Source organism: Paramormyrops kingsleyae, chromosome 15, assembly GCF_048594095.1.
Source record: "Paramormyrops kingsleyae isolate MSU_618 chromosome 15, PKINGS_0.4, whole genome shotgun sequence".
Classification (NCBI taxonomy): Eukaryota; Metazoa; Chordata; class Actinopteri; order Osteoglossiformes; family Mormyridae; genus Paramormyrops; species Paramormyrops kingsleyae.
Window position 1 is genome coordinate 15,747,594 of NC_132811.1, and position 102,051 is coordinate 15,849,644.

General features: G+C 39.6%; 1 protein-coding gene and 1 long non-coding RNA gene across 2 annotated transcripts; one reads left to right on the forward strand and one right to left on the reverse strand.

Moving 5' to 3' along the window:
* The first annotated feature begins 21,805 nt into the window (after positions 1-21,805).
* On the forward strand, positions 21,806-50,827 carry LOC111834948 (BMP/retinoic acid-inducible neural-specific protein 3-like). The gene is made up of 8 exons (XM_023794809.2): positions 21,806-22,475; positions 29,927-30,218; positions 36,588-36,778; positions 37,462-37,652; positions 42,234-42,339; positions 44,730-44,966; positions 45,627-45,849; positions 46,616-50,827. The coding sequence occupies exons 2-8, from the start codon at positions 30,025-30,027 to the stop codon at positions 47,730-47,732; spliced, it is 2,259 nt and encodes a 752-aa protein (XP_023650577.1). The 5' UTR covers positions 21,806-22,475; positions 29,927-30,024; the 3' UTR covers positions 47,733-50,827.
* Positions 50,828-51,013: 186 nt separating this feature from the next.
* Positions 51,014-97,330, reverse strand: LOC111834950 (uncharacterized). Its single transcript, XR_002836115.2, has 5 exons — positions 97,207-97,330; positions 96,295-96,376; positions 52,044-52,171; positions 51,742-51,833; positions 51,014-51,656 (listed from the first exon to the last, which is right to left on the reverse strand). It is a non-coding gene; the product is annotated as an uncharacterized lncRNA (long non-coding RNA).
* Between the last annotated feature and the right edge of the window lie 4,721 nt (positions 97,331-102,051).

Sequence of the window (102,051 nt, forward strand, 5' to 3'; positions counted from 1 at the left end):
CACTTTTAACGCTCGGGTAACATCCTGGTCATATTAGTGTGACATCAAAGTCTGAATAACAGCCATTCGATAAAAGGTTCAATTAAAGTAGCAAATTGCAAATTGCTTGTTGGTAACTTTAATTGACAGTCTACACGCATTAATAAACACAGTATGTATTTTATAATAGGCTTAGATTTAGACATGCACACATTTACTTCTACAGAAACAAAATATGAATTAACGGCAGTGAGACTGCAAGGCAAAGCAACACAATATGCCCTCTGCTTCAGTGCACTGGTCCTTGATCAATAATTGCCATACAAGTTAATTTTAAAAAGGGAAGAAAGGCTTTAATTGGCAGGAGCAGGACCACAAATCTTCCCAATTACTTTAAATTACCACTATTTTTTTTTCTCGAATGACATGTCAAAGGTTGCATTTCAGAACCTGTTAACCTCGTTATCAATTTATGAATACATACGATTAGAAATTACGAATCATCTTCAAACAGGGAAATCAGCAGAATTACAGAGGTAATCAGCGCTGCAAATTCCTCTCCACCATATGGTTCCCAAAACCACAAGGCGAGCGGCTTTTTAAACAATAGGCTGGTATCAGAACCTAATGGGGAAGAAACTGATTTGCACAGACACCTGTGATTAATCAACCAATCTGAGTATGTATTTCGGAACGGGATGCATCGGCCGGTTGTATTAGAATTAGGGATGTAACGATACACTCAACTCACGATACGATTCACGATTCTGAGTTCATGATACCATTTTCTCACAATGACAAATTTATTAGAAAATATTCCTTTATTCATCTTTCTAAACTGCGCAAAACGTGTCCTCTTCTTAACAGTGCAATTGAAATTGAATAAAATTCTATTTAAGAAAAAAATCCCAAAACAAAGTACATTTTAAAAAATCTTCAAATAAATAAACGGTAACGCTTTACATTAACTGCACCTTCATAATGCTTTTATATTGTATTCATAGAACATTCAGTACACCTTCATAATGTATTCATTAAGTATTCAGAAATCATTCATAAACATCATGCAAGTACACTATAATATCCTAACATCCCTTAACAGCTGTAATATACATTAATAACAAATATTATATAATAATAACAAACATTATAATTGTATAATCATTAGGGTGGGGTGAAAAAAATCAAAATTTCCAATAGCAATTTCCAAAAGTGTGGAAAAGTTGTCACTGTACCTCGTTATTAAACGTGCAAAATATCTTTAAAATAGGTTAATATTTTCAGGTTTAGCGACGCGATCGAAATTGGAACAATTTTACATTGCGTTATGTTATGGATGATATGTAGAGTGGATCTGCACATTGATGTGACAGGTGATTAATCGTAATGCAAGTAGAGCCGCAGAACGATGTAATGTATGTGTATGGCTGATACCCAGTAAAAATCTGCGTTACCTGAACGTTGGTATTTTGTAGTGATTATCATGTTGTGAAAGTGCACAAACACAACAGCGATGAGTATATAGATAATGGATAGTGTATATTGTCCATTGATGTGACAGGTGAAAACTTCGATTGCGTTGCGGAACCTGAAAATATTAACCTGCTTCAAAGATATTTTGCACAGTCTAAAGAAAAATATGACGTGAATGTGACAGTGGAACTACTGTGTCCAGATAAACTGTAATAGTTCTGTTTAAAGGTGCATTTCATACTGTAGGTTACACCTGCAAAGAAATGCTTTGTTTTGCATTTTGTCTTCCTCTTATGGTTAATGATAGGCCTAAAATGCTCCCAATTAGGGGAACTGCCATTAAACAAAACTGTTTATTTAAGGAAAGTCGCACTGGGACTGTAACAGCACTGGGTTCTCAGCAGTCCTGCAAATCCAACTCAATGAGCCATAACCAAAAAAAAAAAATGACTACGAGTAAAGAGGCTGGGACGTCTTTCAAGCATGGAAGCCAAGCTTAGTTTTTCCACATTGCGTATGGAAAGACAAATTCAATTTTTACACTCCTACGGATGCTGCTTTCATTATTGTCCATCCATCCATCCATCCATCCATTTTCTCTACCCGGTTGTCCTATTCAGGTGGAGGGTTTTTGGAAGCTATGGGCACAAGGCAGGAAACAAACCAGGATGAGATTAGATGACAAAATATGTATTGAATTTCAAAAAGCAACTGGAAGTGAAGAAATAGCCATTCAGCTGTATTAATAGGTTTTAAGTATTGAGCCACACATACATTCACTTCAGTAGATTATGGGCTTCTGAATAGAAGAGGGGTTGAAAGGATTTGATAGAAAAAACAGGGAAATTTTTAAGGCATGTTACTCACTCTCTCTCTCTCTCTCTCTCTCTCTCACGCTCTCTCTCTCACACACACACACACTCAATAGCACTATGCCTAAAAGTCATATTATACAAATCATACAAATACACTATTTTTTTGAATCACAACTACATGAGACGGAATCCAAAATAGTGAAATGGATGTAAAATACTTTATTATAAAATTAGCATATAATCATAGTTCAGATAATCTGATTAATTTTGAAGAGATTTGTCAACAAGGAAGTGTAAAAGGATTGTGACATATATTTTTAAACGGTCGGTACTCATACGAAAGCGTCCATTATGATTTATTGAGTACGCTACATAATTTCGATGTATCACATTAGTTTTGCATGCATTTTCAAATATGGGTTGTGCATGTATTTTAAACATTCATGACCTCCCCCTGAGTTTGTTTAGTGTGCCGTTTTAGAAACACAAATGTTTATGATGTGATGGCGAATGTTGAAGATTTTTATGTATTTCCTTTGAATCATTAAACTTCTTTAGGAAAGGCGATTTCCGCAAGGTTGTATAACGTACCTTATGCAGTCTGGCCAGACTGCTACGTTCAAGCTGTCAGAGGTTCTACTGTACAAGAATAAGTACCAGACCACAGATGGGCTGCACCAGTGATACATGACTGTAAATACTGTGCTTTCCCGCTGTGCTTAAAATGTTCTGCTGCATGTATGGACAGATTATCAACACAAGAAACCAAACCTGAAACACCAGATTGCAAAACAGCTCATTGCCCCAAATTGAGAAGTATCTACAACATAGCTAGCAAACTGTGCTTTAAACTTTTTTTAACTGCTCTTCAGTGTATTGTTCCTGCTCAGTTTTTATACACTTCGAAAACATAAAGGAGTGATTCTCTGTCTTTCCCCTCAGTTTTACTGTTTGATTTTCCAAAGGATGTGCGAGACTATCAGGTGGTAGCTATTCCCAGATGGTGAAGGCGGATTGTCAAAATGATGAATTAAAGCTTTGGCCTTGTGAATGTTCTGGGATCCAAGCACTACGAGAGAAAGAGAGCATTTATTGCTAGTAAGTGCTAGGAATTTCGAAGCTACAGTAGTTGCTTTGAGTTGTTTGTGTTATGGGGGATGCGGCAAATGCACCACAACAATAGAGACATATGTAGTCACACACACACACACACACACACTTCTTTAACTGTTGGTCATTGTAGAGGAAATCTCATAATTCAAAGTGCTGGGCAGTTTTGCTGGCAGTTGCTAAGCCGGTGCCCCCCACAGAAGATGGTGCCCTAGGCAGCTGCCTGTGTTACCTGATGGGTTGACTGACACTGACTAGATCCGACAATGTGTAATGAAAAGGTCCTGTGCAGCACAGAACAGTGTCATCTTTGTTAGCTGATAAATAGATAAACCAGAGACATGGAAACTCTGGCAGATTCAGGTGGCCCAACACTTTAACAGGGCTGTGTATATGTAAAATGACACATAAAATTGGGTGGGGAGGGGGCCCAAGGTGACTTTTTATCAGTGAGCCCAAATTTCTAGCTATGCCCCCGGTACCCAGTAACCAGGTGTGTCGACAAGGTCAATCAAGAAGCAGCATGACAAGTTGAAGCGGAACATCTTTGTCTGCCACATAATGCCTGGTATTCCTGTGCTCAAACACTGGCATGTGATGCAGCTTGTATTGTGGGGCCTGTCCTGACTTCTTTTTCACCTTCTCAGGCAATTCACTGTATTTTATTTATTTGTAAACCAATCGCTGTCTTTTCTTTACCTTAATGAATCATGGAAAATGACAGAGATAAGGTTACGTGGCTGTAACAGGCAGTAACATCTTCTGTCTTGGGAAAATGTGAGGTTATTAAATGATTGATGATGTAGCCTCTAACTTATCTCCTGTTTTCCATTGTAATTTGCAATATATGTCAAGCAAGCGTAAGAAATCGTAAAAGCGCTTTTTTGAAAGAGACAGGGCTCAACGTCTCTGTTTATTAAATCGCAATAAAATACACACGACTGACATTTAACAAGGCCTTAAGTCTTTTAAAGTTAAGTGGGCGTTATTGTCATACCATCCATATAGAAGCATACAGTAGCACAAGGTTCCCCCAGGACCACAGTGAACCATACAAACAAGCAGCAACAAGGGGAGGTTTTCACAAAACCTTATGTGCAATAAAAAAGGAAAGTGTGACATGACTTCCCTTCCTAACACTTCATACCAAATTCCAGTGCCATCTAGGCTACAATTAGTACAAAAAAAACCATCAACAGAAGATGCTGTTACACAGAGAGATTTATGTGCCATATATAGCATTTGAACTGAAGCCAATCAGGATTCTGAATGATATACAACTGCATAAACCCATTGTGGATCTTGAATGGCAATGATTTGCGTTCAAATCCAGGACTTTAAACACAGTTTCATTGTACTGATTCTTTTCCATTCACAATACAAGCATTTAATTATGCTGGAGATGTATATGAAAATAGTCTTGACTTCTTCTGCTTCCTTTACCTCCTCATGGTTATATTTAAATATTCCCTTGCAATACCGCATTATATGCAGTTTGGTATTATGTAACTCGTTTTTATCTACACAGAATAGGGAAAAAATTCTCCTGTATGTTGGGTGTTTCAGCAGGCAGATCTTGCTGAGCACTTAAAAGAACGACCAGTCTATGGAAATCCAGGAAAATCCATCTCATGCAGTTTGCCTAGTTAAAACTCTCACCAGGCAAAAAAATGCATCATTGCAGGACAGGCTGATCACGCATGGTCGCATTCCGAGAGGCACCTGTCATGAGCTGCCAGATGTGCTTCATAATAAATTACCCAGTGACATGGATCCCAACATTTATTAAACATATCAGAGGGCAAATATAAGGGGCAGACTGGTAATCATGGAAGTGTGCTGTTAGTGCTTACTGGCAGTGATGGTTACTCGGATTTTATCTGAGGGTACACCCCAGACACACACACTCACACACACACACAAGTTGGTCTACCTATCCAAATGGGGACCGTGCATTCATTTCTATGGGAAAAACCCTAATCCCAATCAGAACACCCTTAACCCGTACCCATCCCTAACCTTAACCACAAGTAACCAACCCAAATACAAGACTTTTGGCATTTTTACTTTTTTGATTGCATTCTCAGATTTTTATAAAATTGAGGTCATTCAAATGGGAACCTGAAGAAGTGTCTCCAAAACGTAAGGAAGCTTCAGGTTTTACCGCACTTTGGGGACATTTTGGTGACCAAATGTGATCTATGCAAACCGCCCCCCCCCCCCCACACACACACACACACGCACACACAGAGACTAGAATAGGTACTTTATTGTACCCATAGAGAAACAATTTTTCAGTGAATAAAACATGTCAGACGTCGTTGGCATAACAATACAAACAGGCTAAATACGTAAGACATTTCGACCTTAAGCATGTTATACCAGCCATAACATGAAAACAAAGGACTGCGTCACGGCACATAACAGGAAGGGGGTTGAAAAACAAGTGTTACCATAAAGAGCAGAAAAGGTTTAAGATTGTGTTCAGCATTTCTTGCAACCACATAAATTATTTCAGTTTTTACGTCTTCAGCTCTGGTGCTGCTAGCATTGTGATTCATATTTTACCCAGAATCGTGCAGCCCTACTCCTTTTACGTTTCTATTGCAGACATAACAAGGCAAATAATACATGTATCGTTAGCCAAATAATAACACGTCTAAATGTCAAGGGTATGCACAGTGCGTTCACTGCGTACAGCTGCAGGGGCCCATGGTGGCAGGAAGGTGTGGTGTTGCATTTGTAAAATTGGAGTAAAACGGCATTAAAGTTCTTTTATGACTGAAGATATAGGGCACCTAAAAGTTGCTAGCCAAATTACTGCATTGCTTGAATTCATATCTTTGGAATACATTCATTAAAATGTGGTCATATTATTAAATCTCAAAACTGATAACACTGCCTCATTCTGTGGGTTGTTCCACACCTTCACCCAAGATTCGACTTTCGCTGGCATCCCACACATACGTATTTTAATTAACAGAATATTAAAAGGTTAGACCAAAGGTCTACAGTCACTGATATTCACTTGCCGGGATTAATTTACTGGCATGTTTCCAAAATTCCACTTTTCCTTGTGGACATTGCATTTTGGAATGTTTGTCCCTTGTGTACTTTGTCCGTCACAGCAGAAGTAATTAAACTAGGGGAAAGGCAGAGAGGAGAGGTCTGGGCACCATTCCTCTGTTCAGTCCTTCTCCTTACTGAATTTAAAACAATACTTTGGATTAGGAAATAAAAAATGGAGGAGGACTTAGGATTAATTTTTGATATTAAATGCTGGAGACTAATAAAGGGTGAAGGATAAAGTATGCATTTGAGTAAAGAATAAAAGGAATATGGAATCAAAGGACAATACTGTAAAATTACTGAGAATTCTGGGAATAAAAGAGTAAAATGTAAGATAAGAAAATAATGGTAAAACATGGAATTTGCTGGTACAATTTTACAGTGATCATATAAGAGCAGAAAATGAAGCATTTATTAATCCTTAAAAGTTAAATCTCTCATAATGGAAGATACGGGCCTTGAAGAGTCAAGAAAAAGTGAGCAGGCTGTGGGTTTCTCTGATTTAACTGGGTGTGGCCTTTTGGGGCAGTAATGGCAGAGCCAATAAGGTTTAAAAAGAGGTGGTAAAACTGAGAACTACAGTAATTAAAACAAACAGGCAACAACAGGAGTTATTTGCAAAAGGGACAATGTCTCCTCTCGCCTCTTGCACTGAGCTGGACTCCTTTACCCCTTAAGTTCCAAGCAGACCCATCAAGGCCACCTGGCCTTCATTAATCAAGGCACATGTGGACAGGCCTGATGATTAATTGCCACGGCAATGAAAACTCACTGAATTTCAGCCTCATGCCATTGATCCACTTCCACTTGGCCAGCACAGGTTTAAGGTATTGAACGTGCTTCCCTAGCAACCAGCGAGGCCAAACTTTGAACTTGGGCACAGGTTTGGCACAACCCAGAGAGCATAGCAGTGTGATTGTACTGCCGTTGGTGATGTCAGTTTTTGTTAGAGAATACTCTGTGAAGCATGAGGATAACTTGTAGCACTGTCACGAGGTCCCCAGTCATACTTCGACCCGGCTATAAGTATTTCTGAAAATAAGCACATTCAGTTAATTCATCTTTATTTGTATAACACATTTAAAAGACAAGTGTCAACCAATGTGCTGCAAAACAATAAAACCTAATTTAAGACAAACAAACAATTAAAACAGAGAAAAAGGTAACGCACGCTATTTAAAACTTAGAACAATGTAAAATATATATTTTTATATACTGACAAAGTTCCCCTTGGGATTTTATTCAGAAAACACTTCAGCTGCCAAGACACTCTTCATGTAAGTTCTAGAATAAACAAATATACAAGACAAATACTAGAGTATCATGCTGCCCTAGTGCACTATTCACTAGGAAGATAATGGGTCACCAGCAACATATTAGAGTGAATACTCATTATATAACTGTTATATAACAATTAACTATTCAATCTATATACTCAATACCTATAATGAATGTTGTGTCAGAATTATTGTTTTATATGCATACTAGTGGAAAGAGGTGTGATTAAACGGCATTTACCTGTCATTCAAATATGCTTTCTTCTAGAAAAGTTCTTTCTTTGAACTTCCTTTATAACGTCACGGGATTCGTGAGAAGCATACATAGAGACTGCAGCAATTTTTAACTATATACGGATAATAAGTCAATTAGTAATAAAATGAAAAAGCCACTCATTGCTGCAGGCAGAAGAAGGATGACCAGGACCTGAATGTTAACAAGAGCTCAATTTAAACTGATTATGGAGCAGGATGCACTTGGAGGAAATTGTGTGAATGCCGGCGTGTTGTTTCACATTGCTGTGCCTCTCCTGGATCACTTTGAAGATTAGGTACACTCCCTTAGCAGATAACGCAGTAAACTAGCACAGGGGAAGCCTGCCGTCTGTGCTCATGATGAAACGCTAAGGTAAGAAGAATGCCTCGTATCAAGAGTTTAAGCAGCATTGCTTGGCTGCACCACAGTCATATGACAAGATGTGAAAAGACTCAAATGACCGCTTTGTAAAACTGCTTTTCTATAATGTAATGTCACAGACAGTCACATTATTATAGATACTGTTTATGCGAATTCCTTTATTTAGTATTTACATCTTTGTAATATCTACATAGAAGCAGGATATTAGCATGTAGAATGTGAAAACTAATATATTAACACTGAAAGGTTTCAAGCACTATGGCATTTAATTAAATGACTGAAACAAGATACAAAATCTATATCATGACTGAGCAATTTAGTTCTAAATGTATGATACTCTAAAAAATAAATAAATAACAATATTATTATTATTATTATTATTATTATTATTAATAATAATAATAATAATAACAACCCATGCTATGTTTTTTCTGATTTTCAGGTTTATTTCAAATACATGCCAATCCACCTTCACAATTAAACCTTGACACCTGTGAGTTTAATTCTAATTCAGCGATACTTTGCTCAACTCAAGCAAAATCTCATTACTTTTGACAAACAATAGGCAGCATGAATCATTAAATTTAGCAAGGCTCTACATAACAATTTTTTCTTCTTTCACTGAATTTCTTCCTGAAAAAATATAGAAAAATCCTGTTCATGGTTAATATGTTAATTATAATATGCAACACTGGCTTCATATTAATGAGTTCATGAGACTAACAACTATGAGGAAATGTCCTCCTACAGACTCTGTTAGAAGAAAAATGCTTCTAGAAGCGATTAATGGTTTAAATAGTCTTAGATCAAGTAGCTGAGAAAAAAAAAAAATCAAAAAACCTTCTAATCAAGGTCAGCCACATTATGAAGTACCAACAGTTGGAAACAGGGTTATTTACTGTCAACCAGCAGAATAGCAAAGTTCAACCACCATATTACAGAGCAGCTGTAAAACTCGCAAGAAACCAAATCAATCAAAACACAAAACATATAATAAAGAGCAGCAGCTGGCAAATCTATGCAACATTATTTAGATAGTAAAAATATTAAAAATTCATTCAAAATGATGATGAAAAGTAGAGAAATATCTGCAGTACAGTGTTTAATCTGAGACATCAATCAAAGGCACATTTTAAAGTGACAAATGCTGTGGTGCATCTAAGACCGAAAGCTGGTTGTGTGCAGAACAATAGCTAAATGCCAGTTTGCCGTGTTGGGATTAAAATAGCCACAGTCTCCACAAAACACTTGGTGAACGTGATGCATAAATACAAGGGAAATGTCCCATATCTAGAGGTCCCATTGATTACATTCTACCTCCTTCTCCAGTGTCATGATTACGGAAAAAAAGATCGCAAATGCCGGAATGAAATGTAGCTAATGGGGACACACTTTCCCGGCTGCCCAGTTTCCCTGCTCTATGTTGGCAGCAGATTTGCAGTGGGTATGGCAGCTGATAAGGGTTACTTGTTGTCCAGCTGTTCTTGTCATATGGAGAGATGTTGGGGGCTTTAACTAAGTGAATTGACTGCTTTGTATATACATCCCAGAGGCAAAGAACAACTCCCCTCCTTGCTCTCTAGGATTACAGCCATCGATTTTTGTTTCCAGGATTGCTGGTGCCATTGCTGAGGCTGTATCAGGCCTAGGCAGGGATTGACCCCACACACTGTGATCTCTCCACATGTGCAGACCGCAACCCAGACCAGACAGCCGTGTGATAAAGACAGTGATGACAGGCCATTCGTGTATACTGGGGGCGGGTCCAAAAGGGGTGGGGCACTGGCTAGCTGAAAGCTGATTGGCTCTCAAACTGGCCCCACCCCTGCCACTCAACATTCGATATTGGCTAATGATAAGGTTGGCCCCTCTGTATGTGGGAATTATGTCTCCTGCTAACCATGCACACACATAGTTTTAAAAAAAATCATAGAATCCCCTCCCTGCCAGGCAGATTTAATTTTAGTGCTTGAGCCTGATGATTTTTTCTGTGAGGTAGCGCGCCTTCTTTTGGGTCAGGGTAAGTGGCTATGCTGTTATGGTTCTGCTTTTATTTTCCTGTCTTCGTTGCGAGTTGCTGCTGTAGGCGATGATATGGCCACCCAGTGGGATCCCTTAATGCCTCGGCATCCAGTCCTCTGGAGTCCCTTTGCTGTCATCTTGATGATTTACACCAAGGAAGAAGTCCACAGGTAGCTGAGGCTTACAGGCAAACATCAAATATTAGGGGCTCATCCCAGTGGTCTGAGGGTAGCAGCATTAAAGGTGTAAGCTCTTTAAAGGCTGCTTGTGAAAGTTAACATGGCTGGTATCTATTCCAGTCTGGTGGTAAGTTGTGAAGTCTGGCTTGTAATGTACGATAGAATTGGTCGTAGTGGCCATTATCTTGAGGATAGTTGGGGGGGGGGGGGTGGTCTATTTTCTTACGTGCCACAAAGTCTGAACAGCATCTGTGAAAACAACAACGACAACACGAAGAAGAGGAACAAAAACAACAACAACAATAATAATAATAATAATTCAGAACATATTAACTGGTTTGCACTGTACTGGAATCCCAGAAGACCATTATGCACTTTACATTTACTCTGGGATAACACAGACGCGAGGAGTAACCAGTAACGGCATCCTGTTTCAAATATTTATCCCTGCAGAAGAATGGCGGTGCCTATAATTACCGATCTGCAGGGATCTCCAGCTCTAGTCCTGCAGAACCCCAGCATTGCACGGCTTAGCTCTCTCCCTGTTCCACCAAACCTGATTTGACTGAAGAAGTGAGTGGTAATTAGCAGAGACGTTGAATCAGGTGTGTTTAATAAGGGGAAACACAAAAACGCAGCACTGGAGTTAAGAAACCCCTGCTGTACTGTTTAGAAAATTTAGGTCTAAGGATTAATCTTATATTCTACACTACTGTGACAGGAAAATAGCCATGACCACTGTGACTGAGTGGCAGTTTTTAAATGAAAAATATTTAAAGACTTTGAAAGCATCGTTCATAGACGCATTAAGTGGCTGCCTCTTTTTCTGTCATCACACTTGACATTTTGAAAACACATTGTTGCTTATTTTTGGTACAAGCGCAACACTCAGAAATATAAGCACAAAAATATATGTGACTGCTTTGCCAACATGAAAAAACTGTATTTTTTGATTAAGACCCATAAATCCTAATGATATTACATTTTCACTTTGCAAATGCACTTTCAGCTATGAAAACAACGGTAATTAGCACCTCTAGTTAACTATAAAATCATGTTCAGTAAATTATGCATTCTACAAATGAAACATAACCAAAACATCAATGGATCATTATGGATGTTAAGCAAAAAACAGGGAAACTGATGTTTCATGAATATTTATTAAATTACCTTTGTCTGCCCATTACATGAATGTTACCAACAATTAAAAAAGGTATCGAATATATACTCAAGAACAAAAAAAGTAACGCACCCAGAAGTAATGGTCCGATTTGGATGTAGTTTGGCACATGTGCAGAACAGCAATGGGTATGTAAATGGTTCGATTTGCAAGGAGCTGGCAGGTCTAGTCACCAGACACAGAGGATGCATCGTAGACGCATTAAACAGCATCACCAGCACTTAATGGAGTTTGATAGGCTCACATTGTTGGTTTGCATAAGGCTGGCTGGTCGTGTCATGCAATTGCCCGGCATGTGGGGCAGATATCACAGTCACCCGATGTTGTAACCAATGGGCACATGAGGGTACCCACACACGTCGTGAAGGTTTCGGTCGTCCAAGACAGACCACACCAAGGGAGGGTCGTCGTATTGTGCGGCAAGCATTACAGAACCCCATGGCATCGGCGCCTGCCATCCGGACACAGGCATTGGACTCTCTATGATACCCCATGTCATCCCGCACCGTGTCTCGATGACTGGCATCAGCCGGACTACGGGTTTACAGTCCCATGTGTAGGCTGCCGTTAACACCAGCGCAGAGACGGTTGCGTTTGGAGTTGTGCCATAACCAGGAAGCATTGGACTGGTGACGAGTGGCGTCATACCATGTTCAGTGATGAATCTCAGCTCTGCATTACCATGGATGACCGTCGTGTGCGTGTATGGGGGTGCCGAGGGGAGAGGACCAATCCTGCCGATGTTGTGGAGAGACACACCAGCGTTACTCCTGGCATCATGGTGTGGGGATCCATAGGGTATGACTTCATGGTGTGGGGAGCCATAGGGTATGACATCATGGTGTGGGGAGCCATAGGGTATGACTTCATGGTGTGGGGAGCCATAGGGTATGACATCATGGTGTGGGGAGCCATAGGGTATGACTTCATGGTGTGGGGATCCATAGGGTATGACTTCATGGTGTGGGGAGCCATAGGGTATGACATCATGGTGTGGGGAGCCATAGGGTATGACTTCATGGTGTGGGGAGCCATAGGGTATGACATCATGGTGTGGGGAGCCATAGGGTATGACTTCATGGTGTGGGGAGCCATAGGGTATGACTTCATGGTGTGGGGAGCCATAGGGTATGACATCATGGTGTGGGGAACCATAGGGTATGACATCATGGTGTGGGGAACCATAGGGTATGACATCATGGTGTGGGGAGCCATAGGGTATGACTTCATGGTGTGGGGAGCCATAGGGTATGACTTCATGGTGTGGGGAAACATAGGGTATGACATCATGGTGTGGGGAGCCATATTGTATGACATCATGGTGTGGGGAGTCATAGGGTATGACTTCAGGTCATCTCTGGTCGTGATTCGGGGGACCCTGATGGCACATCGCTACATCAGTGACATCCGCATGTCTTACCCCTCCTGAGACGGCACCCTGGTACAGTCTTTCAGCAAGACAACACCCGTCCATACATGGCACCTGTGTCTATGGACTGCCTGTGTTATGTTGAGGTCCCCCTGTGACCAGCCCGGTCCCCCGATCATTCCCCAATGGAATATGTGGGATCAGCTTGAATGTCAACTCAGACCCAGTGCCAGTTTGCAGGATCTCGAGGGCCAGTTAAAACAGCTGTGGGCTGACTTGCCGCAGGAGAGGATACAACAGCTGTCTGCACCGTATCACCGCATGTATCCAGGCCCGGGGGGGTGCACACCCTACTGACATGGGACCAGCAGTGTGCCCATACTGCCAACTCTGTTGTCCATCTGATCTGATATTATAATCATTGCGATACAGTCACATGACCTTTCACCATGTGCAGATTCATTTCAATTCCACCACTCCGTCTGGGAGCTTAACTTTTTTTGTTACTGAGTGTATATGAAGGACAAACCAAAGTGCTCTTTAAGATGATTACAGCAGAACCTTCCATGCATACATTTTCTGGCATGGATGAGAAATAATGCAAAATGTTAGCCATGGATTTCAGTACAAACATTATACCCGCAGATGTTCTGCATGTCCTTATGGCACTCGGGGCGACAGACAGTGGATTTTTACATGTGTTTGATTGGTTTTCACCCGGCCCCTTCCTCTGCTTCGTGGCACTCGGGGCGACAGACAGTGCATTTTTACATGTGTTTGATTGGTTTTCACCCGGCCCCTTCCTCTGCTTCGTGGCACTCGGGGCTACAGACAGTGGATTTTTACATGTGTTTGATTGGTTTTCACCCGGCCCCTTCCTCTGCTTCGTGGCACTCGGGGCGACAGACAGTGGATTTTTACATGTGTTTGATTGGTTTTCACCCGGCCCCTTCCTCTGCTTCGTGGCACTCGGGGCGACAGACAGTGCATCTTTACATGTGTTTGATTGGTTTTCACCCGGCCCCTTCCTCTGCTTCGTGGCACTCGGGGCGACAGACAGTGCATCTTTACATGTGTTTGATTGGTTTTCACCCGGCCCCTTCCTCTGCTTCGTGGCACTCGGGGCTACAGACAGTGCATTTTTACATGTGTTTGGTTTTCAATCGGCCCCTTCCTCTGCTTTGTAGGTGCTTGTTGTATAATGACTGTCAGTTTTCTGTATGTGTACGTGGATATAGGGCATCCTGCCCTCCACAGTGCACCTGACAAACCTGCAGTCATTCTGTACCACAAATGCTATATCATCAGCCTCATCTCAGTCACTATGACACAAATTCATTGTAGCTTTTCCCATCACAATGCATTTTTTTTTTAATGAATATGCAGGTTCTGACATTACTATTATGATGATTTTGGTCATTTATAGGCTGAAGTAAGCTGAGGTAAAACTGAAATGGAAATCTGCCTATACATATTTATCTTTGGGGCAATTAATCTCTATAATGTACAAATATATATGCAAACGCGTTTTTTTTTTCTCACGTTACTCTTTATATGGTGCATTATGTAAATTTCAGTTGCTTTCAATTACTTCAGGATCCCAAAACATTTGAATCTGTTGTGTTTTTTTTCTTTTTTGTCTCTGTAAGGAAGATACAGAAGAAATATATATTTAAGAATATTACCCATAAAGGGGTAATTATTTCACGTGTTATTAATGGAATAAATAAGTGAAATAGGATTATAAAACTGCAAGGAGTCTATCCAAAAATGACAAGCCTTGCTGTTTCCATGCATTTATTCATTCATCTATAACCACAGAGTGAGTCGATCCCTGGAAGGAGGATGTGCTTTGGATTGGATGCCAGTACATTGCAGGGCACCTACAGGCCAATATAGACACACCAACCAGCCCGTCTTTGGAAACCCACACGGAGGCAAGATGAATATGCAAACCCCATGCGCAGGAAGTGTGTGGGAATGGCACTATTCACCAAGTGACCCTGCATACTGTGCGGAATATATCTATGAATGCATTTATTTCTGCATATTCCTTATTCTAATAAAGGGTTTGTGACATGCATGCGTATAGGGTTCAGTAGTGAACAGTGAGGGACTACAAGGAGGTGATGAAAATCAATTGACAGACTCTCCTTGTGTCACTGCAAGTACGAAGAAATGAAAGGATTATATAAAAAGGGAAGAAATTCGTGCCACTCTGCCTCGCAGCTTCCTGGCGTCAGCTACATAAACTAAAACAAGAAAGGTGAGATAGTAAATTTACCGGAGTTAAACCCGCTGGGTAGCCCATTTTCCTTTCAGGATACACTGCTCAGGTTCTGGCTGAAGCAGCTCCCTCTCCTCTTTCCCTGCTCCTTCCAGAACCAGCAGCAGGATACAAAACCAATTTTACGAGACGTGAGCCAGAGTGGGGTTTCGCTGCCTCATCCTGGCACTCGTGGCTGTTTCCGCAAGGTCCTGTGGGCGTGTCCTTGAAGGCAACGAGAGGTCCAGGAGAATGTACTGTTTACTTAATGTTTGCTAGGCTTCTGCAGGGAGAGTTTGTGTAGCATACCTGCTACAAGGTTTAAGACTGCACGTTCTTTATTTACTTCCTTTTTTTTTTAACAGTAAGCGACGTGTGGTTCAATGGATTTGGCCTCTTTGTATGTAAACAGAAGGCTATTGGTTCACATCTCACAGCTGCCATAATGATTTTACCATTTCCCCCCCTGAGCAAGTCCCCTGACCCCCTGCTACTACAGGGACTGTCTAACCCTGTTTTTATAAAAATGTACATCTCTTTGGATAAAAGCATTTGCTAAATAAATTAAAAAGGCAAAAATGAATGAACTGAATTTTATATTACATGTTTCTATCCTGCAGGACATTTTATACTATCAGAGTGATAAAAATGAAGCCCACAGACATTCCACCAGGGGGCTTAAACGGCTCATCGAAGATCCAATGGTGATTTGACATACAAACCTACACATCCAACTGCCCACTGTTCCTCCCCACCCATCTGAACCTTCCACCAATCATATCCTGAGCAGGGTCACCGAGGTGTATTTCATTGGTTAATCATTTTCACATAAATTATATCTGGCTGAATTGTACTGATCAGTCTCTCTGTCTTTTCATCTATTAACTTGGTGCTCTCACAAAGTTAAGCATACATTAAGAAGAATAAGTGAATGTTACCAGAAAATCAATGATCACCTCTTGCACTTATCCTTGCACTATTTTTCCATTATTAATTCCCAGGAAACACCTATTTGAAAAAGCATGAGGCATGAAAAAGGTGCAAATTGCTATTTTCACACTTTAAAAAGTGTCACATATTTATTTATAGAACCTTTTAAATTCTGTTAACTTAACATTGAAAATCATATCCATCCATCCAACCATCCATCCATTGTCCAACCCGCTTATCCTACTGGGTCGCGGGGGGTCCGGAGCCTATCCCGGAAGCAACGGGCACGAGGCAGGGAACAACCCTGGATGGGGGGCCAGCCCATCGCAGGGCACACTCACACACACACCAGTCACTCACACATGCACACCTATGGGCAATTTAGCAACGTCAGCATGTCTTTGGACTGTGGGGGGAAACCGGGGTACCCGGAGGAAACCCCACGACGACACGGGGAGAACATGCAAACTCCACACACAAGTGATCCAGGCGGACACTTGAACCCAGGGAAAATCATATATATTTTACAATTTGTTGCCATACACACAAGATTTTAAGGTACACATTTAATGCATAATTAGAAAATACCTGCTAACACACATTGTCTGTCATTCATAAGATTGAACATGTAGGGCTATAATCATCACACAGCAATATTAAGTAAACTACTTACCATTAAAATTATGAACTATCTTCTATCTGAAATGACCGGCCCTACATAAGTCACTCAGTTACGAAGCAGAAATACTATTTTAAAATGAATTTAGAACCCATAAACTGCCAATCCATTCCTTACAGCAAAAAGATAACACTCCTAAATCGAATAAACTATTCAAACAGTTTAAAATGAAATGGACTCAATATTTTAGTTAATAATAAGTCGTTCAGTTTGGAGACTGTATCTATCCATTCCCCCTCCAAGTACTTATCCTGAGAGTCAATCCCAGTTTATCCTGGACCAGAATCACACGGTCCACACACACAATTTAGAGAAACCAATTCACTTGAGTGCATGTTTTTTGGACTACGAGAGGAAATATGAGCAAACAAGGCGGGAACATGCAAATTACACAAGCACACGGCAAGATGGATTCGCATCAGTGCGGTCCACTGCACTGCTCCACCTTGGAGACAAGGCCATGATATTATCTTATCTTAAGCATTTCAAGCAGATAAATCCCAACAGCCCTGTAATATGTTTCACTGATACAAGCCAGCAAATTGGCATATCGCAATGTGATAAGTTTGTTACCATGAAAAATCAATTCTCATAACATAATGTTTTCAATTTATGCTCATTTGACGCTGACTCCTGTGATTTAGGGTCTTACGTGAGTGTAACTCAGTCTTACTCGTAATCACACTTCATCTATCTTTTATAAACCAGCCTTGTTGATGATTCAAGACTCTGAACTGAACTCACTTACTGCATATACGTGGGAATCTGCTTCGCTAATTCCGAGAAACCTCAGCACGGTTTACCCAATAATGACTCTCCGTTACTCAACCCAGCTTGCTGACACGTACATTCTCTCTCAACTCGTCTGGCGGTAACCTCTGCCGTCCTTCCCCTCTACCTTCTCGTCATCCACCCCCTTCCCCGTGAACAGCCTGACACCACACGTTTGACTGTTTGCCCCCACCCCGCACGTACGCATAATCTGTTTCCCCTCTTCTACTCGGGCCGCTAAGCCTGCTCATTCTGTATGAATCTGTACAAATCTGTCACTTTCGTTAGATTTACATGCAGGGAGAGTGTGTCTTCTCACCGCAGAGGGGATCTGCTCCGAGATCCTGATGACCTTGAAGCATATCTGCCCCCTGCTTGCTCCCTCTGTCTCCATTTCCTCTACGTTCAAGTTGAATTTCCACCGTTCTTTTCTTGAAGGCTTTTCTCCATCTCAGTTGCCCTTTCCTTCTCTTTTACTTTTCTTCCTCCTCATATGTTTCTTTCCCTGCCTTTTTATACATTAAGCTGAGACTTCCTACGTATCAATTAACCTCCAGCCAGATATAACACTTGATTTGGCCTCTCAGTCATTGTTGCTACTTCGCTTGTTTCCTCCACACACTTTCAGAGCATCTTATTTTTGCTTGCTGCATGATCATCTCCTATGGACCCGAAGGTTCAGCGGGCAGAAGGATGAATATGATGAGCAAAGATTTTGAGGCTGGGATGGGCTGTGAACAGTAGGCCTACTGCAGTCCTGTGCATAATTTACAATAATTAAAATTTGTTTAAAAAGAAAAATCGGTAATCCACAATCAATCTGCTGCCAAAACAGCATTTATCTAAATACATCAATCATTCTAAACCCAACTATAAATCCATTAATATGCAGTATTTTTGCAAATATTATGCTGCCAAGTCATACAGACAAGCCATAACTGGTTTAATAAGGAGTAAACTACATCTAAAAAATGGTTACTATATGTGTGATATAGTCCACTAGAAGCTAGCTAGTAATGCAAATTTCTGTCTGGATGCACAACAATAGAAAGTGTGCTTGCTGATAATATAAAAAATACAACCAGATTTGAGAGTGACAGAGCAGCACAAAATTAACAAAAATCACATTCATAGTATTCTGGATTTGTTCTCCCTTCCTGTAATAATAGGGTTATAAGAACAGCATCATCAGCAACTGAAAAGAGTCTTATGGTTACATACAGTGTGTTGTCAGTTGCGATTCAATAAATAGCAAAAGGCTATTTTGCTAAAATTTTTTACATTTTATCCTGCGCATATATACAGTGTATTAATCAAATGATATATCATGATTCTTTGAGGTTATTTTAACAGATAAATATTCAAATTTAGATTTAGTAATTTGAAATGCGTTGATTGCTGATGATTTTTCCTTTAAGAAAATGATGCAATGCCTTACGGAATTGTGTTCCCTTTGCTGTGGGACTTGTATGCGTAAATATGTATAAATATTTTTATATTTATTAATATAAAATTATAAATATTAAATATTTATACAAATTTTTAAAACATAAATATTTTTAAACTGGGGGTAGTATGGTGGCTCTTGGGTATCACTGTCTCTGTCACTGTCTCTGTCTCTTTCACTGTCTCTGTCACTGTTTCCTGCCTCCAGAGCTGTGAAGTTTGCCTCCCATCTACACTCTGCGTCCTCCCTGTTGCATTGGTTGCTCCAGGTACTCCAGTTTCCTCTTGCAGTGCATAGTCATATAGTTAGGCTAATTTGCATTACCTCAAATTGGTGTCTCTGAGTTACCTGGCACCCTGAGGTGTACCCTAGCCTTGTGTCATGCCCCCCCCCCATAAATACAGAAAGAACAATTTGGGTTTGGGGGGGGAGCATTATTCAATAAATAAAAATGAACCCTAGTCCTTTTTGTATCCTGCAACCAAACAAACAGACCCCGAAATTCATAAGTGCAGTACTGAAATGACTATTATGACGATTATTTGTGGCCTAACACAGGATGCAGGTAGCATTGTGTGTCTGGAAATGGGGATTTTTCTTATTTAAAAATGAAAAAGTGTTTATATAGTGTTTTGTGAAGTGTATTGTTTAGGAAAGGTAAATTCCATACTCTGATACTAACTTACAACAGTATAATAATGAAAAACAATAAAAAGTTTGATCCATTTAATGAAACTTTGCAATTTTTATTTGTAATCGAGTTAATGCTTACCTTCTGTTTTCAAAATACCAACGTTTTCTTAATTATTTTGTAGCCAATTTTATTTTGATGTTGGTGCAGTGGTTTCCATGATTGCATTGATGTGGTATGATCTGGTGTGGTTACTTCCAAGTGAACTGGATGCTTCACACAGTGCAAGTAACACGCAGCAGCACTGTTATAGAGAAATGTGGCATGTGTTTGAAGATTCTCTCAGTGTAGGCAACAGCAACCCCCAACATACAAACTCTCACACTCACAAAATGTCCCTTATGTATAATAATGTCTGGTACAGTCTAATCAATCCTGGACCATTAGACTTAGACTGGTACAGGTTTAAACCATTTTTAATGTTTAATATACACTACTGGATACATTGTAAAGTGTAATAAAGATTATTTTGTTCAGTGTTATATTATAAGCATATACAAGATATACTGTACTGTACTTTTGGTTTCAAAGGAAAGCAACAAAACATTTCCATTACTACTGCATTGCAACTATAACCACATTTCATGATTTAAAACTGATGCCATCTAAGCGCTAAGCAGAGTGCCGGCATGCTTGTCTCGTTTGATTTACATTGCCAAATACTTTGTAGCTCAAAAAGTATTTTAACTCTGCCAGTGCTCATAAACCCCATCATTGGCTAATCCAGATAAACCACGCTCATCAAAACACCCTCATTGGCTAATCCAGCTAAACCATGCTCATCAAAAACACCCTCATTGGCTAATCCAGCTAAAACATGCTCATCAAAAACACCCCCATTGGCTAGATCATTAATAAATGAATTTAGTAATATCCTTACCCACTTCAATGCTAAAATTACTCCAGGCTTGTCTTGAATCGTATTATGCATACTGATTTCCCATTTCCAGGAAATCAGTTATTAATATGGCAGATTACTTGACTTTCAACTGCGTCAGAAGGTAATGGAAACACTGTTCCTGGTGCAGCAGGGAATGGCTAGAGTTTAAACACAAAGTTTTTTTCTGTACCAAATTGTTAAATGACAATTTAAACATGATACGGAGAAATACGTTCCTTCAGCATGCCCAGAAATTGGTGTTATGTTTTAACTTTAGAACGTTTCATATTCCTATTAATAAAGATAACAGATATAAAATCTTCAATACAGACATGCTAAATATACATATATGTAAATGTAAAAATGATTACTAACTCATAAAAACGATTAACAATAGTTCTGAACTACTTTGTAATTGTTCTTAAATCTATCATCGTGGTAATTATTGGATTCAGATATGCAAGCAGGACAATTTTCATTATTAATTATATAACCATAAATTTTAGTAGGCTGTTTAGGTATTTGACACACGCACACATACACACACACACACACACACACACACACAGGTTTGTAATTATATCTTTGTGGGGACTCTCCATTCATTTCTATGGGGAAAACTCCAGCATAACGACCTTAACCCCTACCCAGCCCTAACCATAACCATAATTAACTAAACAAAATACAAGATTTTTGGCATTTTTGATTGCATCCACAGATCTTTGTGGGGACTTGAAAAAGGTTTTTATTACATCATGGGGGATGTTTTGTCCCCACAATGTAATCTCAACACATAATCCACAAACACATATGTGTGCCAATGCACACACACATATATATATATATATATATATATATATATATATATATATATATATATATATATATATATATAGTGCAAAGACGTTCTTAAAAAATAACTCACTTGTAACATGCACTACAGTGCATGCCTGCGTCGTCTGAATGGCATCATTCTGAACGCAATTATAAAGGACTATTTGTGCTTTGGCCATGTGACCGTGTAAAGGGGAGGCAGCACAGCAAAGCGCCTCTGTACGTCTGCCATCCCATCTTCGCGGAAAGCTGGCAGCGCGACCAGCTCAGATGGTGATGCGGAGTAGGAGGGTCATGCCAAGCAAGGTGGTCGTGACTTTATAAAGGGAATATATGAGGAAGCTGCTCTGGGACTCGAACACTGCCTCACGGAGTCGCATTCCGTTGCTGTTAAGTTACCTCCCTTTGCCGTCTTTTTTATTTTTTGCAGCTGGGGATACATCATTGCACAATTCCTTGGTCTTTGTGTCTTCCTCTCTCCTTACTCTCTGAGTGGCGGATCGTTTAAATTAAGTCTTTATTCTGAGAAGGTCATCGCTTTTTCTTTCGGGAACGCTAATTTATGCCGGGATTTCCTCGGTATTTTGGTGCATAGTGGAAACATCTTCTCCCGAACTTCCTTAGTGGACCAGAGCAATAGAAAGGATTTGGTTTTGGCGTATTTTAATTAGACTGGCCGGTTTTAAATGGAGTTTAGTGCTTACTGCGGCTGTTCTTTTAACCCCGTGTCTACAGACGGAAGTTTTCGCTTTTTTGCACCAACTGAACAGAAGATCAATTGACCGTGCAGTATAAATGGGATCCTCTCAAACGAATTACACCACGTTTTCTCTTCAGTGCACATCTATCTGAAGAAAATTATCCGTGGTAGGTTGGCATGCGCTCTCATATATTCACGAAATGAATATGTGCTTAATTAGAAAGTATTCTGGTATCGGTATATATGTAAACTTGCGGGTCGCCCTGCGCTTTATTGCAGCCCGGAGTCGTTAATTCGCTCCTCGGTCTGTCACCGTCATACGGCCGCAGCCACCCGAGGGACGATGCCGCTTCTCATGTGTCTGTCAATTAATCCAACTAGCCAATGTGGTTTTTAACTGATTTGTGGGATATTTCTACTAGGGAACACTAGATTTATTATGAAGTTGTTCCGTACGACACGTAAAACGTATTCGGACAACCAGGCACACGCACATAATACTGGATACTTTCTGCAGGAATGCATGCATTTCTATATAGATCGTGGATCTTAATGTTACTACACACTTTGTATGATGTATAGCCGTTACTTATGAATAGAAAGGTCAGTTTGGGGGGTAAAACAATCTTGAATTTTCCCGTGACTTAGTAATTACTACCATTACACATAGATCATAAAAAACATTACGATGTGCACTTGTTGAACAAAAGAACCTGTAGATTTAATAATCTGAGTTGATGACACATGATTATATAGTAGTGAGGGTAAATTGGCGCTATCCTGGTCAGGTTTCTTTCCAATCAGGTTTAACGGGTGCGTTATCGGTGCTGCCAAGTTGCGTACAGGAAGCTGCAGAAGTGATGAACTGGGTGCCAGTTAGGCGGCTGTGGGGTTTGTTGCAGTGATAGACGGGATGCAGGACCACGATGTGCTGCGAGTCTAAGCAGCCCACTAAGCCAGCGCAGCCAAAAAGCTGCCAGGATTTTACTGTAGAGTGATAATGTCCCTGTTTATTGCCCACAACAGGGTCACTGTTGCACTTGCCGTATCCATTATGAAGGGATATAAAACAGGAGGGTCATTACTCTTCTCCATGTGCGGGATTAAAGAGGCAAAGCTTCCCAGACATCGCATTATTCCAGTGCTGCTTATATTGCCTTGCATTTTTCTACATGCATTGATTCTAAGTCTGAAATCTAATCCATACCAAATAGTTCAGATAATTGAATAGTACAGATTACATGTTCAGGCGTTTATGGGATTAATGTGCAAAGGCTTGTGGCTGCAAATCGCTATTGAAATTCAGATTAAAGCCTGAAGTTATTGAATACTTACTCTGACAATATAAAAATCACATTAACTGACAAAAAATAGGAATAAACATAAATGGTATAGAGACTGTCTTTGGATTTTGCCCCTGCTGGGTGTTACAGTGCTGTAATTTTTTTTGTTTAAGCAGCTACATTGTGCTCTGTGGATCGCACTGTATCCCTCTGACATACAGTACTGTAGGTAGGCAGACAAGCTATCAGATTGGAGTTCCAGTGGGTGCTGAACACTGAGTTTCTGAATGTGGCAACCACCCACCGACATTGCACTGCGTTTGTGTTGCCCAGATGCCCGTTATCATGGTTAATCACTATCAGGCACACAAAAGAGAGAAAAGGGCTGCATGCTTTGCCGGTCCTGCTACCTGTAATAAATGGTATAGGCTAGACCAGCAAATGCAAAAAAAAAAAGAATCATTGTGTCTTGTGATTTTTAAGCATATGCTGTTAGTTGTATCATTTACTCTTTATAACGTTTCTCATTTTATAACGTGTCTTTCTGCAGTCAGTAGTGCAGCCCCCTCACTTGGATTTAGCTGCAGATCAAGTCTAATCAGTGCCTGAGAAATGTCCCTTCACTTCAAACGACTGCCAGATACACTTTGGATCGGATCTCTTCTTAAAATAACCTCCTGGTAAATTGGCATTTAATAAATCCTGGTTAACAAGTCAAGCATGAACCTTTTTTTTTTTAAGATCAAAAATGAATAAAAATAGTTCGGGATGCAGTGGCTCGTGGTGTAAGAAGCTCTCACACGGAATGTCCAGCTGCAATTACATTATGAAGATAAGGTCACTGCCAGATCGCTTTACATATAACACATTTTATATTTGGGGGGGGGGTCACAGAGTGCAGAGGGATCTATTGCTTCAAATCTTGAAAAAACAAAGATGTCAGCCATAAAACGAAATGTAAAGGTGATGGGAAACAAGTTCTTTGCATCATACAGTCAAGCAAATAGCACAGCTGAGATGAGCCAGCTGGTCTTTTGTCAATAGAGCCATTTAGAAGGTAACAGAGAATTTTATCACCTGCATAGGAAAATAATCGGTTAGTGATAGGATTGGTCAATCTGTGTTTATAATAATAGTTTTTTTTTTAATCCAATGCATACTCTTGTTAAAATAGGCAAGTTTAATATACATACACTGTATAACGTATATATTTCAATGTACATGCTCCCTCTTAAAAATTGAACCCCTTGGTCTGTTTTATGGCCATTTAACTCATGGTTTCCCTCATATGGGCTTATTCACACTTTAAGCTAAAAACTGATTGTATTTTCAAGAATAGCTACTTTTCGCTGGTCTTGTCTTTTCATGCTTTAGCGGGGGGGTGCACTTGATATTCAAATAAATGATCACACAGATCAATTAGTGATGCCAGATTCCATTGCAAGTAATATTAAAAACAAGTATTTTTTTCTTCTTGTTTGGGTTTTTTTTCTATGTGTTATAGAGAAGGCCTGACATTAAATGCCTAATCAAAATGTCAGATATGCAGAATAGACATGCCTCATATAGTCCCCAATTCTCATACCTGAAGCTGTATAATATTGCTTAGACTTTCATGTTCACAAGCGCAATTACTCCATTAGCTGAGAAGTGACAGTGCTTCAGAACAGGACAAATTACCTCCACTGATTTAAGGTATGAGGTCCTTCTTCAAACTGATTGTAATGAAATATGAAATTACTTGTATTTATCATTTAACATATTACGTATTTTACCCAAAAATCTTATCTTTCTGAATGCGGCTTCGAACAGGAGCATGCAAATTTAATTTTAAGCAAGAAAACAGAGATGACATTTTCTCCTACAATGTTTTGCCCAACAGATTCTTTAACCAAATGGTATCCTAACTGCCAGCACAGACTTGCCAAATTGCATCGTTTTTTCGTGTCCAGCCGGTTACTTTTATGCTGTGTGTTCCTGAAACAACAGCTCTCCAAATGATAGACAAATTAAAATAGATACGGTCAAGCAAAGCTGAAGGCTGTTCTTTTTTTTCTGGTAAAAATTATGACCCACGGACATTCACATTCTAACACTGGAGAAAGGTAACGCTGAGTATTCGACGACAGATGCAGACTGGGTTAATTAGGGCCAAAAATCCCATCACTCAGCACTAAAGGAAGGATGTGATGTTTATCAGTTCTTTATATTTGAAGTCGGTTTTTGGGATGGCTTTGAGTAAAGGTTGTCTTGCATCCTTTGAGAAGGAACCAGGATGGTACCTTCTCAAAGGATAGATGTCTTTCAGGCCAAGATAAATTTCAAAACTGCTGATCTAACATGCAGCATTAAGTATAGCATGACTTCTTTAATACAGATCACTGTGCAAAAATCTTAGGCATTCAGAGAAAATTTTAAAGCTATTCATCTGGGTAGTAAGAGAATATTTGTAGAAAATATGCAAATGAATAGCAACAATAAAAAATAAGAAGAATTTCATCAATGGATAGAAGCAGGGGAGCAGGAATGGGGGGGGGGGGGGGGCATGTATCCCCCAATATTTAATTTGCCTTCTCTTGTAACCTTCAAAAAACAGACTGTTACATTTAAATTATTAAGTTGTGCCCCCACAATATCAAACTCTCTCCTATGCCATTGGCGACATGAACACCAGGTTCCCAAATCTCCTCTCTGGGGCACCTCAGCCATTCCACGTGTTCTTTAACTTAATTACTGAAATAATTTTATGAGGTACTGATTAGCCAAACATAGTATGGAGGTGGTTGAGTCCACAAATACATCGGCGTATTGAATAGTTACCTCTTTTAGAGAGGTTTTGAAATGGGGAAGCCAACACACCTTGACAGATATGATGTCATGTCAAAAGCAACATAAAGTTCACTTAAAAATGGTTTTCTTTCATCACCTAAGAGTTTTGCATAGTAGATTATATATTACAGAACATAATATAATAATAAGGGTGATTGTCACAAAATCATTCATCGCATAACTTTATTAGAACGCATGCACTGTGATGATTGGCCAACATGTGATACTCATTTTTACCTTAACTTGCTTCACACTGTGCTAGAATGTGCTTAACTGTAAATTTCTTTTATTTTCTAATAGACCAGTTAAATAAATATCTCAGAAGGAATCCCCTTGTCTATTCAGTCCCGATGTTTATGATGGGGTTAATATGACACAATTACTTTGTTTCTGCAGCTAATCACAGTAATTATAAGCATGCATTTATACTGACATTGCACCCACGGTGTCCCCAAGCTTTTGCCCTATATTGCTTGGGATAGGCTCTCCCCGCAGCCCTGACTCGCAAAAGAGGTTTGAAGATGCGTGGATATGCACATATTTAGTTAATTTTGCATGTCAATTATAGAGTAACATCTAGCTGAACACGTTTTATTGATTAATTAATATTTTATTGTGCTACGCATCAAAGTCAGATTTTGAAGTTGATTGAATTATGTAAATATTTTACTTATTACATTTTGTTATATATTTGTATATCTTACAAAGTACTGTAGTATAGACTACTTCCCACTATCAGCCCAGATCTGTGACGCTCAGTCAGACAGGGAATAGAAACAATACGTATCACTTCATTTATTTCTACTGCATTTCCTCAGGCTTCAGAGTCTTTTAGGGTTATGCTAATCCACTAGATAAAAGGCCGGAGTTAGCTACCTATACCAAGCTCCTCACCACACTACAATACCGTGTCTGTGTTCCACCTCAAGGGGATTGTTCATGTCTCAGTACTAGGTCTGTCTTCACTATGATTCAGTTGCGACAGATATATAACCCCAAATGTTTCTATTTGGCGAAACGATTTTAAAAACGATTCTTCTAGATGCTTTATTTGGTTCAAAACTCTGGGTTGCATAATAAAGGTCCTCTAAGATAATATTGTTAAAATAATGTTTTTGAAACCTCAACTGCAATGCTATTCTTATGAGTGCTGATATGCTTTATGATGTATGATACGCTTTATATTAGAGTTGTGCAATGGTAAAAAATGACAATTCATTTAAAACTATAGTAACTCACGTAACTCTGTGTAGCTAGTCTCCATGTCCTCGTACCTGTTTCTATTAAGATATTTCATTCTTGTTTCTACATTGAGAATCTTACCAGATGCGTATAGTGTGCTAAAGTGAGATATGATGATACAAAACTTCTGAAGCATTTTAATCCCCATTTATAAAAAGCTACAGTTTTGAAAAAGTACATGTGCGATGTATGCCTGTCTTATTTCACTGTCATATATGGTTAATGTAATAACTGCATGCATGCAGAAATGCTGACTAATGCAGACACCAAGTCTAAGATAAAATAAACCCTTTCCTTATAATATAACTCTGGCTATCAAGCTAAGCACACACAAAAGTCATCTTCCTAGTATAATTTGGGATATTTACATATCAAGAGCTATGAACTCTACCAAAAGGGCTGTGAATTACAAATGCATCTTTGCATGTCAAAATGCAGAAGCTGTCACTGATAGCAATTAATATTTGATTAGTACTGTACATACTTTGCCTTCCACAAAAAACAATGTTTACGATAGCATTTTTTCTGCCTTTATGGTTATTTTTGTACTTTATAATTAACATAGTACTGACTATGTACATTGAAGTAGAGTACTATATATGCCTTTATGTACAGCTAGCAATTTTCAAAAGCTGCTTTCACAGTTAAAGTCATAGAGTGGAAGCCAGTGGAAACCATTCCGGGATGAGGCACGCAGGTCAACTCATACAAAACCCTCAGCTCACGTAATAATTGAAGGTTAAAGCATGTAATAAATTGAATTGGCTTTTTTCTACATTGTCTGCGTGTTACATTTGCTGTATAGCATATTAGGGGCCATATGTCATTCTGTGGGTTAGGACTGTCTACCTTTGATCAGAAGGTCAGCGGTTCAGATCCCATGGTGGGCTGAGTGATCTCATTGCTGGGTGCTTGTGCAAAGCCCTTAACCCCAGTTGTTGACCCTGGTTGACCCTGCTCTCTCAATTGTATGTTGCTTTGGATTAAAGCATTCTGCTAAATATAAAAATGTAGTAATATACTGTTGCAGTACCTGTAACACATCTGACTATAGCTCCTTCCACATAGGGTGAAGATGTGGGTTTGGAACTGCATCTCTGTGGCTATGTCCATGCCATCTGAGTCCGTTACTGCACAAATGTTTCACCTTGTGGTATTTTTTTTACGCTTTTCTCCTCTCTGAAAGGCAAAGCATCCATGGATGCAGTTTATGCCAGTATGACCTTTCATGCACTGCAATTTTAAACAAAAAAAAATTACTCCTCACGACTCTAAGGATGAGAAAAAAAATTATGAATCATGCCATGACCTCAAAGCTCGATGGGTGACATTCAGTTAAATCCTGAAATCACTAGCTAGTTGCTCGTTTTGGCAAAAAAAAAAGGATGAAACTGACATTGAGTGCCATCATAGTAACATCGTAAAGAGAGTTTTAGTTGTAAGCTGCCTGATATTTGCTTTCAAAAATGGAAGAAGGTAGAAGTGATACTAATGAAACAGCAGCTTGGCATCAGGGATCATGGCATCATGGCATCAGGGATTGATTGGTGTAACCGAAAGGTAATCTGAAGGACGTGATTACTCTATCCTAAAATAGCGAAAATCTCGAAATTACACATTACACAGTTCATGGTAATGGCGACTTTCTTGATCTAGTTTTTCACATGCGATATTTCCGCTTGACAGTTTGAGCACTCTTTAGAGTGCAACAATGAGATCTTGTTTGTAGATTGAAAAACCACTCCTATCATGGGATTTCCATGCGGAAAACATTCTGTTGCTATGTTTATTTATTTACCAGACCCTTTTATCCAAAGCACAGAAAGCAGGACCAGAAGGTCCCTGGAGTAACTGGGGTAAGAACCTTCCTCAAGGGCCCAACAGGGAAATCACAGGATTTCAACCATCAACCTTCCCATCAAGGCCCACAGTCCTAGTGAAGGGATCCACCCCCCATTCCAGTTAACAGCAGCTATTTTATGCTGCCAGTTAAACTGGCGATGCTGGTAAAAGCTTAGGCCTTATAATGCCCAGCTCAAAACGACACAGCAGCATTCAGTATTGTGCTGCATATGTATGAGCATTAAAAATAAAGAACTATATGCTCTTTGTAGCGATGTGTGAGCGCAGCCATTGCTCTGCTACAGAGGCGCGATGCGTGCATGATGCTATTAAGTGAAAACAGGAATCCGACGGATCACTGATCTCCGTGTCCTGTGTTTGTGTGTGCGCGCGTGTGTCTGTGTGTGTTGTCGCCCCACCAGGTTCGGAGGGGGAGAGGAAGGAATGAAGATCCTGGGTCCTTAGTGGAGGTGTGATTCAGCGGCACGGGGCTGGCGCCAGGCAGCTCTCTCGCTCTCTGATGGCTTTATGGGGGCTCCTGTCACTGAGCCTCCACTGCTGCGTCGCAGCTGCCGCCAGCGCCCCCGAGCAGCAGGCCCGGGGGCCCCTCGACTGGCTCCTCTCAGACAAGGGCCCCTTCCACCACTCCCAGGAGTACACCGACTTCGTGGACAGGAGCCGCCAGGGGTTCTCCACCAGATACAAGATCTATAGGTAAGGGGGGGGGATTGGGGGGTTCGGCAGGATCCCAGGGGTGTGGGAGCATTCAAAGAGGAAGGATGTCAAAGAGAATGGTCCTCCTTGCGTATGCTTGTTTCTTTTCTATAATTTAGGGCACAGATTTACGAAACCTACTTTTTGCAAAATATTGTATCAATATTCCGTTCAATCATTGCATCAATGTTTCATTGAATCATCTTTTGACAAGGTGGGCTTGCTGGGCTTTGGGCTTTACTATGCCTTTATGTTTACCATACTACTTGACAGGCAGAGTGCGTTCTTGATTGCTATTTTCTTTGAAGTCCTCCATTTATACGAATCCCTGGGCGATCGTTCGTTCATTGAAAATGCAAAAGCGCTAAGGTTGGTCTGCAGGGTGACTGGATTAGAAGTAAGACTGCAAACAAGGGTTTTCTTGTACAAAGAATATCTTCCCTTTTAGGTAAGTACTGTTTTATATAACCATAATGTCCACGTAATTGATTTTTCTGGAGTTGTATTGTTGAGGGTTATTTACTATTCATGTCTGATATTGACCTGTATTTTATCCAGCTGGTTAGTGACTGTTGAATTTTTTATATCCATTTCTTCTCATTATTGTTATGTCCCTTAATATAGTAATGTCACTTGGCGGTGGTTAGGCATCGAAGGTAGCTGAATCCCTTGACGAATATTATTGACTTCAATTGTTCAATTTTTAGGAAATATGTCATTGTAACTGTGGAAACTCCCTTTGTTGCCTTCGGCATGCTTCTCATGTATAAAGATAACTTGCTAAACGTGAAAAAAAATGTATGGTTGATGTAATAATCAAGATGTTATCCCAGAGTGCTATATGTGACCCATACTTGACAAGTTGGGGTCACTCTTCATACTTTTCATACTTGCAATTCCCCCGGTGATGATAAACAAATTTCAAACAAACAGACTCGGAGAGATTAAAAGTGACAACGTTATTTCCATAACCAGCGCGCCATCAGCGGTAAAGCTCCCATATGTGTAATGATCCCTGATGACACAAGGAAGATGAATTACTAGACGTCTTCCCTCCCGTTACTTCGTTATGCAGCTGCGTTGTCTCCTTAATGACAGTACGCTGAATTGCTCCTCTTACAATTTTCCACTTTTCCCCTTGATTGAATTTCAAAGAATTTTAATGAGCTCTCCATAGGAAATAGGGATTTGTTTTTTTTTTTTGACGGTTGAGTGTCATTGGTGAGAGGTGCTGTTTTCGGCCTGTTGGGTAAAATTGTCCTGCTAAAATTTAGACACTGTGGAGTGTGGACATCGGAGATGTCAGCTGCCTGTGCTCGTGAATGTAGTCTGCGTACGTGTCTGTGCCCGCTGATTCACTGCAAGCAGTGACCACCGCTTGTACGTCTCACAAAAGCTAATTGTGTAAAAATCATATGATAGCGGTAATCCAGGGTTCACAGGAAATGGGACACCATGTGGAAGTATGATTATAGATTACCAGATTATTGATAATCTGCTGTACTGCATTTATACGATATGTAAGTAATGAACTTACAGTATCAGCTAAGCAGCATGTATTGCGGTTTTTGAACATTATGCGACAATTTTTTATGGACTGTTTTCATGAATTTGAATGTCTGGACGTCATTGTTTCTGGGATCCATATGACTGTCCTGGATTAGCAGTTGGAAGGCGAATGGATGGATGGATGGATGGAGAGATGGATGGACTTATGGAGGGATGCATGGATTTAAGCTTTTCAGACAAAGCTTTAAGCTGTGTGGTTTTATATGTAGACAATCAGCCTGGAGTAAAGGGACTGTACTGAAAATAAAGATAACAGCAGAGACAGTGACGGAAATTTAAGTGAATATGCACTTAGTTTACCCTGCTGGAGTGTGGAGTGCCTTCATGTTTTTGTATTATTTTTCCTCCTTTTTAAACTGTTTTTGTGGAGGTGTGTGCTTGTTTTTTTGTGTGTGTTTGTGTGTGTATTTCTCTGTGTAGATGTGCATCCTTCAGCTGTGTGCGTGTTTCTCTGTGTAGATGTGCATCCTTCAGATGTGTATGTGTTTCTCTGTGTAGATGTGCATCCTTCAGCTGTGTGCGTGTTTCTCTGTGTAGATGTGCATCCTTCAGCTGTGTATGTGTTTCTGTGTAGATGTGCATCCTTCAGCTGTGTGTGTGTGTTTCTCTTTGTAGATGTGCATCCTTCAGCTGTGTGTGTGTTTCTGTGTAGATGTGCATCCTTCAGATGTGTATGTTTCTTTGTGTCGATGTGCATTCTTCATCTGTGTGTGTGTGTTTCTCTGTGTAGATGTGCATCCTTCAGCTGTGTGTGTGCTTTTGCTTCTAGGATATACATTGCAACGCATTGATGCTGTGCATGACTGTGCATCTTCAGACATTCTCAATTCTTATCTCTTTGGGAATGTTTCTGAAATGGAGGCTAAACAGCACTGGCATTTTCTTGAAATTGTTGCCTGAAAACAGAAAGATTATAACAGCAGTATTCTGTAAATATCTAGTGTTTCAAAATGAAATTAAGGTCATTGGGAAGCATGGCATTTTCGCCTGGCTATGACAGGCTTTGGAGCGGGACAATTAAGCAAATTCATTGCACTGCACAAACTAAAGTGCAGAGCGGTTTTGTAGAAACAGTTCTGTATAGTGAAATGTAAACATACACCAGCACCCAGAAAAATATCCATATGCGTATTCAGAGGAAAAATGCCTTTTGGCATGCTGAAAGATTTCCTATGCAGAAAGGCTGACTCATAGAAAAATTTAGATTTTCATTGTAGCTTTTATAGATTTATAATGTTATTACGCATAAGTTGCTGGGGAAATGTACCACAACATAATTATTAATGACTTTACACGATGTAGCAACATTACTTATGTTACCGTGATACTTCTGGTGAGAATTGAATCACAAAGCTTTTGCCTGTCTGGCTGTCAGTTTATCTCCCAGAGAATACCAGATAGTAGCACAATTAGGGACAACTAGATTATTAATAATTCACTACTGCATTTATACAGTGTATGAATTTAATTTATATATTGCTGGTCTAAAGAAATTAACTTCTGGCTGCCAGAAATATGTAAAATATAAAAATATGTAAAATATGAAATAGTAAATATAACTAGTTTTAGCATATGCATATGTTTTCAAAAATTATATACATCCCTACCATGCAGGAAATTAACAATTGTCTTATGAAATGTCAAATAATGGAAAACATAATAGGGACATTTAAAATAGGGAAATGAGTATAAAAAGTATTAAAAAAAGAAATCCTTTGCAAAAGAAAAGGGCCTAGATAAGGAACAGCATTGTGGGAGACACATAATGATAATATAAGGCTTTTGCATAATGCTTTTCCCTTCCTAATCCTATAGAAATGTGAGGAATGCTTTACGAATAAGAGCCAGGAGTCAGTATTCACTGGGGCATAAATTACCTTCAGCGCTCTGTCCAGTCTGTGTTCAGATAAAACAAACCCAGATCTCAGAAGCTTATTAACCAGCAGATAGCAGCAAACTGGTCCTGTGGTGTCGGTCCTTTGGGTCCCACATCCTGTAGTTCTCTCCTGTCTGCCCTCTGGTTGTATTTCATAAGTCCTCAGCTTGTCACTTGTCAGCCGCATGGTTTTAGCTGATCCGCCCCCGTGACCAAAGCCAGCTGGCTGTGCGGTTGTAGCCAGTCCGGCCGGTTGTAGCCAGTCCGGCCGGTTGTAGCCAGTCCGGCCGGTTGTAGCCAGTCCGGCCGGTTGTAGCTAATCAGCCCTGTGCTTGTAGCCAGCTGGCTCCTTCTCTGTATATTGTAAGTCCTTTGGTCCCAGTGAGGCACATCCCAGCTGGCCTCTCTAGTTGTAGCCTGTTACCTTTGCTGTTCTGCTTAATCAGTAGCCTGTATGTATATTTTGAGAATGCAGGGTCAGCCAGTCGCTGGCGCAATTGGCCTGTAAAGGGTCTTGCTGAAGGGCCCAGCGGTGAAATCAGGGCCGGCTTGCCCTGTAGGCAACATAGGCAATCGCCTAGGGCAGCGTACTATTACGAGGTGCAAAAGAGTGAGTGGGAAAAAAAAAAATAATCAGAAGAAGTGCCAGAACACCCTCAGCGAAAACACCCGACTGACCAGGGGATTTGAACTGACAACCACCTGCTCACCAACATGGAATCCAAACCCCCACTCTCTGGCCCCTGCACCCAGCTCGCTTTATGACTGTAGCAGATTACACTGTAGGCTACAGTAAGCAGATGTTGGACTACTGGGGAGGAGCAAAGTTAATTAATTACAGTATTTGTGTAAGATGTAGACTTCGGGAAAAAAAAGCCATGATGATGTTGTAATAATCAGATGGGGAATTTTGGAGCCGGAGATTGTCATTCCCATATTTTATTTTCCTGCTGTTCTATTTATATAAAGATACTCATAGGACAGCTTTGGTTATAACAAGAAAAAATGTACATGCGGATAATACAGTAGATTTAAATTTCTTTTGCACGTTGTAAATGACCCTGAATTATAGATACGTCACCGAGTGACTGAATCAGACACCTGTATTCAGAGGTATTCCTCATAATTCCTGATTTAATGTGATATATATCCTTTCAAAAGGGCATTCGGGGATCATCCGTCATGTACATACAAGGTGCCCCAACCTATTTGATCATTCTTGACAAGTTTTTATTGCACACCACAGTACATAATTTGCGTTGGTGTTTCTGTAAAAGGGAAATCGACTGCATTTCCATATGTATTTACCTTTCATTTACAGTGTAAGGCTAAATACAAAAACAGCTACCGGGTGAATTGTATGAGATACATTTTATCCACACATATGCATAATCGGTGGAAGTTGTCTATAATTACTGAATACTAGTATTATACAAATCATTTATGACATATTTAGACCCATACGTTGTAAACTTCACTGTCCTACAGACATTCTGGTTTAAAGTAAGGTACGAAAACGGAACCGGCTAGATTCAGAGTTCAAACGAAAGTATATGCCATCGCAATTTTAGGGGTTCCTTCGTAATGTTGTGTATCCTTCATCCTTTATAATGTCACATGTTATTTACATCATTGCATTGCATTTCAACACTTCTGAACATTTCAGCATTCTTCTACAGTATGTGTGTGTGTGTAAATATATATATATATATATAGCCATCCATCCATTTTCCACCACCGCTACATGTGTATGCTAACCTGTCAGTGTAATTTAAAGATTACGGGACAATGTTTGCACTTTAGAAAGATAGCTTTTAAAATCAACAATATTCTGATTAGTCACTAAGATTATTGACTCAGATTAGTAAATTAATCCTGTTGGGAAGGTGCTTCATGTCAAACGAAATGACATAATTTTTTGACAGGTGAATCATCACGATTCGTGCTCCAGTCTCCATATGCTAAAATTAGAATCAGCTGCAGAGACCGTGTGTACTGAAAGGCTACTAATTATACAGTCTAAAGTTTTCTATTGTTGATTTCCCCAACAACTCAGTAAGTCAGGTGTCAAACCTGGATAGCTCCAGTACAATGGCTTAAAGGGCTTCTGAAAGCACACACATGTTATCTCTAGACAAAAATGGCTCCCGTGAAATGCCAGGCTGCTTCCTGTTCACATATAAGTGTCTGCCCGAACAAGAAAAAGTTGAAGGCCTGAGACCTCTGAATGGCCAAAAAAAAATCACTAGCAATGTTACATGTGTTACATGAAAATATGGAGATTTATTATTATTATTATTATTATTATTATTATTATTTCCTATTGATTTGTTTGTTTGTTTATTGGCTAATTTTTGTTTGTTTATTTGTTTATTTGCTTTACATAGGGTGTAGGGCTCCAACCATAATGCACTGCTACTCATCTCACTTGAAAGTTGTTTTTCTTTCATTTTGCTTTTGCGTTTGAATAGCTGTACGGGAAATTTTAGTATTAGCTGTTCCCATCTGGATACATTTCATGTATACCTTAAGACTGACTTATGAATGAACATTGTCATAATGGTCAATAGTGACTTGGAATCCGGTTCTAAGGACTGTATTGGCATCAGTAATGAGGTTTAAGAGTATAACATTGAGTCAATATTGATAAATATGATAAATGTTAGAAAATTTAAAAAGATCCTTTAAAAAATCTGTATCTGACTTTTATAAATGCGTTTCTTTCAGAACTGCATTTGTCTTGCAAAAATCATGTCGTTTTAAAGCATCTTCTGTGATCTTAAAGTTAACGATGCAGTCAAGCGGCGCCACGGTAACGCCGCAGCTTCACCCTCCTGTCGTACCTAATTCATGGAATAGCAAATTATTTGTGACAGTGCTGTTTACTTACAGGACCATCCCTGCTCTCTCCCGCTGCTTTGCAGGGAATTCGGCCGGTGGAAAGTGAGTAACTTGGCGGTGGAGCGCAGGGATTTCCTGGACACCCCTTTACCACTCACTCCAGAATTTGTCCGCAATATACGGCTACTGGGACGGAGACCAACTATTCAACTGATTATCGACAATCTGATCAAGAAATATGGGACCCATTTCCTGCTGTCGGCAACACTGGGAGGTATGGTCCATCGAGTGCTCTAAATGGTGCAAGATTTATATTAATGCCTGCCTAAGATCTGTCCTACTTTCATAACACAAGCCCTTGTTATGGAAATGTAATCCTTAAGTAAAACATACGATAAAAATGGTACAAAACTCAAGGAAATGTACACATTTCATGATAGCGTAGTGATAGTTACAGAATACTACTGCTCACATAAAATGAAATATTTATCAGCAGTGATTAATAGTCCATGGAGAATGGGTGTCTGTAAGAGAAAGTGCATTACTGTTGATCCCTGTAACTAGCTCAAAGCAGAGGAAAGGCCACAATTATAAGAGTCTCTATCTAATAAAAACCCTTTCTAACTCCAAATGATGAAACCTCCATTCCCTGGCAAACGACCAATATGTTTGCTGTAAGGAGCCTAAAATGAACAGGCAGGATGTGGGTTTCTGCCAGAAGTGTGTTTGGATTATAAATCGATTACCCTTTTGCTGTCCAGATTATACTGAGTTTATAAAAGGGATAAAGACATGGTTCAAAGACAGAGGGGAAAGAGTTTGGCTGGACCGAAGGTGCATTGCAATTCTCAAAATATCATTGACAGAAGAGACTCTCTCTCTCTCTCTCTCTCTCGCTTTCCATCACACAGACATACACACACACAGTTTACCTTGATTTCTTTTTCTTGTCTTCAGGAGAAGAAGCCTTAACTATTTTTGTGGATAAAGGGAAATTAAGCAGGAAACCGGATGTGAGTGACTACTCCTCTAACACGTCTTCGGTAACACTGGAGACGCTACATCAGCTAGCGGCCTCCTACTTCATCGACAGGGAGAGCACGTTGCATAAGCTGCATCATCTGCAGATAGCTTCCACTGCTATCAAGGTACGGCGCTTTAGATTTCATCTATTACGAAATGCATCGTTGTTTACGTGGGTATCACTTCTGTATTTGCTTAAAAAAATACTATAAAAGGAACAGAGTCTGTGAATTCCTAATAATCTAAAGTTGGCATGCAGGCCAAATGATGTGGGTCACAGTTCAACATTTGTCATTTGTTCAACAAGCCGGTTTTGCAGTATTTTAAACCTGACATTTAAATGTAGGTTTTAATTTAAGTTTTTTTTTAGTGGCTCTAGAAAGAGTAAGAATATAAGCTTAACTTTTCACCTAACAGGCCCAAATATAGAAAATGTGAGCAAGCGTTACAGTTTTGACACATTTTAAAGGTAATTTGTCAATAAAGAATTAGTCACGCACAAGCAATTATCACTTGCCTACACATTACTAGTTGACAGATTCAGTGCTTTGGAAAAACACATTTGACAAAAAATTTAAACCACCCCATTTACCCACAAATACATACTCAGAAAATATCCCACGGTATCTCATGAGTGTCGAAATTCTGAGCTGGGTAGGGTAATAACTGCAAACATAACGAATGTTGTTTATTAAAGCTATAAATGAGGAAACATATAAGAATAGCTATTTGGAAGCATCACTTCATTTTTTTTAAATGTTATTATTTCTGTGTAACAAACAGCAGTACTCTTAGTCATTGAAATGAACATGGTTCTCCCTTAAGCACCCAAGGCAATAAATCTAGACTTTAAGAATGCAAGTATGCTCCAGTAGTGCAAGCTACAGTTTTAGTCTGATATATGCTGTGCATTCTCTATTGATTATTTTACAGTGAAATAATAGGCTTGTCCACATCCTGTCATGCAGACTGGATGGGCCTAAAACTGAGTGAGAGAATATAAATTTTTAAGTTCTCTAATTAAACACATAGCGCAGGTAGTGTACCAACTGTTCTGCAATTTATTTGAAGTGCTGGCAACCGATCATGAGCCTTGTAAATAAAATATTAGCTTTTAAAGTCTATTTTACAGTTAATATATAGCGGAAAACATACAGAAAATCAAGTTACTTATGTGTTAGTCCAGTTTATAATGTGTTGTTCCTCCAGAAATGTTGATTAAAAATAGATCTTGAATGAACTATTCCCACATATTACATATTAGATTTTAGAAATATCCAAATTGTTTAGTTTTAGGTTTCAGATTGCCCACAGTTACGACCTCAACTAAATGTCTGCTCTGAAAATACATTTATTGTCCTACAGTACGTATATTTATCATCTAGCAAATTTATTTTTTTTAATTCTTTTGTCTGTTGTTTAAATTTAATAGAGAGAGGTACTTTTCCAAAGACAGCAGTAAGGCAAGGTACTACAAAGGCAAGCCTCGTTGTTCAGTTCCGAACTTTTGCTCTTGAGTGTTTACATTCATAATTACAAGTGAACTGTATCCTTCTGTTATATGAATGCATCCATCCTATTACAGTGGCAGATGTGTGCATGGATGTGTTCTGTTGCAGCTGTAGCTGCTCCCCATGGGCATTTTGCCACACTGCCTTTGCTGGCTGGTGATGACAGCGCTCAGCTCATGCGTAAGGTCAAAAAAAAAAACACATGAATTCTTATCTGACCATACTTATTCATGTTGCCTGGCCACAAATATGTAATTGATCTAGGACCACATATGAAAGTGGATCAAATCTGATTTGAAAATCCGATTTTGTCCACACACCCCAGAAAAGATCTGTGTCACATTAAGACAAAAAAAAGCTGATTTGAGTCACTTCAGCCTGTTAATATGAAGCCAAAAGGAAGTGTTATGCCCTCAAAAGCAAACATGAAGTTTAACTGCAAATGCATTAATTAAACACTACTATAAAATGTTTCCTAAGACTTACTGGTAACATTTTGTAAGGTACTTCACATGTACTTCTGTCCTTGTTTGATTAGCTGCAGGGGTGTCGTAAAGGGAGGGGCGTTAGGGCGATTAAATGGGCTCTCAACAGCATAATTGGATTGGTGTGGTTGGTGGCCCAAAGAGATTCGGCATCATGGCGTGAAAAACACCCAAGATTAGCTGTGCTACTGTGTGTCCTGAAAATCTATGTATGCCCCTCCCCCAAATAAATAAATAAAAAAATAAAAATAATTGTAATCTTGACATGTCTCCAGACCTTTGACCCTTGACCTTTGACTTGGCTGAGAAATTAACTCATCCAAACATTAGACATACATGTAACGATAAGTACTCCTTTGGGAGAAACGGGACATCTTTAGCATCTGCAAATAAAACATTAGTGTTTCCTTACTCCTTACTAATATTTTATCACCACTGTATCAGTATGCAGGAAAAAGGTGAACCATTTTTAATTATTTTGCTGTGGATGCTAATTTGCTAGCTGCAGCATTTTAAAAATGTATTATTCTATCCATCCATCCATAACTGTGTATAATCTGCAAGGTCACAGAGAGCCTGGAGCCCATCACAGGCAACAAAGGTCACAGCGTGGGGAACACCCCACACAGGATGCTACGTGGCACACACACGCACAGTTTACAGCGGCCATCTTACCAAACTGCAAGGTTTTCCAATGAAGAGGCAAAGCGGAGGGACCAGAAACTCTGGAGCTGCATTCAAAACTCAGAATTAGGGACAGAAAATTAACCCCAAACACAGAACCCGTGAGGCCACAGTGATCATCGGTGACCCACCAATGCGGCTTTTAAACCTATTATTACTTACCCTACTGTAACTAACTTTTGAAAATGTATGTTTATTTTCAGCAAGATTTTATGGAATATATATAGAACACCTTATCAGTTTACTGATAGAATAAACGTGCACGTTTCTCTCCAAAATAGCTTTTTCATGCAAATAAAAGTTTCAACAAGTATTGAAATGCGGACCGCTTTAATTTTAAAGATTGCCGAGCCACTGCATGTCAAACATGCAGAAATGAAAGCGCTCACATTTATATGGTGTAAAACACCTATTTAGGCCTGCCTAAACTAATTACTGATTAGTTAGTGGTCCGGAAGGCTAAAACCATGATGCTACCTTTAATTCACATCAAAATACTGGAATTCAGGTCAGTATTAGTTCAGCCCGAAGTTGAATTTCAAAATTAAAGAAATTTATCAATCTGGCTGCTACTTTAGCCTTATACTGTTTAACAGTAGAGTAGATTTTTTTTTTTGTTGGACAACACTTGCTGAACTTATGCCTGGTGATTGGCACACAATTAAGTTAAGATAGGTGATGATCCAATTCTTGTCACTCTCAGAAATGGTACATATGTGAGACAATTTCATAGCTCCCTGCTGGCAATAAAAAGGATGAGCTGAGATCCTGTATTGTGGATTAGAGGAAACTATCAGCACACATTTTCAGTAAAGATCAGGTGAGATCTGCCAGTCAGTGTAATGACAAAAAAATGCATGTGATGTGGAGGGTGACAAATTGTGAAGGTCCGAAGCACTGGGGAAGAAATGTCTGAGAACCGGGAAAAATAAACTGTTCCACATTTAGCAGAAAAAAGGAATATAATCAATGAAATGCTGATGGCCTGAAAAGGGAAGACAGGGTGTGGGGATTCGATACCAACCCAGAGAGGAAATCATTATCATTAAGAGGATTGCCATGAAATAAAGCACTCTGGGAAGGTACAGCAGCGGAGGATAGACGAGAAATCCCTCGGAGAACAGGAAGCACAGGTGTGGACAGAGCATCTCGGTGATGCCCCCAAGCTGCAAATTATGGGAGGGGTGATTCAAAGAACATGGGCCAGGTGAAGACGGTGCAGGGCGGGGGCTCAAGGATCCGAGCCGCTTAAGACACAGACATGTGAGCCAATAGTCACCCGTCACACTGCTGGATGCACTTTGAGCAACGTATTACATTTTGCATGTATATTATTTAACAGACACTTTTGTCCAAAGTGATGCAAATAGCACATTGCAAACATACGGCTGTTGATGGATCAACTAGCCATAAGTGCAGCTAGGCTGAGCTTCTAATGAATGTCCAGGTACAAGTGTAAGTAGCACTGGAGCAGGAGCTACACAGCATTATTCAGTCAGCAGATAGTGTACCATTGAGAGCATTCAGTGAGTATGGAGCGCTGTAGGCTAGTGGAGGTACTCGTGGAACAGAGGGGTCTTGAGGTGTTTGAATCTGATGGCTGGGTGTGTTTCAGCAGCTCACTAACATATTTCACTTGAACAGTTCCAGTAATACATCTAGCTGCTTATATACAAGTTGGTTTGCATCAAAGCATGAACTGAACTACGGAAGAAGTGGAAACATAACGACAATGATAATCAGAACAATAATCATGAGTTTTTGGACAGCATTTCCTAATGAGGCTTGATAATCCTATTGTACCATTACATTTGTGCACTTCATATGCTAATGATATTTTTTATTTTACGATCATATTCCTGCTTAAATGTTTTGTATTTGGGAGGAATCCACAGCTGAATCTTTGATTTCAATGAGCCGAACAGAGAACCTGGCTTTACCATCCATGCTTATTCTCCCAATTAGTTCATGAATAAGTGCATAAACAGTATTTTTTCCCCCATTCTTTTTATTTATTGTTACCCAGGTAACAGAAACTAGAACTGGTCCCCTTGGATGCAGTAACTATGACAACCTTGATTCGGTTAGTTCTGTCCTGGTTCAGAGTCCCGAGAACAAAGTTCACTTACAAGGTATGTTTTTTTTTTTAATTATTATTATTTCCAATGTTGACATATCCTTGATATATCCATTACATCACAATAGATATGTTGTCATTAACTGAAAGTGACATAGATGAGTCATAAATTAAGAAGAATTTAATTTTATGCATGCAGCATAAACCTGGCATGTTTCAGTCAAGACTTGTAAAAACAGGGCTTAGATAAAATAATTCTCAGGTGCATTGTCAATATCTTTGCTGCAGTGTTACTGTGAGATTACTGGTCAGGAAAATAAACAGAAGCACATGAGACAGGGACTTGGCAGTGTGGATCTGGTCTCTTGACAATATTTTCCCTTTTCTGGGTTATATGGAGAATGGATGCTTTTGCAGGGTAGCACGACACAAACAGAAAACAGCAAGGTGGGTTGGTTAAAAAAAGGAAGTTCATTTAATTGACTAGAATTACTGGGAATATATGAGATAAAATAAAACACAGAGATACATGCATATTGTTGAGAATGACATGCAAGTGGAATAACACAATATAACAACAGAAAGACCTGGTCACCTGAACCTCCTGAGATGGAAGGTGGCCACAACATCCATCTCACTCAGCTCCATTAATGCTCATGAAGTGGAACTTGAAATGTGAATAACAACTTTTTAATTTTGTTTAGGCTGTTACTGTATATGTTATCGTGTGAGAAAATCGCTCTCCTAATTTAAAAATGGAAATGAAATTCTGTATTTTCTGAGCATTAACAAGAAGAACATCACCACCACCACCACCACCAACAACAACAACAAAACAACAACAATAATAATAATAATAATAATAATTATGATGATAACAGCTGTGGCCTGTACTACGAAGCGGGGTTACTGGCTTATCGGGGTAACTTGTCGGATTTAAGGTACCTCAGTTTAAATGGACTTCATATTCGTTCGCTTACATTTTGCCCAGACTACCTTAAATCCGATAAGTTACCCCGATAAGCCAGTAACCCCGCTTCGTAGTACAGGCCCCTGGTCAAAAGCTCCTCTGTCCTAAAGTCAAACAATTAAATTTAAAATGCAGCTGTGCATTTCTGAAACCACAAACATTGTGTGCTACTCAAATTATTAAGATTTTTAAGTAAAAATTTGTTAGTAAAAACTGTTTTGACACCAATGCCCTGAAATAAAACTTGCCTGACTTATTCTGCCCTTTATATCATGCATAAATGTAGCCGGGGACCAAGGCTGACTCTGCATCTACTTAAACGAGGCATTACCCTGATTGGGCAGACAGTTCGCGGACACTCATAGAAGCGAAGACGGCCAAGTCTGCATGCACTTAGTGGAAACTGACATCATGCTTATGTGACTTAAGTGCACTTTAGATGTGGATCTGGATTCCATCCTAGCAGTTCACTTTCATACTATTATACCTAAAAAAAGACAAGGTCAGAGGCTCTCATGATAAGGGTTGAACGCCACGCCCCCCATATAAATCAAATGCAGAAACAAATTACATTTCGTGTTTGTCCCGTTACAGAAAACTGACACTGTAGCCACCATCAAATTCCTGGTGCAGAAATAGTTTTACATATATTGCAAGTCTGGACAGGAATGAACAAGTAATTATTTTTTATTTAAAAACACTAGTGTTTTATATATTTATAGATATATAGTTTAGTAATATTTTAATGTATAACTTAAACTTTCATTAAGACATTGTCAGTGTTGATATATTTTTTTAATTATAATTATGTAATTACGAACCACGACTAAGGAATAAAAATGCTAATTTGAGGAGCTTGATACACGCTTTCCATGTATGAAATGTCAGAAAAGAGCAGGTCTCTGTCAGTATGATTCATGTCAGCTGAGATTTTATGGCCTACCGTGGAATAAAAGTGAGGTTTTTGGGTACCTTTTATTAATTATTATAATTAGTGTATCCAATTCCCTTATAATTACACTTTGAATAATTTAAATTAATCCTTAGTTATAAAACTCATTATTGCCTGACAGTGTATGTAATGTGGGCTGGAACTAAAGCATCTATAGTTATTGTAAGACACCAGTCACTTTAGTCTTTATTTGCCAGACAATTCAGTAACAAAGATGCAGAAATCTACAAGCATTTTTTTGCAACAAACAGCCCCTAGTTACAGCAATCCTTGGTTCCAGCTGTAAAAAGGGGCTTTTGCTGTTCTCGTAATTATGAGTAGCGTATTTTCCTGGAAGGCATAAGAAAATGAGTTTACTTCACTAAAATTGTGCAACGTTTTTTTTCTCTCTTTGCCGAAAGCAAGGCCTCTAGACTTCCAGTGCTCCAGTGCACGGGACATGCTACCTTTAACATCTAACATTGCCCTTTCCGTATATGAATGCTTCGGTTTAACAATCTTTTACGTAACCCCTTTATTCAAGGCTTGCAGGTCATTCTGCCAGAGTACCTGAGAGATCGATTTGTGCAGGCTGCCCTCAGTTACATTGCGTGCAACAGCGAGGGCGATTTCGTCTGCAAAGATAATGACTGCTGGTGTCTGTGCGACCGCAATTTTCCGGAGTGTAACTGCCCTTACGTGGATATCCAGGCGATGGAGGAGCGCTTACTGCGAATCACAGAGACGTGGAGCAGTCTTTACAAAGAATTTGAGGATTCAGGTAAAGAAGAAAATGGATTTTGCCCTTTATGTCATAATTACACAACAAATATGTATTGCTTATTTGCTTGTGTTTATGTGAATCGATGATGATCAACTGTCATTGTGTAGAGATGCTTACCAACTGCTAAATTATTACCCTTGGCCAAAAAGCAGAGAACAGTGTTTTTTTTTTTTTGTAATAGTTATCCATGTACGTTATGTGTGTCTGCGTTGATGTGTAGCCTATACGACGTTCTTCTTGATGGTCTGGCATTTTCATACTCTCAGTAAGGGTAGGACACTGTAAAGCTATTATTGACACTACGGTTACTCTGCGCTTCCACAGCAGACGTAAAACTTTGTACAAAAAGTAAGAAAGTTAATCTTTTGCTTCAACAATGTTTTCAGTTTAAAAGAGAGATGAAAGTGGCAAACATGCTTTGATATTTAGAGAAAAAAACCTACAGGCATTAACTATGCTGTTCAGTCAGAAAATGATGATGGGAACATCATCATTATTATTATTATTATTATTATTATTATTATTATTATTATTATTTTAATTGTTGGCAAAATGCATCATTAAAATTTTCTTCAGACTAGTTTGTTGTGTTGATTTCATCTCCAGAGTACAAATTTATTGATGTCCATGTTTATTTATTTATTTGCATTTCAACAGATGAATTCAAAATGTTTCTGACAAGGCTTCCACAAAATTATTTCCTGAACATTTCAACTATACAGCACCTGTGGTCGATGGACAGCGCTTTCCAGCGGCGCTATGAGCAGCTGGAGGGTAGCATGAAAGGGCTCTTACGGAGGGCTCAGAGAGTGGTTTACAAGCTCTTCAGGTTGAGTAAGAGGTGCCAGAAACAGCCCCACATTAGTTTACCCAGGGAAAGGTAAGTACCATTACAGAGCTCTGGGGGAGCCTAATTGAGTATTTAACAAAAAAATAAAGTGTTTTCTCGGACTACAATCAGCATACATCAGACAGTTTCTTCAAATTATTGTATAAAAGTACTACGACATACATAAGTAAGAGAATATGTTATGATTTATCGTTGATTAATATTCGGCATAAATTGACGATTCAACGTTTAGTCAGTTGATATTTTGCCAGCTATTTTCTACAAACCAGGTCTCTTGCTTGAATTGATAGAATTAAGTATTCTAGCATATAAAATCCATTTCTTTACTTTTTCTACTTTCAAAGAACAGTCAGTGTCCAGCAAATTATGACACACATTTGTATTTTTATTCATTGCTCATTGTTAATAAAGCTTGTTAGTTTATTAGTCATTATTTTAATGAAGGGTCACAAATCTTCTCAAACGGACACAATGGGGTTATCGCTAGATTTATAGATGAATTACAAGCAACGTTTTCCTAATTCATCTTACATGCCACAAACTGATTAAGCAGAACCAGTCAGGACTGATTTATTGCCAATACATACCAGCACTGCCATAGTGAATTGCAGAAATTGCCTAAAACAACCATGAAAATGATACACAAAGTCTCACAAACACGCAGAAGAATCACCTCATTAGGTGTCAATTTTTTTTTTGCCAATTTGTAGCAAATCAGACCATGATCCACTGTGCGCTCGAAATATCGTCATGATATAAAATATGCATCGTTGCTGTTGTTTTGTATCTATTTCAGACCACAGACATACTGGTTAAACTACTTACAGTCCCTGCTCTACTGCTCAGAGAACAACCAGCTGGGCTCGTTCTCCGAGGAGATGCACGCCTGCATTTGCGTGTTTGACCAGGCCACCTGTCAGCAGATCACACCGTGCTCCATAGGGGATGGCGGGGCCTGTGCATCCTGCGCCACAGACAACCGCTCCCGTTGTGGTAGCTGCAACTCTGGCTATGTACTGAGCCAGGGCATCTGCAAGCCCATGGTGGCAGACTCCACCGAAAACTACCTGGGCTTTGAGACGGATCTGCAGGACCTTGAACTGAGGTACCTCCTGCAGCGAGCTGACAGGAGACTTGAGGTGCACGCCATCTTCATCAGCAACGACCTGCGCCTCAACAGCTGGTTCGACCCTTCATGGAGGAAACGAATGCTCCTCACCCTGAAGAGCAACAAGTACAAGTCCAACCTTGTGCACATGTTGCTTGGGATTTCCATACAGATCTGCCTGACTAAGAATAGCACATTGGAACCTGTATTGACCCTCTACATTAACCCTTTTGGTGGCAGTCACTCTGAGAGCTGGTATATGCCAGCAAACGAGAACAGCTTTCCTAACTGGAAACAAGTCAAGCTTGATCTTCCACTGGAGTGCTTTAACTGGACCTTGACCCTTGGAAACAAGTGGAAGACATTTTTCGAGACGATTCACATCTACTTAAGGAGCCGCATTAAGACTCAAGGGGCCAACGGGAACGAAAGCATTTATTACGAACCTCTGGAGCTGGTGGACCCTTCCAGGAACTTGGGCTACATGAAAATTAACAGCATCCAGGTGTTTGGCTACAGCATGCACTTTGACCCGGAAGCCATTCGAGATCTCATTCTCCAGCTGGATTATCCCTACACACAGGGGTCCCAGGACACCGCCCTCCTCCAGCTGCTGGAGATTCGTGATCGAGTGAATCAGCTCTCTCCACCAGGTAAACAACGCCTGGACCTCTTTGCATGCCTGCTTCGGCACAGGCTGAAACTGACGGCCAGCGAGGTGTCCAGGATCCACACTTCTCTGCAAGCGTTCAGTGCTCGATTACCTAACTCCTTGGATTACGAGACCACCAAACTGTGCAGTTAGCAGTTAGCGGTCTGAAATGCAGCGGAAGAAGATAACAGTCAACAGTAGATTATGAATATATCATTTTAAATGCATAATGGACTCTAATTGTGACCATCACAAACATCATATTAACATAAGGGCCCCAAGGTTTAACAAGACATTAGGCATGCATTACATCTACATACAGGTAAAATAAAGTAATTCAGCCCAAAACACCTTTCCTTTTACTTTCCAAACATTTACTATTTTAAGAGTAAACATAATAGTTATTGAAAATACTATTAATATACACAGAATTACTTTCATCTGAAATCATTTATTACATGCATATGATGTAAATGAATTGTATGTATTACCTCTGGGTGCCCTTGTAAAATATGTAACTATACACTAATTATACATACTATTCTGTGTAAAAACTACAAATTTTTATGTACTGAGTGCGATCTGGGGGTGATTTTCAGATACAGTCTATTTGTTTGTAATTTTTATATGTTCTGTTGCTGTGATAGTGCATTTTGCCTACGGGACAGAATATAGTGATGTCAGTAAGTTTTGTAGATGAATTGTTATTAAAATATTCTATAATATGTACTGTGGAATTATTTGTCTAATTCATCATTTGATAAATTTCTGCTGACGTACAGACAGCAGTATGGAAATTTCATACAATTGAAAGCAACATGATGAAAACATTTCAGTGTAGAAATTGTGATATGCTAAATTATTTTTAATAATATGAATGAGGTTCTGAATTACCTGACATTTATTATAAATCCAATGCATAGCGACAAGTTTTTGCTTGAAATGTAATTCCAGCTAACATTCTATTCTGATCTGAGCTCTGGTCCCTGTTCTCCTGTGTCCCATCTCTATTTGCACAGCATTCTGGAAATATGCTGTTGATTTTAATGGCTTTTGAGTGTGAAATATATATCTTTATGTTGGTTTCTGCAGCACATTCCCGAAAGCCTAAAACGATACAGAATAACAAGATGTCGCAGAGTCCAAATAAAACTGAAATGTGGAATAAATTAAACGCAGGACATTTATTACATACGTTTCAAATAACAGGTGATATTTAATCTCTGACTACAGTAAAGAACGATATATTGCGCAAACAGACGTCTATCAAGCTAGGTCTGCTTTGTATGGCTCAGCTCTGAGTATGTAATTAACATCGGCTGATGCCAAAGTCAATTAAAATATCTAATTAAATACTATTCAGACAGCTACAAATTAAGTGAAACAGTCAGGTGATTAATGTCATTGGTTGTTTTATTAAGCCCCCTATTACACCCAGGAGTGCCTTATTAATTTAAGCTGACATTTAAGTTGAATGAAACCTTATATGCGACATATTACATATTGTAGGACAAATAATTGCATTGACAACATACTCATACTGATGAAGATGCCAGCAAATCAGCTGAGGGCATTTGAACAGATGGAATACGCAGTGGAAGCTGTTTGCGTTAATAGCGCTCTGAATGTTTGTCCATAGGTAGCGGGGCAGTAGGGGCATGGATACCCTCGAAGATTCAGGGCCCCCAGCACCTTACTGGGGCCCTTGAATATGTGAAATTGGCTGGGGGGCCTAAGCTAACATTCTGTTAGGCGACCCAGAATTTCTAGCTACGCCCCGTCGGCAAATACAAAATATATAGCTACGTAGTTCCATATTCATTTATGATATTGATTTGCTTTGGAAACAATGAGTATGTTCCTTTAAGAATTCCAGGAAATTGGAAACACACGGTAACGACCAGGATTTGAAAACTGTAGTATGAAAGTATGAAAAAAATACTGCTCTGTTCAAGTCTGGCTCTAACATGTCTCTTGATAATAAGGTAATTTTAAGGCAATTTCTGGCTAAACTGAAATATCAGTTAATATGCGTGGCATGTTAGTTCATTTCATTTAGCAAAATTAAATGTAGTCAAGTTCACTCAGGAAACATAGATGGTGACTCTCACAGTTGAAAAATAACAAAGGGATTCACTAAACAGGGCTACATTATTCTGAATCACTTAATTCTCAATGATGGTGATATTATTATTATTATTATTTATATAATATAATTTTTCTTATTATTGCCATCATCAACAAATGTGGTACTACCACTTGTTTATTGCTTAAATATTACTCAAGGGCAACAGAGTTAGAGTTTGTGAACCATAAAGTATGGTTAGGGATAGGGTATTTATTGATGTCCCCATAGAAATGTTTCAGAGAAATTGAAATGTGGTAGAAAAATGTTAAAAGAATTTTGCTTGATGTCACTCTTGCTGTAGAACCAGGAAGAGGCCAAAATGATTTTTTTAAATCTGCTAATTATCAGTCTGTTTGAATTAAAATATAGAGCAGACATTAACATAATTTTCTTACAAGTTAAAAGTTCCTTTTTTTAAAGGCAAAGAACAATTTCAATGAGCAGTGATAATTTTTAAACATGGCCAAGACAACCCACTATTGAGTTTAGCTCAGCTGCTCATAAACATTTGTTTAAGCATTTTGGATTTAAAAATAAGTTAAAATGAACAAAAAAAATGACATTCCATATTTCCGTATAAGGGTAATCCAGAAAGGCTGGTGCTGAATAAAAATAAACATGACATAGCTTACTAATGAAAGTATTAGTGGCTGTCAGATATCTTAAACAACACAAACAATACATTAACTTTATTTTAATATATGCATTGCTAGATAGAGGTTCTGTTCTTATTGTCACGGTTTCTTGTTTTAACACATTCTTACCCATCACATAATCAAGTCTTTGTTAATATGTAACTCTTACAATTTGGCATGACAACGTATGCATTTTTGAGGAATCTAACATCAACACAATAACATCAGGTGACAGGTGCAGGAATTTCATAAATCTTCATTATATGAATCCTTTCTCATTCCAGTACCTAAAACATTCTGGTCATTTGATGAGGTGGATGTAAATCTGTGCTACCAATATTCAAAATTATTTAAGGCTTGTTTATTATAAAAATGATGACTTACGCTAATATGGAACTATGTATGCCTGAATGTGTACTTGCACTTTCTTTAACAAATTTTTATTTGCTGGTGAAATAAAGGTGGCTACAATAGCCTTGGAGAAAGCTGGTATTCCTGAAATGATTCATGGAAGGATTTTGTTTTCTACTAATACTACTGCAACTCTTACTATTAAATGTGAATGTGATTTTGTAAAATGTATAGACTTGTAAAAATTCCTGCACATGCACAAAAGCAAAACAAGTACTATGTTGACAGCAATGTGATTTATGCATGAAGAAAATGAGCGATTTGTCAGAAATTAGAACATTTATTTGTAACAATAAAAAAAGCAATTAGGAATTGCAATATACAAACTGATAAAATGACATTAGTTTGACATCTAATTGTTTTCATTTCTAGCTGACATTCAGGAAAATGAAAATATTGTCATGATTAATTTGGTATGTATATTATTTTGTTAAAATAAGTATTCAATAATCTCATGGGTATAATTTTCGTACAGAAAGTAAAGGCTTTACTTTTATTTTCTGGTTATTCTTTTTTTCAATACCACACATTTATTGTTACATTGTTGACAAACAGTATATTATTAAGAAATTACAATGCAACTATAGTAAAATCAAACAAATCTGTGCTTGTGGATATATGAAGGTACATCTAAGAATTTCCATAGATTTATTTAGTAGGACAAATACCATGGAAATATGAATAACAGGGGTGTCTGTTGCATGCATGAATTCATAGGTCATACCTGGAGACACCCACATATCTCTCACTGACAGTAGGCAGAACTGCTTGGCTGAAAACTGGATGCTCTTCCAATTGGGTGAGTTAAAGGGGTATAGGGGACTGGACAACGAGGCTGATCCCACCGACCTGTAGCTGGTCAATCGAAAGACAGCCAGTGGGAGGATGAATGCTGGACAAATGCTGGTAGAAGTGGTGGGATATTGGAGATAAGACAACAGAGGGGGAGACAATTCGCAGGACGGCAAGCCAATTGTGAAGAACTCACCTAAGCACCTCAGTAAGTATCAGTTCTTGCACGCTTGTCTCTTTGCATTTCACCATGACGTGGAGGTCAGTTGGCGGCTTTCAAAGGAAGACCTATGCACCGTAACGACACAGCAATTAGTGAGCTCTCTTACATCTAGTGCTGACAACATCTGTGCCAAAGACAAGCAGAATCTAGTGGCAAGATTTACTAGTTATTGGGAAGAGGAACAAGAGGCTAAGTAATGAACAGAAACATGGAAATGTAGCTCCGGCAGAAAGAAGACTGGTCGGTATTAATGCTCTACATGCATTTTCACATACCTGTCATGGGAAGGAGGTATAACTGTAATAGGTAAAGGATAGCAGAGTTGTTTCAGGATGAAACTTTGTGTGGCTTTACATATAACCACTGTGTTTCATTTAGCGTTCACGCAGGGGATTACCGATGCCTGGAAGAGAGTTTTTTTTAACATATAAACTTATTCAATAAAAGTTCAGGCAGCTTTGAGTTAATCAAAGATAACATGCACCTTAAAGAGAGTCCTAATCCAATTTTATATATTTACATCCATCCACGTTCTGTAACCATGTGTCCTATTCAAGATGACAGGGGGTCTGGAACCTATGGGTGCAAGGCAGGGAACAACCCAGGATGGGGCACCAACCCATCACAGGGTGCATTCACACACCATTCATATCTGTGGGCAATTTGGTAACACCAAATCACATGTCTTTGGACTGTGGGGGGTGGATGGGGGGGAAGGGGTTACTAGAGTGCCCAAGGGAAACCCAACAATCACACAGCAAGAACATGCAAACTCCACACAAATGGAACCCTGGCAGAGACTTTACCTCTGGTCCCCGAGGAGTGAGGCGACAGTGCTGCCCATTGCATATATGCATATGTTCAGCTGTATTTACTTTTTTTAGCAGTTGCTTTTGCCAGATCACTCATCACAATATACAGCTGTCAAGTAATTAACTAGATAAAAGTGGGCCTCCAATGTAAACCCGGGCGTGGGAGGAGTTCGGTGAGGCCATGGAAAGTGACTTTCGGTCGGCCTCAAAAAGGTTCTGGCAAACCATCCGGAGTATCAGGAGGGGGAAGCAGCTCCTGGTTCCTACTATTTATAGTGGGGGGGGGGGTGCTGTTGACCTCACCTGGGGACATCACCCGGAGGTGGAAGGAATACTTTGAGGACCTCCTCAACCCTGCCTCAGATACATCTACGCACACTGCCTTTGAGACGTCTGAGGGCACAGAGCCCGAGGGTGCTGGGGGGGGGGCTTGCACATCACTGGGGCTGAGGTAGCCAGGGTGGATAAAGAGCTCCGTGGTGGCCGGGCCCCGGGGGTGGACGAGATCTGCCCGGAGTACCTGAAGGCTCTGGATGTTGTGGGGCTGTCATAGCTGACACACCTTCTCAACAGTGCGTGGAGGTCAGGGACAGTGCCGCTGGATTGGCAGACCGGGGTGGTGGTCCCCTTATTTAAGAAGGGGGACCGGAGGGTGTGTTCCAACTACAGGGGGATCACACTTCTCAGCCTCCCTGGGAAAGTCTATTCCGGGGTACTAGAGAGGAGCGTGAGATCGATAGTCGAATCTCGGATTCAGGAGGAACAATGCGGTTTTCGTCCTGCCCGTGGAACACTGGACCAGCTTTATACCCTTGCAAGGGTACTGGAGGGGGCCTGGGAGTTGGCCTATCCAGTCTACATGTGTTTTGTGGATTTGGGAAAGGCTTACGGCTGGGTTCCCCGAGGTGCTCTGTGGGGGGTGCTTCGGGAGTATGGGGTCCAGGGTCCGCTGTTGTGGGCGATTCGGTCCCTGTATGAACGGAGCAGAAGCTTGGTCCGCATTGCCGGTAATAAGTCGGACGTGTTCCCAGTGCGGGTTGGGCTCCGTCAGGGCTGCCCTTTGTCATCGGTCCTGTTTATAATGGACAGGATTTCTAGGCGCAGCCAGGGTGTTGAGGGTGTCCAGTTTGGTGACCTCAGGATTGCCTCGCTGCTTTTTGCAGACGATGTCGTCCTGTTGGCTTCATCTGCTGGGGATCTCCAGCATGCACTGGGGCGGTTTGCAGCCGAGTGCGAAGCGGCAGGGATGAGGATTAGCACCTCCAAGTCCGAGACCATGGTTCTCAGCCGGAAACGGGTGGTGTGCCCTCTTCGGGTCGGGGAAGACGTACTGCTTCAAGTGGAGGAGTTTAAGTATCTCGGGGTCTTGTTCACGAGTGAGGGTAGGAGAGATCGGGAGCTGGATAGACGAATCGGAGCAGCGTCTAGAGGCAAAAAGCAAAGCTCTCGATCTATTGGTCCATCTTCGTCCCTACCCTCACCTATGGTCATGAGCTATGGGTAATGACCGAAAGAATGAGATCGCGAATACAGGCGGCCGAAATGAGGTTTCTCCGCAGGGTGTCTGGGCTCTCCCTTAGGGATAGGGTGAGAAGTTCGGATATCCGGGAGGGCCTCAAAGTAGAACCGCTGCTTCTCCACGTCAAAAGGAGCCAGTTGAGGTGGTTTGGACATCTGGTGCGGATGTCTCCTGGGCGGCTACCTGGAGAGGTTTTCCGTGCATGTCCTACAGGGAGGAGGCCCCGGGGCAGACCCAGGACTCGCTGGAGGGATCATATCTCTCAGCTAGCCTGGGAACACCTTGGTGTCCTCCCCGAGGAGCTGGTAGAGGTAGCTGGGGAGAGGGAGGTCTGGGTATCTCTCCTGAAGCTGCTACCCCCGCGACCCGAACCCCGGATAAGCGGCAGATAATGGATGGATGGATGGGATATGTAAGGGTAGCTGAGGGATCACAGATGATGATAGATTAGGTCAGTGGTTGAAGGACTTGATGAGCTGTTCCCAGAAGCGATGAGTCTTGAGGCATTTCTTTGTGGTGTAGAGGGATTCCGATGACCGGATGTGAATGGGAAGCTCATTTTACCATTGAGAAACTACACAAAAGATACAGCTAGAGTGTGACTTCTCACATGGTGGATTGATCTCCCGCCAGGGCTGGCTTTTCAACTGAAGAGGGCAGGATTGAATGTGCGTCTTGACTTAACATCTTTGAAAGCCAGCACCAAGGACTTGAATTTGATGTGAGCATCTACAGGGAGAAAGACAAGGAAGGGTGTAACATGGGAGTATTTTGCCCAATTGAATATGAGATGTACTGCTGCATTTTTATGTAATGGTTTGACAGCGCAAGCTGGTAGTTCTGTCAGGAAAAAGTTGCAGTAGCCTAACCATGAGATGACAAGTCCTTGGACTAGAAGCTGAGCTGCATAGTCTGACAGATAAGGCATGATATTCCTAATGTTGTACAGAGAAAATCTGCAAAATCAGGAGATAGATACTATGTGATCGGCAAAGGATAGCTGGTCATCTTTCATCACCCCTAGGTTCCTGGCAGACTTTGTTTGGGACAACATTGATCATGTAAGCTGTACATCAATATCACAGTGAATGGTAGAGCTGGCAGGAAAGATAAGAATCTCATTCTTAAGGGAGGTTCAGCTGAAGGTACTGTAATAATCCTTCTTCCAGTCTATGTTGGCAAGGCATGTGGAGTTCCAAGCAGAGACTGAGGTGTCCAAGGGATGGAAGGTGAGATACTGCCGTATGTTATCACTGTAGAATTGGTAGAAGAAACCGCGAGATTGGATAATTAGGTGGTGTACAGAGAGAAGAGGAGGGGACCGTGGACAGAGCCTTGGGGGATATCAGTTGTTACCTGATGAGCTCCTCACCCTCACACACTTGGTATGGTCTACTTAATACATGAGAGTCAGACATTCTCAGACCAGTACTCTATAGATACCGAATTCATCGAGGCTGGATAGGAGGATCCGGTGATTTACGATTTTAAAATGTTTTAAGTTACAAAACAAATAACAATCAATAATGTCAGACTAGCCAATATAATTCTGTAATACAGGCAGTGCACGACAAAGCAGTAATGTTGTTGAGTCCATGCTATGTCAAGACTGAGTGGAGACGGCAGATCTAGCAATATCTATATATAAGTAGGCAACAATGGCCGTATGTAGTACTCAGTTCTGCAATAGCTGAAGGGCTGGCAAAGAAAATATTCTAAAGAAGTGAACAGTTAAATATCCATATTCATGACACCCTTGACCAAATGCTGTACCATCCCAGGGCGCACATTCACATACGAGGGTCTATCTAGAGACACCAGCTAACCTTATCACTAGTTTGTGGATGACGGGCGAAAACTGGAGTACATGAAGGAAACCCACAAGAACATGAAGAACATGCTGCACACAAATGAGGAAAGGATCAAATCCAGCACAGTAGAGGTATAATGGCATGGAGCTGCCCACTGTGCCACCCACCCACGATAAGTTAGGGTTAAATAGATGTTAAAGGAAACAAATGTTAAATTCAGGTGTTAGATGTTATGCTACTTAAAAGAGTATCTAGAGGGTGTCTTTTGACTGTTGTTGTCTTGTCCCTTTTATCAAGAGTGTGACTGTTAATGATTGTATATTTGTGTACAGTGACTTCTATGAATGAACATCACATCTTTCATAATATAAAAATGCATAAAAGACATGAAAGGATGCAGTGATGAAAAACGATAGTCAAAGGTAACATTTATCCAGGGACTTTATGTTGCATTACTTAAAATTTTGACTGCAAATTTAACCAGTGAGCTGGCATCATAATTTAACGTTTATTCATGCTAGGAAATGTTGGACCTGTTGCACATGGAATGGAACAAAGATGTCATTTTGCCTTGCTAATTAGCAGAATTTTATTTTTCACCTGAAATAAATTTTTGCTGTGAGCATCATTTAACTGACTTAAAGAGGAAGTATAATAAATTTATAAACGTACTATTTATTATTCCTTTGTTAGTAAGGGACTCTGCATTTTTTATTGTTTTATTGATACATGTTGACGTTATATAATGTAAAATAACAATTAATATATTTTAAACACAATAAACTTTTTTAAGAAAGCCGTATGCACCAGAACCCAGCCTTGAAAGCAAACCATAGTATGACCTCATTAAAGCAACTATGTTCAGGTGTGAACAATTAAAGAAACATTCGTGGGCGAATGCTGAGGGGGGGGTTATAAGAAGCACAGAGGTACTGTAGCAGCTCTGCTTTCTGGGACTTGGAGAAATTTGTGGAAGTTTCCACTCACAGCCCAAAGGGGTTTCTGGGGTTTTTTTTGGGGGGGTTCTCTCTTACTTATTGATTTTATTTTAAGTGGTGTGAGATTTTAAAGATTGACTGCTTCAGGATTTCTAGTGATGTTCCCTGCTATTTTATTGTTATTTACTACGAATGAGGCATAAGGAATATGAAAAAATATGAATCTGAAAAAAGCATGTAATTATTTGGCCTAAATATTGCGCTACTTTCACAAGTTTCTGGGAGAAACTGTATTGCCCAGCGGATACAAACGGATTTACTTGTTATCACATACCAGTGAGAAACCTCTTATCACCCTTTACCAGTTATAAAAGATTTGCTTGGCAATCTTCTTGTTGGGAATTCAGATCTGTGGGATGATCGGGAGTCTTAATTTTTATTATTCTGCGGCACTGTGGCCTCTACCTAGCTGGCTCCCGCTTTGATTCTTGCCGCTGGCTCAGTGTATCTTTGTAGTCTGCATATTTGCCCTGTGTTGCTAAGGATTTCCTGTGGGTTTCTTCTCGGCCCAGAAGCGTATCGTTAGGGCGTCCCCCGCCTTCTGCTGTATGCTTTCTGAGATATGCTCCAGGTTGGCTGCCATCGTGTACTACAGGAGAATAATTAAATTGTTGTTTTTCAGGCAAGCTAGGAATGTACGGTATATTTCCCAGACATTATAGGTGTTCTACAACAAAAACACAACAGCTTCATCAGTGAGCAAAAATTTCTCTGGTGGCTACAGTTTTAAGTGAAACTGACTCGTCCATATTCTGGTTCTGGAGGAAGCTGCTCCCGCTTGAAATAAGCCGATATCTGCATATTCGAACCTGGTGTCTAGTACAGGGTTTCAATTAGTGAATCTATGCTCACCTATAAAACAAAGGTTATTCTTTACATATAACCTCAGTTGGGGGTTAGGGTTGTGCAGTGGCTATCACTGTTGCCTCACTCCTCTGGAGATCAGGATTTCCCCTAAAACACACTAAGGTGAATTGGGTTTGCCAGGTTGTGTGATTAAGTGCCTGAATGGCATGCGTGCCCTGCGACGGGCGGCTCTTTGTGCCCACAGCCACTGGGATAAATCCTGCAGCTCTGCCCTGGGTAGCTACTGAAAATTGATAACCTAATTGTTTGAATCTATTTATGACTAAAAATAAATCAAATTTATTAAGATTGTTGTAAATCATGTATTTGTGTAGGAACTTTGCTATAATCAAAATCTAAATCTTTCTTTTATCAGTTCTCCTACGTTTCTTAGGCTCAAATAAAGAACACGGCAAGGTGCAGGATTAAACTACTGTTTCTATTAAGATTAAGTTTCTAATAAAGTAATTTACCAAACTTATCTGTGAAGGTGAAAGATCTGCATCTATCACCAGTGCCCAGATCCTTGTCTGCTACACCTCCATTCTTTTAATTTATTTGAAGTTGTTGAAGTATCAGCAGGAAGTTAATTCATTTTGCAGGGGGTTCTTTTCTCCCTCTAATTCCCCACTTGTGCTTTCCATTTACTTTTACAAAATGACTTTGCTTTGACCTTTTGAATATAAATTTCAAGTCCACTAGTCAAGTAGAATGTAAGAAAATGAGCTCTAAGATTACGATGAGAATTCAGAAAGAACTTGAAAAGGGTATGCAGCATTCTATTTGTTTATAAATATATAATATGTAATTAAAATGTGCAAATGTATATGCAGTGCTAAAAAATAAAATCAAAGTTTTATATGAATTCTGTAATTCTCATTAAAATGCTACAGAAATGCATATGAAACCTACAACCCTGTTCCAAGGTCATAACATTGTGCTAATGCACCTTTCTGGAAGGATCTATTTTCAGACTCTCAAAGGAAGAGGATACAGTACTAACAAACAGGGTGTCTCTCCTGTTACTTGTTAGCATCTGTTATATAGTTTATTTATTTACTTTTAAAGCCTGTTCCACTATTTGATAGCTGCTATATTTTATTGATCAGACAAGTGGACTGCGTCCATCGCATTATTACTGCATGCATTGCTACTTTCACCTCAAACAATACAGCTTTTTATAAAAGGGATGGCTGTGGTCCTCACTGATTGGCTAATAGTGTCCCATTTTTCTCGTATAATAGCTAAACTGTGGTACTTTTCTGTCCTGAGAACTTGAGGAGTAACTGGTGACACCATCGATGCAACTATGCAGGGTTATAGATAAAAGTAATTTATATTTGTAAGTGAGGATAAATTGAGTTCTCCATAAAATTTGGAAGAAAGAAAATGATAGAAGGAGAGTCTTGCTAACAGAACAAATTCTCCAGCAGCTGACCAATGAAGGTATCCAAATATCATGACTGGGCTTTTTCTGGCTACCCCCAACGGGGGACCTCCCCCCCATCACCTGGCTTTATTGCCCCACTTCAAACAGAATGTCCTCTTGAAGATGGATGGTATAAATTAAACCAACTCTCATTATAGTTATTTCAATATTATTCCTTAAAATATCACATAAATAATGCTAATGATATGCCGAGGTCATTTTATAAAAGCAATAAAGAACTTGAACCCGCGAATGTAAAAGCTGAAGGTTGCCATCATTCAGTGTATATGCATTATATTAAATGGTTTCTTTTATATGGCTTAATTGTGTTTGTCTTCGTGTAGCAATTAAAAGAAACAGTGAATGAACCTGTAGCCTAACACCCCAATGCCCAGTATAATTTCTGACCTAATCAAATATTAGTCAATACTATAAATATTATAGTAAATATTAAAACAATCATTATACTGTGGTCCGAAACATTCCCTATTGGTTGATATCTTCAATAAAACGTAGCCCTAAAATGTGTGACTATTTGGTGCGCTGATGCATAGAATTATGTTAACAGTTTTCAACAGCTGTACCCATTTCTGAAACGCAGTAATTATAGAAATGCAGGTAACGTCAATAGAGTGACTTGATTCAAATATGAGTAGGAAAACAGCCACACCAACAAAAGCCAGATCATTGTCGTCGCAGGCACACAATTGTATGAAGGAGAGGGTCGGGACACAAACTCACCGGGCTGGGTATCAGGAGAATCACACACTTCACACTAGAGCTGCCACTGTCAATTAATTGAGTAACATACTGTATGATTCATCGAGTAATCATTTATAATGTAATAGGGTAGCATCTTGCAAGCCAAGATTTTGGGACAGCGAAAAACAAGGAGGCTTACTTACAAGGAAGAACAATGCCCTTTTATTAAAGGACGAATGCAACCACCAAACAAGCAAGCAGCAGAAGCACAGATATCGGTGAAACACAAGGAGGTCCGACTCTGGACTGTAAGGTACACATGGTGGGTAATTCATACAATGGCTAAAGTCACACAAGGATCGGACAGGGTTCACATATGACACGTGCAAAGACACACGCCACAATAGATATACGACAAGCATTTCCAATTACACACAGGCTAATTACAACATTCCTAGAATCATTATTCCTATCGACATTGCATTTCATGCACACGAAATTGTTGCATCTCAAGGATTGCAATAGTGTGCTATGCTCAAACTAACAATAAGTTGTGCTAAAACAGTTTTACTCAGTCATAGGAAACCAAACATAGCAAGCTTTGCAATTCCATAGTTGGCTCATTTGCAATATTATTTGGTATATGCAGAAAAGATGGACTAGGTCATCTTGTGGACTGTTTGTGAGAAATTAAAAATAAGTGAAGAGGGGAAAAGCAAACAAGACAAAAAGACATTCATCTACCTCTGTATGGAAGCATTGCGGACTCCATAGGAATGATTTTGGGCAGAAGCAAGTGTTTTGTCGGCTCAGCTTTGTGTCTGCTGCAGGGTTGCCAACTTTGCTCAGCAGGCTGAAGTGAGATTTGCAATTTGAGTCAAGTCTGTCCACACATGCACACGTAATATATATTTATGTTACATATATTTAACAGTTTTATTACCTTGTAAATAGTCTGTACGGTTTGCAAACTACCCCAACGCATTTGGTGTAGCTAACTTTAGGTTTTTAAAGGAATAATATGGATTTTCCATACGATTTCCTGCGTGATTGTGAGTCTGAAACTAAGTGCGAATGTCACGCCAGATGCCTAAGAGCTGACAACCCTACTGCTGGCATAACTCACTAACTCATTTGCCAGATTCTGTTGTAAATTTGATCATATTACATTTATGGTATTAATTGCCGGTATGTACCGTATTATGTAAAAAGATGCAGCTAAGTGATGTGGCTAACCTTCGATTTAGCAGCGATTATTTTGACATACAGGGATTATTAACCAAAATTATTTGAGTCAAAGTGAAGACAAAGACAGGTTGGGCTAATTGGTACATACTGTATCTGTGACTAACCTAAGTCCGTCAGACCCGAATGTCTTCTTTTAATATGTATTAGTAGTCATGCTGTGCTGATATTTAAGTTCTGCTTTGCAATACTGACAGGCTGCATTTTCATTCACTTTTAATCCAAAAATAGCAACGCAGTGCCAATGCGCCTGGCCATACCTCATCTAAAAAGCATCACTCCTATGAGTGGAAGGCAGGCGCAAAATCATTTGTTATTGTGTTGACGTGCGCACATGGCGTGAAAATGAGCAGTGCACTGGTACGAAACTAGCAAAAGCACTTTGCGTCGCACTTTGCGCCGGTGGAAAACAGGGCGTGGCCGGTGTGCGGGACGCACTTCATTCTTGCAATGGAATAAGCTACAATAAACAAGAAAAGTATTTAAATATGTAAGTAGGCCTATTTTAAACTCTGTAACTTTGAATATACCAATTCCTTGTCCAAAACCCAACAAAGGAATATTGGCGAAGACCTTCGTGTTGAGAAACATCAAAGGTGTGCATCTTTAGAAAGACTAGGTGAAGCATGCCTTACTGATTGGGTTTAAAATGTGTCATATTACAGAACTTCCTAAATGTCTAAAGGTGGTGCTGTTTTGTACAGTACATTGTAAGAAATTTTTTGGAAGAGGTGCACTTTTTTAGTTTGACGTGGAAAAGGTTGTTGTAATTACAGTATACAGTACATTGGCATAAAGGGTTCTGTCCTAATTGCGCATCCATTTACCCAACTTGACAGACAGCTAACAATGTTAATGAACGTCAGATGCAGAAGTTGTTTTCATCCTTACTAAGTTTTATTTGCACGAATGAACATTAACTTTCTTCTTTCTCTTCCATTTTTTGGATCGTTCATTTATTCCCCGTAAAAAAGCACGAATGTTTAAGGAGGGTTCTGGTTGTGCTGTCCGCATGCCTACGGCACGAACATTCACACACCTCCTGCTCCCGTTTTTTTTTTTTTTACCTTTGAACTCTAACATGTAAATACGTAACGATTTTCAACCAAACCTGACAGACGGCGCCAAATATAAAAATACAAAATATACATCCATGCCTTCGACAGGGACAATTTATGTGATATGAACAGTACTTATTTTTCTTTTCTTTTTTTGTGAAATACTGCTTCACCTGATGTCTTCAAGAAGCCACAGTGGTAAAGACAGAGGAGGCTCATTTTGGATAATATCAAACTCACCAGTGCAAATATTTTGGAAACACACAAGTGATCTTATACTGATGTATAATTCTTTGTCATGACTTTTATGATATACGTTCATTTAGATAATAAAGGGGCTTCTAAATAGTTGCCATTTTATTGCTTTTAGTAACTAATGCTTGTACAAGTTCCCCGCCTCTCTTTGATGCATTACATATTGTCTGGACTAGAGCAGGTCCTGCTGTATTTCTCATGTATTTACATAGGGTACTTATGATCATATTTTTCACATGACTGGTATGTTTTGCCTCAGATGTTATTTTGGTGTTGATTTGTATTAGACACATTATTTGATTCCCTGTGTTTTTGACAGGGTTAAATACATTGCATTGTGAAGTCACTGTTGCATAGAAATAATCTTTGGTCAATGAGGGATGGCACAGATCACAGCAAAGTAATTTCAGTTCTCTAAATAGCACTACTGCTGTTGAGCATCACAGACATAGATATTTTATTTGTGAGCAGATTTAGAATATTTCCAAAGGGATCACTTTCCATAGCTGTCACAGAATGTGTAAAGAGCAAGGGTTTAGGTTACTCATCAAGCATAGAGCATTACAACAGAAATATGCACAACAACAGGCTGTGCTGCAATTAATGAGCAACCTCATTATTTTTGCTTAATGAGAAATTACACATTTACTATTGGGGAAAAAAGACTCACTATTGGCCCATTACTTAAGTGTGAATCCTTCATTGATTTGGAAAAGATTACAAATTAATGACCCATGTGTTAACTCATTGTAAAAATCACTTTGAATGAACATCTATGATGCTCTGCAACAATTTTCGGAATGACTGCCATTCATCATCCATCCGCATTAGGTCCAAGTGTTGGTGGAGTATTCGGTATATATGCACTGTTGAAAAGGTTTGACGGGCCTAGAGTCCACAGAGATCTACAAACAGCTTTCACAGTAAATATATCCCCCCCCCCCCCCCTTCATGTGCTGTTGTATGATTAATGATACCCCCATGTAGCTAATTCATTAAGAATCATCTTTGGCCCCTGAGTATTATTACATTACTTTAAAGAAGAAGGTGGAAGGTGTCACACTGCTGCAGTCCTCAGTTTAATGGCAAAACCCAGAATGTTTTAACCCATTCGGGTGGTGGGGGGATTCAAGGTAGTAGGCAAGCAGGATAGTTATATGCCCATATATCTCCTGCACAAGCAAAAATGGGGAAACGTTCACTGTTTAACATGTTTGAAATCTTTTTATTATTATTATTATTATTGTTATTTTACTTTAATGAATGGAAAGTAAACTTTTTGTATACTCTTTAGCAATAGAAAAGTCCAAAAATTTAGAGAGATATAGATTTGAAAGGAGATCTTTGGAATTCATTCAAATCTATTAGAGGAACAATAACTGCTGAAAATATTTTACTGTTCTGAGATGTATGGCAAATTTTGCAACTGCAAATTTAACTTGCAGCTTAAAAAAGAATCCTGGGGTGTAAATCTAATTTGACGTAAGAAAAGATGAGATTCCTCATCAGATCAGAGGGATGTGAATATTGTCCTCGTTTGCGTTTGATAGCACGCGTGCTATGCAATAAGGGGTCTCAATGACACCAAAAACTGAATTAATGGAAATTACAAGCTGGGGGAGCAGGAATAATCCTTTGATGTCCTCTTGCTGTTGATTGATGTCTGCTTACTTCAGGCTATTGCTGAATCCTCTTCCTCAGAGACTTTAGATGCTGCTTATGGTGTGCTGGCTTCTGGCTCAAGTTCTATGGAACTTTCTCAGCAGAACTTCCAGTTACAGAAATCGTACTGGAAGATCGTTTCACTTTAGAGTAATAATAAAAGAGGAAGACTCTCTCACTATGTATATGTTTTTGTCTTTGATTCGATATAAGAACATGGAAGTCCAGATCCTCACAGAATATATTCAGGCTCCAGTCTGCTAGCAGTGAAATGCAATTATACCTTCAATATCATCATCGACGTCATCATCATCGTCCGCATCTTATAGCCCCCCTCCAAATTAGAACACGTCTGGTGATCGCTGAGCATTATCTTTTACAAGGAAGCAATTCTGTCAGTGACATGAATTACACATCCATTAAAAAAGCAAAACTCATCAGAGGTGTGGCCATTATCTGAAACCATCAATTATATGTTTTTTTTTTTGTAATATCTGGTAAGCAGCCGTGGTTACTTGCGAATTTCACTCTTCTGTGAGTTGGCATCTGCTTATGGCAGATTGAGATGTTTTTATAGACATAATGTGATTTTATATATTGTCCATTGGGGGATTTCACAGAGTGCTTTGCATATTAATGGGGAATATAATAAGGCATTCTTTCAAATGAGTTATGGCAGCCAGGAAAGACAGTACTGCTTAGCAATACAAACAGTTTACTTTCCAGAAGATAGAATACCATAAAATGCATGAATATATTTTTAATTATATTTGTTTCTTATATTTATTATTTATTCTATTGGTCTGCTATCCGTTACCTAGATGCCAAAAGCCACATTTTAGATGCGTGATAATATATCACTTTACCTTTCTGTGTCTGGTTCATTAATATAATGTTAATCATGTTAAACATCATATTAAGTTAAATATTGAATTGAACAAATGTTGAAATATATATTGTTCCACATAGATGCACACTGATCAAAAAGATCCAACCATCAGTCCATCAATAGCAAGGTGTTCCCAGGTCAGCCAAGACAGGGAATCTCTCCAGCGTGTCCTGGGTCTGCCCCGGGGCCTCCTCTCGGTTGGACGTCCGAAACACCTCCCCAGGGAGCCGTCTTAGATAGATGCTCGGATCACCTCAACTGGCTCCATTTGATGGAGAGGAGCAGAAGGTCTGCTATGAGCTCCTCCTGAACGTTTTCAAGCTCCTCAGCGTGTCTCTAAGGCTGAGCCCAGACGACCAGTGGAGGAAACTCATTTCTGCTGTTTGTATCTGTGATCTCATTCTTTTGGTCACTACCCAAATCACATGGCCATAGTTGAGGGCAGGAACTTTGATCGATTGGTAAATGTAAAGCTTTGCCTTCCGGTTCAGTTCCCTTTTTACCACACCAGAACGGTAAAGCGTCCGTATTACTGCCGACTCCTGCACTGATCTGTCTGTCGATCTCTACCACATCATCTGCGACAAGGAAAGACACCATCCATCCCCAGTTGGACTCCTCCACCCCTTGGCTACACCTAGAAATTCTATCTATAAAAATTCTGAACAGAGTCAATGACAAAGGGCACAGTGCGTTTTAACCTGTGTACCACAAATGAAGTAGAGTTAGCATATAAAGATTAAAATGCATTATATTTTGTTCTCTTATCAGCGCAAATGCACACAAAATAAGTCGATTGTCGCACGTATCATTTTTAAAGGCGAATGCTTACTTGCGTACCAGCTACGTCCATCGCTTTGCCCCGATGCCAATCTTCCTTCAAAAAAAAAAAGTCAAGCCCCAGGTAAACTTGACTTAGCCCCTGATCTTTTCAATAGCTTGAAACGCCCCTGTCCATAGATAGGATAGCTGTGAAGAGAGCTAGCTGTAGACATGATAGCCTTAAAGAGAGCTATCTTTAATATCATAGCCTTGAAGAGAGTCATCCATAGATAGTATAGTGGTGAAGAGCTGTTAGTAGATGACACAGCAGCGAAAAGAGCTATCCATAGGCAGCATAGCAGTCAAGGGCTGTTTGTAGATGGAATAGCTGTGAAGAGACCAACAGGACCAAGAAATATAGTTCTCAGAGTGAAAGAAAGTTTACTTTTTTTTTAAGATGGGGGGGCACTACTGAGAGAACTGCATAGATGGGCAGCGTTGTGCAATTTGTGGGTTGTCTATTTTATCCGACAGAAGTGCCAATCCGACACGGGCAGGGTGCTCTGCCCAGTTCCAGTGGAGTTCCAGTACCTCCAGGGGTACAGCCTACAGTTACAGTGTAATGGGTGCTATGCTCAGTTCCAGTGGTGTTCCAATACCTCCAGGGGTACAGCCTACAGTTACAGTGTAATGTGAGCACAGCAGGCCTTGACAAAGGACAGGTAGTTACTTAACAGGCATGGACACTGAAAGCACAGCTGCTTGTATTGGTGTTAGCGAGTCGCATTATTAATGTGTTATGTTGCCTAGGGTTTGCAGTAGCGTGCTTCCCTCGCTTTAATAAACTGACATTTATAACAGTCCCTTTTTTCATTTATTTACTGAAAATGGTGTGATATTTTAGCAGAGCACCTAAAGCAATATTATGGTAAACCCATGCCAGCTCAGTTATTTAGCCGCTCCCCGTGTTCTCATTTATGTTACGGCTGTTAGTTATTACAAGCAGGCTTAGTGAACGCATATTTATCTTAATGGTAGGAAGAAGAAATGCAGACAGGATATATAGTAGCTCTTGGGTAATTTTCTGGTATATAGAAATGCATATTATTATTATTATTATTATTATTATTACAGTCAGCCCTCGTGCATTCGCGCATCATGATTCGCGAATTCAGAATTTGCGAAAATTTCATTGGAGCTGTAACTCTTCATGTACGCTACAGTATGCAGTCATTTTCATATTTTCCCCGTACTGCACAGCTAATTCATAATCATCATTATCTTAAATCAATATTCATCACTGGTGAGTACACAATCAATTGTTGTGTTCTGCGTAAGTGCTTGTGATGGATATCCTGTGAGTGAATTGGTTTTTTCTTAACTTTTCTAGCTGGAAAATATCCACTTAAACATCCTTTATTCATCTAAAATGACACATTTTTAAGAAGGCAGGGTCACACAGTTCCTCAAGCAATGGGGGGGTTAAAGGCCATGGTCAGCGGCCCAACGGTGAAGTAATTCTGGCAACCCTGGGATTTCAACTGGCGACTTTCTGAAATTGTAATGCTGTATTGATTCTGACATGCCAGCTTGCTGTAGTCAGGAGAAGCATAGGTGCTGCCCACCCACCAATGAGACAAGTACTTCTCTCTCTCACTCTCTCTCTCTCTCCCCCTTGGTTTGTCTTTGCTCACTTTGGCAGGACCAACCCATCTGCCTTAACCCTACACCTGTTTCCCTCCGTGTGTTGACACAGTTTTTAAAATGGGGGCCATCGTTGTCACCGTGAAACTCAGGACAACTTGACTGTGCCTGAAACCAGCCATAGTGCAAGGAGGACAGGGTTGAGGTCAAAGGTCATGAGATGTACAGATTAGCATGCAAGTCGACTGGTAGGTGCATGTTATTCCCAGCTGGTCTAAAGATGCCAATAGGACACAGGGGACCTCGGCGCCAGTTTCTGTAGCTGGATCCAGGCGAGAGAGGACGGTGCGGGGGGGGGGGGGGGGGTGGTGAGCCCCGCAAAGAGGGTTGTATCAGTGTAATGTCCGAGTTTTTCTGAGGAGATGTGTGACTCAGGGTTGCTCAGAGGCTGTGGGGAATGAGAGAGGAGAAGAAGATGGGCCCAGTACAGAATATGGGGCATTGGTTGGTAGTGATAGTTTGGAATAGAAGAGATGAACAAGAGAAGCGTTAGGTTTGTGCACCGGAGAGGTGTGATAAAATCTGTTTCTCATGATGATACCATCTGTCTTTACAGTTTTTTTTTGTGTTATTATTTTTAACCACCTCTCAGGTAACACTGAGTGCTTTCAAGATTTGTCTTTTTATATAATAATAAAGACTTGGTAAAAATGGAAGCATTGGGTTTTGGGAGAGACAAAAACAGATCTTGCAGTAAAATACATAATTTTCCAATAATCAATGACTTGTATTCAGTATATACTTCAGTTTATAAGTTGCATTTTATATTAACAACTTAAAAAGTGTCAAAATTGGCAAAAAAAATCCAAAATGGACTATACTTCCGGATGGAAACAGCAAAGATCAAGCCTAATATGATGTCAAATGACCCATGACCCTTGTAACCCCACCAAGATTCCTTACGTGGGAATAATACCATCAATGTCAAGGCTGGATTAAGGCCATATCATGTCAAATACACTCAAATACAAAATTAAGAGAAATTAACTTTAATGATTATACTTGCTATCTGGAACTTACGTAAAAAAAAAAAAACATTTATTTTGGTGGTGATTATCAAGCCCTTGACCATGATTAAAGAGGGTCCAAATGCCATTCTTTTGTCTGCTTGAGCTTGTGAAACATTTAAGCTTTGTAACTACAAAGCTGGCTGCTGCCTCAAACATTAATAAGAGACAGTTCCCACCTCTGTCTCAGAACACACTCCAGTACTATTACAATACTATTATAAGGATCGTATGACCAGCTAAATCCCTCGAAACCTTGTTCTTTTTTTGTTTACAGCTCCTTGCTGTTGCAGGCTGAAGGTGGCATGAATTTAAAAATGATGGAAAACACCTCAGTAGAAAATACTATCATTCAATGGACGTTTGTCGCTGTCTGGATGAAGGAGGAACCTTCAATTTCAGTTCAGACCCTTGTAAAAAGACAGAGCGCCTCAGATGCCAAACTATCCTCTTAATAATCCATTTGATACTATATTGCAAGGACAGGATGAGAACCTCCCCTATCTCCAACCTGCCTTTTAATTCTGACCTTCAATGTATCCTATAGACTTCTTGTGGGAAAAAAAGAACCTGAATCTCAAGTACAGAAATAAAATTCTTCCTCACTACAGTAATTACACAGTGTACCCTCGCAGGGTTTGTCCCACATGATTGCTCAGGCTCGATTGTGAAGAATTGCAGCGTTTCTGCTCTATTTGACCACCCTTAAAATCATCTGTAATTCTGAACAAAAAAATAACTGATCAGATTTTGCTGGAAAAGATGTAATCTCAGGATGGGTGACCATCAGGGTCACCTTTTCTCCATCTGGACCGTTTCATCCTCAGGAACGCCATATTTCCCACCCATATGATATTAAAATCTTAGATATTCTGAGCCGTTGCCCTCATCTTCCATTATTTCCCTGTCTTATCCATTGTTATAAATCTAATTATGTTGTTCCTTTTATTATTCTAGTGTCTGAAACCTTCTCATATTATTGCTCACTTTCATTAAAAGCTTGATGTTTGTTGTCACCATTAACATCACAAGTTTTAATTGTTCTTAATGATGAATTCTGCAAAATGAATGGTGTACAATACCAGCATCATCCCGTATGACATCATCAACGTAAACTGTGGACTTATCATTACATACCTTGATGTTGCCTTTGAAAACATGGTTTGCTATCAACTATACCAGCTGTTATTCGGAACGATGTGCATAGCATGCTAAATGTCTTTATATCTATGTGAGAAAAACACAATGTGTTTTGAAGTCAGCGTAGCAGTAAAACCTTTGGTTCTGTAACTAACAGGGGTCCTAAATTAACTCAAATTACGCTTTTTAAATACAGAATGTTTAAATACCTGATATCCACCCTGTCATCTACTTTCTAAATCCAGTCCAAGGTCAAGGGGAGCCAGGGGGCTGTTCCAGGGGGCAAAAGCCAGAGGAATCCCTGGACGGGATGCCAGTTTAACACTGGGAAAGCTGTATAATATTTAAAAATGTGATACTGTACACACTGTTTTAAGTAATGAAATAAAATTATGCTTTATTTGCGTTTTTGAGTTTTATTTGCTTTATTTGTGTTTATTTGCGTGATTAGAGGTATATCCCACAAAATGACGTACCCAAAATACTGTTCCAGTATAGCTCTACCACTGCAAGCTGTGGGCAGTCATAATGACAATACGACTGCAAATATTGAGTAGAAACAGCTGCTGGGTTAAACCGAATATAAAACGTTTTTTTTTCTCCTCAAAATACAAAAAAAAAGGGTGTTAAAAACGGGTATATTCAGGGCCTAGACACAAAGGGAATTGATGGCACCAAAATACGATATTGTGTAACGAGTGTTTTGGTTTTACTATAATATTGATTTGCCGGTAGATTTCTTCCGGGAGGGTGAGAGTCTGGAAGTGTCAGTGTCATGCCAGATGTTGGAGAGTCGGTGCCCCTGGTGAAGTGTGTGTTTAGTGTAAATTGTGTAAATTGTTAGCTTCCCTAGTTGCGCTGCTTATGGAATTAAGCCAATAGTGGCTGTTAATAAAGATAGTAACATTCATTTTAAAAGAGCTGTCATATCTTGTAGTAATATGGCTCAACCATATTTTTACCCTCTTCATGTGGTGGGTCTGCTGCATCGAAAACAGTCTGTACCCTCAAGGATTGTGGAGTTTGTAATATTCCATTATCTACCACCCCCCCACCCCCGCCCCAAATACATTTCTCTGTTTTGGCTCTGGGTGCTGGTTAACTTATTATATGTTTTTGTTAGATAAAATAATTTTTCTTTATAAAGGTAAGATTTGATATTATAAAAAATTTGGTCCCCACAATATAATATGTAATATAAACATAATACACACACACTATATGGATTGGGACACACCTCTTAATAATTGAATTCAGGTGAATCATTCAGAGGTATAAAAGCCAGCACCCAGCCATGCAGTCAGGTTTACAAACATTTCTGAAAGAATGGGTCCTTCTGTAGAGCTCAGTGAATTCAAGTGCAGTACTGTCATAGGATGGCACCTTTGCAGTAAGTCACAGTTTGTGAAATTTCTTCCCTACTATCAACTGTAAGTAGTATTATTGCAAAGTGGAAGAGTTTAGGAGCAACAGAAACTCAGCCATGAAGTGGCAGACCATGTAATGTAACAGAGTGAGGTCTCTGGGTGCTGAGGTGCATAGTGCGTAAAAAGTCACCAACACTCTGTTGACTTAATAACTGCAGAGTTCCAAACTTCCTCTGTCATTAACCCCAGCACAAACACTGTGCACTGGGAGCTTCATGGAACGGGCTTCTATGGCCGAGCAGCTGCATGCAAACCTCACATCACCAAGTGCAGTGCCAAGTATTGGGTGGAGGGGTGTAAAGCACGCTACCACTGGACTCTGGAGCAGTGGAAACGTGTTCTGTGAAGTGATGAATCACACTTCTCTGTCTGGCAGTCTGATGAGCAAGTCTGGGTTTGGTGGATGTCAGGAGAATGTTACCTGCCTGATTAGATTGTGCCAACTGTAAAGTTTGGTGGGGGAGGGATAATGGCATGGGGTTGTTTTTAAGGGGCTGGGCTAGGCCACTTAGTTCCAGTGAAGGGAACTTTTAATGTTCCAGCATACCAAGACATTTTGGACAATTGTATGTTTCCAACTTTGTGGGAACAGTTTGGGGAAGGTCCTTTCCAGTTCCAGCATGACTGTGCCCCAGTGCACAAAGCGAGGTCCGTAAAGACATGGTTGGGTGAGTTTGGTGTGAAAGAACTTGACTGGCCTGTACAGAGCCCTGACCTCAACCCCATCAAACACCTTTGGGATAAACTAGAACTGAGATGGTGAGCCAGACCTTCACACCCCTCAGTGCCTGACCTCACAAATGCTCTTCTGGATGAATGGGCAAAAATTCCCACAGACACACTCCAAAATCTTGTGGAAAGCCTTCCCAGAAGAGTGGCAGCTGTTATAGCTGCAAAGGGAGGAGCAACTCCATACTGACGCCTATGGATATAGAATAGAATATCATGAAATTTCCTGTAGGTGTAACAGCTACTGTAGGTGCCCCAATACTTTTGTCCATAAAGTGTGTTGTATATGTGTGTGCCGTGTGTGTATGCATGTGTATGTGTGCTCATTCTTATGAAATTGCTGGTGCTCTACATTGATTTGACATGTTTATCTGTGTGTGTAGGGAATAGTTTTAGATTTCTGGATCAGTGGATTTTAGGCTATTGCCCTGTCAAGGGTGCTGAATAGTATTAGCAGTGGTTGTTGTTGACTGCTTTCTAAGTGACACCCCTGGAGCGTTACAATAAAATAGTCAACCTTTCCACTTCATGGGGATTAGGGTCATAGGCCCCCCGCGATCTGGGAAAAACCACGTAAATTTTTTTGACCACCTTGGCGAGTGAATGGATAAGATGTGAGAAACGTGAGAAACAGAGATCACGGCAAGATCACCACGAGATATCACGTGTGGAGGCTGCCGTAAAAATAGTCGGTGTCCTCCAAACCAGCCTTTTATTTTATTTTATGCATTTATGAGTTACAAAACTTAATGGCACTTTACAATAACTTTATTAACTCATTAATAAGTCATTGAGAAATATTACATAACACCTAACTAGGGTTGACTGTGAAAAGCTGAAAACATGGGAGGAGAATTAAAAATGAAATAGAAAGAGTCCAGGGGATTTTACTAATTGGCTTTTCATCAGTGGGTGCCATTGTTACCATTACATAAAGTACCAGTAGATTTCACCCAACCCACTCCCCAACATCACCACTACCAACCAACGAGCAGAGAGAGGGAAACAGAATGGTTTGCAAGACCTAATGGGTATGTCACCATCGATTCATGGTAGGCAACTGCTCGTTCATCTGTTTCTGACTTTTTTTAAACAGGATCACACGATCCTCTAACACAGCAATAGGACTGACAGGTGAGAATGTGTGGGAAAATTGCATTTGGAAGGTTAATGTGCTGCAGTGACATTTTATTCCTTGGTTTAGGTGCCAAGAAATTAAGTCAAACATGGTTATTGTGTGCTAAAAGATGCACCCTTTGTTTGGCTTGAAGGCCTGATAGAAAATGGAGAAATTCTGACTTTCTTATCTCCATTTGAGGATTCAACCAAACAAATAACAAAAGAGGTAATAATCGCATAAATAAGGTTTATTCATTTTTGACAAAGAAGCAAGACATAACTTAGTACCTTTTAGTATTTATTGTGGACTCTGTAAATGTCAAACTTTTTAATTGGACAAACCGCGTATTCACTACTATTTAATTTTAAAGAGAAACTTTTCCAACTCTGTTGTCCTGGAGCACTTCTTAACAATTTAGCATCAACATTATAAACCCATTTAAATTAAATTAATACTAGCATGATAAACAGAGACAATAGCAATTAGTTCGATGCAATACTAAGGCAGGGGAACTGCTGATGTAGATTTAGGAGCATGAACAAAGTATGACTGGCTGCCTGAACCCTAGGGATGCTATCTAGCTATACAATTAAGTCATAAATATGTGAACATGTTGTCGTTATAGTTAAAAGCAGTGCAGCAATCTTATTTACAGCTCGTTAGATAGTGACTTTCAGCAAGTCAGCCCATGTCAGCATAGTGCCCATGTTAGCATAGCGCCCATGTTGGCATAGCGCCCATGTTGGCATAGCGCCCATGTTAGCATAGCTCCCATGTTAGCATAGCGCCCATGCTGGCATAGCACCCATGTTAGCATAGCTCCTATGTTAGCATAGCGTCCTGCAGCTTGGGCCGAGGTCAGTTCTACGCTTTCTGGCTCATGCTCAGTCAGTCTTTGCTCCAGGTGTGGAGGAACCCAGGTGAAGGGAAGAGAAAAATAAACTTGAATGTGCTTATACACAGTATATATATATAGAGAGAGAGACACATACAGACGTGGACTAATTTGTTGGTACCCTTACAGCTCATTGAGACAATGCTTCATTTATCCAGAAAAGTGATTCAATTAAAAGCAATTGTCTAATATATATCTACATGCCTTTAGTATGTGATAGAGTAATAAAATTGTGAAAAGAAATGATTTGTTGTTTATTTTACAAATATATGCTAAAATAGTATGGACAGATTTGTTGGTGCCCCAAAGAGACTATTTATCCTTGCATTATATTCATGTTTCACACTAAGTGTTTAACCTTAATTAGTATCACAGGTGCCTCCAAGCTTTTCATCAGCCATTCAGCCTATTTTAAAGGAAAGAACAAGCCGCTGTGTTGTTTGGTATCACTGTGTGCATCACACTGAACATGGACCAGAGAAAGCAAAGAGAGAGCTGTCTGAGGAGCTCAGAAAGAAGATTAGAGGTAACCATGTTAAAGGTAAAGGCTATTAGACCATCTCCAAGCAGCTTCATGTTCCTGTGACCACAGTTGCCAATATTGTTAAAAATTATAAGGCTCATGGGATTGTAGCCAACCTACCAGGACGTGGACACAAGAGGAAATGCAACTTCAGGTTGATCAGAAGGATAGTGCGGATGGTAGGAAAAGAGCCAAGGAAACCATCCAAAACCATTCAAGCTGAGCTCCAAGGTCAAGGTACGTCACTTTCTGATTGCACCATCCGATGAATTTTAATCAATAATGGGCTCAATGGAAGAAGGGGTCCACTATGGACAGAAAAACATTAAAAAAGCCAGAGTGGAATTTGTCTAAATGTATGTTGACAAGCCCCAAAGTTTCTGGGAGAATGTCCTTTGGACTGGTGAGACAAACTGGAGCTTTTTGGCCAATCACAAATTAAGTTATTAAAGAAAAGAACACCATACCTGCTGTGAAACATGGAGGGACTCGGGTTTGTTTGGGGCTGCTTTGCTGCATCTGGCACGGGGAACCTCGAATCTGCAGGGCACAATGAAGTCTGAAGACTACCAAGGCATCCTGGAGTGAAACATACTGTCCAGTGTCAGAAAGCTCAGCCTCAGTCGCAGGTCAAGGGTCCTCCAACAGGATAATGACCCAAAACATACAGGTAAATGCACTGAAGAATGGTGGAGAAAAAAAACCTGGAGTAATCTTTAATGGCCCTCCATGAGCCCAGATCTTAATCCTATTGAACATCTATGGAAAGATCTGAAAATTACAGTGTGGAGACGCCACCCTTCGAACCTGAGACAGCTTGAGCAGTTTGCTCAGGAAGACTGTTGGCAAATGCAGACGTCTCACTGTGAAGTAGAGAGATCGTTTGTTGACAGTGATTGCTGCAAAAGATGGTGCCACAAAATATTCAATTGTGCCCTTTTCGTCAACTGAATCAATAATCAAAAGCAAAGTCTGATTTGTTTTAAGTATGGAATAAACAATAAAGAATGCAATTAAACTTTTGTCAGTTTAAAGTAATTTCAGAGATAGTTGTGTTTTTTTTGTATTTTGTGAAAGGCTACCAACAAATTTGTCCATGTCTGTACAGAAATTGGAGTCGTGTCATAATCTGTAGAGTGATGTTGCAGAATGGCAGCAGCGCTAATCTATAACTGAAGTTGAACACAAATCTACTGTGCACCCACCATAATTATAACTATAATGCGCTGTACTGTGAGATTTACTGCAATACATAAGTGAGAGGCAAAAAATATAATGAAAAACAAGGCTGTCTGATTTCTTTGCAAAGGGGAAGGTCATGCCTTTCACAATGAGATAATGTATTATTTCTGCTAACCATGAAGAAGTCTAAAATAATAATAGACAGATGAACGAATGAATGAATGAATGAATGAATAAGAAGGACAGAGAAGCCTGTTTTTAAAATGCCATTACCAGTACAGACTGGCCTCGCATTCAGGGTGTACTGCAGCCTTGTACCCTATCCTGTCTGTAATAGACTCCAGCTCCCCCATGGTTGTGACCAGGCTGGAGAAGATGGATGGATTACCAATACATATTTTGACACACATCGAAAGCTGATTTTCTCTCAATAAACATGAAATATCATTGTAATTTTCTTTTGTTGAAGGAAAAAAAAAACGGTGTGGGGACGAGGCAGAGCAGCCGTATAGCAAGAACATGATGCGTACAACATCCATCACACAAGAACACCTAATTAGTCATACAGTGTCACCCATAAGCTTTACAAGCTGGGTCTTAGAAAAGGAGGAGGCTGCTATGTTGTCTTCCCATTCACGAGATTGCAACAGCGTTCTGTCAGATGTTATTTACTGCTACATATACCGCTGAAGAACTGGGTGTACACATCCTGTGACTATGAAATCCTATCTCCCTGATTTAACTTAATACTTTCTGCCCTGTCGTGTACAGTCTGGGGATTACTTTAAACCCGCTAGACTTCGACTTGCCTACCAAAGTCTGGTTGTTCTGAATAACTACCAAAGGGCTGAGAGGTAACACGGATGCCTCCATATTTACAGCCGCGCTATTGCATGGCATGATTGAACGCCTCAGGGTCTAATGCCAGGGGGGAGTTAGCAGAGGGCTAATGCAAAAGCAATCCATCACAGTTTGATAGTCCCATTCTTAAGGGGTACTCACTGGAACTCCTGATATGTATTATGACCTTTGTCATTACTCAGCTACTGCCCATCTTTTTCAGCCTTGAAATATTTATGATCCCATTGTTAGCTATGATTCCCAAATCAACAGTGAAGCCTTTAAAATAGTTCCAGTGCTAAGCCCTAACCAACCCTGTCTACTGACAGACAGCCTATTAACGACAAATTGTGCAGTACTTTGAGTGAACATTTATGTTTTACTATTTATTCTACTTCATAGCATTGGGTAAATAAAATCTGTTGAAAAATTGGAAAAGCTCATAATTCTCCATAATGGGTAAATAATCTTGAGTAAAATGTCCATTTCAGAAATTTCTCTTTTTAGAAGTCATTGCAATATGTGTCAAGGATTAGTGTGTGTGTGTGTGTGTGTGTGTGTGTGTGTGTATACGCAGACGGACAATACAATGGCCGGACTGGGGAAACAGTGGACTAATGACAACAACCAGAAACAGCTGATCACACGGGGAATCAACACGGGTTTAATGAGGGGGCGTGGCACACGGATGGAGCACACATTGTTTGAATACATTTATTTTCTTACTTTACAAATGACTGTTTTGATAAATGTGCTTAGATGTGTTTAGTACAGTATATGCTCTTCTTGTTTTATCCTATTCATTTTGTGTTTAAATGCTAAAAAAAAACATATTTAGGTGTAATTTTTTGGGGCCGGGAACCAATTAATTGGTTTTCCATTATTTCTTATGGAGAAAATTCGATCAGAACTCGAACTTTTTAGGATTCGAACTCGAGTTCTGAATGGATTAAGTTCGAGTTCTGAGGTACCACTGTGTGTTTATATATATATATATATATATATATATATATATTATACATATAGGTGGAAGTGAGAGTAAAGCTTCTGTCGCTACTGTTTCGATCCACTTTTGTCTCCGTAAAAGCTCCTCATCTCTATCTGTAAGTGAGCTTATTCTTTATTCTTGCTTGTTGTTTTACCACTGTCCTGCAATAAAAGTCTGCTGATAACTGAACTTTGCTGGCCACCTCATGATCTCTTCACCACTTGAGTGCCACAATATTTTATTTATTAGACCTGCGGCATGGTTTTAATTTACAATACCAAGTTATTCCGCTAATAAGCTGGCTAGCTGTTTCACTGCTGGCACCGGGCGATATTAGACAAAACTATATTGGTTATGGACTGAATTTTCTGGCTATGCAGAAGGTTTGGACTTGATAGTCCATCCTACTTTCGCTGACATTACGGGAACTATTTTATTTTGCTGAGGCCCATAAATGTTTAAATAAATAAATAAAATATGCTGTACCTTATTACTGTTACCTAATAAATGCTACTCCAGGAACTGTTGCAGGCAATAACATGCTCGAAGTCGAGCAAAGCGCTGGCGTGATTTTTATATCACAGCATGGGGGTGGTGGTTCCCGGGATGGTCAACCTTTGGTGGGGGACAGTGTAGTGTCTGCGGGATTTGTATATCCCAGCTTGCTTGTGGGCAACTGAATATAGCCCCTTGTAGGGGTCTGCATTGTCAGGACATGCCTATTAACCCATTCATATATAGCCCAAATATAGCCCCAGTGGCATATATTACGGATACAATGTAATAATATCTATTACAGACAAAGTTACCCTGAAAATTCAAAGGGTATGGATTGTCCCCCAGAGTCTACTAATGGAAGCACACTTGACTGGGCATGCCTGTCTCTTTTGGTTATCTGTTAACCCATTTATGTATTGCCCCAATTGCATATAATATGGATACAATGTAATGATTAATAACTATTACACACAACGGTTAACCAAAAATCCATTGCATTGCATTGTTCCCTAGAGTCCACTGATCAAGGCACACTTTGCTAGATGTGCTTGTCTTGTCAAGTTTTAAATATGGATACACCATTCAGACTATCCTGCATTGCAGTTTGTTTTGTAATCAATTTTTCTGTTCTATCCACGTCCAGGAAGATTAGCTACAACGCCATGTGTTGTTATTTTGTTCTCAAGTCCTCAGACAATTCTCTGCTCTTCTTTCTGTTCTCCATACTTAGTGTGGCACACACAGACAAACAACAGAAAGGTTGAGACAACTTTTATCCATTTTAACTGGCTTCAGGTGCGATTGGTATATTGGCAGCACCTGTTTCTTGCCACAGGTTCAAACGAGCATCATATGCTCGAAATAAAATGATTTACCCAGAATTTTGAAAAGGTGCCAATATTTTTGTCCAGCCCACTTTTGTAGTTCTGTGTGACATGATGTCAAATTTGGCTTTTTTCTCAGCTTTTTTGTGTTGATTCAACACACATACAGTAAAGGAAATAAATATGTGTATACCAAAACATTTGTAATTGCAACAATTTTCTGGGAGGAAAAAAAATTAATTATATGATGTTGCGGACAGGAAACGGGAGCCCAACAAACACAACTTGGACTTGCAGTCCTCTTCGTTCGTATGTCTGAAAGCTCACACACACACACCTCAACTTTGGGAAATACTGTTTTCTTCTCGGTCCGGAGGTGGGTGTTGATGATTTTCCTGTAACCGCACAGGTAGTTCCGACCTGTGTGACTTTTTACTCATAAATAAGCAGTCATTCTTATCAGCAGAAGTTTCCTTGGTTTTCAAAATGCAAGATCCTGTTGACGGTTTCTATGGTAACTTGGACTATGCATCCAGTGAGTAGCCTGACCAGATGAGTATATCTTTAAGAGCACATTGGAACATTATTAGTTTATTCTTTTATTATTTTTTGTTTGTAAGCCTTGGTACAAGCAGGATAAACCACTTAAAAGTGTGCAGGCATATGAAAATAATCAACTCTAACTGATTATTTCCGGATAACCGCAATACCTTGTTGTAGTTTATGCATTAAATAAACTTTTTGCTTTTGCAAAACCCAAGTTTGTCCCCAGTTTTTCCAGATTTATGTCAGTTATTATAGTAATAATGTAATGTAATGTAATTTTGTAAATAGTTGTATTTTGTACATTCACTTGTATTTGCATTAAAAAATACATATATTCTACAAAAAAACTAATTAAGAGATACGGTATACTGTATATAAATGTGTCATATATAAAATGTAAACTGATTTGTATAATTTTTCCCGCATTTTTGTTGTAAAACAATAAAAAGATAAATATATTAATTACCTAATGAATTAATTAATGTGCAGTTAATCATTTGTATTTTCTGTCTTTTTTAGTTTCACCCTTTCAAGTTTTTAAAAACTGATGTTACGGTACCTTCACTGCTTAAATCCCTAGTAAGAACAAAATGAACAATTTCCTTCTTCATTGAATTCTCAAAAATAGCAAGTATGTTGCTGACTTCACTTTATATTAATTAATATAATATTAATATTTATATTTATATTAACTAAAAGCTGATTATTTTCAGCTGGTATAAAAGCATCTCTACTACTTTTTCGCTTTTTCTCTGGACCAAATGTACTGTAGTTTTCATGATCTTTACCCTACCGAATGATAAGTATCCTGCACGTCCATCACAAAATTTTAAAGAACCAATTTTAAAGAAAAATAAATAGGTCTCTTTCATGTGATAATTATGAGGCAGGCAGAGAGCAGAGCATGCAATAGAAGAGTAATGTTTGCTACTGTAGAGCCTGCTGCTGCCCCGCTTCAATATCTGTTTTGATTTCCTCCCTATGTAGACCCACTGAAATATTCCTGCATGTCTAATGCACTGCTAGCATACAGGTTGAAACGTGACATGGAGAAGAAACACGCACACAGATAGACAGAACATAACCTGGGGAAAGATTAATTCAGTGGGAGGAAAGTTAGGCGTAGCTGTCCAGTCACCCGACCTCCCCTGGGGGGTGGGCACCGCCTGCTAACATGTGTAATTGGCATCCATTTTGAATAATGATTGTTGAATTAAATGATTATTAAAAATGTAACTAATGGAGCATGCCCCCGACAAAAAAGAAAAAATTAAGCTGAATGTCTTTGCGTACATTTGCAGTTTCTGTGTATTTTCAAATAGTCTTAATAATTTCATTATCTGACGTTATTTTTTGCAGCTGAGTTTGGCGTGGAATTTCATTCATTTATGCTTGTGTTAATTTTTCATTTGTGAATATAAATCATGTCACCCAGTTAAAACCAACTTGAGGCGATTCCTCTAAACGGCGCTATAGGCGGAATCTGCAGTTTCCAAGGTTTCCCTGAATCATCTGCATTGCGGAGGAAGTGAAATGATCGTTGATTTCCTTGGTAGGGGGGTCCTAGGACCCTTGAAAAGGTAGAGACAACCCAGCCTGAATTTTTTTTTTGGGGAAATAAGTTTGGGCAAGAGTATAGGCAGACCTTAGATATATTTGCATAGGGTATTATTTAATTGCAAACCTATTGGTGGTGCACATAATTAACAGATAACACTAAATACCGCATTACTATTAATAGCCCAGAAGGAATGAGATGTTAACAGAATCCAGACAAAGTGAGAAATGGCAGGCAGATCAGACTCAGAATTAATATCAGCCAGAAAATAAGGTCCCCGAGCCTTCAAGCTGCGATCTGAACCTCGTCCTAACAAAGTATCCCCTCTGGTCCTGTTTCTTTTTCCTTGCTCAGGTGGTTGGGTTTCTTAGCACAGCTCCAGCCAGATACGGAAATAAAAGTGTAAATGGTGAGGTGTTAGGGAGGCGGTTTGGGACATGCAGCACCAGTGCTGTGATTACACAATAACTTCAACCTATAGCTGCACAAAGTGCTTAATACCTCATTAAATTCTTAATTATAATTAAAATTAGTCAAAGTGGCTGGACAAAGGCAATTGGCATACCGAAACAACAGAACATTTTGGCATAGCAAATCCATTTTATCTGTAAAAGCATTGCTTTTGACCAATTATTCAAGGTTTTAGCAATAAATGCTTGATTGTAAATACTGGTCACCTTCAAAGTGGTCCAGAGAGAGATGGACTGGGGAGCTCACACGCCTGCCAACGCCGCTGCCATGCTTCAAAGCCGCTTTGAAAGTCGTCGTCTGAAAGGGCATTTAGCTCATTGGCCACAGCTTTCCGAACGTCTTTATGGATGCTAAAGGAGTTGGCGCTCATTGGAATTTCAGCCATGGAAAAAAAAACACACACACACACACAAGGAATTGAGTCAAGAAGAGCAGGGAGGATGTATTGGGGTACTGATTTGTTTGGTTGCCGATGGTTACTTCACTCTGAGTGCTGTATGCATTGGAGCATCATGTGATCTGCTTGCTCAGCATGAGTTTGTGTCTAACACGTCTGAATCTTTGGTTGAAGGAGGGAAAAACCTCATGTGGGCCATACCTATGAAGAAAAGGAAATATGCATTGGGTTCATGTTGGACTTTGACATGCAACTAGTTTTCTTGATGATAGGGTTTTTCAGGAGGATATTCAGGCATTTTGCATGCAGAAGATCCATGTCGTTACCACTGTGATCACTTCATCAGTGGCAGGGTTCTAACTGCAAGCACTCTGACAGGTATATACACAATGAATGCTTGACACAAATTCTGTCGGTATTTTGCTTCCTCACTGACTTTTGTACATTTTATTTCAGCTGAAATCGTCTCAGACACACTTTTGCTAGCCACAGACTCTGCGTCACCCCGGACGACTCAACTACGTTATCATTGAAAACCTCGATCAGCCCTGGTATCATGGCAAACAAGTGTCTCAAGTACTTCTTTCAGTGTCTTTTTAGTGTCTTGCAGTTTTTGCCTCAGTGTCCCATGCAACAAACCAGCTCACATGCCACAATGCTTTCAGCTCTGCCTCCCAATGGACAGGGGCGTTCCTAGAGATTTAGGGCCCCATGAAAGCATATCATATTAGGCCCCCCAGTCCAAACCAATCCAGTTATTCTCCTAATTTTTTAGGGCCTCCCCCTTACGGCGCCCCTGCCAATGGATATGCATTTTGTATACAGTAACTCTTGTTGGACATGTCTGATGAGCACGAGATAAAATGTAGAACACAACATGGCCTTCTGAGAATTCCACATTATTGGCTATACTGTAGTTCAGTTATTCTTGAACCATTTTCTCAATAATGGCCAATCTTCATGACATACAGTGACCTCACAACACAGTCATACTATATCAAACTGGTGACCTTTAAACGAGTATTTTTTTTATTTTTTATTTACAAAAATTGATATATACCTCTGCAATTGCAACACCTACAGAGATGTTTCCTTGCGGAGATTTCTGCCCCAAAAACTCGTATCAGCTTGCATATTTGTCCACCTTTTTTCACCATAACACCTCAGGCTATCTGTCTAGTCAGCACCCAGCTAGGATACAGAACTTTAAGAGACTGTAATTTCTGAAGATGAAATGCACCATAGTGAGTTCCATTCTGTGTTAAACCTAAATCTGTAACATATTGTCTTTTTCTCACAAATTTACACAGCACATTTTAATGCACTGTAATCTTTTAAACACTAGGAAAAAAATGTTACTCCAGAACCCAATGACCAATCAAGTTAACATTTCTCTATAAATATTGAATATGGTCACTTGTTGAAATGATGTGATTATTTAATAACCCATTTACAGAGGGTTTATGAGGATTTTAGATACAGTTTAAATTTTAGTGGAGATGAAAATTCACTGTGTAGGTGAAAATTAACTGGATACAAGTGGAGAAATGTTAACATCATTTTATATTAAATAATTAATGTTGTTTTTGGGGAATAATTATTCCATTAAGGTTAAAATATTTAGCTGTCCGTGCCTTCGGTTATTCCAAAGGGAATTTTTAAAAAACAATTTAAAAATACTGAAGCCAAATAAAACAGTTTTCTGGTCCACAACTGGCATAGCATGACATGTAACTAAGATGTTACTGGATCAAATCCCAGAAGGACCCATTTCTGTTGTCTGGGAAGCAATATAAAACTTAAATTGCTTTTGTGCATTACAGTTTACCACCTAAAGTATATAACAATAAGCTGTAATAGCTCTTTTATGTATCTGATATACAGCTGCACTAACAGTAATCATAAATGAATCTCTAATCATATATAGAGTCTATAATAGCCTAGTAATGAGTATGCTGTGTAGTAAGTTAAGACTCTGTGATCATAAGGTCCCTGGTTCAAATCCAGTGATCATATCACTATTGGGCCCTTGAGCAAGACTCTTAGCCCCTAATTGCTCCAGAGAATGTCTGACACCGCTCTCTGTCCCACACTTATGTGTTGCTTTGAACAATGGTGTATGCTAAATAGTATACTATACAGTGCAGGTGGTCAGTGCATGAAATCTTACTCAAGACTTGCACATCACAGCAAACAGTGGCCATGCTTACACCTGTATACTTGAAATCGGAAATTGAACTTGAGTCGACGAAGCTGCCGCCACCCCCAGTTCAGTGTGGCAGGATAAACAGTATTGTCCCCAAGCCCCATTCACTGCACTGCTGGAGCGGCTGGCTGGCCACTGCGGCCTTATTCATGAGGACTCTCCTAGTTGATAAGCCTTTAACTGGCAAACCGAGCAGAGAACCACCATGCAGCTTTTCTCGCTCCTCTTCCCCAACGTCCCATGCATTTTTACTTCCTGTTGAATAACTTAGTTACCAGACAATAAATAAATAAATAAATAAATAAACGGCAAGGTCTGGGCCCTGCGGCGGTTTGTTAAAACACTGTCCTCCTATAACACTGGCAGATTGTCTTAAACTGCTGCTGCACCATTTGTCCTCTGTCTATAATATTGAGATATATAAACATTTCAAATATTCGGTATTAATTCTGATCAAAGCTTTTAAAATGGCACATCCATCCCTAAAATCCCGTGATAAATCCGCACCAGGTCACACGGCGGCTCCCTGCCGCACATTTCACTTTTACTGCGCTGTACATCCAGCTGAGGTAGAGGAAAGTCCCTGAAGGGCTTCATTACAAAGGAGGCCAAGCTGTAAAAAAAGGAAGAATTCATCACTGCCATGCAGACTTCCTGGCTGAGGCGGAGTCCCCCACACAGCTGCACAACACATAGAGGATTAAAAAAAAGAGCGCAGTCATGCATAGTTGGGTTACGGTAGGACAATCCGTAATGCGTAAAGGTTTTATTCACGTTACCGTTTTGCCGAAAAGGCATGTCACCACACATTGGCTGTTGACGGAAAATAGCAGTTTGTATTTCTGCCCTCTGTGCTGCTACAGCAGCAATGTGCTGACGAGACTGACAAGTGCCATGTCCTTAAATACATATTAAAGACAAATGCTGACAGGATGTATTTCACGAAACTACGGAAAAGGACACATAAATATCTGCTCTAGCCTAATTGCGCTACCCAGAACTCCTGGCGCCAGGCTAGACAGCCGGAGTCCAGAATGTCGCTGAAGAGCCCATTCATCAGTGCAAATCCCCTTACAGTCACCACTTTACCGTTTTTCCATCGTTATCCAAAAAATATTTGCATATATAGTATAGCATACACGCGAAAAGCCCTTGTCAGCTGTGTGTGTGAGTGTGTGTTTTTGTATATCCCCATGCCTCTTGGTTTATGTATATGTGTGCTACTTTTTCTCGGACATGTTTTTCACATCTTCATTTCAAAGACTGCAAAGCAGATGTGCGTTTATATGCATGTGTGTTTTGTGTGCACTTGCGAGGAAAGCTGAGTGACTCACTGACTTGCTCATACTGGAGACTGGTTGTGTCATGGAGTGTTTTTTTCCCCCAAACTCTGGCTCACTCTGACTCTCATTAGTGGGATTGTTTGTAGAGAATCTTGCTTACTGGTGGGAATATAGCAGGGGCCAAGGGAAATTTGAGGTTAGTGAACGTATATAACAATGTGTGTGTCACTCTTTAAATTTACTGTACTACTTCATGGGTGAAATGGCATTAGCAAACTACAATGCAATTTTCAAACTACAATTCACACAAAGAGACGGTAAACAGCCATAGGAATTTCATATGTAACATACATAAACGCAGACACAGGACACATATTTCTTTGTTTTTTGTTTCTTTGTCATGCGTGAGGATGGTAAGGGAGCTTCTTTTACATTACACGCATCCCCAACTTTAAGGAGGTAGAGTGTTCCTATAAAACCTTTCACAAGCCAAAATTACCATTAATTTATATGGGAAACTTTTAACATTCCCAGACCCAAAAAATAACCTACCAAATCATACCAAATAACATATAACACCTAAAATAACACTAACATAGTAAAAACAGGAATGATATGATAAATGCACAGCTTCTATAAAGTATATAATATGTACAGTGTAGTTTCACTTACCTAAATCAATACAGTCATGCGTCGCTTAACGCCTGGGATACGTTCTGAGAAAGGTGTCGTTATGCGATTTTGTCGTACTTACGGAAACCTAGAGGGTATATGCTACTACACGACTAAGCTAAATGGTATAGCCTAAGTAACAATAAAAAAATACATAAATGAGTAACATAGTTGTTTATTATCATTATCATGTAATACGTACAAGCACATAATTGTATGTGCTATTCTTTTATATGACTGGCAGAACAGTAGGTATGTGTACACCAGCATCACCACAAACATGTGAGAAATGTATTGTGCTATGATGTTATGACGCCTGTTATGTTGCTAGACAATGGGAACCTTTCACATCCATTCAAATCTTACGAGGCACCATCGTATATGTGGTCTGTCGTTGATGTGGCACGCTGATGAACACTAAACGTGATTTTGGCTTTTTTTCATAAATTTTTTTTGGAATTTTTCAGTTAGCGATATGAAGTGCTAATGTAGGTCTTTTGTAAAAACTAAGTGGTGTAAAGCAACCGTTAATAAAATGGGAAATTCCTGTATTTGACATGCAAGGTTTCATATATAATGGGATTTTTTTGTACTTCCCAAAGAATGACGGGACTGACTTGACTAAGCTAATGCAATTTTAAAGCATTTGAATGGAGATTTTATCCTGTAGCCATGAGCCTTTCTAGTGAACATTGTGATGCTGAAAATGCACTAGCCGTGAAATAAAATTGAATTGGAAAAAGAGAGACTGTTTATTGTCATTGGAAATAACAAAAGTCATCTGAGTCCAGCTCCTTCAACTCAGCCTCAAAAGTCAATGAAACGGACAGAAATTCGGCTACGAGTCTCCTGTCAGATGAAAACTGCGTATGTCTGCTTTTTGGTGAATTTGACTTTTTACTTTGGATGGAATATGCCTATTCTCCTCTGTCTTATTATTACGTTTGACTTATAATTGACCAATGAAAAGATGTTTTATGATGTCATCTATTTAACTAGTATTTTCATCTGCTACATTTGTATTAATGATAGTTATTAGAATGGATTACTTTTTGTTGCCAATTTTATCAACTTATTGTTGCTAGCTGAGATGGAGTTTGCATGTTCTGCTAGTGTTGCTGTGGGGTTTCCTCTGGTACTCTGGTGTGAGAGTGTGCTTTATGATGGGTCGGTGCCCTATCCTGGGTTATTCCCAGCCTTGTACCCCTATCCTCTGGTCCCCCATAACCCTAAATAGCACAAGAGGTTACAGAAAATTGAAGGATGTTGCTTGCTTAGATAGCTAGCTAGCTAAAATGTTAAGTCCATTTAAACGCATAAGTTCATTTAAAACATTAAATGATTCACTGACAGCTGTGCAAAGAGAGGTTTTCATTTGTGGTTCTAAGGGTGTCTCGTTACATTGTTTTAGGTTTATTTTGTAAAGGAGTTTCTGAGAAAATGTTTTTCCCACAGTCCTGAAATAACGGATATCTGGAGATAACGTGTTTTTCACAGGAGAGCGACGATATATGCTTTTCGGCTTGGAAGGCTAACATCACGAAGGTGTTGTCCATCCTGTCACATTGAAGGTAATGGTGCCACCCTTCAGGCCCACAAAAAGACCAAGGGGTATTTCATGAAGGTAGCTAAAGAAAGCCAGACTTTCCCGAAAAAGTCAGACTCAAACTAGCACCATCTCTAAACTTAGCCAAAAATCGTCCCACTAACGCAGTTCAGCATTAACCCAATCAAGGCTCATACAAGACAGACTTGCATAGTCCCAGTTAGTGCGCACACCCGAGATATATAAGAAGCCCAAATAAATGGATGAATGATAGATCAATCAAATGAGTTGGACAGTGCGTAAAACGAGAGCTGTGTTTTTTCTGCTGTAGAATAAATGATGCTGATGGAGCTCTATGAAAAATGCAAAGATGTAATCGCTAAAAAAGGCAATACTGTGGCCGCTTGGCAATGAATTGCAGACAAACTAAATGCGTAAGTTACGTAAATGTTAAAGGTGGCTAATACAGTGGCATGGCGGTACAGTGGTTTATGCTGTCACCTAGTTCCTGGTTCGATCCCCATAGCCAACGGGGAGCCTTCTGGATTGAGTTCACGTCTCACTCTTGCTGTATAATGTTATTCTGTATTATTCGATCTCCGTAAAATACTTTCAATAGTATCCATGTGAAATGTTCTGCACAAATAACTGCATCTTGTCTATTATTGACAATTTTACTGGCTTATTATTGACAAATTAATTGTTTTACTAATAATCTTTCAAAGTAGACAGTGACTGAACAAAATATAAAAATATCTTCCTGTTCATATTATTTCAATGGATTTTTTTTTCCAATTTCAGTCATTCCATTTCATGTTTGACCTTTGTAATATGGGTACACTTTTATTTTAATTATTTTGGAATTAATTGGAATGCTGAGATGTGATTTTTATAGGCTTTATTATATATATTACATGACATGAGTAGTGAGAGTGCGGAATTTCGTCCAACGGAACGATTTTTTGGGAATCTGTTCCCACACGTCGGGTGTTCTATGAGACAATGCTTATCGAGGTCTGGAGCAGACTTGTTCACTCGCCTAAGTTACCATGGTACTTCAGTGGGGATTCATTTAAAACATATTGATGGAACGGAACACCCGCTTAAATGAGCCAGACTTGTCGAAATAAGTCAAACTTTCCCTTAATCCTGCTTCGTGGAACACCCCGCTGGTTCTTGGAGACAATCATATGCTGTTGCTATTATTATTATTATTGGTGTTGTTGTTGTTGTTGTTATTATTATTATTATTATTATTATTATTATTATTATTAGTAGTAGTAGTAGTAGTAGTAGTAGTAGTGGTAGTAGAAGTGGTGGTGGTGGTGGTAGTAACTAGTAGTAGTAGTAGTAGTAATTAGTAGTAGTGTGTCATATTTTTAATTTGAAACATTATTTGTGTGTATGGCATGTTCCCCAAAAACGTTTTTTGAACATATTGCTGTGAAACTTGCATACACCTACACAACAGTACTCTGCTAATGCTAGTGATAAAAGTACTGTTACATCCTATAAATGTTAGAATAGATGTTTTTCCATTACTACCCAATTATATACACATAGTCCATCAATGGTGTCAAATCAAAACTGCTATCGTTTTTAAGGTGATAAATGGTTTAATGATGTTTCCTTTTCAGCGGAGAGCCCTCCTGCCCTTAGTCTGTGAAGGAAGGTCTGTTCAAAGAGTCTCTTTGCCCCACATTTGACACTTCATTTGTGTAGAATAGTGAGGCAGTTAACGGCAAGCAATTTGGAGGAGAAGTCTACTGTACCTTTTCAACAGCCAGGTCGAGCAGGGTGGAACACTTTTAAAAGTAATTCAAACATATACCATTCCGCCACCAGCATAAGGGGTCAGAACAAAGAGATGAATGTCGTCTATTGTGGCTGCTAGCTCTAAGGGCCTGGCATAGCTACTACAAAAAAGTCAATGCCACATTATGCATTCCATAACTGCAAAATGTTCCGTAATTTGCATTCCTGCTGTAACAATCCTTCATGAACACAGTGAGATTGCATTAATTTATTATTCACTTAAGTTGAGAAATTAATGCATGTAGGAATCCTTAAATCATTCTAGAGTTTCTACCCTCATACATTCAGGTACTGAAGGGGTCACAGGATGATATTAAGGCATCCAAAAACTAGAGACAAATGCACTGTTAACAATTACAGTATGTGTATCTAATAGATACATATTTAGATATATTTGGGTGACAGTATTTGTCAGCTCAAACATCAAAATAATTCACTCTCCAGGGTGTGAAAAAGCTGGACCTTTTCTCCTTTTTGGAGGACTATTGCCCACCCAATCATAAGCTTTGCCCACCTTAACCTATAAAGGGACAGATTCAGCCCCTGATCCACTTAGGTAATCCTATGGGCCCCCAACATTTCAAATTACAATACTGAAGCTAGATCTCAGATGTGAATATTATGTGAAATTTGCAGAGGTGAAAAGTTTGGGTTCAGAAAATTTTGTTTCAACCAACCAACTGAATACTCTGTGAATGTGATTTGTGTGTTTATACTCAACTGGTTAGTTGAAACAAAATCTTGGTGTGGATTTTTACGTTCTGAACCTGAACTTTCCACCGTAGGAAGTTTGTGTGTATGTACAGTATGTGTGTGTGTGTGTGTGTGTGTGTGTACTGACCACTGACTGTCTCAAGAGGGGGAGTAACTGGATTTATCTGTATTGATTTGTTCCACCTGCTGCCTGTTCTCAGTAATTCGTATATACTGCTGTGTTCTGTTTTGTTATGGGTCCTAGCAACCCGAAGCAGGTGTTGACATTGGTCTCAGGATACACAATCTTGACTTGTTCACTTAAATCCATGTTTGTGTGTAGCGTGAGCTATCAGCTCTTGAGATTAATCTAGCTCCTTGATTCCTGTGTATACATTCATCCATTGTCAATTGTAGAAAATGCAAAGCTGATTTAATAAAGCTGTTTATCACTCTTCTATTGCATGGGTCTGTTCACGCATTCAACCATAGTCCAAGCCAAATACAATGATACTTAATTAAATCTCTTCCTCTAAATGTTAGACTGCTGTCTTCTAAGATCCAACAAAGGTGTGAATCTCACCTTGAGTATAAATGTTTAAGATATCTGCCTAGATGATTCAAAGCTACAGTAATAGTTACCAAAGAATGAATTCTGCTTAAGGCCTGGTAAACTTGTGACTGCAGACTTCCAGAGACGACCCCAAAGCACAAGTGTCTTCGCTTTTTGTGACATACAAAAAAAATAATCAATATTATTTTATAGTATTATTATATTATAATGCTTTATGAATGCATTATAATGCATTATGGTTGTCTTTATAAATTACTAAAAACATGGCCTTAAGTAAATTGTTACCAATATTTTAAATGTTGTATTTTTCTTTCTTTTCTTGTTCTTGTTTAATATGTGAGGAATTCACATACAGTATATACTGTATACACCAGTTGTTTACAGCCGTACTGAACAGGGAGCAGTAAAGTCTGTGTCTTGGGACCTGGTCACAGTAATATTGATTTTTTTTTTTTTTGTATGTCACAAAAAGTGAAGACACTCGTGCTTCGGGGTCACCTCTGGCAGTTTGCAGTCACAAGTTTACCAACCCTTAAGCAGTTGAAAGGGAAGCGACAATTCCCAGTTGATTTCAATGCCGTCCAATGCCACATCTACTGTCTGTAACCTGCAGTGTATGTTGTGTACTTTCCCGTAGAAGAACACGTCAGGCTCAACGCAGAATTGATCTTGCAAAATAGGAATTTACTGTCATTTAGTAGAAACATTTCCATTATCAGTGGCTTTTATATTTAGCCATGTTTAGTCTTTTGTTTCCCACGACCCAGTAGGATAAGCGGGTTGGACAATGGATGGATGGATGGATGGACTTTTGTTTCTGTATATGCAGAATTTTCTTGGTATTATCCATCCATCTTAAAACCATTTATCCTGGTCAGCGGAGGCCTGGAGTCCATCCCAGATGCCATAGGGCAAAAGGCCACAGTACACAGGACACACACACACACACACACGCACACAAAGACCTATAATCATGTCTTTATCGGGATGGCTCATTAATTTCTATGGGAAAAAATGCTAATGCTAAATATGACACCCTTAACCCCTAAACAGTCCTAACCTTAAGCATAAGCATCCAAACAAAATATGAGACTTTTGGCATTTTTAGTTTTTTGATTGCATTCACAGAGCATAGTGGGGACCTGAAAAATGGTCCCCACAACATCAAAATAACAGGTTTTTATCACATTGCGGAGAACATTTGGTCCCCACAATGTAATATAAATGCACACACACACACACCATACATTTCTGTAGGGTCTTAAACAGTCAATACACTAAATATTAAATAAACACATTAATTTCTTAGGTTGATACTGAAACAGCATGTTCTGCTAACTACATGTAACCAACTAGATGCAATCTTCTGACTGCTGTTTAGCTGAGGATGAACATGGGTCCCTGAAGTGACTTTTTGAGTACAGCCCAAGAGAGGACAAACCTGCTTGTACACATGACAAGCACTAGTGGCAAATTAGAGAGGCCAGTTAGCCTAACTGCATGTCTCTGCACTGGGGGAGGAAATTAAATTAACTGGAGGAAACTGCACATACACTGAGCAGAGGCGAGATTTGAACCTGCGACCCTGCAGGCACTACCCACTGAGCCACCCTGACACCTCCTCTTGGTATTATAGAGAGTTTTATTTAAATGTGTTTAACGCCCTGTCCAAGAAAAATTACGATAATGCTTTTTCTTAGTGCCGGGCCTACTTATTAAATGGCACAGAAAGGTTGTTAGCATTGAGCATTTTAGCCCCCCAATGGTGAGCTTTTCCTGTAGCATTTTCAGAGTCATTAGCGCCACGCCACTGCGGATTGGGTCCAAGTAGCCAAGCGGTGTGGTCAAATCCGCGGCACTCTTTGCATGCCTGTTTATTGAACTTCTCTGGCAGCTGCCGGGAGCCAACGCTGATCTGCTTATCTTTCTCTTTACACGTGCTGCGGATTTCACTCCTCTGTGGGACATGAGCAGAGGAGAGAAAGGCAGCGAGAATGAGCCGAATGCTGTCTTTCTTCAGCGCTACGCTGAGCATTTTTTTTTTACAGGTTTTGTTATAAAAATATGTTATTCCATCCATTTATCCTGGTCCGGGTCACGGGTGGGGGCTGGATCTCATCCCAGTCAGGGTAGGGAAGAAGGTTTGGGTACGCTTGGGATGCCAGACACACACAATAATGCTCTACTGGCAAGTTCGGGGATGCTGGTTAACCGATCTGCATGTCCTGAGACTGTGAGAAAAGCAGGGTACTCACAGGAAAACCGTGTAACACTGAAACTCCACAAATGGGATTCAAACCCCCAACCCTAGTTGTGTCACCTACACAATTACTCTATGGTCAGAGAAAATGCTTCATCTACATGATTGTTCTGATGCCCAGTAAGTGGTCTGTTGTTCAAAATCATTGCGTTAAAAGTCCACATTTAAAGACTGGAAAGACACCTCGTCAGATTTTGGTAATTGTATTTTTAAAGCCAAATTGCAGCAGTTTTCTTATTCCACATTTAACTTCCTGGCCTTTCTAAGCCATTTCTGCCTGTCCCCCCCGACCCGTTATAAAGTATGAAAATACCAAATAAAGCACAATCAGGGACCCAGGCTCAGATGAAATTAGGTTCTAGTCGTGCAAAATCCAGTTTAAATGTGCATGTTTGTGCCCAACTGTGTAGAGAGTTAACCCAAGGAATTTTATTAGGACCTGGTATAGAATTATTCATTGTGTTTTTGAATAAGATGGTTAAACGAATATGGAAGATGTATGGCTGGATGGAATCATTTTGGGGGATTCTTCCATTAATATTAACATAATTAATGCCCCTAACATTTCAGATACCCAAATTCTAATTAAAATCAAGTTTTATTGACAGCTTATGTAAAAGCTAGAGGGCCATTTTCAGTTTACAGCCAGCTAAATATACATTTTTGAACATAAAGATGCTTTGATTGTAATATTTTGCATAGTTTGGGTGCTCTGGATTTTTTTTAGTTGGCTGCATATTTATTTTTCATTTCAAACCAACTGCTTCCATGTCTTTGACAATTAATCTCCTGAGACTACTTCGTTTAATGTTACAGATATAACATTATTTTAATTACTTGACGAAAGATGAAAACATGTTTATTGTACAACAATATTAAAAAGGATATTTCACAAAGGTTGCCTTTTGGCTTAAGGTATCAAGATATATAGATGCACAGTCTGCTAGCTAGTATCGTAAAATTAGCGTAGGATTATATATTCATTAATGTTTCATCTTCCAAAATCTAAGAAACTGGCTTCTTAATCTTAAACATATTAGTTGTTGCAGTGGATTTTTATTTATTACTTTTTTGTGATGTCTTGCAATAATTGGATATTATGAAAATAATTAAAGACTAAATAAATATAGAAATAAAATCCCAGCAGATAAATTTTATATTGTCAAACATTATTAACTGGATCTGGTGAAACTAATGGATTTTTATAGTGCAAAAATGATAGTAATTACAGCAAAAACACATTGAACTTACGTCTTATTTCTTTTGGGAATTGCACTCCTTAATTGTATGACCACAGTACAGTATGCATATTTTTAAGCTACACACTGCTGTACATTCAAGGCCTTACAAAGCTGTTCAGACCCTTGACCAAATTGCTTGTTTTGCTACATTGAAATGAAGTTCCCCATGACTATTTTATTTAGCTACAATATATGGACAAAAGTATTGGGACATTTGGCTATTATACCTACAGGAACTTTTATGACATCCCTTCCTAAATCCATAGGCATCAATATGGACTTGGTCCCCCCTTTGTAGCTATGGGGTTAAGGTCAGGGCTCTGTGCAGGCCAGTCATGTTCTTCCACACCAAACTCACCCAACCATATATTTATGGACCTTGCTTTGTGCACTGGGGCACAGTCATGCTGGAACAGAAGGTCATTCCCCAAACTCTTCCCACGTAAATGGTAGCATCGAATTGTCCAAAATTCTCTACTGGATGAACTGGCAAAAAATCCCACTCTCTAAACTTGTGGAAAGCCTTCCCCCGAAGAGTGGCTGCTGTTATAGCTGCAACAGAGGGGCCCAACTCCATATTGATGCCTATGGATTTAGAATGGGATGTCATGAAAGTTACTGTGAGCATAAAGGCCAGGTGTCCCAATACTTTTGTCCATATAGTGTATGTTAATGTGACATTTTGTTAGAGCATCCAGATTAGGAACATAATCCTGCAGAAAGATAAACTTTCTCTCGGGCTTCAGGTTTTTAGCAGAATGAAACAGGTTGTCAGTTTTTCCTGTTTTTTTTTTGCACCATCCACTTTCCCTTCTGTTTTAACAAGATGTTCAGTCCCTGTTGATAAAAGGCCCACAGCGTGATGCTACCACCACCATGCTTCACTACCGGTGTGCTGTTTTTCACGTGTAGGCAGTGTTACATTTTCTCCTGACATCTCTTTGAATTTTGCCTATGAATCTCTGTCTTCATCTCATCAGGCCACATTATCTTTTGAGACATCACAATTGGCTCGCTATCATGCTTTGTGGCAGATTGTCACGTTTGCAGCGAGAGAAGGAAGACCCAGATGCAGGCTGCGGGTAAGCAGACCCCTCGCAGGGCGTTTATTACAGGGAACAAGCAGGATTGCGCACGTAAACAGAGAACCATGACTGAACAGGGAGCACAGAACCAAAAGACGCTAATATACATGACTAACAAAGGAGCAAACACAAGGCAGCTGTGACTGGTTAACAAAAGGGGTGGAACAAGAGGTACGACTAACAATCTCCAGGCACGGCTGATTAGAAGCCACACCTGAGGGAAACGCAGGGATCGGACGAGCAGGGGAGGGCTGGACGTAACATAGATACAAGACATCATTTTCACGTGGTTTTTTCTGAGTAATAGCTTCTCTTGTCCTCCCCTCCCATACAGGTTGTTTGTTTGCAGAGCTCTTGACATGGATAACTGGTGGATCTATACTCAGCTCTCAGCTACTGAGTTCCATTGCTTCTCCATTGCTTATTCCGCTTCCCGATAGTTCAGCGGTACCCACTGGGACTGTCACTAACCCGTCAGCACCTCCTGATCGATTTGCACGTTCCATGCACAGCCTTACACTACACAACATATTTTACAACAGTAGCCGATTTGTATCACTTTGTTTCATGACATTTTTATAACCCAACCGGATCCCGTTAGTGCTTTTCACAACATCAGGTAAGAAAATGTTTAAAGTTATTCATCTGGGTAGTCAGTGTATTTTTGTATAGTAAGACAATACAAAGTAAAAAGTATTTCTTCTGTTCACCAAAACAATACCATACCAAAACAAATTAATTAATGAAATTAGTTAAAAACGCAATGAGGTACCGATTAGCCAATCAAGGTGTGGTAATGGTCGAGTCATAAAATACATGGATGTATTGGGTGTTTACTGCAAATAGGTGACTTGAGGAGTGGTTTTTCAATGGTTGAGGTAACTCAAACCTATCATAGTTTTACACAACATGAAGATCATTTTAACATTATTTTCTTTGACAGCCTAAGACTGTTACACATTACTGTAAAAATATTCAGAGTGAAACACACCAAAATATTGTAATGCTCTTTTGTTACCTGATTATTATTCAAAGTAAATTAATGCTGGCACCATCTTAACCTGGTGTGGTCCAGCATAAAAGCCAAGAGAATATCCACCACTGACAGGTTACCACAAAGAACTATTTAAAAGGAATTTATTAAAGGAGAAGTTCACTTGCAAGCCAGAAGTTCCCTCAGTGGACAATCCTCCCCCACTGAGAACGGGCCACCCCGCAGCCCACGGGCACAGTACTACAGTGACTAAAAACCTCGACATCCGCCACCTCCACACTAAACTCCACAGCAAGTGGCACAGCACACAAAAGAGTCACCTTAAACACTCCAGAAGGACGGGGAACAGGCCATCCTCGTCTAGTGAGTCGACTGTGGGGGACCAATGGCAGATCACCTGACCTTAAAAGAAAAGCATACAAATCATGAATCACAGGGACACACGAAAATTGAAACAAAGTATAAAATTTCCAACATAGCCCATGTAACGACAAGAACCTGCCCCCCCCCCCCAACTTGCTGTCTCCCACTAAAATGAAGAAGCAAAATGTAGCAGAGAGTCTGATCGTTGTGCCAGATCAAGCGTTGTGCTTGAACATTGAGCGAGACCACGGGAGAAAGACACATACTCCATCTAAGGGGAGCATTCAACCTTCCCCTCCTGACTGACGAGTTAACTACCATACTAAAGCAAAAATACAGAACTAAATGAAAACTACTGTGCAGTTGATGATGACTTCTACAGCAAAGTATTGCTCGACTGCAAAAAATTATTAGAAAGGTTATGCTGAAAAAGGTTAAACTGATTAGGAAAATAGGCACGCTTTTCTCCAGGCAAATTCTTTTGTGTTGTTTCTTTTTAGGCACAATTCATTACAGTCTCCAGTTGTTTCTAAGCTCTTTGTGGATTCATGAATGAACATAGTGTCTTCTGCAGGTAGGAAAAGCTCGGCATAATACTTGTGTAAAAATGATGGGGTATTAGATCCTCAGCTAGCCAGTTAGCAGAAACCTGCAGTGGAATCTGCCTGTAACATTTCAGCTTGCAATCATAACATGCAAATTAGGACATACAAATGACTTTGCTCCTCGCAGAGCAGAACACGTCTTCTCGACATGGCTTAAAAAACTTCTGGCCTCTGTTAGCTGCTGTGGTGGCTGTAGGCTGTGTGCGGGCATGCCAAGCTTGGAGGTAAGTGGCCAATAAGGATTGTGTTACAAGGTGACCTCACCATGTCATGGAGTTAAGGGCTGGAATTTCAACAAGGCACTTCAGACGGTTGGAAAATGCAGTTTCTGAGTTATCTACTTTATGGTCCATTTTCGGTCTTGCGACTTTGTTGACACATAAACAGATATAAAACACTAACGGAAAGAGAAAAAACAGAAAATCACAATAGTTCTCCTTCAAGTCCCCATTTCCATATCTGTCCTTCATCTGTCCTTGGGTATTCATCCAGAAAATGGCAAAGTAGGGTTTGTAATTCAGTAAAATCAAACAGTCAAGGGTCTAAATATTTTTTAAAGACATGAAATATGTGCGGACTATTTATATGGTTCATGGTGTCCCTTGCTCATGCTGCAGTCAGATAGATGGAATATGTATATTGATATTGATATCAATTAATTTGTTAGGAGTCCTACCATCCAATGTAGACCGCTGTCAGTAGTCCTCGGGGTACTTCAGCTCTCATTTACTCCATGTACTTCATGTATTCCATTTCCCAGCTTTTGCATTGCTTATCCCCAGGAGAAGTTTTCCTGGTGGTAATTTAATGCCCTCAGCTCAGCCAAGTGTACTTTCTTCCAGGGGAATATCAAGTCCCCAGAGACCCACATGATGATCTGTCACAATGTCTTTCAGACACACATAGATATATTCCTTTCATTATACCAACATACAATGGAAGACGTGTATTCACTGAACTATTAAAGAGCATTCTATTAACATTCTCTGTATAAATTATTGTTGAATCCGCTATAGGGCTTCTTTGAGTGTCCACATTTATACATTTGGCTCTCTGATTTTGGAAAAACAAAGATTACATGTGTGTTATGAAAAAGATTAACTCAAAGTAGTAAGTGCGGAGTTGATCAGGCCTTTTAGTAGTGCTTTTGCTGTTGCCTTGCCACCAGCACGAACCTGTAGTACTGGTGAGGTGTCTCTGCACAGCGGAGCCCATTCGAGTCTCCTGACATGCTTGCAAACCTTGTAAATAGGGCCTGTGCCTTTGTGTTATTGTAAATAGTTTTGTGCAATTAGCATCTATTGTGTTATTCTGTTGTAACATAATATCTGGTGTAGCGATAAATGTTATGTGTCGTATATGGTGTACGCGTGTGAGTTAGCTGGTGCTCTGTGTCTGTGCTCGGTCCTTCCTAGGGCTCTTAATAAAAGTGTGTTCTCGCTCAAAGTTAATCTCCTCGTCTCTTGCCGCTGCCGTGATGCCTCGGTCTGCCAAGACATTGCAGACCCCTTTAGGTAAAAAAAGTCACCAATTTAAAATCATCATCTTATTTTCAGCGCCCAGATTTGTGAAAAACTGGAATCTGGAATCAAATTGTTCCAGACTTTTTTTGTTCCAGTGGTCACACTAGTGGAAAAAAAAATCAGCTGGACTCTTACCAGATTCAACCACACCCATAACACGGTTACGTGTGTGGTTTGCAGGTTTGGTGTTGGTGTAATACTCGGCCAGCAAGGATTGCAGGGCTACAACAAATACTGTCATGTGTGAAAATGACCTAAAACATATTCTGATGATTAATCTGTGGGTAGATTAATTTGGAGTAGGCTACTGGTAACAGGAATTTAAGATAAGATAAAGTAAATTCTTGTACATACCAAAGCAAGGCACTTAAAGTGCAAAGAAACAAACATATAGAGCATATCAAGAAAAAGTTCAAGACAGTATACATTATACATACAAGTAAACATGGTTCAAGCTACAGTAAGTCTGTGTATTAGCAAGAATCTGGTGATATGTATCATGATTCAGGGGTTACCATTCAATATATTGTGATATATTCCAATACTGTAAGCAAGGTGATATATTGCAGTTTTTAAAATCAAATTTTAGGAAAACTGTAATAGTATAAAGAACACACTACCACATGCATAAATCTAAAAATATGCCAGACTTTTTCTTTTTTACTTTTTTTTTTTCTTTACAGTTGAAATTGATAAATATTTTAATTGATGTAATTGTGTTGGCCTTTTGATTTAGGCCATTTTGGTTGGTTTTATTTTTATTTCTTTTGGTGTATATATGCTTAAGTCTATATAGATAGATAGGTGAGAAAAATACCAAAATTGTGTTAATACCTTTAAATATCTATCTGTCCATGCATCCAGCCATAGCTGATTATCAGGTATAAGGTCATGGTGAGATTGAATCCTACCCCCAGGAAATACGGCACACAAGGGCAGGTCCAGACTGGTGGCAATAGTCCATCACAGGTGGCTTTAAGTATAATCTGCTGTTCAACAGAGGGGAAAATCACCAGGACACAAAATGTGTTGAACTGTAGCAGGAAACTTCAGTCATTCAGACAAACATTACTTATCAATTAATTTCTTAAGAACTTTCAATAATTTAAGTACTTTCAAAGACATATTTTTTAGGGGGCAATAATCTATATCAGCATTTCCCAAACTGGTCCTTGGGGACCCCCAGATGGCCGAGGTGTTTGCTCCTCACCAGCTTCCTCCCGGGAAACTCCTTTCTTCCATTTCCTTTCATGTCGAGTCAGGCTTTCTGAAATCGTCTGATACAGATGGCTATCAATGATTAAATTAGTATTTTGTGCTATTGTGCTTGCACAGTCATGGAGCAAATGAGCGCAAGTGGAACTAATGTCTTTTCTGGAGTATATGAAATTTTGTATTCTCTGAGAGAAATAAAATTCTAGAAGCGCCAAGAATCACAATCAAACAATTTCCTCTAGGTTACTAAAATTATTCTGATTCTGAATATTGTCAAGCATTTCTAAAAATTGATCCTTGCATTAGGTATGGTTGACTATATTTAGCATAAAGCGGTAAACAAATAATATGAACATGAACCACAATTCAATCTACAGTAAGTATATATTTTTTACATCTGGAGATTATGTGCTTGTAATATTAATAAAATACATATGACCTTAATGATTTATAATGTGACAACTGATAACAGAGGCTGTATACAAACTTCATTGGGAAAACATTATCATTTTTCAACCAATCCGATAAATTATTAATGATGATAATGTATGGGCCAAACCAATCAGTCTGCCAGAGAACCACAGACGGTTCGATAACCAGGCCAGCTCGTACCATCCAAAACTGTACACACAGGAAATCCAACCAACGCATAACCAATCTGAGTGGTAAGGGAGGCTAAAAACAAATCTAGATTTAATTACAGGCACATTCTGTGAATATTATGCAAATTGCTGTGAGTCATTCCAAAAATCTACAACTCTGATTTAAAAGATAACCTATCTGTCTGTCTGTGTCAATAATAATGCATAGCATGAGTAACCAGGATATTTCCTTTATTTACTTTTTTTTCAGGGGGCATAGTGTGTAGTTTGGCAGGTTGAGATCAGAAGGTTGCTGATTCAAATCCTAGGCCTGGCAGAGTTAATTCACTGTTGGGCCGGTGATCATTGCTCTAACTCTGCTTTCTCAAAAAGACATGTTGCTCTAGATGAAAGTGTCTGCTAAATAATCAAAATATATGCACCCTAATATCGTCACTTTAACAACAAACCATTTACTGCCTTGTATACATACTGGTGACCAGTTGGCTGTTCGTCCATATGCTGTATTGTTACATCGCTACTGTGCTGCTTTTGTCAGCCTCCCCCCTTGTTACATTACTTTAGGCCATATTTGTTTTCAATTTCCTTTAAAAGATAATGTAAGTAAAAGTAATAATGAATTTATTATTCAGTCTACTATGGCTGTTTAAATATTTGTTTCTAATGTACATATATGCAGAGGGACATTAACATGGTCCGAGGCCCCCGTGCTATTTGAGTTCAACCAAGGAGACCTCAATAGATGAGTAAGAGAACAGTAATTTGGTGAAGCCCGTCTCTTGGTCGCCGGTTCCATCGACTCTGAAGCTGACAGATCTGGGTAGGCGACCAGGCAGGAGGAGAAGGAGCCAATCGCAGACCAGGACGGGGAGCTGAAGCAGCCAATCGCAGACCAGGACGGGGAGCTGAAGGTGGTGGAGGGGAGGAGGTGGGGGAACCGAATAGCTGTAACGGCATAGAAGTGGGATAGACTTACTCTTTATATAAAACCAGGATCGATGTGATTGGACACGCTTGCATTCATTAGGTCTCCTTGATTGAACTTTCGTATTCACTTTCATTTGTCAGAGGCTCCACAATAAAAGTCAACTGAGGGGGGCTTTTTAGAGACCCCCTTTTTGGCGGCAAACCCATGCCACTGCTTATACTGTATGTGCTACACATTCGGAGCTAAGGCAGAGGAAAATTGTCTTGTACATTGCAAGAAATGTGAACAGCTGCTTGCTGTACGGCACGGGTACCACGCTGACTCTCTGCCTGCATTTCTGCTCATGCCCAGATCTTCTTCTCATACACATTACTGCTGCAGCTCTGATAAGACGATCTATGAAACAAGACTGAACATGACTATTGTGAGCTGATCCATACGACGTACAGGCATCACACAAAAGGTTCTTGGGCAGATCTTCACTCTCTATTCTCCAGGTAGATATGAAGTCCCCTAGGGAGGGTGACACTTTGGAGAAAGGTCACACCTCCTAGCAGGTAGGCACACTCCCTAAGGGGTATGTGCCTGGGAGTGGGTCACACATTTAGTTTCCCACACATAGAAAATGTCTCCCTTCGCTTTCAGCTATAGCCAGAGTCCTTTCATGTAGAATGAAGACCTGTTAATCAGACATCCCACAGTGTCCTCCCAGGCCCCCGGAGACGACTCTGCCCCTTAACCAACTTGCCAGTTTTATTTTTTTCAGTGGTATCCATAGTAATCCTGAAACAGCAGTGATTCAAGTAAAACTATTTTTTATACCCCTAATGCAATTTATCAT

What these genes read in the sequence shown, in the direction of transcription:
- LOC111834948 (XM_023794809.2), top strand. Translation starts at nt 30,025, where the DNA reads ATGGCTTTATGGGGGCTCCTGTCACTGAGCCTCCACTGCTGCGTCGCA. An exon ending in GCTGTCGGCAACACTGGGAG is followed by an intron (nt 36,779 to 37,461) that starts GTATGGTCCATC and finishes TCTTGTCTTCAG; the next exon opens with GAGAAGAAGCCTTAACTATT. An exon ending in TAGCTTCCACTGCTATCAAG is followed by an intron (nt 37,653 to 42,233) that starts GTACGGCGCTTT and finishes ATTGTTACCCAG; the next exon opens with GTAACAGAAACTAGAACTGG.